Consider the following 125,255-nt stretch of genomic DNA (forward strand, 5'->3'; position numbering starts at 1 on the left):
AAGTTAGCATTAGAACTTGATATGTTTTGTTAACACATACAGCAAAGTGACCATTCCATGATTCACCCACCACCTGGCCTCCCTCACCTGAATCTTTTGGCCATAAATCAGAGAGGAAACCTTTGGCCGGCTGTATCTCAGCTTTTTGATTTCCTGCATCGCGACTTAAGGGGTTATCAGTTTGCCTTTTTGATCGTTTACGAGCATTTTATTGGCTTGTCATTAAACGGTCCCTGTTTTACTATACGGCCACTGCTGGAACAAGGCTCAAGGTTCGACACATTTATTATACATACTACAATGACGTTCTTGCATGTATCCTGGTGTGGATCTCGGTGCCAGGTATATGCAAGACAAATACAAAGCACAAGACATAAGAAAAACAGCCAACGATTAACGCATAACAGAAAATAACATTACCATAGACAAACATATAATTAAGGTATAAACAGACATAACTGGAAGCATGGATGCCAGGTCTGTTTGGCTACTGCTCTTTATGTAATAAAATGAATTATGGATGCACTGTTGTTAAGTGATCATGCGTTTTCACTCAGAGCATTGCAAACCGCTGTTGCTTTAGTTCCATTCAGACTTTATAGCCATTCTAACATCTTCACGTGGAGCATATGTCATTTTAACGCGTTTGATTCCCACCAAGGGAACATGACCTATAAAAGGGACTTTGGTTCTATTTAATCTACGTCAGTCATCTCCCCATTAAACCCATAATTAGTTCCATACGCTAAGCCCACCAGTCGTGCAGTCAGATGTACTGTATGTGTGTGTATGTATATATTACATGTGTGTTTATATAAAGGACATGCATTACACACACACTTTTTTTTTCTTTCCCAACCCATGAGCAGAGGACTGTCGTTCTTGCCGTTACTTTTTGCTCTGACCCTGTCTTCGGAAGACAAGATCAATTATGGGGCAGCTTCAGTTACGCCCATGACCGCTTGTGTGGTTTCTGTAGCGGCGTGGAAAGCTGTGGGTTTCAGCTTGGCACAGAGAGTTCTGGGTAGGAAATAGATATTGCAGCGTGTGTCTGCAACCTGTAGGGATAGCTAATACGATTGTTCAAACGACATTACCTTTAAAGACGAGTTTGCACGAGTTTTCACCTTCCCGTTTGACTTATCTGACACCGAACCAGACGAAAACCAACCCCCCCGACCTACATTTCCATCATAAAAAAATAAACTGTAAAGAATATGCCAAAAGCTGGGAAACATGGATTGTTCTGCTGTACTTGTACGAAGGTTAACAATATGACAATAATGGCAAGTAAATATGACCCAGTTTGCACAGTAATGTTACTGCGTTCTGAGCAGCTTAAGACGCCCGCGTGCCGGCCGCCCCGCTTATATAGGCGTCTTGAGATGCTGGCTGAGCAGAAGCGGAGCTGCATCCCCGCAGCCGGACGCCTCCTTCAGCGACCGGCCCGCCGTTGGCTCTGCCCACTCAGGCTGCTCCCTTTTGCACTTTTCGCAGACTGCACTGCGTTCACAGAGCTCTGCACGGCCCTCCGACACATCAGCGGCATCGGGCGCCAGAACGACGAAGGGAAACGCGACTAGGGAGCGATATTCACCGGCGCTGCCGCCACCTCCACGTTTGTATGAGCGAGTCCCGGGTAAACACAATAACGAATGGAAATAAGTCCCGTGGGCGACTCTGCGTTTAAGAAGTGCTCCAGAATAGTATCTACGTTATTTTTAATTATAGTTTGTATATTTCGCGAGCCCTGGTTAATCTAATGACGGGTGTTGACACCAAGCTCAATATCTTGCATCAGACAGCCGGAGAAAAAGCAGAACAGAACGGTGGGTAGCTGGACGTGTTTGTTCGTTATCTTTAACAGCATTAATAGATCACCTTAATATATCAGTTTCTATATACCTTATTCCTGTGTATTGTGTAATCACTGTACCCTCATGTTCTGTCTTCACAGCACGGTCCTCTTGATGTATGGTTGTTTTGTATGGGATGGGAGACGTCGGCATGCTATAATCTCATGACCGGGTTCCTTTGTGTCTCGATAAGAAATAACGTTTGAGCGTTATATGAACATAAGAACAATCGGTGAGATGTTAGTTCTGCAAGGGCTGGTCGTGTGCATTGGGCGAAGCTCTGCTCCCGTGGTAGTTATTTAAAATGCAAGTCGGTCCCTTCGCGAAGACAATGCCCAGACTGAGACTGGCGAGGCAGACAGACGGTCCACGGGGTGCGCCGTGCCTCTCGCGGTCTATGTCTCTTATACCCCCTCCGACAGGGAGCTGGAAACTTCTCAACCTGTTCTTTGGGCGGACTCCGATTTCAACGCACTTAGCTGGACACTGCTTTCCATTTCTTTCCCCCTCTGCTAATGTAGCTGTCACAGCGGTTTCAGTTATACTGGTGTGTATTGGTGTACGTTTGAACCATTAAGCGAAGGTCATGAAATACGGTTTATGGTCCATTGTTTGGTGTTTTTGTTTTCCTGAGATTTACAAAGCAAGAAAGGGATTAGTGCAGTATGGTTAATGAACGCATTAATGCGTTTGTGCAATTTGCGGTCATCATTGATCATTTGTGTGCATCCATTAATAGGCATTCATAATGCAAAATTTCAGTTAGACATCATGCTTCAGTATTTGAAGATGTTTTCATCATTACGTATTAACGCGCAGTTATATACTGACTGTACAATACGTCCGCGGTAGATTGACATCGATTACAGGCGTTATAATACCGTATATGCGTCGGGCACAGTTCGCGATAATCCTCTTATTTTATTACGAGGAAGTGCCCTACGGTGGACCTAGTAATACGGGATTTTATGACGTTCAGGACCGCCGTCTCTTCGGGGACCATTGAGAGTCACCGCTCCCTGGCACTGTCATTGTGCTCGTCTGTGATAATGTAGCTTGCCCTGGAATGTTAGGATGGTACTCAGACGTGACGGCAGATGGCGCCATTTATTACAGTGCGCGAATGTGTCATCCATCTATCCATCCATGTAAATTATTTTTAATAACAGCTAAGCCATGTGTGGGGTATGGCATTCTCAACACTTCCGTTAAAAGCTAGAAAACCCACAAATTTGTTGCCCCCCCCCCCCCTTTACCGCACCCCTGGACGCTATAAATTCATATTTATAGACAGTTTTAGAGATGTTAGACTGATACAATGTTTAATACATACTGTCAGTATTGACATACTGGACCATGCTTGCCATATTGTCACTAGTCAATTTTAAATCGTTTAAACCATTTAATTTTACAAAAAATTTACATGTATCAAGCTACATAAAATAATTGCTTTTCAAAGCACATGTAATATAATGTATGTCTGGAATTTAATGTTCTGTGTATCATATCTTGCTATTTATATGTGTAATTTCTGCTTCTGGGTGCCACTGAGCTGCACTATCAATTTAATCACCACAGAATTCACTTGATATTATTTAAGACTTTTCTGTTGTTACATAATAGATAACTAGTCCGAGTAAGAGCAAACTGAACTGCTGAAAGGTATTGCAGTAGAGCAGATTACAAAGGCACAGGCTTCATGTGTTGCATGACGGTTTTTCCCCAGCGTCCTGTCATAACATCTCTTACTGTGCTGTGATTAATGGTGGGAGCGTTGCTGGAGGGTCACTGGCCCAGATCTGAAGTACAGCGTGTCTGCCCCCTCATAAGAGGTGCATCAATACAGGGGAGAAGGGATTCCCTCGCGCTTAACAGCCTGCTGCACAAGGACACACGCGCACACAGACGCGTGCGCAGTGCCACGTGCATTGTGGGGTGGGATGAAACGTCTCGCTGTGCTTGAGTAATTTAATTAGTGCTTTATTGGCAGATGCACTGAATCGACAGGCGTTCAGGCTTTTTTTTTTTTTTCTTCCAGAAATATCCGACCGAGGAGCCTGATTGGGTGTCTCCCGACAGGCTGAAAGCAGCAATTTTAGAATCGTGCTTTTCATTTTTTTAAAGCAGGCGAGAGAATGGCTTTTTTCCACTATGTTCTTGTATGAATGAATTCGACAGCCCAGACCCAATAGCCGACCATGCAGTAGACACTTGGGACACAGGTAGTAGCTGTTGTATAACAGATTTGGAGATTAACCAGTTATATACATCTGATCAGCTATTTTCATGCGAAAGTAGCGTTGGCGCGTCCTGAACATACTTGGGTGTCACAAAGAAAAATCAGGAGCTACACCAGGGGTGGGGGGACCTGATCCACGGAGAGCCATTGTGGGTGTGGGTTTTTGGGATGACCTCCCAATCAGCCAATAACAGTGGGTCCCCAGGACTGGAGTTGAGAACCACTGTTTTATTATTGGCTGATTGTGAGGTCATCCCAAAATCCCGCACCGGCTCTCCATGGATCAGGTTCCCCACCCCTGAGCAAGACTAATACACTGACCTTCCAGGTCAGGAATTGGAGAGCCCTGCTTTACACAATGGGTTTATTAATGTACCGTAAACTAATATTTTCACTAAAGGATGGTGTAAATGCATGACACCAGTTTGCTCCTTCATTGAAAGTGACTCCTATATCAAATCGGTAGCTAATAATACTAATAATCTTGTGACATCCGATTTAATTTAATGAAACAATTAACAGCTGAGTTACATTTACATCATGGTTTAAAAGACAGGTGCGCTCCTCAAGAAAACAACCCTGATTAGATATTACCATGGAAAGTGTTGCATGGCCAGAAATACAAACCCACATGGCTGCAGAGAGTCTCTTTCTTGGGGTAAACCAGAAGGGGATTTTAAGCAGGTTGCATGCAGATTGTCCGCGAGACACAGCTGTGAAACAGGAAACCCGAACAGGTCACAGGAAGTAGTGTGTAAAATGAGCAATGGCAACGTTTAAGAGGACAGCGTTTAGCATAGTGGTTGTGAAACCAGATGAGGCACACAGTTGCTTATTGGTACATTTTCCAGGGACGAGGGCTTTGAACAGGGTATGTAGTCCGACACATTTCAGAAAGAAATGTGCTGATGTATACATGGTGAACACGGTATACTCATTACCCTTTGGGTGCAGGTGTCTGGTAAGCACCTGAAGGACATGCACGAGTCTGCATAACAGTTTTTTCCAAGGCGTTCGACACAGAAGATTGAAATCCTGCCTCATCTTCCAGCCTCTTGCTTTGCTCTGTTGACTTAATGCACATGATGGACCCAGAAATGTTCTGAAATCTGCCTGGTGTTTTCTTGTTGTTTGTAAAAGATGCTGGATGGATTTCTTTGGACAAAAAAAGCCCCTATCCGTCCCTAGATCAATTACAGTCAGCTTTGCCACCCCCTCAGCGCAGGCGCCAGTCCCTGACATGGAGGGGAATGACCATCTGCTTAGGAGGTGAGAGATCTACTTAGTTTTGTTCATCTTCCACGCCTCATCTTCATCCACATCTCCAGCAGCCGTCTCACTTAGTGATTTATGCCGTGTTGAAATTAACGAAGATCGCCGTCAGAATTGACTGTAGTCGTGATGATATTTTGCCATTGCGTGCATTCTGTGATGTCATTTCGATACTCTGTCTGGTCATTCCTGCCCACAATGCTTTTCTGCTTTTGTACGCAGTCACATGTGCTTGACGCGTCGTCATCTTTATTTTTTAATAAATTCGAAATTTTAATTATTGGCTGCTTTAGAACCATGGATGTTGCTGTTACAGTGGGGCTACCCAGAGTCTTGGCTGGGTCCCTGAAAATAGGGCCCCCCACCTTCTCCAAACCAAAACTGCTATTATCCATGCTTGTACACTCATGCCCCCCCCACCACAGGTTCTGGGCCTTTTCCTTCCCCAGCCCTGATTGCAAATACCAGCTATATCACAAGCTGCATTATGCGAGATTCACTATGTGGGAATTGCAGTTAATTTTCTAACCTGTCCTGCATCTCCGTTCTGTAATGCAGGCCTGTGAATGCGTGGTCTGTAACCTTAGCACTGAACTTGATAGAAGATGTTGATCTCTAGTGGTGACAGAGGGAGGGGCTTTTTATTTTCCCATAACTCTTCTAATGATAAATGCTTGAATCTTCCAGGAAGCGTAGCAGCGAGTCTAACATCCAAACTGCAGTCAGTTTGGCTCTGGGCTTAATAATGGAGAGAAGCATTCTTTTGAGTCATTTCCTGTTTTCAAACTTTTTTGGATCCGTCATTCACCACCACTTTTAGGGGTTGGTCCTTCACTGGGCCAGAGAAGATAGGAGGGGTCATCCTGCAGTGTTTTTTTTTTTTTTTTAAATGAATAAACAAGTACATTGCAGTGCTTTGCTTCACCAAGCACAATTTGCTCTCTATAGCTTGGGGGTCACAGCAATGGGTCAGCTAACACGTAGCACCCCTGGAGCTGGGGAGGGGGCCTTGCATAGGGGCCCATGAACATGTGATTGTTCTGTCAAGGCTGGGGCTCGAACCCACAATCCTCTGATTACAGGTATAGAGACTTAGCCTGCTGTGCCACTCGATCCTCATGGGGACATGTTTGAGGATGCCAGGAGTCGAACCTAGATTCTTCTGATCTGCAGTTAGGTGCGTTATGCATACCCGTGTGACTTCCCCCGCTGCCGCTGTAGTGGCTTGGCCTGTCTCATTTTTCCGGAGAATCCATGGAAGAGTAGATGCATCCCTGGTGCCGGGTCGTGTGGAAGCAGCTCTGTCATAAAGGCACCTTGTGTGGACGTCAGCGGTGAAGGTTTCCCTTATAAGAAAAGGAAATATTGCCTCACATGTTCAATAAGGAAAAAAAGGAGCCAGCCTCTTTATCATTGAGGACCAGGGAATTCCTCAGAATTACCCTTTGAATTTGATACTGTTTGCTGTGGTGGGGACATTTGGCCAGAAACTTCTGTTAATTTCTGACCAGCTGAAGGTTTTTATTCCTTGGATTTGGTCACAGCCCACAGTTGGCAAGGATGCCTGAATCATGTGCTTGGTGCTGAGGAGCGTGATGGCATTGTTTCTGAGCATCTGCCACGGCCCCGTCCCACCACCGAACAATGGTCTGTCTAATCGGACGCTTTTGTTGTGGGACTGGCATGTGGAAAAGTAAAAGGCACCATCACTGGATGATTTTTATTTTTGTTCTGCCCTTGCCATCCTACACACTGACCTTTGTTTTATTTTTGAGTGAGATGCTTTAAGGTGGTAATACAAAGGCAGTGGGGAGAGCATAGTGCCCCTGCTGGACATTATGTGCAAATCCTCCCCTGCGGCAGCTCTCCTAATGCGGCCCCCTTCTGCTGGTAAACAGGTAAAGAGAGCAGCGGTGGGTGGAATTATGGGATTGTCCAGGAGAGAAACAGCCTCCTCCGCAGTGACTCCCACTCGCGCACAGCAGGCCTGTCAGCAGAAGGTCTGTGGTACCGATGCCCGCTCGTCAGAGCCGTGCCCCGCTGTGCCAACCCTTAAAGATGCCACAGATATATGGCACTGGAGCCTTTAGAGACAGCAGGGCGCACAGCTGAGGTATCTCACTGTACAGGTGGGAGAGAAACCCTTTGAGGAGGCAGGGGGTGTTTTGGTGCACTGGCTCTTACTTGTGCACCTGCGTTTTCTGCTTCTACATTTTATGGACTGATGGTGATGGTGAGGAAGATGGACAGGGAAAGGCAGAGGTCCTCACTGGGTTCCTTGTCCTGGGACTGTGTGTACTTTTTATTTGGAGGTATTTCTGCCATACAGGAGCGTGATGCTGTCTGTCTGAGGAAATCCCTGCTGGTCTTAAAGGCTAAATGCTTATTCTTCCACGCTATGCTGTACTGTACCTGGACGGGAGACCAAATGAAGTGCTGACCTACATATCTGTCCTAGACCACGTCTGCTTATGGGCTCCCTCTGCTGGGGAGGCAAGGTCATTGTTCTAGGCCAGGGGGAACCGTCAGTTCCAGCATTGCCACGATGCACCTGCTGACGGTCTTGTGCCCCCAGGACAGGAAGGGTCAACCCCAGTTCTCTGGTTCAGTACTGGTACCAGACACCTTAGTCATGTATTTTGTACAGGTTCTGGACACATTCTGGTTCTCTTTGCTCTCTGGCTGAAACGTTCTTCAGTTGGTGTTGAAGAATCTAGCCCTTGCATCACCCTGCTTGCAACGCATCACCCCAGTGCTGGTGTGGCATGGTCGAGCTCGCAGAATATGAACGGCGACTCATGAGGAGCGAGGCTTGTGAAATGGTGAGAACTAGTGCTGAGTCAGACGTGCCCCCGGCTCGGCCTTTCGGGCGATGGCCAGACCGCCAGAGCTTTTCCCTCGTGGGACATTCCCGGTGTTTCGTGCTGAGATTAGCATCTGCTTTTCGCCGTTAAGATGCAGGCTCCTGTTGAAGCCCTCCTTTGTTCTGCTGCTGGGCAGAGAGGCATGACACGGGGGGGGGGGGAGGAGGACATTGCCAGGAATGTCTCTGTCTACCCAGCCAATCAGAATAAGGCTTGCCAGGGGCGAAGCAGCCCTTTGTAGCTCCGCCACGCTACGCCTCGTGTAAGCGCTGACTTTGTCTCCTATGGGGTTTTTAAGCGTTGCTTGCGTGTTGATGGGTGGAGAGGGTGTTTTCTGGTGGGGGTGTGAGGAGACCTACGTTCAGCTCCTTGCTCAAGATGGTCCTGCCCCCTTGTACCACATGCCCCCCCCCCATTCCTGGTGACAGCCTCCCCCTTTTTCCCTTTTTTGTGGCCCACTGGTGGAAGCTCCTCACTGAACATTGTAGGTGCCGTGGTAACTGGCGAGAAGCAGGAAGCATCATCCCCGTAGCCTTGCCCCTCCCTCGCTGTTTTTAAAGAGCAGCTCTGACAAGCTGCCCCCCCCACCCCCCCCCCCCGCCCGCCCTCGCCAAGTAAATGTCAAGGACTAACCCCTTCTAGCGGCGCCCCCTCTGAGGAATTTGAGTGGCCAGGTTCCTGGGGGGCTGTTATTGCCTTTTGGTGACGTGGAAATAGCAGTGTGCGTGTGTGTGTGTGTGTGTGTGTGTGTGTGTGTGTGTGTGTGTGTGTGTGTGTGTGTGTGTGTGTGTGTGTTCTCAGGCGTGAGCAGGTTGCTGCACTTTGCTTCTGGAGAAGGAAGGAATGTAGCAAGAATAGGAAATGAGTTGGTTTCTCAAGAACAATCCCTCACTGGGTCACACGGTCCCATGGCTGCCAATCAGAGCGCAGCACTCAACAGCAGCGTGAGAAGGCGACTGCGTCTTCAGGGGTGGGGGCGGACTGTGTGGGTGGGTGGGGGGTTTCTCTCTCTCGCGCTTCTGGTTCCTCTCTTAGCGCCCTGGCGGCGCCAGCCCACCTCAAGGCTCGCCAGTGAGAACAGTGTCCCTCTCTTCCTCCCTCCTTCTCCGTCCTCTTCTTGTCACCATGAGGACTCTCCATAGGTTGAAATTGATGAGTTCCCCCAGCCTCAGTGAGCTGGGCAAGAGCGAGAAGGCTGCGTTGGAGGAGCGGGGAGCCCAGCAGAGGAGGGCGGGGGCCAACGCCACCTGGAACAGGTGAGTACATCACTGTCACGTGTCTGTGTGTCTCTCAATGAGTCAGGGGGCTGGAGTGAGTGTGTGTGTCAGACAGACTGTGTCAGTGAGCTGGTAAGGGTGTTTGCCGGTGAGGGACCATCCTCCAGGCCTCAGCTCAGTTTATAAAATCTGTGAGTGCAATCCAATAAGTAAAAATGCCAAAAGTCTTTTATTTAGTCTGGTTACTTATGGTTAAGGTTAGGGCTGGGTAGGTGTTAAGGTGTCATTGTTGGGATTGGGGTTTTTCCCATAGAAATGAATGAAGAGTCGCATAAATACGTGAATGAATGAATACCTGGAGTGTGCGTGCACGTGTGTGTGTGTGTGTGTTTGTCTTTAAGGCGGACTGCCTGTAAGCCTGTCTGGGTGCTCGTCAGTGAGGAAGAAGGCTTGTGCGCGTCTGTGTCTGTCTGTGTGTGTCTGTGCGTGTCTGTCTGTGCGTGTCTGTCTGTGCGTGTCTGTCTGTGCGTGTCTGTCTGTGCGTGTCTGTCTGTGCACTCAGCTGCACTTTCACATAGCGGGTGACATTTCAGCAAACAGGCCGCCCCGTGGTACATTCCGCTTTGAAGAAGTACCCGCCACAATCGCGGGAAGGTAAATAACAAGCCTGGCATTTCAGGTAGAAGGGAAATAATAGGTCCTGTTTGTTATCATGACAGTTCACAGTCCGGCACAGGCAGTGTCAAGCTCAACAGAAGGGGCTTGCTTTCACCTCTGAGGATGGTAGGGCATCCGGGTGCCTATTAAGCTGCCTGCCTCTATGTTTCCCTGCCTTTTACTCAGAAGGCTCAGGTTCCCTTTTCTTGCTCCTATAGCTGCCTCAGGCTTGCCATGGAGACCCACCGCCTGCATCTGGGGGTGGAAGTGGAGTACTGTGATTAGCAGAGATGCTGGGAGCTGTGTAGGCTTCTGCATGTGGAGGGAGAACAGAGCATCTGTGGAGCAGCTAAACAAACAAACAGGCAAATAGGAAAGGCTTCCTGTGGAAGCAGTGGGCTTGAGCTTTGGCACCAGTACGCCGCACTTCCTGGTTATAAATAGTAAGCGCAGTTAGCCTCAGTGGCGGCCCCGTGCCTGCACCATGTGTGTCTGAGCTTGCCTTCCGCGGCTCCTGGGGGGCCCAAAGGTGCAGAGCAGCTCCCCCAGGGATGTGCTAACGAAAGAAACATGTTAGCATCACGTTATAGCCGGCGGTGTGATTGCATTGTGGGCTGCAAACTAATCGAGTTCTGGCATTGATAGTGAGGGTTAGCAGCGGCAACGGCTGGTTTTGGAGTTATTTTGTACACTGTGGCATGCAAAAGGCTCACAGCTCTACAGCGTCCCAAGGAGGCATCTGTGCAGCCCTGTAACATGGGACAAACCCGTGCGAATAAAAATGAGAGGATGGCAATGCTGAGCGTTTCCCAGTTGATTTTTTGTGGTACGTTAAATGAATTCATTGGCTGTCTGCTGGTACTTTCTTTACTGGGTAGTATTGATGCTTTGAACGTGTCTACCTGCTTAATTATTTATTGCATATTTGCTGTTATTAAAAGAAGTATCACTTTTCCTCCCGTAGAGAAGTAATTAGCTTGATGTTTAATGTAGGTCAGGGTTTCCCAACCCGGTCCTCAGGGACCCACAGACAGTCCACATTTTTGCTCCCTCCCAGCTCTCTACTGCAAAAATGTGGTCTGTGGGTGGCTCCCCGAGGACCGGGTTGGGAAAAGCTGATGTAGATGATCTTTTTATGATGTTCATGCAACAGCTGAATGTTTGCTGATGTAATTAAGCACCTCACTGCATCTCAGCTCGAGGCTTGAATCCAAGACCCTAGAAAGACCCACTTGTGGAAGTTTCACTTACACAGAAATGTTCTGAGGGCAGAAGAAAAAATGATTGGCTCAGAGAGATAACCAATCAGATTGTAGATGAGGTGGGACCAACCAATCAGATCTTGGTGCTATGAGCGAAAGGTTCACCGCCTGTGTTATTGAGGCTCTAGGCCTGACAGTTGTGTGTTGGGTCTCCCTGCAGCATCCACAACGCCGTGATTGCCGTCTTCCAGAGGAAGGGTCTGGCAGACAACGAGCTCTACCTCCTCAACGAAGGGGTCCGGTGAGTCTTGCTGTGCCGACATCTGTCCAGAGATAAGCCCTCATGGTCTCTGACAGTCTGATTGTTTGCGGAAAAAAAGGTCGGCGAATCAGATCGCCGAAGGTGTCGTGTGGCAGGAAAACTACATCTGTCCTCCTGCTTCGCTTTAGGTTTTATGAGCCACATTTCCATTGACTGGTGAAAAGAGATCGTTTGCCTTGGTAGGCCTAATCTTTAATGTGAAGTCAAAAACCACAAAGCCCCCTGGCCCCAGGCAGAGATGCTTGTGGTAGATGTCCATGCATATTCCGTGTGCCTGTGTTCGTGCACACATCTTTTGTTTATTTTTTTTGGTTTCTAGCCTCAATGTTTTTCTTTCACCTTCAGCCCCACCCCCCCCCAGCCCCCACACATTACTGTCTGTGAGGTTCCATCAAAGCAGCTCTGGCTTCTGTGGCCTATTGTGTCTGACAGCCCCAATTACTGCTGCCAGTCGCTGGCAGACAGGGATGTGTGAAACAGGTGAAGACCAGAGGACAGTGTGTGTACCCCAGCCGTCACAGCCCACAAACCAACCCCCCCCCCCCCCCCGATAAGACTACCCATGAGACTCCACAATGAATATCAGAGGAAGATAGCAACAGTCTGCTTGCTGACTGCAGTGTAACTGAAGCTGCCTGTGTCATTAAGCGTGGGCGATTCAATCTCCCAAGCTTTCTGCCGTTTAGGGGTGTCTGTGATGTGGCCTGTCTTGGTTGCTCTGCCATATTATCATCGTTTCTCAGTTGGCCGGCTTTACACCGACATTGTGCATGGAGGTCCGTGGGCCATTGTGTTCTGGAGGTTAATCATTTTCCTCGAAGACTGTGTACGATCGAATTCGCAAGTAGGTGTGCTAGCTTAATGAACTGTGTCAATAATGAAGGCGTAGACTACCCTAGACAGGGATGATAAGACAATACCAAGAAGCAAAATCCACAACGTTCTGTAGTGAGAGTCTTTGTGCACATAGTTTTTAATTTCCTCAGGAATAACCTTTTGGAACGAAGCGCACGGGTGTCTGTGTTTTGCCACAGGGTCTGGGTCAACACGCCGCTTCAGGGAGGACAAAGAGGGAGCTGATTAGCTTTATGTCACAGCTTCTGCCAGATGGTTCTGGGACCGTACCCTAGCCAGAACGTTGCCACCTTTCCCATAAGCTTACCATTAATTGCCTCAGAATCCAAATTGCTTTGAGAACCAACTAATCTAATTTGCCATTTGTGGTGTGAGGCAGATATCCACAGAAGTTCATGTGTGTGAGAATAAAATTCCAGTGCTTTCCCCAGTTAGTTTTGTTGAACATTAACTAACTGGAACTTAAATTGAACCAGTTTGATTGCACACAAATGGAAATATTTCCATCTAATGAGCTACCATACCGTGTACAGAAGACATTACTGCAGTTTTTCCATTACTAGTTTCTATTAGGGAAAAAAACAGCATGTGATTTTTTTCACTGTTTAAACTTGTGAACAGTAACTAGTTTAACTATCTAACTGGCCCTCTTCACACTTTGCGTTAGTCTTACTTTTAAACCTTTATGGCTATTGAAAATTGCATGGCAGGCAAAACCAGTTTAAGAAACTTTGTTCTTCGGCCTTATCTATTGGTTAATCTATATTGACTTTGGTTTCCTGCCCACTGTGCAGATCTGTAGACGTGACCCAATCAGGGGTGCATTTGAAAACGGGCAGCACCTGTGCCCCCAGCCCATGCTCTCAGCCGCCCATGCCCTGCCGTCTCTGTTTCTGTGGGCGTCTGGGTCCTTCTTACTCTTTCGAAAGAGACAGGGGGTGGGGGGTACATGGGAATTATGGCCCGACCCTGGTTTGGGTGAAGCAGGTGGCCATAGGGCTGCTTGACAGGCGACGGTGATACTTGCATAAGATACTTGCCTCGTGTCCTTCCTATTACACATCCGCTGATGCTGTTTGCTCAATGTCTTTTTCAGACAGCTGTTGAAAACTGAGCTGGGATCGTTTTTCACAGAGTACCTCCAGGTAAGAGGCGTGATCACACGACGTAGATAATTGGGTATGGATTTTACATTCTGCTGAGGGTAAATACTACACGTCCTTGTTGTTGTTGTTCGTGTTTCAGAATCAGCTGCTAACAAAGGGCATGGTCATACTAAGAGACAAGATACGATTCTATGAAGGTAAGTATACTACAGCATGATTAATATCGGATTATTAATATATTATTAATATATACACCCTTAAGCAAGGCTTGTAACTCCAAGTGTTCTGGTGGCCCTGGATGCCGGATGATCCTGTGCTCTGACCCCAAACTTCGTTTTTCACAGAGAGAATGATGGTTTATGTAAAAACCGAGGAATTTCTATGTGATCGATACCTGGCAAATAAATTAAGTATGCGCTAGATGAAAAATTATTTTTTAAAACCGCCCTTGGCCAGCAAGATGTTAAACCCCAACGTTGTCAATTCTTGATCCCACAACAGAGTAGGAGACCAAAGAGTAGCCTGAGTTCACACACTGCAGTATTAGCTGCCTAGTTACTTGCAGCTGCCTAGTATGCACACTGTGCAGTGTAGCATGTTGCCGTTGGTAACGCATGGCTTCACAAAGCCTGGGAAATGACTTATCAGAAGAACAGCCACAGCACATTGTGATCTATAGGTCATGCCCCCCCCCACCCCCACCACTTCCTTTTATAAGGTATGAAGAGGTAGTTTTCATGCAAAAACTTTTGGTAATTTGCATTTAAGCTGAAATGAAGTTTTTTTCGCTGTTTGTACAAGTACAGGTAAAAATACATTGAATACATTTAGATTCTGGAAATCTGGCCCCATCTGACAGTTAACTGAACGCACCACCAAGAAAATTTTCTAAACAGTCTGCAGTAACAGAGATACTTTATTAACGTGCCTCGGGACTGAAGTCTTCGAGCGTTTCAGCCTTTTACAGCAGCAGCCTGGACTGAAAATGAGAGAGTCACATTTATCGATCAGAGTTTCTCCAGCTCCTTGCTCAGTTGTTTGATCGCTTTGTTTTGCTGATTCCTCCCTGCTAACTATCAACAGGTCAGAAGTTGCTGGACTCTTTGGCTGAGACTTGGGACTTCTTCTTCTGCGATGTTCTCTCCATGCTTCAGGCTATATTTTATCCTGTCCAGGTACACGTCTTGTTTCTGTTTAATCCTGTATTGAAACCAGTGCTGTGTCATGCATAGTATCATCATAAATAATAAAGAGCATAATTTCATATACTTCATACATCCATCCATCCATCCATCCATTGCCCAACTGCTTATGCTGGACAAGTTCAGCATCTTAGAACATCTTAATAGAGAACATTCTCACTGCATGATGTTCCCCCATTTCAGAGCTCTGACTGGAGAGCACTGCATTGTGGGATATCCCGAAATGCCCGCTGCATAGACGATGCTGTTACAGGCTCCCTGATCTCCCACAGGGAAAGGAGCCTTCGGTGCGGCAGCTGGCTCTGCTCCACTTCCGCAACATCATCACCCTCAACATCAAGCTAGAAGATGCCCTCTCCCGGCCCCGGGCGCGAGTGCCACCCTCCATCATCCAGATGCTGCTCATCCTGCAGGTATGGCCTGGTTTCCCGAAGAGAGGCTTGCAAGACAAGAAGGGCCAGGAAGGGAGCTGAGCTCTCAGTCTTCACAACGTTATGCTGCCAGTAGCTTCCTGATTCTCCCAAATGAGCCGCCAACGCCTGCAACCCTTGGTAGCAATTTTTTTGCCAGTTCGGACCAAGTTTGATACTTTGACTCTCTTTTAATACCTGCAGGTACCGGAGGGTCATCTGTAGATATAGAATGCAGACAAACGGGCATCACCCCTAATCGTATTACACTTTTCAGAATGCTGGATTGCAGAAAAGAATAGATCAAGTAACAAAAGAACAGGTTAATCTTTGCATATGCAATAGAGTTTATTAACCAACGTCTCTGCATATTAGGGTTTAATAACCAACATCTTTCATGCAAAGTGTGACCTCCTCTTGTTACTTCCTCTGTAGATATGACATGGGTGGATATTTGTGACTTTTTTGAGCAAGCAGGCTCCAATTTTATCTCTCTAGCTCTTGCTGTGTTTGCTTAATCATAGAGCGTTGCGGGATGATGATGTCATCTATATGTGCCGGCCAATTGTTTGGGAATGAGTGGTGAGCTGCACCTGGAGCAGCCCTTGCATCTGAGTGCTGTAGAGGATCTACACTGGAGCTGGTACCTGAGAACACATGTCTGTGTAAGAACGATGTTAGCCAGCCCTTTATACAATGGTGTGCGCAACTGAGGGTTATCTGTTGGGGTCGAGATTGTCCCTGCAGTGTGTCTGAGACTCGCATGATGTGTACATGCTCCAATTAAGTGACCGTTCCTGTAGCCCTGAGGCGGATGTGCGAAGGGGAAGCGATGTCATACAGGGAACCACTTCCTGCACTTTGATCAGTCACTGGTGCATTGCCAGGGCTGCATAGTGGCCCATCCGTGTGACTGTGGTCTGATTGAAGGCAGCTGTTTGTCGGGGATGGGGGTGAGGATCGTCTGCTGTCATGCTCTGCTCTTAACAGCTGAGATGTGCGAATGTCTGATACTGATAGTAAGGGTTACTAGTGTGAACCTGTCGGAGGTGGAAAGGTCTGATTTAGAAAATACAAATCCAGACCAAGACTTTGTTTCAACCAACCAGTAGAGCGGTCTTTCACTTTCACTCTTTATGCGCAACTGGTCGGTTGAAACAAAACCTTGGTCTGGATTTGTACTTTCTGATCCTGAACTTTCCACCTGTGGAAATGAGTGCTTTTATGAACATAAGATTATGAATAACTTACAGGTTGATGCTCTCATCCCAATGTCCTCTGCACGCAAATTCTCAGACAGAATTTGGAGCGGATAACAGAGTTTGCATGAAAACACGAGTCAGACCTTCAGAGAAATGAATTTCACTTGGCCGCCTGTTTATAAGTGCCGTCAGGAGAATGAATCACTGAGTGGAGATGAAACGTATTTCCAGAAGCCTTCGTCCTCTAAGTTTGAGAGAACAGCTTGGCTTCCTTGGTCTCTGAAAGAAAACACAGGCTCTCGATTTACTAAAAAAATATGCTGGATTTGGTTGCTTATCAGGCAGTAAAATGCAGGTGTGTGCAGCAGTGTGAGGCTCTGAGGGGGCAGAGGCTGTGCCTTTATGCTGAAGGTGATCCTTCTGCTCATGGCAGAGTATTCATATCACCATTAACCCCTAACATTGCTCCAAGTGCACCAGGAAAATGGTTAACCATGCTCTCTGACCCCTAGCTTGACTTTTATAGGAGAAGACCAAGGTAATCTTATGTATGTGTTTGTACAAATGACAAAGAATCATCTTCATTAAAAGTATAGCTTTTAATATAGAGGTTTGTGTTACATTTGGCTTGCACTTATGGGCGTAGCATGAGTTCCCTTCTTTAACAACAGTACTTGTTGGAATTTTCTCTACCTCTTGATTTAAGGAAGTGGAAACGGTCCCTGAGATGGAACTCTTGTTTTTTGCAGAACCTTTAACACTTACGTTGGCTCACTGGTTTATAGCAATAGCATTAAAGGTGGCTAATTTGTGTAGACTTGCAAAAAGGCTGTTTCTGTACATATCTTTTAGACTATCTCATGGCTCTGTTTTGGAAGTGTTAGTTATTTTCTATGGAGCTTTTTTGTTGTTGTTGTTGAATGCATCTCCTGGAAGCATCTGTGATTGTGTAAACATGAGGCTCTCATGAGTGTGTGAATGTCTTCCAAGACGACATGAAAGAACATTGCGTCGGATTGCTAAATTGTTTGCTTCAGATAAATGTTTGTATTTGTGAGGATACCCTTGGGAAGTATTCTGCTTGTCAGTGGGGAAAGAAAAATAGGTTTTCTGACCCCAAATAAGCCAAATAAGCCTCAAGAGACAGGAAGTACAAAGGGTTTCTCTTGGGAGACGTCTGCTCACCATCGTTTCATTCATTATATTCTTTGCGTAATACACCCAGGCATTACTGCGGTTTCAGGGCTGCATTCTTCCAGGACATCAGAAGCGTCTTCCCGGCGGGATACAGATGATGTTGGGTCACAGGACAGACAAGGCTGGGGCGAAGAGCACTTACTCTCCAAAGAGGGCTGAGCCCCTGGCTGAGGAAACTTCATGAGATAACTGGCCTCCTACAGACAGTTTGCAGTTTCGCTCCATGTTAAACACTGGCAGCACAAAAGTCATATCCCTGTCCGTTCGCCTGTGATACTTTCCTGTTCGAGTGGAGCAAGGATGTCATGTTTTGCTCAGCAGGGTGTCGATCGCAGTCCTATTTTAGGCGTGGGGGGGGAGGGGAATACGGAGCAACACAGTTTGTACAAAAGTTGTGATAAAAATGACTCTTGGTTCATTAATAGTTACATTTGGATTTTTACTTTATTTTATGAAATGAATGGTACGGATCGTCTTGACTTGTTCCTGGTGTTAAAACTCCGATTTAAATTCTGACAAAAAAAAAAGTTTTCCTGATGGGAAAAATGCAAAAATACCCAATTTATAATTGCAATAAATTTCCAAATATTGGCAACGGTTCGCATAGCTGTAAATGTGCTTGTAGGGTCCTGTTGGAAGGAACTGGAGGAGCCACATAAAAGGTAATTATATTTCGGTGATATAATCAGCAGTGTTTTTTTTTATGTGGTATTCTGTCTGCTAGTGGTGGTGGTTGGGGTCAGATTCCTTGTGAGTGTGGGATGGGGATGAGGGGACTCTTCTTACAAAGGCGCTGTGGATTCGAGAAAGAGGCATCTGGCTTGTTGTCTCTTGCTTCTGGAAGTGGGCGAGCAGTTCCAGGACGAAAATAGTGAAATCCACCCACCATCTCAGGCACTGATATGATATGAGTGCACTCTGTGAAAGGCCTAACATAATCTCTCACTGTACACGTTTGGCTTTTAGTAGCCAGTGCAGACAGATCCGAAAGGGTGTCTGAGACAGGGGGGGTTTGGGAGGAAAATCACTCCACCTTTTTTTGTATTCCATACTCAACTTTGCGGTACCTGAAGCACCTTCCTCTGGCTGAGGCTGGTTGTGTGGAAACACAGAGACAGGGAACGGATTGTTTTGAGACATGTAACTTGGCACCATACATTCTTTTTTTCCCAATTTAATCTCCAGGGCTTTCTGTTGTATACAGTCCGGCAGGATGTGGGATCACGTCCCCGTTCGACTTCGGGTTTGCTCTGGGCCGGAGTGTGGTCTATCAGCCACAGAAATGTCATGGTCAAAGCGTTTTGTTGGGAGGAAGGGAAGTGAGACCTTGAATGGCTGGTATGTGATTTTCCATGACTGACTTAGTTTAGATTTTCATTTTTTTTTGTGGTTTCACTGTCTAAGGGCACTGTTCGAGGCTTCATGCATCATCTGCCATTTCATGAATGACAGAGGAAGCCACTTTGCTTTGTTGGGGCTTTTCTATGTACGGAACGTGATCGAGAGAGATGGAGCAGGCCATCGGGGTACGACCCCCTATCTCGGTCCGCCTGCTCTGACCTTACTGCCACCGCTTTACCACACTTCTGTTGTGACAGCCGTGGTTTCCCCCTCTAAATTCGATCTAGTTGTCAGGTGTCAAATTGGCTCTGAGAATCCAGCGTTGGCCTAACTCTGATTATAGGGTGGAGGCAAAAGAGGAAGCGATGGCATTGTGACTGTCTGGACTTTTGAAGCTGAGAGGAATGTCCGGGGTTCCGAGAGTGCTGGACTGGGAAACACTGTGTGAATCTGAGCGATGGAAGTCATCTTGAGGTGAGGGATGAACATCGATAAGAGGCCAACATTGCACTTGTGTTCATGGGCATCGAAGCCAAGCCCCAGACTGGTCCTGTGGGTCTTGTGCATTTCATCTCGAAACTGCTAAAGGTTGCACAGCAGGGTGGTGCTTAGCAGGCACTTTCAGCCTTTAACTTCCCACCTTCATACTGGTTCAGGAGCCTCGCCCGTGAACATCTGACCTCAGTCTACTGGAGTGGTCAGTAGGTGACCAGCCAGCATGTGATTCTACATTATAAAATGTAAGGAGTAATTAATGAGACCAAAACCGACTGGCTGCATGGCTGGGTTTGTGATTTTTTTGTATCGATTCTGTCAGTCATTTTGAACTTTAGCCCCCGAGTGAAATATCCATCCATCCATCTTCCAAACCGCTTATCCTACTGGGTCGCGGGGGGTCCGGAGCCTATTCCGGAAGCAATGGGCACGAGGCAGGGAACAACCCAGGGTGGGGGGCCAGCCCATCGCAGTTACGTGCAATAAGGCCAAGGAAAATAAACCTTATAGACCAGTGCTTAACGCCTTTGACTCTTGTGGATTTTATAAGAATGACTAAATGATCTGCGTTTATCAGCCTCTTAGTCTGATTGGCTTTCAGTTATGGATAAGCAGTGTTCAATATCTGACAGGAACTGCAACTGAAAATAGGCCAGGAGTGTTAGTGTAAAGTGCCACGTACAGCATTGCTGAGAAGTCATTTGCTTGGATGAGCTTTGATTAAAGACTTAGTGATTAGGGAAGTGATACCAGCATGAAATCAGTGCTTGTTTCAGTTGGAAGCCATGCAGTTGAGGCCATTGCTGAATGCATCCCTCAGTTTTCCAGTCTAATCCCTGTCACTCCATAAGAGCAGCATTTTTCAAACATTCGGGTGGGGTAAAAAAATCATGTGAATCGATAGTTTTATGTCCTTAATTTTGGGGTCTTGTTCGACTTTTGGGATATATGGGGAAAAAACTTTGCAGTTTTGCACTTTCAAACAAGCAATGTGTTTTTGTAAATGATTATAGGTGTCGAGGTTCACAGAAGGCTCAACAAACATCAATCCCGTGAAAACAGGTGGTTAAACCGCTTGGTCCCCTCGCCCTCCCCCTCCCCCTCGCCCGTCGGTCTCCTTCTAAAGGTCCCTGTGGTCTTTCACAGGGGGTCCATGAGTCTAAAGGTGTCAGTGATGACTACTTGAAGCTGGAGTCTCTGATCCAGAAGGTGGTGTCTCCATACCTGGGAACTCACGGCCTGCTCTCCAACGATGGCTCCATCATACAGTCGTCCTGTGTTCTGGGTGAGGGTGTTTGTCTTTTTGTGGGGGGTAATTTTGGCATCACCCTTTGCTCACCCTCTGCGCTCCACCTTTTTCAGAGAAGCGGTTGCTCCGCCTGTGGCCCAGACCCGGCGAGCCAGCCAAGAACCCAGTGGTGCGCTCCAAGAGTTACAACATCCCCATGCTTACCCCGGTGGTGGAGTACGACACCGAGGCCGGCTCAGTGGGCAGCGTGGGCGTCCGCCGTCACTCCGTCTGCGAGATGACCTCTTGCCTGGAGGAGGTGGGCTATGCTGACCTGGCTGCCGTCCTGGACGCCGGTACCAAGCTGTGCCCAACCGAACCCGATGAACCATCACCAGTGCAAGACCTGGAGCTGGGGGCCGTCGCCAGCGAGTCCCCATTTCCCTCCCCCTCTGAACTGGGCAAGGACCATGATTCCCTCAACAGTGGGCCCTCCAGCCCAGAGACCATCGTAGATCAAATCCTGGACTCCATGGACTCAGACGCTGAAGGCATCTTCATCGATTTCAGTCACTGCTGCTCAGACTCCTCAGGGTACGACAGGGACAATGGCAGGCAGAGTGTCGTCTAGCGGGACCTGGCTTTCCGACCTCCCTTTCTATTTCTATAGCTCTTTTTAAAGCTTTTTAACGCTGCATCTTTCTTAGCATTTGGTTTGTCCTATTAATATTTTTAAGCTGGTCGTTCATATTTAAGTATTTCCCACCTGCGTTTTGACTGTTGTAAAGGAACTGGGTCCAGTTATTGGGGCCAAAGGCTTTGATCTATAGTAGGAGCAGCACGCTCTTGAGTTTATTCTTGCATGGCATGGATCATCCACTGCAGATAGCAGTTGATTGTTATTTCACACTTGGTAGCATCTTATTGGAAGCGTCCTGCCTCATAGGATAATTCCGGTGCGTCTTGCAAGTAATGTTTTTGGGTTCGATTTTTCTCCCCTTAAAAATGTGCCCTTGGGCCCCCACCAGTTGGCGTTCTGGTAAGAGCGAGGTGTGTCCTGCAAGGGCAGATCCAGGGTTTGATCGCTGTTGTGCACCATTGCACATCTTTGGAGAGGACCATGGTTTGCCTGGCTCTCCATTGGCTGGTCAGGACAGCTGTGCTCTCCGTCTTTGTTACTGTAAAGCAATACCTGCGATAAGCTTGACGCGGACAAAGGTACAGCCCTCTCGTCCAGACAGCTATTGGCATCATGGATAGAGCAGAGAAGCTGTGCTGATGTAAACCAAGGGAGGGAAAAACATGAGCATCGATGCCTTGCTGTTATGGGAAAACAAGACACTGATCTGATTGGACTCTTAGGTTTAGACCTACTATCTCAATGGGCAAATCAGCATCTTCAAGAATATACTGCAGCACCAGGGCCATTGTGAAAACCAAATTTGTAGGTAGGCACCGTTTTAAACCCACATACTGACAGAGAAAGCTCGCTCATTGGCCAGACTATCTTGACTGCAAGTTTACTGCAAGTTTAACGATGTATTTATACATTACATTTTTACAAAACATCGAGCAGGCACATGCTTACCTAAATTGACTGTGCAGCATGTCCGGATAATTTAACGCCGGTGAGCTCTGCACTGGTCACAGATTCTGTCTGCGAAACGAAACCTGGAGGAAACATCCTTAATAATTAGCATGCCCCCCCCCCCCCCCCTAAAATCTTAACATTTCAGGTTTTGCCACCCAGCCAAAAAGATATCATCACCAATAGTGAGATCCATGTGGTGGTTAGCGGCTGCTTTTACCAACCCAAAGGTAAGACTTTCTTTGGACCCTGCTTCTGAGGCACATAATTCATGCAGAATTTAATATATTTACGAAATTAACTCATTAATTGTTAAAAGAAGCAGGGAAACTTGCAGCTTACTACTTAAGTATAGAGGTGGTGAGCGCTTACATCTAACCACGGAAGGCTGCTTTGAGTCTTTTTGAACCAAATGTTATTAAAATACGTTTTGACAGAATTTTAAATGTAAAGGTCGCCGTACCGTTTTGCTACGTGCATTTGTTGCTCTTTGTGCTTGAGACACTTGTTGGTAATTTGGCTCGTCGGAAAGACTCCCAGCGTGAGCTGTAGCTTTTAGCTGATGGTGGGTCGAGCTGGTTTCCAGCGCGTTTCCCGCCTTCCTGCCCGTTTCCTCTCGTAAACTGGGATTCCAGCAGGACTGGAGGTGCCAACTGAAAACGGCGATGGCAGATCTTGTAGTTTTTCCTTGCATCTCCACAGTACAGCACAGTACAAATTAGCAACAGCTTTTCAAATTGGCAAGCTTTGTTCGCATCTTAGTCATGATGTTCGCTTGGCTTATGCACCGTTTAAAGGGAAAAAAATTTAATTGAATTATTTCATAATTCATTTTATGAACATATTACAGCCGTGTGGATAATGTCTGATAATATTACTGATGCCCACAGGACTTGCCCACAAAAACAGAATATTTGTTTCTGGGGAAAACATTTCAATGGTAATAAGTAAGCAACAATTTTCCCGATATTTCAGAACCTTCTGCAATAATTATGTATATACAAAATATCAGACGTGTTATAAGTAGGGTAATAACAATAAAATAAAATAATGAAATTGATTAAACTAGGCACTTGAGGATGTTTAAATGGTTCTTCTGTACGGAAAGATAGTGGTGTGTTCTCAAGATGTAATTTTTATACAAACCCGTTTTATAAAAGCGAGCAAAAATGCATGAATTTTACACGAAATGCTAACAATTTCTAAAGAGGTGCAGAAATTTGTAACCGATTTCATTGAATATGGCTTATTTTGTTTTCATTTCAGATTGGCCGTGATGTGTTAACCGATGTATATCCGGAAGTTATTATTTATATGTAATTTTATATTTAAATTATGAGTGAACATTCTAATTGACAAATAGAAACATTTGATTTCAGCTGAGCCTCTTTGTATTTATTTTCTTTGTCTTCGTCCTCATTTCTGGACTCGTTATTAAATTTCGGGTCTGTGTGAGTAGGAAGGATAGTGCCTGTGTCCGTTTGCAGCGTGGCTGAGTCTCACATACGTAACGCGAGATTTTTGTCAGCGCCAGCTGTAACCCCTTCAATTTAAAGTTTTTATTTAACAGACGCCATATGCTCAGTTATCTAAAATGTGTTCATTTGTACACTGTGTCAGTTTGACTTTGTATACATGAATATGCAAACGTGTATTAATGCCAAATGTATGTCTAGTTGCATAACACATGACTTCAGCACCATCTTCTGGCCAGAGAGTGACAAAGCAATTTTAAATATTCTGTGCAGGCGTGCATTAGTATGTAGGTGGCGATGGTTCGCCTGTTCGTTATTTACATTACCTTAAGGCCAGTAAAATGCTGCGTGGATTCGCATGGTTTTCATGCCCTTTGAAGCATTAATGGAAACATTAGCGCCAAATAAATGTCTCTTTTTTTTACGGTTAGGATGTGCAGTTTTACCAAAAACTGGCGCACAGATTTAACATTATTGCTTGTTAATGACTGTTACCAAAAACTCAGCAGCATCAAGCAAAGATCTTACGACTCACAGAGGCCAAATATGGAAATAGGTTCGGAAAACGGGAGAAGAGAAGGCGACAGCGCCTACAACAGACATGACAAACGTATGAGCCACAGTGAGATTTTAATGAAGGCTGTGGTCAATTACAGTGTCATATGATACACGAAGTCATGGGAACTAAAGCAGTTCAGATTCACATAGTAGAGCCTGCATCACAGTCACGGTACATTAGCTGGGCCGACTGACATGTGTCCATATTTCATATAAAAATCTGCAACTGATATAAATACACCTGCTCACAAAACATCATAACTTAAATATGCAACTCTCTTTTAAAAATGTACTATGCATAGCATAATAATCTAAATCACCATCTCAAACACCGTTATTTAGTGCTGCGAAACGTCGCTTGCATCTACAAAGAAAGAGAATCCATACAAATGAAAAGTACCGGGCAACATCCTCTCCGAGTCTCCAAGACAAACCAGGCCATGTGAAAGCGGTAAACTTCCACCACGTTACAGCACTTTGGTCTCTCTGAACGAAAGCTGTTGCACGCAGATATACAAAATGGCTTTTATTTGAGAGTAACATTACGATTCTGACACTGGAATAATGTTGAAGTAACATTTATGTCTTAAAGTGCACATTATCAGGCATCTGGACCGGCCAACCACGTGTTCTTAATAAATACACGCAAATTCATAAGGTCCAGCCAGCTACCGTCAGTCTTGGTGGAACTAATAGTTATTGCTTGAAGTACAAGGTTATCCATCCGAATTACTTTTCCTCAGAGTCACCATCAGGGCTTGAAAGACCTTTAGTGCATGTAACAGATGTTATGGTGACAGGATGGGTCACTCTGTGTGCGTGTCCATGCCACGGTGGCAGTGGATGATTGGAATCGAGGGGAAGAGCGCCCCCATGTGGTCTGGGGACAGGGCAGCACCAGCCTCTTGGGCTTCAGGCCTATGTGACCACATCGTGCACCCGTCTGCCCTCTCGGCAAAATAGCTGCTGAAATCCGTGTTTATAAAGCCACCCCTCTCTGCTGAAATCTTCCGCTAAGATGTGTCATTACGACAGATGCCAATAACACTGAAAAGGTAGAATAGATATTAGAATTGCACGATTCATGTATGAGTAAAATAAAACCATGATGTCTTCGATATGTCGGAGTCGTAGTATGTCGGGGTTCCATTCCCCATAGTTGGTCTCAAAAGCGCCTTTTAGTCACAGCAAGTCGAATCCCATTTCGGACATCTGTGCCGTGTTCGCTTGTCTCCTCATGATTTGATCTTCCAAAGCTGTGGAGCGAAAAGCACAGTTTGTGACTTGGATGTGTGCATGAGCTCTTTTACTAGGGGCAAAAAAAAAATCAATTGTGAATGGTAAAATTTCTTTATAAAGTACATTTAAGTGTCATTAGCAGGGAAACCATGCTTTTTGTAGTTTCATAAGTACAGGTGCTTTCAGCCCCGGGAGTCTGTTGAAGCAGCTTTCGGGTACAGAGCGAACAGACCAACCTTGAGATTGAAGCCGAGCAGGTCGCTGATGACCCCAGAGACAGCAGACAGGATGACCACCTGAGTGATGTTGTAGAGGAGGGGGTTCATGGTTAGGCCGTACAGCCTGAAGGGGGTGTCCAGTTCCTGATGGGAACACGAGAAGAAGCCACAGACACACAGGAGTCAGGGACAAATGGGTAAGTAGCAGTGGGCGACAGCCATGACCTCACACAACAAGAGGTCATCGCCACAGGCTCTGACTGCTTATGAACTGTTACAAACTGTCCTGAATTACTTTCCAGCAGAACTACTGGTACGACGTAGCTACTACAAGTCTTCTATTTTATCTGTAGAAGTATCCATCTGAAATCGGATGAAAATATAAAGTTCAACAAGGGTGCCCTTGCAAGCACATGGAAAGGAAACGTCAAAAAATGCTTCCGCAACTTGGCAGTCAGGTGGCAGAGAAACACGCAGACTCAGAGTCCGACCTTCAGTAGCTTAGTGGCCAGCTTCAGCACATTGTTCACCAGGGTCAGCTCCTCCTTCTTATTTGGTTTCTTCTCCATTTTCAGGTACAGGTTAATCTGAAGCAGATAAATAGCGACAACTCGCATCAGACCAGCCCGTCGCCGTGAGCACGGGACCAGTGGTCAGGGTACTGCAGTGACTTTCTCAGTGACAGTGATCCGGGATGTTATGAAATGTACATTTCAGTTACAGCTAGCACTACCTGTCAGACACAAGTGTTTTCCTCAACCAGTACTGTGTGAAAGTCTCACGCAGTCAAAAAAAAGACTTTTGCACAGTGCTGTATATTTCTGTGCTTATGGACAAATGCAAAAGTTAAAAGATCAGTTTTAATGGTCAGGTTATGGGCCTTGTCTCACAGGTGCAACAGGAATTTGACCCGACACCCATTTGGTCACATTATGTCGATGACCATAAACGCCCCTGGGGAGATGTTACTGCCCTGCGTTACTAGAAGGCGTGACGGCACCTGCTCGGTCAGCAGAATGGCAGTGTTGCTGTACTTCTTGCTGGTCTCAGACCCCAGCGTGACGAAGCGCAGCAGGAAGAGGGACAGAGAGGTGCACCAGATGACCAGCTCCCAGTTGTAATGACAGTCTAGGAAGGTCTCGTGAACGTGGAGTAGCTGGGGGGGGGAGGAGGAATCAATGAGTGAGCGGGCCGCCATCGGTAAAGCAGGAGCTTCTGCTGGAAGGTCAGCAGATTGTAGAATGTACAGGCGTTATGACAACACAAAGTGGGAAGGTTGCATGTAACTATGGCAACCGTCAAGGTCAACTGGCTAAAGTGGAAAGAGTGGAAAGAAGCTACAGAGGCTGCACAACTGCACAATGTGGCAGTGAGATGACAAATGACTGTTAATGAACCCTTACAGTACCTATTTGCTTAGTTATTCACAGAGGGATGTACTATACATATTACCTATTTCTACAGTTAGATATTTAGTAAAGCTATGTAGGTTAATGTATTCCTTAAGGGTGCTACAGGAGAGCCTCTTATGAGTGAAACGTTGCAGGTCTTTCAAGTCGGGGTGGGGACAGTTGGGTCTTTCCCAGAATGCTCCTCACCTGTGCACAGCAGATGAAGACCACGGATAGGGTGAGGAGGAAGGCAGAGGAGACAATGACATCAACTGAACGCTGGGGACCTCTTCTCTGTGGAGAGGGATCACACATCACTGTGTAACACGTGCAGTTCCCACCACCCTGTAAACTTGCTGTCATGGATAGCGGACGGACTGCTCGAGGGGGGGGCGTCCGCAGGCCTTACCTTCAGGTAGGAGCGCAGCGAGAGCCACATCTTGATGTTCTGCACTTTCTTCAGTCGGAAGTGAGGGACCTCCGACTTCCTGGCCCTCCTAGCGGACGTCAGGTGTCCGAAGAGCTTTGCGAAGAGCAGCCTCTGACAGATCCATAAGTAAGCAAATTCATCCCATGTAGAATGGGATGGCCGAGAGCAGACAGGAAAACATACTTCAGCTTAACAGGTTACATTTTCCCCCCTTTTCAAAACACCAATTTACTCGACTGAATGTTTTTGGATTATGGAAAGGGAAGCATATAGTAGCTGACCGAACCCCGAACATCTCGCCCCAAAATCCTTTATTTACCTGCTTGTAGGTCCTCTCTGCTACGCTCAGTAGAAAGAAGAAGAGCCATGTGAGGCAGGCCCGCACCATCAAGCTCACGGTCACCATGGCGATCACCATGACATCAGAGCCCATTGTGATACAAAGGAGCTGAGTGGCAGAGAGTGTGGTCAGGTGCTCCAGTTCCTTGTGCTGGGACAGTCTGTAAACCAAGGGTGTCAGCGCCAACACTGCTGACACAAGGTTCCCAAAAACCTGGTATCCAATTCCAGGTGTGTACAGGTTTACCTGTAGAAGGGAGACAGGAGTAAGGACGGGTTTTTCATTGTAGACCTAGTTGTGTGTGTATATCAGCAACACTGCTGGAAACACTGCTCACATCACCATGAGTGATGATGGCACTCACCCGGTTCATGATAATGCCGCTTATCTCCAGCACGGACATGTCAGCCTTCTTGCATTCATTGCCCTCCCACACGATGGCGCTCACGCGCTCCAGGCCTGGGTTGGAGCTGTGTAGCCATGGAGCGTGGCCCTGCCCGCACAAACAAAATAGCAGGGGTGTGTCATGAAACAGGATTTTGTAAATGAAATACGATCTGGTGACAATATTTGCCAAGCAGGGGAGGAATGTATGCAATGCATGTGGAAATAGGGGACAAATCATATATTTTTGTGGATAATAGGTGACACTGCATTTCATTCTTCAATTAAGGGCAATCTTGTAATACACGGAATAGAAGCTACCCCCACCCCCAGCGTTCTGCGGCCCGGAGGTTGGAAACCCCCACCGCAAGAGAACGTACCAACTCCACGAACACATTACGGAAATGAGATTCAAACCCCCCAACCCCAGAGGTGTGAGGCAACAGTGCTACAACTGAGTTGAAGTGACCAGCAAATATTATAAGAAGCAAGCTGACTGGCTGCTTAAGCAACAGGAATGGTTAGACAGGAACAAATCATGAGAAATTGGTGCCCTGGGCAATTATCCATCTGGCGTTTGCCAGGATCAGGCACTGATGGGATGGATTAAATAACCATGTCATACGACATCCACCCAGGCAGGCGGGGCTGGGGTCCCACCTGCAGGAAGGGGTCGTCCCTGTACTCCTTCTTGGGGCAAGTGGGCGTGCCCTCGGCCTCCGTCTCGCTGCTGTAGGAGGAGTGGCACTCGGCACAGTGCAGGAAGTCCTCCCAGAGCACGTCCTCCGTCTCCGACTCGGGACGCACATTCTCGCAGTCGCGGCGCAGGCTGGAGCGCAGGCTGCCACCTGAGGCAGAGCGGCACGGCTCCTGGAGGGAGTGGCAGCGTTACACCACACACCAGGAATGTTATGGAAGCCCATAACACCTTATATAACATCAGGCCACTCTGAGAGACAATGGAGCCATACATCTGTTAACACTGTGAGAGACAATGGAGCCATACATCTGTTAACATTGTGAAAGACCATGGAGCCATACATCTTAACACTGTGAGAGACCATGGAGCCATACATCTGTTAACACTGTGAAAGACCATGGAGCCATACATCTTAACACTGTGAGAGACCATGGAGCCACACATCTGTTAACACTGTGAAAGACCATGGAACCGTACATCTTAACACTGTGAGAGACCATGGAGCCATACATCTGTTAACACTGTGAAAGACCATGGAGCCATACATTTATTAACATTGTGAAAGACCATGGAGCCATACATCGCTGAAGATCATGAGAGCTGTACCTCTGCACTGTAGCTTTTCTTGTAGTGATGAGACTTCCTGTTGCGCAGGCCGCAGTCACTCTGTGTGCGCTCTCCACCCCTCCTGATGGTGCTGTAGGGGGCTTCGGGGTCCTCTTCTGTGGACGCCTCGTCAGTTAAATTTTCCACTCGGCGGGGGCTTGGAGCTTCCTGCATGTACATGCAATAAAAAAGTCACTAAAAAACCTGCTTCAGTTCAGTTTCTGATAGTCTACCCAGCATGAATTCCAAATAATGCTTAAGTAAATAGTAACAAAACCAACCCATATGAAAGCAGTAAATATATTATGTACATTATGGTAGGAAGTTGACAGTGTAAAATGCAAAAAGAGAGGTGACTGACTTTAGACTCGGTATTAGGGGGCCCACCTTGGGCATGCTTGGGGGCAGCAGGCCGCTGCAGGGCAGGGAGGCAGTCCAGTGAGGCTCGCTGGGGGGCAGAAGGTCAGCGGGTCCTTCACGGAGCTGCAGGCCCTCCTCACTGCTCTTGCTGGTCACGCGGCCATCCAGAGACACATAGCCGTTGTCCGTCTCTGTTGACTTGTTGATGGATGTCTTGGATTTCTTTAATCTGGGTGGGAGTGGAGTGAGGTGGATTGGCAGAGAGAGAGAGAGAGAGAGAGCGAAATATTCTAAGCAGGGAGGAATTGTGGACAGTAGCCAGACATCCAACTGACACGGAAAACAGGAAGTGAGTTCTCCTTTTTATATTAAACATCTTGATGACATGGAGGCACTTCTGAAGAAGCATCAGTAACTCAGGATGACTGGCAGGCTTGCAGGCACTTTGATTCCACCCAAAGATGATTGGGGGTCCTACTGGGCATGAAGATGACTTGGGGGCCTTACTGAGTATGACTGGCACATGAATCTTTGTGAAGTTGTGTGGGGTAGAATGTTAACAATGGTATGGGGAGCCATAGCATGCAGAGCTGATGGGCGAGAAGCCAAGCAGTCAGCCCGGCGGCGGCAGCCTGCTTGGGGCTGCCGCGGTGCTGCACGTCGAAGATGGAGGATGACGACGCTGCTGCTATGGTGAGACAAACCCACACTGCCCTAGCCACGCCCTTTGACCCCTGCTCGGTTTCAGAATAAAACTCTACCAGTAATGGAGGAATAAAGAACCACATGAATGTGGTCTCGGGGCTGAAATTACATTGATGGCAACCTGAAGTCAACCTGCCACTGAGCCCATATATTCTAGCTCCTTGGACAGCACTATGGAAGTATCCCCTTGCCTTCCTGGCCCTCAGCGGAGGAGGTATGGCATTACAGCACAGTCAGGGTCCACGTCTCTGACCTGGCCAGAGAACAAGCACTGTCTACAGGAGGGAAGTCTGATACTGTGCTGTGCTAAGATCTCGTATCATATAGAGGGAAAGAAAGCAAAAGTGAATGGATATGAAAGGCGTGAGTGGCTGTGTTTCCTCTCAGGTAGAAAGTCAGATCTACAAGCGCTACAGACCATCTCGCTGTGGTTATGAACACGAGGACCACATGAGAGTCCTCATCCTTCTTTTCTACTGCCACCCAAAATGAACAGTTTCGAGGGATCTTACACTAAAACGTGAAGTTGGGGGTGAGACTGGGTTTGAGTGTGACCTCTTCACTATACAAACGAATAGCAGTTAGCCAGAAGACTGGAGTTCCAGCCAAGCAGGGAGTACTACAAGGCAAAGATAAGGCTCAACATCAGATTATCCAGCAATTCGAATCCTTGAGCCCAGGCTGATGAGCAGCATGAATACTCGGAATAGTTCCAGTGAAATAGTTTGCTGATTATGCAGTGAATATTTAACATTACTACAGATAAAAATATCTAACTGCTATTTCTTAAACACAATGTCTGTGTACACAATTATCTACCTAGCTGACATTGCATAGGTAGGAAGAAATGAAGAAGAGTCATTCATTCCTCAGTGTGGCTCCAACCCTGTGAACTTGGTGTGTGAAATAAAATAAAGCTGCAATATCCCATTCCTTTATCCCAGAAGGTATACCATTAGCATACAATGGCTAGGTCTCAATAGTAATCAAATGCTGTAAGTCAAATCAAAATACAATTTCATTGACATAGTATCACTGCTGCTGAACTGCTAATAATGTTATTAGTTATTGAAATTTCAGGGATATTCCAGCTTGAGCAGAAAGTTGGACCTTCAAGGAAACATACACACCCTGTTTTAAAGATATCATGCCAGAACTCTCTGAAGAATGTGCCGATGTATTGAGTGGACTCGGGCTCAGTGCAGTGTGGCGCCCCCTCCTGACTGTTATCGGTAGTGCTAGAGCCGTCTCCTTCCCTATTCACCTCCAACTGCATGGCTTTCCTTAACTTCCTTTATCGAGAGAAATTGAAAGAAAGGCAGGTGGCTTAGAGGGATTGAGAAAGAGAGGGAGGGCGAGAGAGAGAGAAAGAGAGACGGTCTACGACCAGTGCCTTGTTGCATTATTTTGATTGGAAAAGTAAAAGACCCCAGGGGGGTGTTCCACAAAGCAGGATTTCTTCCTTAGCCAGATAACTTGTTGGATTTAAGGTAGTCTGGGCTAACTGAACTTCATGCTCATTCACATACGTTTAACCCAGTCTTCCTAAAAACCAAAAAGCTATCTGGCTAAGCAATAAATCTTCGTGTAACACCCCCCAGGAAAAAAAAGGCTGGTTTGACAGCAAATGACCAGAAATTAGCACAACAATAACAATATAAATAAATAGTACGATTGGGGCTCTACTGAACACGAGGACCACTTTGGGGCTCTACTGAGCATGAAGATGACTTGAGGGCCCTACTGGGCATGAGGACGATGATTGGGGGTCCTACTGGGCATGAGGACGATGACTGGGGGTCCTACTGGGCATGAAGATGACTTGGGGGCCTTACTGAGCATGAGGACGATGATTGGGGGTCCTACTGGGCATGAAGATGACTTGGGGGCCTTACTGAGCATGAGGACGGTGATTGGGGGTCCTACTGGGCATGAAGATGACTTGGAGACCCTGCTGAGCATGAGGATGACTCCGGGGCCCTACTAAGCATGCAGATGACTCAGGGGCCTTACTGAGCATGAGGATGACTCCGGGGCCCTACTAAGCATGCAGATGACTCAGGGGCCTTACTGAGCATGAGGATGACTCCTGGGTCCGACTGAGCATAAAAATTACTTGGGGGGGCCCTACGGGGCGTGATGACAACATGGGGGGGGGGGGGGGGTCTACTGAGCAAGTGGATGAATATGGGACTGTACTGAACTTGAGGATGACTCGGGGGGCCTATCATTCTATGCAAACACATCTACCCCTCACAGAGCTGAACTTGTGCTCCCATTACAAAAAATGGCACTGGTGACGTACTGATTAAAATCCTGATTAAAGCTATATTTGGCTGATCTGAGGAAACAAAAATGGTTTGCTGATGAGATCTGAGACTGATATTCTGCAGCTTCAAGTGTTGCAAGTGGGTAACGTGCCTCCAAAGCCTGACCACGCAAGACAACAGCAGCTCAGTGATCGGCAGTTTTGCTGAAGCAATTAAAAAGACATTCAACACGGAAGCAAATTTAAACAGAGTGACGAGGCGGACCGGGCCTCCCCCACCTTCTCCTTTTGCCCCCCGCGCTGGGTGGGGACTTGTGGGTACGGGTAGAAACGATCTGGCAGTGAACTGTCCCCAGAAGCAGCATGAGCCAGACGGCACCAAAGACCTCGGTGGCGGGAACACCGTGTGTCGGGGGGAGGTTGAGGAAGAGCGCTGCCGCTGCCACTAAAACACAGGAGGGAGGAGGACAGACAAAAGGCCGTGAGACACAGGAAGGAGGAGGACAGACAGGAAGCCATGAGACACAGGAGGGAGGAGGACAGACAAAAGGCCGTGAGACACAGGAAGGAGGAGGACAGACAGGAAGCCATGAGACACAGGAGGGAGGAGGACGCAGACAAGGGGCCATGAGACACAGGAGGGAGGAGGACGCCTACAGGAGGCCATGAGACACAGGAGGGAGGAGGACAGACAAGGGGCCATGAGACACAGGAGGGAGGAGGACAGACAAAAGGCCGTGAGACACAGGAAGGAGGAGGACAGACAGGAAGCCATGAGACACAGGAGGGAGGAGGACAGACAAAAGGCCGTGAGACACAGGAAGGAGGAGGACAGACAGGAAGCCATGAGACACAGGAGGGAGGAGGACGCAGACAAGGGGCCATGAGACACAGGAGGGAGGAGGACGCCTACAGGAGGCCATGAGACACAGGAGGGAGGAGGACAGACAAGGGGCCATGAGACACAGGAGGGAGGAGGACGCAGACAAGGGGCCATGAGACACAGGAGGGAGGAGGACGCTTACAGGAGGCCGTGAGACACAGGACAAGGTTCCCACTTGTCCTGGAAAACCTGGAGAACAGCCAAATAATTTTCCAGTCATGGAAAACACATGGAAATCTTTACATATTCAAAACTTCGTCTGGCATTATTATTCTTTTGTTGAAATATTTGTTCCAGGACAGTACAAGATTTTCCAAGAGATTTTTGCTTTTTCTCTTAGTTTCCATGTGTTTTCTATTACTAGAAAATTGGTTGACCATTTCCAGGTTTCCCAGGATGAGTGAGAACCTTGACAGGAGGGCAGTGAGATATAGGAGCTCTCAGTCGTCACTCGACACAGGAAACACACGATGCATCTTTAGAGAGCCCTCACCCTGGCTCTGACCCTCACCCCACCCTCAAATTATCTCCTACACGATGAAGAACAAAACATCCATATGTAAAAGAGTATGGACTATTTTACATCACTGTCAAACTCTGACTTCATCATAACAACATGCTGGAGGACACGTTTCTATTAAAAGTGTCAGGTCGGTCACACAGTCCTTGGGCGTTTGAGACCATAACACTTTTTCGTGCGTCTGACGGACTTCCTCACCATCAGCTAAAGAGGACCTGAAAATGACCCTGCGGCTAAGGGGGACTGGCGTCAGTAGGCACGGTCATCCAGGCTAATGTGTGCTGCTGGATATTTTAAGTGTGTAGTCACACACACCCATGAATGCAGAAAACAAAATGCATTTGGTTACCGTGTGAGATGTACGAATGCACGCTGACTTTTGCATGTCCTGCAGGACTGCAGCGCAACACTCACCTTGGAGGAGGTATAGCAGCAGCAACAGCAAAAAGATGGCCCTGGAGGTGACCTGGATCCACCACCTGAAGAAGAAGGGAAAGAACACCACCCTGACGATGCCCTTCCGGGTCAACGAGGTCCATGGGCTCTCAGGTTTGGCCTTGGCAAAAGCAGAACCTGCAGGGAACCAGGGAAACATCTGACTGCCGTTCGACATCTTCTAGGTTGTGTGTTCCTTCGTCTGCATGCTCCTACCCCATAAAAGTATTGCAGCATCCTCAGACTGCCGTGGAACGAATGCAGATATGAATACAGCACAGAATAGCATAATAACATGGTGATCAAAGTGGCTCAATCTCAACCCAAAGCTATGAGAAGAGCAGCGGAGCATAAAACCTCCAGAAATTAGAAATGATGAACTAGACATATGAACAAAACATTATGACCACCCCCAAGTGATGGGAATAATACTGAATATCTATTTTAAAACGGTGCACGTGAGGGTCTGGGATATATTGGAAGGTAAGCTAACATTTGGTAGCCCCATGCACAGCAGGGCTCAGTGCACTGTGTTGTGACACATAACTCCTGTGATCATCATCAAAATTATCAGCCATTTCTGCTACAGCAGCCCTTCTGTTGGTTTGTACCACACGGGACACCCATCGTGCACATCTTGCACCAGTGAATCTCAGCTGCCCAACACCCTGTCAGCAGCCTGTGGTTTTTCCCTCCGCGGACCCACACTCATTAGGTCCTCACCACAGCTGACTGTGAGCATCCCACAAGCCTTGTCCTCTGACCGTAGCGGTTTTGTCAAAGTCACTCAGATCCTTATCCCCGTCCATCTCTTCTGCACTGACCATGTTGACTATGAGTTCCAAATGTTAGTTTACTGTGTTGTATATCCCAGACCATGAAAGGCACCATTTTTACTAGAGAGTCGACATAATTCACTTCACGTGGGGGTGGTCCTAATGTTTTGGGTCACTGGTGTGTGGCCAAAGCCCCTAATTTCCCACTGCTTGAAGAGAGTACATGCGAATCCTGCAGATCAATGACCACCCAGAGCACCTTCTGGCACACGCTCTCCTTACCCCTAACCAGGTCCACGTCAATGAGGTCCGGCTTCACGTGACCAGTCTTCTTCGGTTTGTTCCTCAGCCCCTAGGAGGTAAGAGTGAAGTGTCAGACAGCTGAGGGTCTACGGGAGACGGCCTGGCTGATGTGGCAGGGCCATGCTGGTTAGTCACCACATACTCAGATCGGCCCCGACGGTATGGGGTTCCACTGATTAAAGCGTAAACTGCTCACTTTCTGTCACAAACAACCTCAGGATATGGCTGGCGTTGGCACCAGGATCCCCGGCTGAGGTCGGCCACTGCATCTCGGCTAGACTCCCCGTTAGCCGCCCACACAAGCCGAACAAAAACAAGCTAAATAAAAGCATTTAAGTAATCCTGTTAACAAACTGCCATGCACTTTAGTACAAAACTGGTAGTTTAAAAATGCTTTACAATGCATTCTATTGCAAATGCTAAAAATTCAACGCCAACAAATATCATCTAAAACATCTATATTTATCTACTGCAAATTATATTCAGGCTCACAAAAAGTCAGGAATTTTCCATACATTGCAGGCTTATTTAGGGTGAATCATTCTACAGATTGTCATTCTAAAAAGTAGTGATGTCTACTCAAAGTGGACCACCAATTAGTATTAACAGTACTGGTCCACGATTCAGGATATTTTAATTTTGTCTTTGGGGGCCACTAGGTCTCCTACTTATACTTCATATAGTAACCAGTTTACTCCTGAAATGTCAGACGAAGGAATCCTTTACCGATGTAGCAGCTTAATAGACAAGGCAATGAGGAGAAATGAAATCCAGAAAGCAAACAGAGTGACAGCACCCATGTGTGACTTCATCACCTCATTAAAACCAGGACACTTTGCCCAATAAACCACACTACTTCTCTACCAGCATAAGAAGAGCTTGACTACCTAATTAAACCAGCAGACCTCACAACATCTGAGTAGTTATCCTGTGTGGAGTGATATATTCCAGTTAATGGAAACGGCTAGTGAGCGTGTATAGTTCTGTGTCTAACATTTCACTCCTGCACATCCTGCCCAGTATCTGCCTTGAAAGACACTTGGTGAACCAGTGATGAAGCTGATCAGAAGCCACTGGCCACAGTTTGGTCCCGCGGTGCCTTGACCACAGAGCCTTTCTAACCGAACACACAGCCCGTCGTAATACAGAAAATGAAACGTCAGCGTAGCTGGAGAGCAAGTTAGACAGATGTCAGACGAAGCCAATCTGTGTAAACCTTATGGGCGTGTTCTGGAAATGCATGGCTAAGTTGCTTGTTTCCTTATTGTTTACAGTACAAAACCTGTTACGCATGACTGAAAAATGTCTGTCGGTCTCACGCAGGCAAATTCGCTGTCTACAGTAAGTCTGCTGGATGCGTAGAACGTCCTCCAGACGCCTCCAGCGAGACACATCACATACTTATACAACGCCTTTGTTTAGATCACAGTACAATTTAAATGGATGCTGCCACGGCTATTCGCTTCTCTGCCTTCAGGAGGCAGCTGTTCCTACGGAACGCACGGTAACGTCTTCTTGGATGGACGTTTAGGGTTAGGATTTTTCTCGTTTTTTTAACGAGTGGAAACAACATTTACCGCATAATACATAAAAGTAAACAGCTGAGGTCGTATGCGCCATAACAATATTAATTATAATATTGTGCAATACACATAATTTTTTCATATGGTCTGAAACCTGAATTACAGGTTGATAAAAAGTGCTCTAAGCAAGACAGAACATCAACACCAGAGGATTTGCTGACTGTATGAGGTAATACAGCAGTTCATAATGGTATCAATCATACTGCCCCTATCTGAGAACAGGCTAAATATGCACAGACATATAGACAAACAACCAGACAAAAGGGGTACAGAGGGCAGATTCGGAAATGCTGTCAGGGCACGCTGTTTGACGAGATGAGATCTGAGCCCTGTATCCTGCACTTCTGAGGCTCAGGGGAACTTATCCCAGCACACATTGGCTCAAGCCAAAAATAGACGAAATTTTGAGTTCCAACGCATCGGAACAGGAACGGCGGCATGACGTGATGCAGAGGAACGCCATGACCTTGAAGGAACGAAGGGGGGTGATGATCACAGTGTTCCTGTCAATAAGGTTGCAGATGAGAGGAGGACAAGCCACCCAGAAGGTTCCTTCACCACATTGCTGTTTATGCAAAGACGAAGGACTATGGCTGTGTGTAAGAAGCCGCTGCACTCAGCTTTGCGTGGCTGTCTGGGAGGTTACCGTGAAACGTGTGTGGTTGGAATTCTCCGTTCAAGGAAAACATTTGCTACCCTGCAACTTTATGAGGATGATTCCTAGTAAGTACACAGGCGGTCTGGCGTGAACCATAAACCATGTTCGGCAACCCATTCGATGGGCAATGAGAAGTGCACGCATTGTGAATGGAAAATAAAAACAGCTAGACATGTTCCGTTTAAAATGAAGTCTCAAAACCGATGCTTATTTACTCAGCAGCCTTGAAATTGTCAACACTGCGGGCTACTTTAAATCCTCTGAAATCTGCCTTTCAATGTAGGCCCTTGTATATGTGCAGCGCCATTAGTGAGCTTGTGTACAATGCACCTCTGTCATACCTGTTGACTGCCACTGGGCACCATAATAAGCTTATGGTTTATACTAGGGAAGAGTGTAGAAAGGACACAGTGGAAGACAATTATTAAACAATTTTCCTCATGTCATAAATTATAAGTGCTTTGTTCACTGTCTAAGGCAGGTGCGCCTGACCTCCCAGTGTTCCACCATTCTATGGAGTTGCCACCCATGCCTTATATTACAGGATATTCTCGCACTGAAAAACAATGCTGTGATGATTAGTTTTGTCCCGTAGTTTCTGGGATAGACTCTGGACCCTCCGAGACCCTGAACGGTACCAGTGGTTTCAGAAAATGGATGGATGGATGGATGGGTGGATGGATTAGTTTCGTGCACATTTTTTTTGCATTTTATCGTGAGGAACCTTCCCACAAGTCTGTGCAATCTTAGTACAATGTAAACAAAAAGTTGGGAATCCCTAGTCTAAGGATCGGTGTCATTGTGTGGATTTTTCCCAGCATGCTCTTAGATCTTCTAGGCCAAGACCAGCATGCCTCAGAACCTTTGGGGTTCGTATGAGGTTTTTATATGTCTGGTAAATATGTAGAAAATGTAAAAAAAAATTACATAATGTATATGAGATGATGGCCATGAGTCACAAACGAGACACCCCTCGAGTAATGCTCCCTGTGCTGGAGATCACCGTGAGCTTGACTCAAAAACCTGACACAGAATCAAAGCAAGTAGCTGGAGCCTCCTCTGATCTTCCAGAAAAAAAAAGAAAAAATCTAATGCTGCCAGTGCACTAGTTATATCTTGTGACAAGTCTGGTCTTTGTGCTATTTAAACCCTCCTGCCAACACATCTATGCAAAACTGTGATTGGCATTCACCCAACAGCTGCAAGTTTCTACAGTTAGGAGTGCATCGGATATGTACTAGGAAACTTCAGTCATCAAGCTCAGGAACCCTTTACGTGACAGGTAAGAAATCAAGGTCCGTCCATCTGCATTCAGCAAAATCATCCCCAGATTGTGGTGTGGCCATCGTCCTACAGCAATCACACTTGCCCCCTCATTACTTGCGGCATTAGAGGCAATGAACTTTGACAATACCTAGGGGGAAAAGGGTCCAAGGGGTCATAGAAAGGTCATGGAAGATACAAGAGGAGAAAATGACTCTTTCAGGGGATGAGACATCAAGGCTGCCATCAATCAAGCTCCATCAAAGTGGGGATGAAGTATGTACAAAATCAACTTTTATAGGAAAATAAGTAATGAAACAGCAATGGTAACTATTACCCGACTGACTCCAGTCATCACATTAAATGCAGACCTGTTGATTTCCAGCCAGTGTCATGTAAACGGCTCGACCACAACCATGTGCAAAGTGGTATTAAAGCAAACCAGTAAACCAGGACCCACAAGCTGAAAACAGTGAGAGCTCAGGAGGGATACATCGAGCTTCCCCCAGTACTCACCAGTCTAATAAACTGCGAAAATAAAAGCATCAGAAAGGGGAAATGTTAACGGAAAGCATGAATGAAATCAACAATCATTCATCGACAGAGGATACACAGAGTGGCTGTCATCCCATGAAGAGATGACTCAGGGTCCTCAGCCCCAGAAATGGTCATTTACACAGAGCAGAGATGTGTGAGAACAGAAGGCGGATACCAGAGAAACAGCAGGCCTACCTTGATCTCTCTTTGCTCCACTGACTTCTCCCATATCTGTTGATCATAGGCTCCGATCTGTAAAAAAAAATATTTAAATGAAACTGACCTTATCCGCAGTCTTTCCATGCCATGTGAGACGAAAAAAGACGCATTACATGGTTTAGTTCCTGTATTCCTCAAACACCCCAGACACAAAGGAAACAAAAACAGAAGTGAGAACAGGTCTGAGAGACAGTCTCAATTCTGCGTTATTTAAAAAGCCTTTACCATTACAGCTTTGGCTCATAGGAGAAGGGGAACAAAGATGCGACTAAAAATAAATTATTCAATGTCGTTTACTTAGATGTTTCCTTCCCTTCTGAGCCCTCCAGATCAGTCTGACCCCAACGGCGATCTGAGATACCCGTGTCTTGTGTCATTGACATGAGGCGATAGCAGTAACCCCCTTCAGAACACTGTGACTGTACCATGGCTGGACACTCTGTGGCCATTTATCCTTTTATAAACCTCTAAATCGCTGGCATGTTTAGGCCGCGAAGCTCGACGCAGACCACACACCCAATGGAAGCAACAAGAAAAATACGGCCGATTTCTCACCCAGATAATGAAGAAGAGGAGCTTTCCATTAGCCTCCTTAAAGATTAGTAGGCACTTTATTACACCTGATTGAAACCCGCATCCTTTTACTTCGGTGCTTTTAGCACTGGCTGCCTGACTGCTGTAGAATTCACGGGGTGAACTGTTACAGTGTTATTTTTACCATATAGAAAACAGAATAAAAGAATCCTTTAAGACCCGGCATAGACAGAGATCAATGACGGGAGGCTGGAGATCATAACCAGCTCGCGCCTCCAAGTCGGAAAATAGCTGCCACCAGGGATTCGACATCGCACTTGACGACACGCACCGCTGCACTTGCAGGAAAACCCATCCTGGTATGAGAATGCTCTGTCATCCTTCAGGGTTTTCCAAGGGAAAAGGCAAAAGCAAGCATAGGCAAGAACGGGCAAGCGGGGCAGGAGAGGGTGTACAGTCCTGTAGTATCGCTTTTTTTACAGGCGAGTTTTGAATCTTTGGTGAACAGCAGTAATGGGATGTTGATGACAGTTTGTCAGCTAAAGTGTGCAAGGATATAGTGCCCGTGATGATGCTTGAAAAGTGGGTCCTATCATGACCAAAGCTTGGAAAATCAATACAAAACTCTCTGACTGTTGGGAAGGGGGGGGGCTAATTAGCCAGGCTCCTGGGGCATTTCCTAGCGAGACAAGGGAGGTCGGCCCAGCTGGGTCTTGATTGAACGCACTGCATATTTCATGAATCCACCGCGAGAGACACCAGTACATTTAAAGAGGAGACTGCTGAGTAGGGCAGCATGTGGCCAGAACAACAGGAACCTTCTTGCATTTAGGGAGCAACATCCACCACGAACTTCCCCCCATGGCCAACCCCCCACACCAGATTCCACAGCCAAATAGGTTAGTAAGCCTGCTGTCTAGCTCCCAGCCAAGCCCGAGACCAGCTGACACAAACAGAGAGAGTGCAGCCATCCCACAGCACCATGCCCTGAAATACTACCGTAATATCACTTACATAAGCGCATGGCCAATGAACACGATGAAGGCTACGAAGAGCAAATCTGTGTCTGACTGCGGAAATGAAATCTCATGTGCAGCACAGCTATGAGGGAGGAAGACTTCAATGTGAAATGATCTAAGGGTACTTTAGAAAGACTCTTTATTGATTAAAAAACCCATATATTAACTGCCCAGATTTTAACCTTGTGAATCCTTCCCTGGCTTGCTGTACAGTGAAACTGCCAGGGAGAATAGATTCTCAGAGTGCAGTTCAACATCGATAAAGCCGATTGGCTCATTCACTGGGCATGAGCAGATAGGTGCCAGGATTAAGTAATGGCTCTCAAGTGACTGCACAGAGCAGCCAATGCGCATAGAGCATGCTGTCGCTGCTGGCAACCTTCAGCTAATGTAGCCTTTCCATTTCTAATGTACCCAGATCACTGCTGAAGTGTCTGCTGAGTACACGCTGAAATTGTCACACTGAGCCGACAGGGACCTTCTGTATCTGTCAAAATAAGACACAAATATTTGCAATTCTGTAATTAGATAAGACGCTCGGTGACGCTTCCAGATTTTCGGAGCATTGTGAACTGTCGTCGTTCATAAAGAATTTGAGGAAGAAGCTACCCAACCCAATCAGTCTGCAGCGGACACATCACCAGAAGGTTAAGATCTCTCTTAACCACCAAGAAATGTCTTAAGACCCATTACTTCCAGAAGCAGCTCAACTAAACTCACCCAAGCATTGATTCTCCCCACCTCTCTGTCCATGCTGACAGTTTACTGAAATGGCTTCATTTGGAACCACTGGATGTTCTGTTGTATTTTCTGCTTAGACTTGGTTCCTCCTACGTTCTCTTGGAGTGATTTATTTGAATGGCTTTTCTCATGTCAGGTTCTATAGTATATTGCGTAGCTCTCTTCCCCGTGACTATCTTGCACTTGTTACAGGTCGCTGATTGGAAGCACAGCCTAGCAACACTGGTACCTGAGTTGGCTCCTTGACAGCTGTACGCCTGTGATGCACCATCTGCTTTGCTTATACGTCACTTTGGACAAAAGCATCTGCTAAATAATTTAATGTAAATTCCTTCACTGCTTGTTCCAGGTGCTCTGTACCGGATTTGTCCTTTGAGGGGGAAACGGGATGATGGTTTAGATGAAAAACCTGCATTTTCACCTGGAAGGTGATTGAAACTAACTGGTTTGTTAGAAAGTTAAGCTCACACTTCCGCTTTCTCTTGTACCTCACTCGTCTCTGGGTTTCCCACAATGCAAGCTTTGTATCTGTGTTCTTCACTTCAACAAAGGGAAATTGGTGAACTTTATTTATAAATTCATAAATTTGGAATCTCTGGTGGAGAAGCGCACCTGTCACCTGCCACCTGTCCCCTCGGCCATTACCGGAATAATGTGCCTTTGGCTGTGGCCTGTGCCCATTCTGTGCCCATCTGTGTCAATGGGTACGCACACCACTGCCAGGCCTATAATCTAAATTGCAAAATGAAAAACAAATCCTGTACTTCAGCGAGCACCTCCTGAAAAGCTGTTTCCTGTTCACGCAAATTCTACACTCGCCATCAGCTGACTGTAGGCACGGACGGTATGCCGCTCCTAAACCTAATGCATACCAGGTGACACCGGCTCTGGGAACTCCCTGAAGGACAGGCAAAGCCCAGACCAGGTATAAACAAACACACACACACACACACACACAAACACACATTTGTATTCATCTTTGTGGGGACCGTCCATTCATTCTCATGGGCAAAACCCTAATCCCAACAATGACGACCTTAACACCTACCCAGCCCTAACCTTAACCGTATGTAGCCAAACAAAATAAAAGACTTTTGGCATTTTTCGTTTATTTGATTGCATTCAGATTTATAAAACTGAGTTTCTCTTTGTAGGGACCGAAAAACCTTTCCCCACCATGTCACACGTAACAGCTTTTTATCGCATTGTGGAGACATTTTGTCCCCATAGTATAATACACACATGCCCATACGCACTCACACATCAGCAGCCCGTGCAGGGAACACCATCGAGTGGGGGAAACTTCTCTCTCCCCCGTGTGGCATGTGTCGCGGCCCTGGGCACGGCTGGTCTGTCCGCTCGCCCGGCACGGCAGCGCAGACCGGTGCTGCTGACGGTGACTTCATCGTGATCCATGCACAGGGCGCCTGATGTGGCCGGGCCCGCCGAATGAACGGCGTCACCCAAAAGGCTCACGGCGCGGGGCCTTTTCTGTCTGGCAGCAATTCCTTGCGGTAAAACAGGAGCCACTCCCATCTTTGTTAAAAAATCGCCTGGGGGGGTTTTATTTTGTCACGGTTACCATGGCTACAACATCAAGACACGCATCTCAAGACAAACGTGGCAGCAGAAGAGCCATTTGTGACAGGAAGTGCAACACCGCAGAGGGGTTACTTAAATAAAAAAGACAACTGCTTCTTGAAAACTCAAATTTTACAATAGGCACCATTTTCATTTTCATTCCACCCCCCCCCCCCACCCCCCCCGTAAAGAAATGAAATCCCCTTAGAAGTATTTGCTTCAACACAAAGCTTGTATCAGATTTCTCCCTCAGCCTTGAAATGCATCCTCCGACAAAAGTAACCATTTTCTTTATCATCCGGGAAGCTCCGCGGATCACAAGACGGCTGGAGCCGGGAGCAACCCTGTGCTGTTCCTGCTGGACATCGCGGTCAGGAGTTTAAAGTGAAAATAAATAAAAACAGCCTTTGCTTTACTCTGTTTCCTGGCAACGTGGAAAATCATGCATGGAGTCTGCTAATGTTAAATCGATGTCGAAGCCTCCCTCCGCCCCGGAGGGAGCGGGACTCGGACGTTCAGAGTAGGTGGGGGCGTGTTCATTGCCCTAGTGCACTGACATCACCAATGGATTCTGTATCCACTAATTCACCTCTACATTCTATAGAGGACACAGGTATTTATACCCCACCACAAACAGAATACAAAAAAATTCTCCCCGAAACATACATGCAAGGAATCAGCTTCTGTGAAGCTGTAAGAATCCACCTAGACGAGCCAATAGGTGTGACTGCTGCCACTGTCCCCATGGTGATGTACTTTCTGGGACACGTTACACACCAAACAGGTTTACTGCACAACCTGCCCGACTGCAGCTGAAGGATTCAATACGCGGCCGACTTCCATTCTGATCCGGCTGTCTACCCTGAACGACTGGGGTTGCGCGCAGAATCTCTGCTGCTTATATTACTTCGTGCTGAAGCTGGGTTTTCGGAGCGACCCGGGTGAGCGTGGGAGAGGCTAAGTGACCTGCACATCGCAGATGGGACCCCGTCTGTTGTACCCATCTCCAAAGATCAAGAATTGGATCGAATCAGACACCGGCTTTGAGAGAAGTCACAAGATGAATGTTAGAGGAAGAGGTGTAATGAGCCTGCAAGTTCTTTCAGGCTGACGAGCTGGCAGACACACAAACGGAATAGTTCAGTCACAGGAAGTCATGTCACTGGCAGCTGCCAGGCAAAAGTCAAATAACAACGCAGAGAATGTTAATGTCAGGATTTTCGTAGACTAGAAAAATAAAACAGCTTAGGATGCTTTTTAATCAGCCATTATTTCTTTAATTTTCTACAGATCTTGTAAAATATAAAGTTGTGAAATTGCTACTGTGTGGCTCAGTGTGTTAGGATGCTGTGCCTGCGATTGGATGGTTGTCGGTTCAAATCCCAGAACAGCCAACTGCTTTCATTGTCGGGCCCTTAATTCGAAACAGCTTTATGAACCGTCTGACCCTGCTTTTTCAATTGTGTGTTACTTTGGATAAAATTGTCTGTTAAATAAATAAAATGAAATAGCAGACAAGTTTTTGCTTTAATCTAATGCGATTTATTTGTGTTTTAGCCACACTGATAGATTCAGCAAAAAAACTGTGGAAATTCTACATTTTGTTATCTTTATCCTCATTTAGATTCAATTTTAAAATCAGAACATGCACAGGAGCAGGGCTGCCGGCAACGTACAGACGGGTATGCAATATTTATCAAGCTGACAAGATGTAGGTCAGCAGAACTGCACTGTTCCAAGCAGGAGGCCTGCGGTCCATTAGTGCATTAAACAGGCAATATCACCCCATTATATAATGGGGAAAAAAACTGCAGCCTGTTGCATGTTATGCAAGGTATGCACATCCATGCGCAGCAATGCAGCCGATTGTGTCCATTGTTGAATGATGACTGCGGTGTAATCTGTACAGAAAAGGCTGCATCTCCTGAGAAAGGTCGTCTTTGAGGGCTTAAATAACGTAATTAATACATTGTAATACCTTTAAGCTTGAGCTGAGGACTCGGAAAGATGGAAAGGCTGGGTAACATTTATAGCACCCGTGTCCCTGTCCAAGTGGTGTCCGTTACAGGCTGTCCGCCACAGTGCCTTATAAATTCAGTGCAATTTAATGAGCTGCTCTCGCCGTTATCGCCATTAAAATAAGGACAAAAACAAAGAGCATGTTTCCTTTAAAGAGGCTTTAAGGCTTCCAGCTTTCTAGCCGCGGGCCCCACAAACGCAGGAGAATATCCGAGGGGGGCGGGTTAGCCCACATGCAGCTGGGGCGCTAAAGGGCTGCTATCGCAACTTGCTGAGCTTTAAAGAAGCCTGGCTCCGGGGAATGAAGGAGAGAACTATGGGGGGAATACAGCTGCCAGAGGCGATTGCTGCTGTCGTGACCTTTAACCTCAATCCCTCACATGACAGCCATGTATGTGTCTCGGGGGCAGACAAAAATATCAGCTGAACAGCAGACGGCATGAACCATCTCCCTGAGAGCGACAGCTACAAGTCACGGCACGGCGAATGGAAGACGTTCAAAAAGCGGGTGGAAAAGCATGCAAGCGGCACTCACCTTCTTCTGGTACCAGACGACTGCATCTCTCACGGCGGACGCCATTTACGCGGCAGGTCTCGGCCCGCGGGTCATTTTAGGCTGGGAAGGAAGCGGGCAGAGGAGGAGAAAGGACAGAGCATAAGTGACGGAGCTCTTTCGGCTTTTAAACTCTGGCCTCACCTCCTCCGGGTGGGTGTGGCCCCCTTCGGAACAGACACGCCCTCATGAATAGTGAATCGGGCACTGCCAGCCAGACCAGAGTGGGGGGTGGAGGAGAGAGGGCTGCTCGTTTACTCAGTCTCCACAGCTTGAGGCAGAACGGATTCATTTTAATATGAGACTCTAGGGCATAAGGCTCTCACAGAGAAACATGGGAGAGGCCTTAAATCACCTCATCTAGGAGCAACACGCTATAATTACGCTGCGCTGTTTACTTGTGCCACGCTGTCAGGAGATATTAACAAACCAGGAATACTTGTAATGCCTATTTTATGCTATAAATACCCTCGGCACAGGCACGCGTGCACGTCAGAGTGCAGAAAACAGCTCGGCCCAGCTTAACGGCTTCCGGTTTAACCGCGGGTGGCGAGTCGACGGGCACATGCTCATGCCACACTGCAAAAACACGCCAATTTAAACGGGTATATTTCTGTCAGCTGGACGGGTCGTCTTCCCTGCACTGCTCTGGATCGATGGTGGGGGGAGGACGTTGTGGGCTTGTATGGCAGCAAGCTGCTCCAGAAGGGGCCTGCTGGCATTATGCAAGCCCCCCCACCACCACCACCACCACCCCCCAGACACCACAGCAGAGTGGAGATGGGGCGGGAAGACTGTCTGGCAAGGGAGCCTGCAGCCTCGGACTGGACAAGGAGAGAAGCGACCATTGCTCGTCCATTTTGTGGTCATGAGGCAGACACGCGCAGAGATATATATATATACACACCTTCACATGTACAGTGACAGAATGGATATGCAAAACACACACACACACACACACACACACCAACCACCAAACTGCTGGTAAACACACACCTCAAGCCTAGGGACATTATGGCCTCTGTAGACACAGGCTCTTCTGTGAATGTCAGACAGCCCATGTGATTGTCAAAAAGGGACCGGGCTTCCTCACCTCTGGACAATATGGACAGCCATGAGTCAGGCTGCATCGGGCCGTTCTCCATGTGTGTGGTGGGGGTGTGGGGGTATGTGCCCCCGACACAAACACCTGGTTCTCTTCATTCGGCCTAAAAAAGCGACACTGCCACTTTTCACAGAACAGGGGTCTTGGAAGGGACTTTTGGAAGCCTGAAGGTTCCTGGCTGGTCAGACCCAAACTGCAGGCTTGCACAATCCCATAATTTAACACGACACTGCAGAGGACTGTTATACTCTGTATGGGGGGGGGGGGGGGGGGGGGGCTCCTGATGTCACAAATTTCCGGGAACAGTCAATATTACTGCAATCAAATTCACAGAAATGTGCCCCTGTAACTTAAGGGCGTTTTAATAACGTTGTGTTAAAAATTTCATCTTGTTCTTTGGGGCAGAGGAGTCCACTGCACTCGAAATGCATAAGGAAGATGAACTCGTTGCGACAACCATAAAACGCAGACACACGCTGACACACACACACGCAAAAAAAACGCTGAGTATCCAGAAGCTGCGGTTTTCTCCTTGCCATCACAGGATCACATCTCCCCGTTAATTCGCAGTTAAACTAAAGCCTTTGTTTATGTGTGTTTACCAAGTGTGGGGAGAGGGAATGAAGCGATACAAACAGAATTACCAAGCAAGGGGATTCTGGGCTCCCGAAAAGATCAGCTTGGCCTTGATCTGGCCCAGCATGCTAGTGGAAAAACTGTTCTGATTAAGTATCATGTGTAACGCTCGCCCCCCCAGGGCGGGCAAGCAGAAACCGGCCCACCTGATCCCCCGGTGACCCTAAACACCCTCCTCGCATTTTCAGCACCGCACAATCAACACCGAGGCATAAGGTTACCATGACAACTCGTACCATTTCACTTCGATTAAAATGTACCATCGCTAAGCTGACAGTCACACCCATAATGACGGAGCGCTTCTTCCTTACAGCCTACTTAACGACCATTTGGATATCGGATCTCGATCCATCCACTCGAATCCATCCAGCGGTATTTACAGCTGCCCAGGGAGTTGCTCTCTTATAAAAGGAACATAATATGTGACAGTGGAAGGCAGTGAGCTGCACAGCCAACATGCTGAGCTAATGAGACTCATTCAGCTCCCTGCCCTGATATATGATACCTGAAATGCAGCTATAGGTTGGAAACAGAGCAGAGAGGGAGATACGTGATTGTATGCCTTTTAGGCTGTGCTTCATGCATGCTTATTGGCTTTCTTTGGGATTGTGATTGATGTAGCGAAGGAGCGGTTGGACAAAAGAACGTTAAACTGCACAGGCTCCAGGTCTTCGTGAATATGGTACATGTAGAACAGCGAGTGGTGCTATGATGGGCAATTAAACTAACAGAGTCTTTTTTTAATCCGAAGTAAGTTCAAATGCCTCCTGATGTACACTGAATTCTTTCGCAATATTGTAGGTGTCTAGTTATTACTCTGTGTTAAAGGTCCTTTCACAACAAAGAGTGAGGTTCACAAATGCTGGTCCTTGCAACATCAGAACCTTAAATGGCTACCAAAGCACACTGAGACAAACAGCAGCCCCACACTGATCCAGCAGCCGACGGCTCACCAAACCCATAACAACACCTTGGCGGATACCTGCTCATTCCCCAGTCACCCCATCATGTTGAGGCGCGTCCCAGTTCTCCCCCCCCCCCCCGGGAATTTGAAAATCCCTGCAGAAGCAGAGTGACTCAGTGTGGGGAGCGGCGTCTGACAGCGGACATGTTGTCGTCACGTCGAAAGTGACAACAGAGGCTCCCGGATCAAAGCCACCAGCAGCAATAACACGAACTCCAGTAACGTGGACTGAATAACTGTTGGGTCGTCGCTGTGAAACTGAAGTGCATCTACTGCATTTCTATTCCGTCAAAAAGAATACAGGAGGGCGGCTCAGCGGGTTAGGTCTCTGGGCCTGTCATCAGAATTTTGCTGGTTTGAGACCCATGAACGCCTCAAAGAACAGTAAGATGGGATATGTGACGAGAAGCATTCCAATGTACTTGCACTTTGGAAACAAAGTGTCATTTCAAAAGTGTCCGACCGTTTCAGGCTACTGTGACTCTCACCACCAAGTCAGCTCCAACTAGCCATGACCAGAGACTGTAAGCTCTGGCATGACCCAGCATCACCCTTTGACATTAAGGTTTTGTCGCCATGCAGAGATTAAAGGACAGCATGTTTGTAGATACATGACCTCACTGATGTAGACGGTGTGATGCTTCTGTCCCCTGTAATACAAACACACCTACAAAGAAAACTGCAGATTATTTCACCCAAGCCAATGTAAATTTGTTGAAGCCATTCGAAAGATCGACAACTGTTGAACAACAATTCTTCAGACATAAGGACCTTGAAAACGAAAAGCCTGGTTCCCCAGCCACTGGGAAGCTCTGACCTTGAGAGAAGGTGTACAGGGGCCTTGCATTACATCCAGAGGGGGACATTAATGTGACGACGGACATAAAAGCAGCGATTACCCTGCTTTCACGGACAAAGATCATTTCAAATCCCGTGGGCCAAAAATACCTCGCGCTTTAACGCAAAAGTGCATTTTAAAATGGTTTTTCTTACAAGATCCGCTTCCATCCTTTCAAATGTTCGCATGTTCACAATACGAGTCCACTGGGTTATTTAATTTCACAGCATGCCTAGTCTAATTGAAAGTGCAAGCAGGGTAAACACTGGCATCCCGGATTTTTTTGCATAATTTGGTTGATAGTTAATGGTGCCAAGGCTCATGTGGGCCCGGGACTCAGGAGAGATTTTCTTCTGCTAGTTCGTGAACATGAGTGTGTGGGTGGGGTGGTGCAATAGCATGGAAATCGGCTGCAGGTCCACATCCCAAAATAAACGCAAGAAGTTTGACAGGGGCGGGGCTTCGGTCATGAGGGAGCCCACCCTGGCTGGGTGTCTATAAATATGGAAGTCATCAAGATCAGAGATGGTTGCCATAGGCTGTAAGCCATGGGGGCAGACTGTGTCAAGCCCTGGGTGTCACATGGGCACTGTCACACAGACGCTGACATTCGATGGGGGTTTACTTCTGCGTGACATTCATTCCAGTGTAAGATCTACTGGAACGCTGTGATGGCACGTGCAGATCCTGGGCGACGAGGACGTTGACCTCAAAGACCAAGAAATAACAATGATAATAGTAATAATAATAAATCACAAATGAAATCACATGCAAGACTCATCATACATATTAAAAGGCTGTACTAATCACCTGGGAACCCGACCACAGCACCCGAAACAGGAATTAGCAGCTCAGTGGTGAGTTATACAAAGAAAACCATTCTTTCACCAGGGGCAGACAGACGAGAAGTTGCTTTCCAGACATTGCCGTCACCTTTCCCAGACAAATTCAATAACATGAGCTAAGCTTTTTCAGACTTTTTTTTGTACACACCCGAGTATGACAGACGGGGATGAGGTGAAAACTCGTGGAAAAATCATGTGGTTACTTGACCAATGTAAAGTAATGATTTTGTAGATGATTCAAATGATGGGTTATTTGACACAAAAACGGTCTTTGGGAGAATGTTTAGGGCGCACTGCGAAGGTCCACACAGAAAGAAAAAGACCATCATGCCAGATGACTCAAAACGTTGGGGAACGACACTGCTGAAAGGGGCGGAGCTTCCATTCTGCCCTTCACACCGCAGCTATAAATAGAGACGGCTCACAGCGAGGTACGGTGAGCCGGCACAGAGGATGGTCCGACACGCAATCGAGCTGACCTGTTTGCAGAGCAGCTCCTCCAGGAGAGCGGAAACCATAACTTTGCCAGTCTGCCACCTCCCCATTAATCCCCCCTGACTCATAACACACAAACGGGGCCAGAGAAAAACACACTGAGCACAGCCAGTGCATACTGTGGACTAACCAGCCTATACCACCAAAACATTACTCACCATTACTCAGCCTTCTGAGTTTATCATGCATTTGTAGCATTATTACACTTACCTGATTACTCGGCTAGAACATTTTCCGAAGCAACTTTCAATCATTTCTGTTTATATGTGGAGGTATATTAACGTAACATTTGGGACCTAAGTTTCAGGTCCTGCTCATTCACTGGTCTTATTCAATGCTGCAGATATCCGACTCCTTTAAAGACAAACTACTGTAGTCTAATCTATTAAGTAATCTATTGCCTTTATATAGGTAATTGCATCTTGTAAACAACATCATGCAAAGAAGTGCAGCATATCACATGACCTGGTCACATGATGCCCATGCAAAGCACTGATGTAAACGAGACAAGCAGTGCCATCTTTGACATCAGGGAAGTTCTTCTCGACAGGTTCGATGGGTCCTAATGGGATGGTAAGATAAATTATTTTACTGCCTATTAGGCAGAGAAAGAACAAATAATTAAGGTTGAACATGACATGGATCTAGCGGAGCAAGTTATGCAAACATCTGTTGCAGAGAACAGAAAGGATGCAGGAGGATGAACAGTAGCTTAAACATTAAAGTGGATGTTTTTCCCGGTGAAAACTGCAGCTTTCAGTCTGGTCCTGCAAATTCTTTTTTTTTTTTGTTTTAATCCATGCAACCCGTGATGCGTAACCCAACTCAGTGTGTATTTTTAATGAGAGGGATTACTTACGTGGACGTACCTCTCCTGCTCAGCAAGGAGCACAAGTTGAGCTCTGATACCCAACACGACCCAATCCGGTACCACAGACGAGCGACGGAGAACTGGGGAAGTGTCGAAATGCTGAAAGCCGCCACCCGGGTCACGCATCCCTGTCGTCACCAAATCAGAACTTAGGGATGCCGTCATCTGCCCAGCTACGAGTTCGACAGAGCTGGTGGGGGTGAGCGTCCTGATTCACGCCATCCTGGGAACACGTTCAAGCGCGACGACCGGCCCACCTTGCCACCAAAAACGGGATGTGGCAGGCTGTCCGCGGGGTTAACACCCACCACGATGCCAATGGTCGGCATAATGTTCCAGGAAAAGAACTGATCACCATAAGGGTGCCGGATTAAAGGAGCTGAACACGTACTTAAAGTTAACGTGGCCGTATAAATAGCTATGGTGGCTAGCATTGAGCTAGGTAAGCAGGGCTGGACAGAGCACCAGCTAAGCTAATGACCCAACCTGCTGCCTGTATCACAGATGATCTGTAGACTGAGGCCCCACAGAGCTCAGCGTGTGGAACCAGAAGGTAGTGATAGGAAGCAGCCTAGGAGCGCTCTCTCTCTCTCTCTCGTCCTGGGGCTGAAGCCAGGGTTCTCCAAGGAGTCTTTTAGCTCAGTATCTGTTTACCAACATGGCTAAGGAAACCGTGGCTATTTCATTTTTAGTACCTCATAAGCACTAGTAAAATTTAACAGCATACACAGCTCTGTATACATTCAAGCAGGTGCCTGACATGTCCAAGAAGTCCCTGATAGCCATCGTTCGATCCCCTTTTTAACCACTGGTTCATCTGATCCCAGGAGTAACCGATGGTGGGCATGTGCAGCAAACTAGTGAGCAATAAGAGGCAAGTCCCCGGAAGTCCAAATGATGAATCAGACCATCTCAAAGTCGTTGATGAGCCTGGTGAAGCTGACAGTGTCCTCTGAGTCCTTTCTTCTGCTTTTTATATCAGAACCACCAAAGTGCCTGAAGACGAAATGGTCCCAAACTGAAGGATGCAGCTGCCTCGCAAATCACTTGGTGTCCGGGTTCATTAATAATTTTTTAACTAATGTGACGTATGTGGAATGTAACCAATTAAAAGCCCATTTTTGTGGGCAGTGGTGGCCTAATGGGTAGGGAAGTGCACTTGTAATTGAAAGATTGCTGGTTTGAATCCCTGACCGGCAAGGCACTGCTCCCCGGGCGCTGAATTAGCTGCCCCCTGCTATGTCACATGTGGGTTAAATGCAGAGGACACATTTTATTGTTGCGCTGTGGTGTGTCAGCAATGACAATCAGCCATTTTCACCTGACTTAAGAACAGCCGAAGGTACAACTGCTGAAACTTTGACTGGTTCACAAAAAAAAGGGTGATGAAGTAATTATGTCCTGAGCAATAATATGTGATCTGCTGACCAATCAGTTGAAAGGGTTCCGACAGTGAGGGTATAGTACATGGTGGAGACAGACCTTGTGATACAGTAAGTGGGACACTGGAAAATGTCACATGTATCGCCGATGGAAGCAAAACATACACCAATCAATCTTAACTGATTATAGCAATGGGGCCTGGAGCTTCATGCTGAGCTTTGGACCACCTGGGAAGCTGTCTAGATAAACATATGGAGCATACACAACACAGAAACAGAGCTTAGGACAGTCTACTGCTGCTTCCAGTGTGCCTTTTTAAACACCTTCATCCATGACTCTGATCCTGAACTAGATAATTAGATGGATGGATGAATGGATGGATGGAGAGATTTTCATCTACTTTTATAGCTGGAAGACTGATTAAAAATGCAATGAGTAAAGTACTCAAAAACAACAGGCGAAACCAACATGACGGTTAACAAAAGGAGTGGACAACTGTGAACAGCCACCGCTGAATGGGAACAGCTCCCATCTGGATTTGGGATGGACGGCTGAACTGTGTCAGAGAAATAAGCCATGCTTCTGGACTCGGAAAGGGGATTTTTTTTTTTATCCTAATCGTTACAGCGCAATGCCAACCATCCATCTTCCCTCCCATCTCAGATGAACTTCATTTATTGTAGGATATAAGTAGAGAACATAATCACACCTTTGCTGCACATGCCATTCCCACCAGAATGACTTCACGCATTTAAAAATTAAAACCAAAGGCCAGCTGGGAGTCGTAAGACTTCCTGTCTGCGGCTGCCATCTGCTTATATTCCAGCCAGCCTCTACACAGATAACACAATTCTTCCACTGCCACCCTTATCATTTGTAGGCCAGGTCTCCTGTTTCTCCTTCACAGGGATGCGGACGTTGGGCACATGGAAATGACTGGATCTAGATGCAAATTGATCGCCGCCAGATTTTATTTTCAGCTCCACGGGTCCTGGAGGGCAGATCAAACACAACCTCTGAGCACACACGGCCTACACTACATGAGCCCGTTGCGTCTGGGGTCAGCAACCGCGATACAGAAGGGCCGAGCAGAATGCACTGTTTTTTTTTGCTCTAGCAAAGGAATTATTTAGATACTAGGTTACTGCATCTAGGATTTCAGCTGTAAATCAGGCACCAGCTGCTGCATGATGTCACACTTCACGGAACTGCATCAACGATAAAAAAATTTTTACATGCACTTGACACACTGGGAACATGATGATGATGCCAACTGTCCTCCATGATGAGTGTCTTGTTTTGCTAAAATAAATGTTGATTTTGTATTACAGGAAATGTTCCAATCAAAACGAACGTGTGGCCATCCAAAACGAACATGCGGCCATCTAAACGAACATGAAAAGCATCATGGAAAAAGGCATTTTTTAATGCTGTATAAATACAGCGTTTGCGATGGGCTGGTCCCTTATCTGGTGTCATTCCCCACCTTGTGCCAACTGCTTGCAGGATGGGCTCCCAAAGTGCATAGAACAAATAGGTGTAGAAAATGGATGGATGGAGGGATGAATGGATGGATGGATGGATGGATGCACATCCCTGAACTACCACTACAGAAAAGAAAACACAGGAAATAACCTGACATTTATGACACAGTGTAAGGGGGCGTGATGTAAAGCAGCCAGCTAATTAGCTCCATAATACAAGGCATTATGGGTAGTGATGGGGACCTAGGGAGAACCATGAAGAGCAGCGGTGTGGCCTCAATCCGGAGAGCCGTGAGCTTAGCGTCCAGCTCGAGAAGGCACCGGCCCTCCTGCCACGCCACCTCCTGCTGCCTCCTGCCCACGCGAGCCTCCCCTCCAGTGGCTCCATCTCCCATATGGCGGACATGTTGTGCATTTGCACAAAGTTGTTTAACAAATGAATCCTTAATCTCTGTCGTCCAGATTTGCAGACTCGTGTCCAAAGTTGTGCAGCAATGAAGCGTGCCGCTTGTCACCACAGATGGAGGACACGGAAACAGCACCACAGCACGCATACAGTGCAATGCAGCAGTCAGACTGCAGCAAGGACGTAAAAGCTATTCGCAACTGCAACTCACTCTTGAACAAGGTTCTCCCCTCATGTGAAGTTTGTCACATTGGCTGCTCTCTTGAGCAACAGCTATTGCTAAGTGGGAGACAGTCACCTTCCAGCCTGTGGGAGGCTGCAGATTGGGGATGCAAAATAGGGAATGAATTTGTGGAAGATAGAGAGAAGAGTGTTGCGGCTGACAAGCTGGAGCGCGGCCAGACAGTACTGTGGAACAGGGGAGGTCTCCAGCCAGAAGCTGACGCAGCAATTTTAGCGGATGGGCTAAAAAGTGCATCGATCACAGACTCCCACACAAATCCCAAACTGGGACTCGGAACACGGCAGAAACACCTCTAAGCCCTTCTAATCATGACAGAGACCTTCATGTCCTGTAAAAACTCCTTTCTTACCACTGGTTCAGCTGGGCAATTTAACAGCTAAGTGGCATCCTATTAAAATATAAGAAAACATTTCCCCGGCCTAGACCAAAATCAAAATCGCCCTTTTTCCCAGGATTATGCGATTTTCTTGTGGCACAAAGAAGGTCTTGGCATCCGGCAACAATGGAGGAACAAAAGTTTATAGTGGTGTTAGGAATCAGAACAAATGTCCGTAAGGTGAGAAGATCCAACAGTTGACTGACAGGAGAACGGGCTAAGCTGCAGCTCTCAGAGAAAACGAACACAAGAGCTTGGTACGTTATGCAGAAGATCACTGATCGGGGTGAGAAAAGCACCATGGCCAGCAGAGTCAAATACTATTCCGCCCTTAACTCCAGGGGCGCTGGAAATTGCCTGACTCTACAGACAGAACCTAAGCCCTAAGCCTTCCTCATGTGCATATCAATTTGGACAAAAGTGTCTATTAAATAAACAAATAAATGTGAATGGATTAGACTGGCAACGCTCATACATACACAGAACCTGCCTTAACTGGACCAATCCGCACATTACATAACCACATATACACTGCAGACAACAATATACACCATTAAATTCAGAATCAGGGTAAGAGAAGCTGTACTGTCAGAAGAGGTGTGATGCAATTCCCACACCATTAAAAACTGCATGCGGTTTACAATCAGACAAAGCAGATGCATGTCCTGCCCCTGCAGCGGCAATCGCTCGCGCATTTACACCGATGGAGTGATGCAGAAAAACAATGAACTACTGGCCACCACATGCAGGTAATGAATCGTTAACACTCTAGCATCCATTGCTGCAGAGCAACAGAGAAGGTCTTGTGGCCCAGACAGTCAGGGTATTGTATCCCTTGGCTTCATTAGAGGAGAGTCTTCCTCTACACACACAAAGACCGAACTTACGGCTAGCTGTCAACTAAGTAAACTGGTCCGGTTTGACTCCAGAGTACATGCCAATAAAAAGTCCAGATCTGCTTCTCCCTCAGTTCTGGCAACAGGCAGAAACACCACTTTGGGAAGCACCAATATTAGTGACATGACTGAGATTTAAAGGCTGCTGGTGTGGCATCCCCCTCCCCTGTTTTACCCAAAGAAGGAGATGTTTGCCAAGACAAGTACAAAGACCATGTTAGTCTGGGGAAGAGACAGCTGATAGGGGTGAGGGGTGATGGAGAAGCCTCTGCTCACATCTCAGCAAGGCAGAGATTAAGGTGACAACAACTCACAAACGTCCTGGACCGAAAGGCATTCAGATTTTAGCTTCCGAGGCAACAAATTATCTTCATTAGGTTAAATGCCTGTTATCAGGATAGATAAAAGAAAGCACTTTTATAACCATCTACTTTGGAGAGTGACATCGCTAAGGAATGTGTACACAATGTGCTAAAATCGCTATTAAGTTTACAAATATATGCGTCCAAGTGGATCGGTGATAATTGATCCAGGTTATTGTTATCGGTGTATGACTGAAATATAAGCACGCTCCGGAGATACACAAATATAAGATACCTTAATGAATAAACACTTAACACTAGATTTACCGAGTTTTTATTCTCTGCTGAGAGTCCCAAGGTGTTTGTCACCCCTGCTGTGATTTTCGCAGGTCTTCAGCCCCATCCTCCTCCTGCTTTTGTTGTGCAAACACACCCATTACCTGTGAGGCCTGGCGCATTTGCATTTTTTACTCAGAGTAGCTCAAATCCAAGGCAGGCTAAACCTCTGTGTGTGACATGGAAACCTTCACAAAAGTCTGCCATATCTATACCAAATATCCCACACGCTGACTGACCTGCAAATATGAAAGACGCACATTCACAAAATATATGGAAACACAAGTCTGTGTTATTTATAAAACAAATTGAGTGAAAATAGAATGAAAAGTTGCTAATAGAATGAAATGAATAAAATGAAAACATGCTAACACTTCAGTCTCCAATGCATGTTTGTATATAAATGTCATAAGCTGAGTGAAGTCATGGTCCATGGTTTTTGACATGCTCATACACATGCAGAATAAAATGTCATTTCATTTTCATTGGCCATCACTGAATTATAACACCAAAAGTGAATTTTGTTTTGGTGTGATCTCTCCAGCTTTGCATGTTTGGCTGTTCATGTAAAAATTGATGTATCCGTGCCTCAGTTCCAGGTTCATCTCTTCGTCATCTTTCTGCCTTTTGTCTCAGTGGTTACTGTCCCACACAGTCTGTCTATCTTTCAAAGTCTGTGTTTGCAGCGTTTGAAAACCCAGTGACCATCATCCCTGTATTTGGCAATGGAGTTCCTTGGCTAGAAGAATCGGAAACAATCTTCTTTTTCCTTTCCACCCTGTAGATGCTTTGTACAGAACGTAGGCATTCACCGCCACCAAGTCCAGCATGTTGTAAAACACAGCTACTGGCCACTTGCTTGTTGCTGCTCGTACTGAATACATGCGCGCCATTCTAAACACTGACGTGGAGAATTCCTCTCCCTGTGCAGTGTCCTTTGCCAATGGAGGAAGTTCACGGCAAACGTTATTCACCATGCCCAGTAAAGTGAAGCAGTCTGTGTGACAGTGACAGTGAGGTGAAGAAATTGTCCATTGTGACATTTCTCCCGTCATCCAGAAATGACTCCATCAGACTCATGACCACGTTCTCTGCCAGCCTTCACCAAGAACTGTGCTGAAAGTTTCACTCCAGGAGAACACATGAACATAGATGTACAGCTGTTCTCGACCAAGGTTCATTGTCCATGCAGTATATTTACATTTACATTTACAGGATTTGGCAGACGCCCTTAGCCAGAGCGACTTACATAAGTGCTTTGAGACTCTGCAATGAATTTCCGATGCTAGCTCAATAAGGACCCCAGCTACGAATACTATCTCTGAGAACGCCATTGAGTAGTGCAGAATTTTTATTTTATTTTATTTTTTTAAAACACACACCAGAAAAAGAGTCGAGTAAGAATATAGAAGTTCTACGTCAGGTATTTCTGAAAAAGAAAAGTTTTGAGTCGTCGCTTGAAGACATTCAAGGATTCAGCTGTTCGGACATCTAGGGGGAGTTCATTCCATCAATTACGTGCCAGGACAGAGAAGAGCCGAGATGCGTGTCTTCCTTGTGCCTTGAGGGGAGGTGGGACCAGTCGAGCAGTGCTGGAGGATCGGAGAGATCGTGGTGCAGAGCGGGGTGTGATGAGGTCCTTTAGGTAGGATGGTGCCAGAGAATTTTTGGCTTTGTATGCGAGCATCAGTGTTTTGAATCTGATGCGTGCAGCTACAGGAAGCCAGTGGAGGGAGCGCAGCAAAGGAGTGGTGTGGGAGAACTTGGGAAGGATGAAAACAAGACGAGCAGCTGCATTCTGAATCAGTTGGAGGGGACGGATGGCGCTCAGTGGTAAACCCGCTAGAAGCGAGTTGCAGTAGTCAAGGCGTGAGATGACGAGGGACTGGACGAGTATCTGGGTAGCCTGGGTGGAAAGAAATGGACGTATCCTCCTGATGTTAAAGAGGTGAAACCGACAAGAGCGAGAAAGACTGGCGATATGTGAGGAAAATGACAACCGATCATCTATGGTAACTCCAAGGTTTCTAGCAGAAACCGAAGGACGGATCAGGGAGTTGTCAAAGGAGATCGCAAGGTCCTGGAGGGGGGATGAGTCAGCCGGGATGTAAAGCAACTCAGTTTTACTAGTTTTGAGTTTTAGCTGGTGAGTGGTCATCCAAGATGAGATGTCTGCCAAGCATGTAGAGATCTTAGTGGAGACATGAGTGTCTGAGGGAGGGAAGGAGAGGATGAGTTGAGTGTCATCGGCATAGCAGTGGTAGGAGAAGCCATGTGAGGATATAACTTCGCCAAGAGATTTAGTGTAGAGGGAGAATAGGAGAGGGCCAAGAACCGAGCCCTGAGGGACACCGGTGGAAAGACAACGTGGAGTAGATGTGGATCCATTCCATGTCACTTGGTATATCGCATCCAAGCCGGACAAATTTGGGATCAAGTTCTGGATGGCCACGGATTTGGAGACCAAATACGTCTGCAACGTGTCCCCTAACTTGGGAAAGGACCCCAGTCACCAGAAAAGGGAGAGGCTGGCAGAGAACATGGTCATGAGTCTGATGGAGCCATTTCTGGATGACGGGAGAAATGTCACAACGGACAATTTCTTCACCTCACTGGCACTGTCACACAGACTGCTTCAGCGCAAAACAACACTACTGAGCACAGGGAATAAAGTTTGGTATGAACTTCCTCCAATTTCAAAGGACACTGCACAGCAAGAGGAATTCTCCGCGTCAGTGCTTAGAAGTGGCAGTGTCTCCTTGACAATTTATGCACCTAAAAAAACAAGATTGTGTGTGTTCTGAGTTCCTTGGACCAAGATGTGGCGATCTGTGAAGGCAGAAAGAGGAAACCCAACACGATAACAGACTATAACCACATGAAGGTATGTGAATGTGTGTATAATTTTACATCAGTGCTACAATGTTTTCTGATATGTACTATACAGGCCTATATAGAAAGAAGGTAGAAAAAAAGCAAATACACTCATGACTCTCTCTCTCTCTGCTGTTATAGTGTGGTGTAAATGTGTTGGACCAAATGGCGCGCATGTATTCCGTAAGAGCAGCAACATGCAGGTGGCCAGTAGCTGTATTTTACAACATGCTGGACCTGGTGGTGGCAAATTCCTACGTTCTGTACAAGGCATGTACAGGGTGGGAAGGCAAAAGAAGATTATTTTTGAGTCATCTAGCCAAGGAACTCCATTGCCAATTTATGCCACAAAAGGCTATGGGGACAGAGGAAGGCTGCTGCTGTGCCAGGACTTGTATGGACAACTCAGTGTCAGGTACAGGAGAACTGCAACAGAAACCGCAGCAGGTTTACCAGTGCAAAGTGTTACAAATTCACTTGCGCCAAATGCAGGGATGATGGTCACTGGGTCTGCAAACACTGCAAAGTTTGAAACACTCAATTTTTTTTATAAATAAAACAGACTTGTGCTTCCATATATTTTGTGAATGTGTGTCTTTCATATTTGCAGGTCAGTCAGCGTGTGGGATATTTGGTATAGATATGGCAGACTTTTGTGAAGGTTTCCATGTCACACACAGAGGTTTAGCCTGCCTTGGATTTTAGCTGCTCTGAGTAAAAAAATGCAAATGTGCCAGGCCTCACAGGTAATGGGTGTGTTTGCACAACAAAAGCAGGAGGACAATGGCCCAAGAAACTCTCAGCAGGGATGCTAGTAGGTGTTAGGCCCAGGGAATTTACGCAAATTTGCGTAGATTTGGCAGTTCTAGTGTTAAAGCAACATTTGCATTTTTAAACCTAAGTGAAGGAAGGTTTTCCGTTAAAATCCAATGTGTTGAACAATAAATAAGGATTTAGTACAGTGAAACTCCACATTCATAACACAAATATATATCAATTAATTCGCTTTTCAAAATAGTTCGTCTATAGTGCTGTATAGGCATTAAAGAAGATGAAGTGGCATCATGAAACGGAATATATAATATACATGTAATGATGCTTTCATGAATAAAGTATATTTAGCTAAGAAGCTAAGCTAATAGTGACGATCGATACTTGCCTCCTCCTGCAACCCTATTGCCCTTACAGCCTGTTATGCGGTTTTACTTGGTAATTTACCTCGTCTAAAATCTGTGCTCTTCTCTGACTTACACTTTATGGAGAAACAATTTGGGATGAAAAAGTATAAATATTACTAATGAAAAAGACAGCGGGTAGCAATTTTATAGGTGGCTATACCGGCAGAAAAAAATGCATGCTTTCACATGGTACAGTGGCCAAAAACACGAAAGCCGCTTTAATTACCTAACTAACAATAGCCAAATATTAACCAGTACCATACATTGCTGGTAAATACACGGCATTCGGTGATTTTTTTACCTCTGCTGAGTTCGGTCTGCATGGTCGTCACGCCGACATTCACAGACGATAATATCTTGATGCCGTTCATCGACATTCATGTGAAATGTTACAGTAGCGCGTCAGCCGGCTCGGCTCGGCTCCGCTTTCCAGTCTCGCACTGACCTCCAATCCGCTCACCGCTCGTGCTTCTTGCCGACGTGCTTTGAATAAAGGCGCACGCCCATTCACCTAATCGCATATTTTTAAAACGAATGTTTTCTCATTGAGTATCTGGAAGATATTCTTGCTATATAGGTTACATTATTCGAAATAGTTGGCTCCTTCCCTGAGTTGTCGGTAACTCTCGATTATTGCTAATTCGGATTTCACTAACGGAACAATAAATTTTAAGCATATATGACCGTTGCCAGGTTTATTTATACCTTAACAGTTCGTTTTATTATAATTAGAGGGCAGCCTTCATGATTTTCACAAAGAAAATCAGAAGAAAAATGTTTAGGTCTTCCCATATGCATGCTATTTCACATATTAAATCGACGCGATTATTGTTATTTATAAATGTTTTCATGAGAGGATGTCTGTGTCACGTTACTGGGTAATTGATCAACTGTGACAGTACTTCTACCTACATTAGGCATTTTCAAACTTAACTTTCCCATTTGCATTAACTTACATTTATATTTACTTAAGCTCTCTGTAAGCCTTCAGTAGTAGGCAAGTGTATACACACCGCAAACTATTTTTATCTCAATGCATAAATCTTCAAATATTCAATCACGAAGACATGAATTTCAAAATAATATAACAAAATTACAGGCGTCGGAAAAATAAATATCAATATTATCTCATAATGAAGCACTGAAACAAGGTGCCGTAACATGCTTATAAGAGACCATATTGAAACGGCAATACTACGCTATTCCGCAGTAAAAAATCTTTGTCCTCGGTGTTTCTGCGGTTCTATGAACGGCGGAGTACAGTAATATGTTACTCTGCTGACCTCTGTCGGGAGCGCCCTGGAATTACATGTACCGCAAATACCGTCTTGATCCTTCAGCTGGAGCTTCATTCTTGGTTTTTAAGTAATCTGTCATTTCTATCTGTTTGTTTGTATGTCTATAACGTAACTCTGCACGACTTTTGGAGTTTTCCTTGGACTTACCAATTGAAAGAAGGATATAGTTCACTGGGAAAATGTCTGAAGGATTCCTATAAATGGGGTTGTCGTAGTAGCATAACTGATCTTAGCCTGCGTTCACCCACTTCCAATTTGTGTAGCTAAAGCGTAGTATTTCTTTCTGAATCAGCAGAAATGTGCAAAGGTCCCGATAGGTCCTCTGCATTTCAGGTCCATAAAGCGGTCTACAAATTTGAATATATTGAATAAACATATTTATGTTGGGATTTCTTTCGTCCCTACAGACTCCAGAACTGCAATGCAGTCGTGAAAGCGAGAGGAAGGTGGTGCCGATTTTAATGTTAGAGGGAAGGGTTAATTTTGGAATAAGACTATAAAATGTAGTCCATTCTTAACATATAATTACACCCATGTCAGCTTGTGTGTGCGGCTCAGCGAGTTGAAAACCATGCCAATGAAATGATTTCATTTTTGGACCAATGAGCAAGACCCTTAATCCCTGATTGCTCCAGGGACTGACCCTACTTAATAAATACATGTAGGCTTTTTTGTAAGATAAATGCATTATGTAAGAGTATGTCCATTCATCCAGATTTCAAACCACTATCCAAGATATTCTACTCCAGACAATACAGGGCACAAGGCAAGAAATAACACAATAGCTAATAAATGCGGACTGCCGGAGGAATCTCATACTGCTCTAATACGGGATTCGAACCTCTAATCTTGAAGGTGCGATGCAACAATACTACCAATCGGGGATCCATGGCGCAGATTCATAACACATAAGAGGTGTATAATATTCTGTCAGATATTTCTGTGGATGTTCTGAAAAAAAATCGTAAAAATGTAGCCTATAAGAGTTGCTCTCTTTTTACGATTACATATTTTACGCTGTTTACGGTAAAGACCTTTGCCCCGAGAAATGACAGAAAAATTCCATTTTCAAATCACAACGATGGCGTATGTGATTGACAGGTATTTCACCCAACCATGACGTCCCAGCAACCAGTTACCCAATGGGATTAGAGAATGAATATCAATGGCTAGTGGGCGTGAGAATAACAGGAAATGAAACATGCCAAAGACACTCCGGTAACGTTAGCCTTAATATTTTTTATTTTTTAAAAAAGGATTGGATTGAAAATGTGGTAATCTGAATATGTACGCCTTTTACAGACTAACTCATAACTAGATGGGCTGTTTTGCTAAATCGACGACTCATCCAAGTGAGGCAAGTAAATACGTATGATTAGTAATCTATGCATTGTTAGACCTCAACATTGCATTGATTCGCTAAACATAAATTTGAATTAGCTCATTTTAAATAGCATCTAGTGTAAATCCTTTCGATTTTCTATAGCTGACTAGTAAGATTTGGTTAGCAAATGATTTACGTTTCTACCGATATAATGCTGTTAGTAGTAGCAAGCTAGTTATAAAATCAACTTTAACTGTATGGTTATATCTACTTGTGCGTGTATCGAAAGCGTTAACTGTGCATGTCTACATAAATCGAGTAATTCGCCGCCTGCTTTGTCTGTGTCTGAACAGGTATCCGCGTAGTCAGTCAATATATTGAAAATCTTTGCCATTTCCATTACAGACGATGGTGCCGCTATTTAAAGCAAATAATTGTGATTTTAAAGATTCATTGACCAAAAGGGAGTGAATATATACCGATTTTTGCCAGATTAAAAATCGGTGTGTTAACTGTTGTTTTCATGGTTGTTCCCTCCAGCCCAGCATTGAGTGACAATGTCTCTAGCGCAGAGAGTTCTTCTCACGTGGATCTTCACCCTGGTCTTTCTCATCATGCTTGTTCTCAAGCTGGACGACAAGATCCGATGGAACTGGTTCCTGGTCTTCCTCCCCGTGTGGGTCTTTGACGTGATCCTCATCATCATGCTGGTCGTCAAAATGGCTGGTCGCTGTAAATCGGGTCACGAACCCCGTGACGGTCCCCAAGACCTTCGGAAGAAATCCTGGTACCTGGTGGCGGTGTTGCTGAAGCTGGCTTTCTGCCTGGCTCTCTGTGCTCGACTGGAGCGGCTGGCGGACATCAAGGTCAGCTTCGTCTGCATCCCGCTCTGGGTCCTACTCTTGGGGGCTATGGCGGAGTTGGGTTACAACATCTTCCCCAACCGAAGGGACTAAGTCTTTAATTTATACCAGTAGCGGATGTGATTCTGTTTGGCTTGCAACCCTCAGTGGGCGTCTTTACTTCGGACACTGCGAGCGGTCACCTTTTCAGACTCATTGGGTCTGTATGCAACCTGCAAGAGTAATTTTAAGTGCACTGACTCGACAGTTTAGACAGCAAGGTTGCTCTGATGGACTCCCATACTTAATCGGTCGTGTTCATTTACTTGAGGAATCCTTTAAGTAAAACAATGTCATGTATTGTGAGTATGTAAGAGTTTCCGGACCAGGTTTACACAATCCTCCTACCTGCAGCCATTCTTAACTTCCCATCCAGACTGAATGCATCTGTTGGTAATGAATCCTCTTTAAACTTTTTACTTTAAACGTTTTACTTTAAAGGATTTCTCCTTCAGTATCGAGCAATTTTATACTGGTTGTGGTGTACATATTTTTGTTTTACTTTAAAGACAACCGATTTCTCATCATTTGGTCTGTGTTCAGTGTGTAGTTTGGTATTGATTGTGAATAAAACATAATTTTTCATACTTGAAGAATTTAGATTTGCTTTGTGGTTTGTACTGTTTGAATAAAATTGAAAGTTCTACAAATACTGTGATCCATCCATTTTCCGACATTTCCCCCGCCTGTTTCAGTAGATGGCAGTATAGAGCGGACTTAATGTAATTCCTGTTGTGTTGCTGTACCAAATTACCTTTCTGAAAGAAATATGGGAAAACATGCATTTTAATTGTCAAACTGGGCTGTTGTGTAGGTGCCCTTAATTTCCTTGTAAGGGTGCTGAACATACGCTCACAATATCACTATAACTCTAAATTTCACTGCTTGTCTAATTTTGACGTTTATGTTCCAAACTAGCACGCTTCGTGAGTGAAATGCTTTCCCTTACACAAGGAAAGTGTTTTTTTCTCTGCCGTATCAAATGAGAAGAATCTGGGGGGTCTCGATAACGAACAACTACCAGTTGGCAGCTGTCCTGAACAGGCAGGGTCCTGTGGTTTAGTGTTCCGCCCCCGGCCGACATTCCAAGACAAACATGCTGGGCTCCTGCTCGCGTCCTACGGGGGGCTTTGCCGACTCTACGTTTTGTACCAGGTCTCAGCCGTCTGCAGCTGGGTCTGAAAAGGCACATCAGATGCCACAGTGCTGGGAGAGGTTACGTCTTGAGGACATTTGTAGATAAATGTCTTCGTTGTTGACCTGGTAAATCATTTTTGTTCAGTGATGCTCTCAGGCAAAACAGGACTGTGGCAAAGACCGACTGCCTAGGACAGGGTGAGCTTGTCCATACATGCAACCATGTGGATATAACTGATAATCCTCACTGGTATTTCAGAATATCAACTTAGCAGCAACCTGTGTGTGTGTGAGAGAGAGAGACTATAGATGTTACTGATGGCTTTATAGTCAAGGAGTGAACTTTCTAATGGTCAGCATCAACCACAATGTGAAGAACACAGCTTTTAGAAGCAGAGAAGAGAGAACTAAAATGTGTTTTTTTTTTTTAAATAAAATGAAAAGGCCTCTTCAACTCTCACTTTTATAAAACAAAAGGAGAAAAATTTGATGGTTGACATTTGATCAGTAAAAAAAAAAAGTTATGGGTGGAGTGGTAAGGGGGCGCACAGATGGAAGCGGGCTAGATTTTACACAGATTTTCAACAGCACAGTCTTTGGAACATGAGCACTAGCTTCCCCACTCCCTCACTCATCCGGGGAACTGCCTGCAGACAGTACGGGGGTCACAGACTTGCTTTCAACACCAGGAGGCACTAGTGAGCCAAGTGTATACCACAGCAGATGGTCTGCGTGAAGACACTGCATGCTGTCATGCCACCTATGAGTCCACCAGGTAACGTTGGACATCTTACATAAGCTAAGCACCAGTTAGGCCTCCTCTTCACAAAACACACCATTAAAACCAGTGTCAGCTTCACTATATAAAGCTGAATAATACAAGGACTTAAAACAAACTCCTGTCAGTTTGCTCTGTGTACTGTGCTAAATGCAGAAAGACCTCATATCCAATCAAAGTTAACCACAAGCTTCCCCTACCCATCAAAGTGCTATGGATCTACATTTCATGTAAATTATACATATATAAATACATATATGCAAACAAAATATTATGGTATAAATGCCCATCTTTCAATTATTTACATACATTACATACATTATTCACTGTTTGCTGCATTCAGGACAAGTTCTTCGGTCATGTGACCTACCTCTCTGTCCAATCAAATCCTGCGTAGAGGGGCTCCATGTCACCTGTTTAAATGGAAAAACGCCCCGATGTTTCGAACCTTTATTAGGAGGTTCAAATTTAAGTATAAATCACACTACAAGTTCAAAAAAATATTTACACTACAGTGCTGACATTTAAAATTGAACAAAAAATTAATATAAATAAACTCTATGGAGGGTGATGGGGTCATTAAAAGAATTGTCATAAAAAAACAGAACTGGTACTTATGGCAACTATAGGAACCTACAACTTAAAAAATAGATTATGTGAGGAGCTGTTTGCTTGCTGAGGCAGTCAGCTCGAAGTGCTTGGACAGAGGCCCCGAGGAATGTGTCTAGCTACCTGTGCTCCACATCTCCACATGGCAACAGACTGGCGTTTGCCCCACCAGCCTCACAAACCCATATAACATACCACTGGTCCATTTTGTTTGTGTGTGTGTGGGGGGGGGGGGGAGGGTTAATCTCTGGTACAAAAATCAGTATAAAAACTCTTTATGCTGCTCATGCAGGGTATGTTTTAAAGAGGTGGGGGGCCGTGTGTCCTGGGGGATGACTGGGGGCTTTGGGTACGCCATGTCCCTCTGCTTCTCGCTCCACCTCTGGGGAATGCTGGCGTGGGGCTTGTTTAAAGCGGTCCCACACTTTGGGGGATCGGGAGGTTTGGGTTCATTTTCTGGTGGCGTGGCCAGAGGGGAGTCCACAGGTTCTGATTTGACGTGGGGGAACGAGGCGTGTCCATGGCTGGTGATGTCAGCAGGGGAGTGAGCGGGGTCAGACGACTGTGGGCAGTCCTGGGGTCCATCCTCAGCCTTGCAGTGGTACTGTTTCAAGCGGATGTGCCAGGCCAGGCTGCAGACAGACGACACCGTCTTGAACTGATGCACCACGCCGCGGGGGATGTAGTAGATGTCGTTGTCATACAGCTGGATGCGGGCGTAGCGGATACCTTCCCGTCGGAGCTGGTTCAGCTTGGCATCATCCACCCACTGGATGCACTGGGGGGTGGGGATGAGGGTGGGGGGTAGGAGAAATCGTCACGCCGCAGGGCCGCATCTCCCACGCAAACACAAAGCTGTGACTAAGAGCCGCTCACGCAGCGGACAGGAGCGGGACAGCCACCAGGGGCACCGGGAAACTGATCCTCTTCAGTCAGCCACTGCTCACTCCATCCATCCATCCACCCACCACTGGCTCCATCCATCCATCCATCCACCACTGGCTCATCCATCCATCCATCCATCACTGGCTCCATCCATCCACCCACCCACTACTTGCTCCATCCATCCATCCATCCATCCATCCACTGCTCGCTTGTTCCATCGTTCCATCCATCCATCCATCCATCCACTGCTCGCTTGTTCCATTCATCCACTGCTTGCTTGTTCCATCCATCCATCCACTACTCACTTGTTCCATCCATCCATCCACCCATCCATCTACTTGCAATGGTGATGTTGGAGCATATCTAAGATGGGATGCCAGTCCATCGCAGGTGACTTACACATATACCATGTATACAGGGTAGACTCCAACACCATGCTACCTCCTCAATGAGCCAAGTAGCTCAGCCAGACCCACCTGAGAGAGGGGAGGCTCATGCAGGTCTAGCTGCAGTCTCTGTACCACATCCTGAAAGTCTCCAGCGTGGAAGCAGATCACGTCTTTGGTTATCCGCGGGGGATCCGCACTGCGGAGACAAGGCCAGACCGTCAACCACGCGCCCATCCCATTCCTGAGCTTTATGCCCTCGCTGAGACCTCGACGGAACGCTGCAGCTTCCCGCACTGTAGAGACTGCCAATAATTTGGGCCGCATGGAAAAGCTGCCGTCCTCACGCCAGGTAAACAAGGCACCCTGCAGACGCGATCAGCCAGAGCAGCATCTGGCAGAAGCGATCAGCCAGAGCAGCATCCGGCATGCAACGAGAGGAGCACCTTCACCAAGCGACGCAGCGAGACGACGCAGCACCGCACCTCCTCCCAGCCTGACCAAAGAGGCCATCGTTGGAGGGAGCATCACAACGTGCAGGAAAAGTTGGTGAATCGAAAAGTCTGCGTTTGATCCCCTTGATGCTTCAGGATATTACCATGTAAGACAGATGCGCTTCATTAGTGGTGATTAACCTGGAAACTGTGGGTGTCTTTGTATGCTGTATATTTACGTGTACTGAACTTTCGGGAGAATTTTTAAATTAGCGTGCATATTGTCAGCACTGGTCAGTTAGGAATCAGGTACAACATAAGAATGGAAATCCACTGCGTGCGTGCGTTTATTTATTATTATTATTTTCGTTCGTATTATTATTATTATTAATTAACGTACATTCGTTCATTATTATTATTAATTAATAATTATCATTATAATATTCATTCGTTCTATCATTTTTATTATGTTCGCTCTATCATTATTTTCGCTCGTTCATTATTCTCATTTTCGTTCATTCATTTTCGGTCATTCATTTTCGTTCGTTTGTTCGATCTTTATCGTTTGTTCATTTTCGTTCGTTCATCTTCGTTCGTCCGTTCATTATCATTTTCGTTCGTTCATTATACTGACGGACGGACGGTGACTGACTGACGGACGTGATGAGGGACGGGACGGGACGTTCGCTCGTTCATTTTCGTTCGTTCGTTCGTTCATTTTCGTTCATCCATTTTCGTTCGTCCATTTTCGTTCGTCCATTTTCGTTCGTCCGTTCATTTTCGTTCGTCCGTTCATTTTCGTTCGTCCGTTCATTTTCGTTCGTCCGTTCATTTTCGTTCGTCCGTTCATTTTCGTTCGTCCGTTCATTTTCGTTCGTTCGTTCATTTTCGTTCGTTCGTTCATTTTCGTTCGTTCGTTCATTTTCGTTCGTTCATTTTCAAAAATGAACGAACGAAAACGATAATGAACGAACGAAAACGAATGAACGTTCATTCAAACGAACGAAAATGAACGAACGATAATGAACGAACGAACGATAATGAACGAACGAGCGAAAATGAACGAACGAACGTCCCGTCCCTCATCACGTCCGTCAGTCAGTCACCGTCCGTCCGTCAGTCCGTCCGTCCGTCACTCCCTCCGTCACCACCATCACGTCCGTCACTCCGTCCGTCACCACCATCACGTCCGTCACTCCGTCCGTCACCACCATCACGTCCGTCACTCCGTCCGTCATCATCACGTTCGTTCGTATTATTATTATTATTATTATTATTATTAATTATGATCATATTTCCCCACAATATGCTTAAAAACCTCTATCATTTTTAAGTCCCCCGACGAATAACCCATTCTTTAAAAAAAATAAAAATCTGTGAATGCAATTGTTATTTTTCTAATGGCAAAAGTCTTTTTGATTACTTATGGTTAGGTTAGGGCTGGGTAGGGGATAAGGTCATCATACTTGGGATTACAGTTATATCCTAAATGAATACAAAGACCCCAAAAGTGCGAGGGGGGGGGGCTATACCACCTAAAATTATCATCACGGAATTTTTCACTTGCAGTATTATATTACGGTCTATTTTTTTTGGGAGGTGTAGTATGTCCTGTCCCTTTATATAAATTAAAAGTAATATTAATATATTAAGTACACTTTAATTGCTATTACAGCTGGGTATGGGCGGTTTTATTTCAAAAAGATACAAAAAGTGACATAGGTGACGTTTTCTCATATTTGCTGAGTAACAACACAAAGGGAAATGACAAGCCATTTCAGAATTTTACTTCTCATTTGAAATAAAACGCAGGGTTGCCAACTTTGGTCAGCAGGCTGGAGTGAGATTTTCAATTCCAGACAAGTCTGCACAGGCATTTACATGGGTGTTAGAGTTTTATTACCCTGTAAATAGTCTGTAGGGTTTGCAAACTACTCCGCTTTTGATGTAGCAAATTTTAGGTTTATAATGGAATAATATAGATTTGCTGTAAGATTTATTGCGTGAGCGTCTGAGCGTCACGCCAGATGCACAAGAGTTGGCAACCTTGAAGACGTACATTTGTTTCACCTGAATTGATTTGTATAAAAAAATTACTTTATACAGTTGCTAAATAACATAAACTTTGACGAACATGAAGTCACCAATAAGCTACATCTATTTACCCAACATTTTATAAAATACATACTGCGTTTGAAAAAAACTTTTCAGCTTCACGATTTCGTTACAGAGCAGCTGCTCTATTAGGAACATTACGGCTTTTTGGTTGGGGGTGTTCAATTCGCTGCCGTTAACAGTAATGGCACATTAGTGCAAACAAAAGGGCTGCATACGCCGAAGTACAGTACGTCTAGCTTGGAGGTTAAAGGAGTCTGATGCTCACTGGTATGGGAAAGCGGTGGTTCTAGTGTTAACTGGGTAGTTGTGCCTTTTATTATGCACCTTGCATGAAGACTGCAGCGCATATATATGCTGATTTAGTGAATATGTTTTACTTTAATTTGCTACTATTTATATGCAACTAGGTTATTTTGTTTAATGTGTATAATTACACAAGATCTGTTCATTTTGAATTTCTGATCTGCTAATCGCTACACCCCCTCAAAGTGTGTAACAGAAAAATCACACAGTGCAGATAAACCAGTTACATATACTACATGAAGATAAGTATTCAGATTACAACTGAAGCTTTGAAGAAAATAAAATGCTTTATTTTTTATAAAAAGGCGGCTGTGAAATAGGGGTGGGCTGTAGACTTCTCGCGGTGTTATGGGTATAGTGCACAGGTGTACCGCCCACCCCTAGTGTGTGGGCAAGCGCAGAGGCACACCCACCTCTGCCCGCAGTGCACGGCCTTCAGCACGCCCACCGCTGCCGTGGTCTGCCGCTCAAAACCCTGCCCAACGTGGTCGGCGTGGGCGCGGGTCCGGTCCTCAAAGAGCATTTCGCGTGGCTCGCTGGTCCGAGGTAGGTACTGCAGATTCTTGATTTCATTGGTTGACCTTTGCGGGGGGGGGGGGGGGGTGAGGGGGGAGGAGCTCAATGACAAGGGTCGGGACTGCTCAGACATGCCGCTCGACAGCTTGTGAGAAACACCAAACTGGCACCTGGAGGACAAGGCACACACCTGCCATGACCGCAATGTCATGGCTAGCGCCACCCCCTGGGCACTCTGGACATGGGGGCAGTAATACAGGGGCCGATCCTGCTCCACCCAACCTCCTGTGGGGGCAGTTGAGAGACACACTCGCACAGGCGGCCATCTTGGCTCAGAGGGGGGCAGTTGTTGTGTGCAGCCCCTCCGTAAACTCTGAATATTTACAATTTTATTCTACAAGCCATCTTTTGCCCATTTATGAATATTATACAGCAAAATCAGCTGAAGTACCGTATGTAAGACCAACACTCCAGAGTCATTGACGGGTCTTGAACTGACAACCTTCAGGCTTGTATTCTTAACCACTAGGAGATCCTCTTGCCCCAAAGTCGGGCTTTGAACATTACTAAGATAAATGATGCGTCCGATCATCCGGCTATGGTGCAGATTCATCGAGGAGTTTGGAGCCTATCCCAGCTATATAACTGAGCATGAGGCAGGAGAACAGCCCGGAAGGAATTCCAGTGCAGGGTGTGCACACACATAAGCACAAACTCGCACACTGGAAATTCAGAGCTGCCAGTTCACCTGTCTTTGAACTGCAGGGAGAAACCAGAGCAGAGACAGGGCATGCAAACAACATGCACACAGAGTGAGACTCAAACCACCAACCCTGAGAAAGTCGGGATGAATCCTTCTTAAAATAAACCACTACGGTAGACAGATTTGGTTTCACACCATTTTAACCTATAATAAAACAAATATTCCACAAAATTAATTCTATAAGTGCATTAATTTAATAATTGCTTGGACCAATTAGTGAGTAATTTCCATTCAGTTTTGTTTATCATTTCAATTACTTTCCAAGAAACAGAGGGAAACCCCCGCCCCCCCCCCCCCCGAAACAGAACACGCCAAGAGCGATAGTCATCGCAGAACCAGTCAGGTTTCACCTACGCACGCCGTCCACAAACGCTACAGAACATCCCAGAAGCCCCCATGCTGTGCAGAGAGATGGTCACAGGTTGCCTCGGTGCTGCCTTTCGGCCCAAAGTCAGCGCCGTCTCCGGTATCTTATCTGCACACTCCCACGTTATCGAATTCTGGATACTAATCCCCAGTGAAAGCCTAAGGAGTACAAGCGGTTGGAACCTCAATAGATACACCAGATACACCTTAAGGCGGCCAGGAGTAAAATTGGACTCCGTCCGCAAACGTACACCGGGCAACGGCATAATGGAAAAAGTAACCGTGATCTATGAATTAATATTAAATACAGAACCCAGACCCAGCAGCTGAAATGGGGACAGGGGGTCACAGCATGACATTTGCTTACCGATACAGAGGAAAGGAAACACCCCGCCCCCCATATGTAGGACAAACCAAGTCAAATCTAACGAGGGACCAAGAACCAGATTCCACCCGGTATCAGAGGCCTTTCAAATAGGCTGGAGCTCTTCCCAGCACACTGCGATATTAAAAAAAAAATAAAAAAACTGCCTGAAATTAAAAATAATAGGAATTAAAAAGTTCCAAACAGCCACATCGCTGTGTATATATAGTTTTCCCCCACTGGACTGTATTTTGCGCGGTTTTCAGGTGTCATTTGTCTTTTTAATGAGAGGAGGCTAACATTCTAAATATTGCCGCTATACTCTTGTCACAGGTGTGCGTTTATAAAAATAACTCTTCGCACCTCTCAGATTCACCCACCGCCGGCAAGCGGAAAGGTTTCTTCATGAGAGGCGTGATGTCACCTCCCTGTTCCTTTGGGCCGAGCGGGAGTATGCAAATCTTTGTTCCAATTACGCATTTTATTAAAACACATTCCGTTTTTGACCCAAATTATCATTCTCTCCTGCCGCATTTTGCCTCTACAGGGCAAGAAATGGACGTCTCTGGGAGAGCCCCCTCCCTGACTGACAGAGCCCCTCGCAGACATGCCCACTGGCACCTCCTACCTTTTCCTCTTGAAGGGAGACTTTGGCATGTCGGCCACGGGGATCATTTGCTCCCCTGGCCGCACCCACATGATGGGGCCGTCGTCGCTCTCTGTGGGGCTGCGTAGCCTCAGGCTGGAAAAAGTCCCCCAGGGCAGTGTGCGCTGGACAGGGAAAGAGGCGGAGCATAATTAAGGGGGACGGACAGGCAGCCAGACAGCCAATTAGGTACCGGGGCTGCTTCATATGTTGCCCCAACCACAGATCACATAACTAGCATAATTTCACTCTTCCATGTGATCCTGAAGGATTTAACAACAGCGCAAATTGCAGAAAGCACAGACACCGACACTGGCAGTGATCTACAACCACAGCCGAGTGGCCACCGGAGCTGTCAATCACTGTATGTGTCATGGAAACGGAACACAGAAGCGCTGAACAGCGAAATACAGAGTGAACAAAGTTGCACTTAAATCGTTTCAAGAGTTTCATTCCAAAACTCAAACTAACCTATTCCTGGGGGAAGTCATCTCACAAACCCACGATAACTAATAAACTAACCAAAAACACATTTTGAAAAATCTGGTCCATTTTGTGCTGAAAACAGACAGAACCGCTTGGACTGCAGGGATGCTGGCCCAATCCTGCTGTCCACCAGGCCCGTTTCGAGTCGCTTTAATCGTTCCCTGTGCCTGTCCCCCCACTGAACGGCACGCAGCGCAGTCCCAGAAGACCTGCCAACCTACTTTAAATAGCGCCCCCTGGGCACATGACGCTGCCACAGACAGTTTCCGGGAAGGTGGTTGTGGTGAGGGGCACCTGATTAACAGGATGCTCAACATGCATAAATGAAACATTCTGGTGGTAATATTTGCAGTTCCCAGTAAATAAGGCTTACCATAGACTACAATAATTGTTTTTTTATATACATGCATTGAACACAAACACTTACTTGGAGAAAGGGCGACTCTTCCAGCAGGCTGAGGAATTCTGGGAAATAGTCTCCCACCTCCTCATCCACGGCACCCACCAGGCTGATCTGTCGCATGGCCCCAGCGCGGTACGTCCCATGGGAGTAGGTCCTCTTTACCTGGAAGCGGACAGACAGACAGGAACGCAGGTCAGCCTCACCCTGCTGTCACATTCAGTCACGCAGAGAGCGACCTGCAGGGATCATGCTTCTGACAGAAGGTTCCCACTCCGGTAATGGAGAGCCGAAGCGGGTTTGGAGCCTTCGTCAAAGATTGCAGCACTAGTGCACTTACTACGCTGACTCGGCTGTCGTCAAGTCCGGTCGTGGAGAGCTGTGTCCAATTACATTCTAATTACTAAACCTAATTCAATAGAGGAAGCGACTCACTGCCCAAATGATTACTTTCCTGAAACAATCCAGAGCGGACACCCTGCTCGCCGGCTAATCCATCCCTGAGACACTTCATCTACACAGCAGCATGGAGGTAACAGACCAGACCCCAGATGATCTCAACAAACCTGCCCCAATTTAACAACACGCAGACTTGCACAGTGACCGAATGCAACAATAACGGACCACATACAATGCCCACAGAGCTGGGAGACTTGCTTAGTTCAGAAAGAAATATTGCAAATTTATTGGTTTCATAACAAAAATCATTACTCTAATCAATTGTTTACAAATATATATCTATCACATTAGAAACAACCAGTATTGTTAAGTAATACTGCTAATTAATGTTTTAAAGTAAAACTCAGATTATATTCAAACGGAGCTGTTCAAAGTTAAAATGTTCATTGACAAGCAAGCAGTCTTATTGGGGGCTTTTTAATTAGTAACACCTCTGCAAATCAAATCACCAAACATTTGTGTCTAGTATCCCTTTGGGAGCCAATGACTACAACTGCAATTAATAGCAAAATGGCTAGAACAGAATGAGTCAGTAATAAAGATTATCCATCCATCCATTTTCCAAACCGCTTATCCTACTGGGTCGGGGGGGGGGGGTGTGGAGCCTATCCTGGAAGCAATGGGCACGAGGCGGGGAACAACCCAGGATGGGGGGCCAGCCCATAATAAAGATTATGACACTTGATAAAAAGAAAATGTCTGTGTGGAAGATATGTGCAGATATGTTAAATATTGCTTGTCAATGGACGTTTGTAATGACATTTTAACAGAATTAAGCAAACGTCAGAAGATGTCGTGAGCACTGTATATTGGTATTGTGTGTCCCGTATGTTACACATGTTGATATGTGGAAGCAGTTTCTACTGTGGTACGACCACACAACATGATTTAAGAGAATCACTACATCGACCCAAGCAGTACCCAGGAAGACGGAACAGGCCTCAGAGACGACCCTTCCCGAGTACCAGTAGCTTCAGATTCCTTCCTTCAGATTCAGTTGCTCAGCCAGCTAAACTCTGCTACAAAGTCAGTGCCATTCAGAATCCAGGTGCCCCAAACTGAAAGCTGACTCACAACCATAATGCTTCGTCACCCCATACTTCCTCAACATGACTGCTCTTAAAATGTTAGCAGCAAGACTTCCGCTTATGCCAACATCCCATCATGCACTGGGGCCGCCCGCCTAAGACCAGCGACAGCCCTTTGTCATGTCGGAAAAAAGCACCATCTCCTCAGATCAGCTGACCAAACACGCAGCCTTAAAACAATAAAGCTCTCGCAGACCTATATAACTGACTGCCGGTAAAGGTTAACACCTCAACAAATGGAAACGCCCCTGCCTAATCCATGCTCGTTTCTAGAACTGGGCCTTTGAATATTAATTTACAGGTCATATGACATGACACTACATGCCAGTGATATGTGTATACAGAAAGTCATTTTTTTCCCCGATTGGTTTTACTAAAACTCACAGCGCTTCTGGCATCGGGGCCTCAGCACATTCCTGTCAGCAAGTCAGCCTTTGAGGTTTTACTAAAGCATGTAAACACAAGCCCACACGGTACAGTGTCTGATATGCATTTGCATGAGGGCTTGGGATCCGAAGTGTAATCTACTGCTGACAGCTACAGAGAGAGTGAGTGCGGGCGAGCGAGACACCCTGCAGCAAAGCCAGTCAACGTACAGTAACCGTGCAGAACCAGAAGGACAAGTTTGGCACTTTTTACACACTCAAGGTCAGAGACTCTGCCTCGCCGCCATGGGGCCGCCGGCGCTCTCGCCTCTTTTTGAGTTTCTCTCCCTCCAGCCCGGCACAGACTCCAAAAATAATAATACGCTTTAAAAATAAAAACAGGAGAAAGAATCTACTCAAAGGGGGCCACTAAAAACAGCGTCGGGCCGGTGCTTACAAACGGGGCCAGACAGGAATCCCACAATCCCCTAGAAAGGCAAGTGGGCAGAAAGTCATGTGAGGCGGGGCTACACACACACATGGGACAACACTAAACTGCTGTGTGGTCATCACACACACACACACACACACACACACACACACACACACACACACACACTTTTATGGGGACTGTCCATTCATTTCTATGGGCAAACCCTTAATCCCACCAATAACAACCTTAACCTCCACCCAGCCCTAACCTTAACCATATTTTTTCGTTTTCGATTGTAGTCACACATTTTTATCAAATTAAATTTCCCCTTGTGGGGACCAAAAAAAAATGGTCCCCACAATGTTAAAATCACAGATTTTTATCACATTGTGGGGACCAAATGTTGCCACAATGTAATGTATACCTGGACCACACACACACAGACACTGAACAGAACAACCGGTCAATGACACCTGAAAGGAAGAATACAATACAAAAAAAAAGTACAGCCTGGCATTCCAGGGTTACTCAGGGCACACACACACACACGCACGCACGCACACACACACACACACACACACACACACACACACACACACACACACACACACACACTGTGCAGTGCCGCAGAGGACAGAGGGAATGTTTCAGGGGTGTTGTCAGAGCCTAAAAGAATCGTGAACTCCAGAATAATGCCTGCAGGCCCAGAGCAGCACAGCCCCACAGGAAATCAAGACACAGGGGTTTGGGAAGTGAAAATGTGCTTCCTGTCAGCCGTGGACACGGCCTCCAGCACCTGATTGAACGGCGGGCGGAGGCCTGTCGCACTGCAGGAAAAAAAGCCCCGCCATCAGTCACCCTGTTTCCAGTCTCATCAACCAAAAAGTACTAGAATTCAAACCCTCGGGATGGAGCAACAGGCTCAAAGGGAACCCCCACAAAAAATCTGCAAAATACTCAGAGGTGTGTGGGGCGGGGGGGTGTTTGGAGATGAGGATAATCTTGCATGGTGACACTGCACCCGGTGTTAAAATGGGGGTCACATTACCACAGGGATCCTGCAACCCTCCGGCTGGGGCGTGAAACCACAAAGCGTCGGGTCAGTATAGGTCACAAACTGGCTCGGTACATTTAAAAAAAAAAAAAAAAAAACCCTGTGTGAAACTCTTGGTAGCACAGGAGAGGGGAGGCCAGCAGCACTCCTCCTGGGCAGTGGGAGGAGCCTGGGCACAGGAGGCGGAGCCACAACTCACCCCACAAATGACGTGATGGCAAAGAGGGAATTTCCAGGTCCTTCCCTGCTTGTAGCACATTTTTCACAAGGTCTGAGCAGCTACAGCAGAAACAATGGCTGCTTTTTCAAATTTATTAAACAAGAATCCGCCCTCCACACACACACACACACACACACACACACCCACACACACACACACACACACACACACACACACACACACACACTATTAGGCCACAGTCACACTGTAAAAATACACACACTAAATGATGCGGCATGACTTCTAGTACTCCTGAAACCATCCTGTTAAATAGGGACGTACAGTACAGGCCAAAAGTTTGGACACACCTTCTCATTCAATGTGTTGTCTTCATTTTCATGACCATCTTTCTTCAAAATAGCCACCCTTTGCTCTGATTACTGCTTTGCACACTCTTGGCATTCTCCCGATGAGCTTCAAGAGGTAGGCACCTCTTGAAAACCACCTGAAATGGTTTTCCAACAGTCTTGAAGGAGTTCCCAGAGATGTTTAGCAAGTGTGCAAAGCAGTAATCAGAGCAAAGGGTGGCTATTTTGAAGAAACTAGAATATAAAACATGTTTTCAGTTGTGTCACCTTTTTTGTTAAGTACATAATTCCACATGTGTTCATTCATAGTTTTGACGCCTTCAGTGACAATCTACCAATATAAATGATCATGAAAATAAAGACAACACATTAAATGAGAAGGTGTTTCCAAACTTTTGGCCTGTACTGTATGATATATCAGTTACCATATCAGTACTGGTCGATATTCGTTAATCAAGATATCAGTACTGGACCAATGTGTCAATCTTGGCGAAAATTAACAGCTGATATTTAAACTTTATCAATTAGCTGTACCAAAAGGTAAAAACATCACTACTAAAACAATGTCAAAGACCACATTGTCCAAACAGCCATTTTCCGCAGTGAAGGACAAGGGATCTCATCGGCTCACTCACATCTGAAAGACCAGCCAGCGACATGTTTTCAATATATTATTCAATCTGGCACGCAAATCGATCATTTGTTTTCCACAGAATAAAAATTTCACTCATTGGCGCAGCCAAGTTTCACCCCCCCCCCCCCCCCCCCCCCCCCCCCCCCCCCCCGCGATTAGCCCTTTACACTATCAGCGATATTAAACAAAAATATCAGTTATCTGTACCGGTCAAAACTTCAATATCAGTGCACCACTACTGTCATAACAAAAAAAAAAAAAAAAAACTAAAACTGCCTCAGTAAAATATAGAGGTATGTCATAAAGTGGATATGAATAAAAGGCACCATTATAAGCATAAACTATATAAAAAGTATTTAATCACAAACAATTACAGTGACTGTAATTGTGATGTTTGTATAACCAGGGTGAGGGCATCTCAGAAGTCAGGTTCTTATACGGGTCTGGATAAACGGAAACGTGTAAGACACAATAAGAAATAAACAACATCAAAAATATTTTTGTGACAGGGCAGGTCTATGAGCCATGCAGGGGCCAGGCGATGACAGGGGGCTGAGCGGACGGGTCACATCTGCGGGAAGCAGAGGTCCAGCGTCATCACCACTGGAGTTCATGGCTTGTTCTTAAAGGAACAGCGTGCTCGTAAAGTGGGAAATAAAGGCCACCGGACAATAATGAAAAGGTCGGGAAGGGGGGGCAGGGGTAGCTTTATGGGAGTGACGGTGGAGAGTTGAGGGGCCAGAACACCCCCGACAACAAAAACATTCGCTGGCCATCTGCCACCCCCCTCGCATAGTCACCGTCCTCGCCCCCACCGAGCAAACGGCCAGAGCTCTGCTACCTCCCAGCTGCCAGTGTGCTGTTTACCAGAGAGCTGAATATGCTGCAGCCTCGCCAGCCCTCAGTGGGGGCCTTTCAGCACCGAGCCAACGTGCTCCCCCCCACCCCCATCAACGTCCCAGGCACCCGACCCTATGCCAAGCTGGCCCAGGATGATAGTGTGTCCATCCCACACTGCCAGGACAGGAAACCAGGTTTTACACTTGATCAGGACAGCTGGAAATTCTCTACGGAGCAGTTTTATTTTCCGAGACATAAACCTGCAGCCTTCTGTTCAGAAACTTCTGCAGGGAATACCCCACAAAGACAAATGCATGCATTATGAAGTGTTGTGTAGCTAAGTGGGCAGGGGATCTGCATATGTATGTAAAAGGTTGTGGGTTTGAATCCAGTGGTCGGCAGAGTAATATCATTGTTAGGTCACTGAGCAAGGCTTTATAACCCCTCACTGCTCCGGGGCTCTGGATACAGGCTGACCCCGTTCTCTGACCCCAAACTTTCTTACCTGCCCGTTGTTTTGGACAAACCTGCCGAGTAAATAAACATATTATAAAAGCAAGACTGCATTTTATCCCAGGATCAAGTAATTATAAATCACTGCAGAACTGCCAACCAACGAAGCACACTGCATCAACGCCAGGTATCCCCGTGCTGCAGTATACACACCATTTAATATGCAGGGAATCAGTTCCCAAATAAAAGCATCCCCTAGAACGCGATCCACAGCTGTGGTGGCGTTCCAGAGAGACCAGCCTCCCACGCTAGTCCCACCATGATTCCACAAACGCTTCAGAAATGCAGCCAGCGGAGGACATGCCATGTTAACCCCTCAGGCTCTTCCCACCTTCCCCACCCAGCCTGAAACTATGATCCTAGGTGGAAAAAAAAGAAATCACATAATCGGGGGAGTGGGATCCAGTCTAAAAGCAATTGTTTAATGTGTAATGGAGACAAAATAATTTTCACCCAGTGGGACAGTCAAGTGTGTAGGTCTGGTTTCAACTAAATGAGCCCCAAACCCCCATGCCCCACAAAACATACATGGTACTCTTACATTACTGGTAGGGACACATCCCTTACCGTTCAGAATGAAATCTACAGCTTAGGATGGCACTCACATGGCCTGCGAAGACCCAACAAGGGGAGAGGAGAAAGGCTGTTCGATCTCTGCGGTCTAAAGGTGACGCCTTTAAAGCACCACTGGAGCTGTCAGGGGAACTGCATTCAGCATTAAGCAGAAGCGTAACTGCAAAGCCACACTGCACCTGCCTGACTCAGACTGCACTCGCATGCTGATCTTCCCTAACCAGCCGAGGTGGCAAGAAGCATACAGCTACTTTTTTTTTTTTTTTTTTTTTAATTGCGATTTCACTTGTGTTGAACCCGGTCGCAAAGTGCTCGATGCTTCATATGAGGATCGACAAGGGATCATGTGGCTGTTCCATATAACAATACCCTGCATTTTATGATCATTGAACAAGAGCAGCTAAATTATAGGCTTTTACTCGCCTTAGTGAGCACTGGCAGGCAAGCAAACAAAAACTGGCCCGAAACACTTTAGATTTATCTTATAATTTCTCTGTGCAGAAATATCACATTTAAATCATTTTTGTTCATGAAAATAAAGGATATATTTTTGCCAACATATGCCTTGTTGTTAGAAGCCTACAAAAAAATTTATAACCCTAACCCTAAACAATGCTAAATAAAGCATGACAAAAAAAAAAAAACAAACCTTTTTCTGAATGATCATTTTTCAGTAGATTTGTAGCAAAATCTCACAATCAACAATGGAAACCGGTGTGGAAAAGATAGTGAGGTCCTCACTCTTCTTGGCAGAGGGTACCCCCAATAGCTATAGCTCAAAATATTGTGTCTATTTGGTATAAAAATAAAAGACACTTATTACATTTACCAAATCTTACTTCCAGACGAAGTCTCTCTCTGAGAATTTCGGTAGAGAGTATTTCAGCATCTTTGAGAGTAATAAAAATGAAAATGAAAGTTTCTCTTCAAAGGACAGAACAGTGCTTAGCCAGCAATCTGCCGAGGTCACCTCACTATCGAAGCAGCCCCGACACAGACTATATGAACCAGCTAGCATCTCTGACGCCGATTCAGTGCGGCTCACGGTCCACTTATTCGTACATTCTGCATTTTTGACTCTGCTCATCAGAAGCTCCAAATAGTTACAACTGGCTGAGCTGAACTCGTGCAACCCCATTACCTAACCATTACGAAGCCGTTACCAAAGCAATACATCATCAGTCCTCATTATGATGCAGCTTATCGTGACAGAACTCTGCTCAGAAACCAGAAGCAGCTGGGAAATACTTAAGCCCACATAATTTAGTCAAACAACTGCAACCAAATAGAAAAAGAAAAAAAAAATCACTTGACAAATCTCAGAATTGTCCCAAAAATAACCATGAAACAAAACATTTTCACTCCAAATAACCAATTTCATTAGAGCAAGAAAAAATATCAACTTAGGCCACTGGAGTATGTTCATTTTGGTTTGAGAAATAACTTGGAAAAATTAATCTCCTCAACTGATTAACAGTGATATCTGAAAACAGACAGACAGACAGACAAACAGACACACCCCCGTGCCCCCTACCTGAGTATGGAAGTTTGACATCGTGGTCGTCTCGATATCCTTCTTCCCCAGGATCTCCATCTTGACGGGCGAGTTGGGGAACTTGAGGGAGAAGTACTCTAGGAAGTCGGGAAGGTAGGAGGCCGCCCCATGCACGATGCTCATGACGTAGTGTGCGGCGCCTGCCTCGCTCTCGCTGAAGGCCAGCGTGACAAACTCCTGGGCGAAGCGTTGTGCCTCCGCAGGGGATAAGAGGGCCAGCTCCTCGCTGTAGGCATGGGCCACCAAAGCTCCTCCGTTGGGCTGCCGCTCCACGTGTACCAGCCGGGCGAACTCCAGGCCCTCGGTGCCTGGTGCACCCGGATGCCCACGACAGTCCTTCTCCTCCTTGACAACGGCGCCGCCCTGGTGGAGCATCAGGGGAGGTGTCACCACTGGGCTAGACACCAGCCCCGAGCAAGTGGTCTGACACGACCTGCTGTGCATCCTGGGCCTCCTGCGTTTCTCCCCTTCTTTGTGTTTCTTTTTCTTTTTCTTCTTCATCTTCTTCATCAGGAGCTCTTCGGAGTTTATCTTTGGTCTCATCTTCTCCACTAAAAGCAATAAAAACAACATTTTAAAAAGACCCTACACATTTCTCACACTGAACTTACAACCGACAACGGAGTTTAGCGGAGTCCTTTCATAGAGAAGCTCGGTTTGTGTTAAATACACTAAAACTGAAATACTGAAACTACACTCAGTACTGAAATAAATACTGATTTACTAAAAACTGCACAATACTGTATAAAAATGTTACTCTGACATGTTAGTCTAAGACAATTTTTGTCTTGAGAATATGCATGTAACTCACAGTGCTGAGAGAGTTTTTAATACTGTGAGGAAATTCTGACCAGGAAAGATGCTTTTAAACCAGGTTTAACACGCCCTGAAATTCACCTCGAATTAAACCAGAAGATCATCTGATTTTTTTTCTCCCAGAACTTGGCAGCGGATGCAAAGCAATATCATTTGGGGAACTGATTCAGATTCAGCTTTCACACTGTGCAGGAATGCAGCACCGAGACGGAGCGTAATGACAGTTTTATGGTTTTACAAGGAGGGAGAATGGGCAGCTGTAAGCGGTTTTGTTTACGCGGCCCGGCTCGCCAATCTGACATGGAGGGCCTCCGCTAATTTGCCGGAGAAACACGAACACGAGAAGAGATGAATATCACCCCGTCCCCCGTCCCTCCCACCATGCAATGGGTTCACCTTACACTACTCTTCAAACCGCCCTAAGGGGTTTGAATGGGTGGGGGACAGGTGGAACTGAAAAATAATGCTCCAACGAATCAGTATTTAAGGAGAAGAAATATTCTAAACATACAAAAACTACCACCAGGTAGAGGTAACAAAAGGTAGAATGTCAAATAAGGAGCATGTCTAAGTATGTGTGTGTTCTCAGATTCTGACGAGACAAAACCCTCTGTCATTAGCAAAGAAAAGTAAAAAAAATCCCACAATATGCAATAAGTGTCAGATTTTTTAAAAAGTGATTCATTCTGAGGGAAAAAAAAACTGGCAGTTATTAAATTATTATTTACGAGTCCAAAAGACGCTGAGGTGTCACAGTGCAGAACGACATTCACCAGCCGGAATTATAACCCTCAGCTACATCAGAAGGCCGACAGGAAAACCACGAACGACGGAGAAGCGTAATCAGAGTCGCTGCAGGCGAAAAAACAAACTGGGGCAGGGCGGGTGCCGGGGGCGACGTGAGAGCGAGCCGATTTTTGATGGAGCGGAGGCAACACGGGCTGCGAGACCGCCTGACAGCTGGGGAGGAGAAAATGAATATTCATAACGTTTAACAGTAACCTTGCCTGATCACAGCAAACAGGGGCGTTTCTGATACCTATGAAATAACAGAGCAAGGCCCCACAGCTAGAGGAAGCAGGGTTCCTAGAAACATCACAAACCAAAGGGTGGGGGGAAGGGTTACACTTAAACCAGCGGTGGGGGGACGGTGCCCTGAGGTCATTTCTGCAGACCAGCGACACCGAGTCACGATCCAACACAGAGACTCAGTGTGAGGTCACGAACATATATATCGCGTGACGCATTAGCAGTCGCATCCCCTTTTTTATTTTTAAATCCTCTCCACTTCCTGTCAGGTTTCATCATTCTCACGTAATGTTAACCCTCAGCAAATGCTTTAGCCCACAGCAGCCTTCCCCCCCCCAAGGTTCATCCTGAGCTGGGTTCCAGGGAGACTCACGCAGGTAAAAGTACCAAGATCAAGGTGCACAGTGACGACGATGCTAACCCCCACCCCAACCTCTCCCACTACCACCGCTGTTGTTGCAGCACACGGAGGATGCACGCACGTCCCCTGATCCTCCATCTGAACTGGATTCTCTACACCCCCAGCGGAGGCACCCTGCCGTTTCACTACAACCCACCTCCGGAAAGGTACAATTCAAAACATAGCTGCCACGTTACTCTCTGCAAGCTGTAACGTTAACATATTTTCAGGGCCGGATCCAGGCATGGGCTAATTAGGCAGCTGATTGACACAAGTGGGCACAGACAAGGTCAGGATAAAAGTATATACACATCACATACCGATACACATCACATACCGATACACACCACATACCGAATCTAGATATAGGGAAAACAGACTGCAGTTGCCTATAGGCTCCCAAACTACTAGCGTTACAGAAGAAGAAAAACAATCGTCAATTTCCTTGGTAAGGGGGCCTTCCATGCAAAGCTTTGCCTACGGCCCCTGAAAAGGTGGAACCAGCCCTGCATAGTCCATAGCCACGTAAGTTTTCCCACAAACCACAGCTGGTGGGGGCTCCCCGCAGCCGTCGCTAGGACAGTCTAAAAATAAGTCCGCCCCACTTGTTCTGCTGACCCAAGCGGCTCAGAAGTGGCATTTTACACAATGCTGATGGGACAATCGCGGGGAGCCCTTCCGGCGGCTTGGGTGCTCACGAGGGCCGCGAGCAATAAGCCAGAGCTGCCACGCTCCAAAGCACCACCAGGAGGCAGAGGTAGCTGGTGGGCAACATTCCCTTCGGAAGATTCTTGGTCTGATGCACACTGAAGACTAACATATTCGTCACCTGAAAACACAAAACTTCATAGCAGAGGCTATAACAAACAAGACGCTAAGGGGCGTTCTAGCTAAGGAATATGCGTACAGCTTTGAATGCTTCGGGAAACAATATCAGCTATATTAGCCTTAGCGGCTCACCAGCCCATACGTACTGGTGTATACTAGAGCACCAAGATATTTTCAGGCTATGTTGGTCTAACAGAGCCTTCGAGCGCCAGGTTTGGAAGGGCGGCTCCCCCACAGCGCAGGAAGCTGTGACGTGAGTGCGTCTCATTTCGGGGTCTTAAAAAAAAGCATCCAAAGAGTGCATTCCCTCTGCTAAGTCTGGTTCCAGCAGCACGGGGGTGAAACGTGCCGAGAGGCACACTCACGTTTCACTGCACCTTGGCTTGCCCCCCAGTGGCTGGGGGTGGAACCTACGGATGCACGGACGGACGCACCGGACCGACAGACGCACGGATGCACACATAAACACGCGCACAAAGACGCCAAGTTGTCTCTCACACACTGAGGAACATGCACACGAATTAAGGAACCAATGTTAGAGCCACATGTCAGTGACCGAATCCTGCTGGTTGGGTGGTGGGCCGCATAACGCTGTTCAGCGCCAGGTCCACAGGGAGGCGCTGTCAGAGGTCAACCGCAAGCCATAGAAAACACGCAAAAAAAAAACCCCCAACAAAAACAAACAAACAGCGGGGCTCAAAAACTTCACAAGCGGCATATGTTCAGCACGGAGTCAACACTTTCCATTTGCCATTAATTAGCATCTAATTATTCTAATTAGAGAGAGCACTGAAAGCCGGCAGGAGCACTAACTGTATACCCAATACGAGCGATACCATGCGCTCACAGTGCCGCCCCAACCATCTCCATCCCACTGCCAAACTGCGGCCCCTAGCAAACCAGCCCCGGGGGGTTCCCAGAAGCGGAATTCCTTCTCTAGAAGACACAAACCACTGTGTCACACTGGGAAAACCTTTACACACTGTTAAAAGGTTCACTCATCATTGGGTAGCTGGCCGGCGAGCTCAAACCTAAGCTAATGGCACACGTGAGACGCGTCACGAGGAAAGCAGGGTCCTGGGCCGACACCGCGTCATCGAAAGCCAAATGATGCTTCAGCATAGCTATGCAGCACTATAATTGCCTCCTCTACAAGCCCTCCCAAAAGCACTTCACTTTGAATCACTACACCAGGGAAAGGCAAAGCCTCCTAGGTGACTTCACATCCTCTCATATAAGCTCGCCGTCAACTCCACAAGTCCCATTTTTGCCATTTAATCAGGAGCGGGAGTTCACCTGAGTAGCAGAGCACGCCAACGCCATGTGGGTGCCCATGACCACAGTACTAACCTAATGGAAGCGTTATTACCACATGCTGACAACGCCGAGTGGCAATGACTGCAGTGTGATGAGAAAATGAGCTGCAGCCTTGGGGGGGGGGGGGGTGGCGGAGTGGGGTTGTCTTCCTCAGGGCAGAAAACAGAAGCTTACAAGCTGTAAACTTCAAGCCCGTTTGGGGGAAACGTTAAATGAGGCTTCATATCCTCCCGCCAAACAGTCAAGGAATGAATCAAAGCCCCACGGGTAGAATATTTAGCTCAAAAGATTCCCCTCAAATTTCTTCCATTTTGGCATAATGATACACTTAAAGCACCGATTTGTAGGGGTTTCAAATCCATTAAAATGTAAATATAGAACATCTCCCGCATATTAAAGGAAAAGTACTGACACTGATTCTTTAACATAATTATCTTTATCAGCAAATTTCAGAGCCCAAGCCAAGCTAAGTATGCGAGGCGACTACATCAGCTATCCGCAAAAACTGTGGACGAGACATTTTCCAAGAGGAACATTTCATCAGCGATGCCTACCTATGATGTCTATTATTTGGGCTGGATTTCTTAGAGTCACCGGGCCTGTCTATATTTAGGTTGCTCTTTTATAGGTAATCACATGAGGTTAAATTATTTCTGCTTATTTGGCAAGTTTGCAGATTACTTCAGGTGACTGTGAAGATATTTTGTGTTGCCTTTGTACTGTGAGGATACTACTGTGAGGTTTTATAGACTGTTTTCCAGCAGCACATTAATTAAAAATAATTTTAAAAAAACTGCTATTGTTCCTACAAGTCTGCACACCAAGGCTAATTTTTTAAAAAGATGAATGATGTCAAAATTCAGTTTATATATATATATTTTTTTCTTTAACCCTAACAGCACTGTTAACTTGAATTTAATTCTTTTAATTTGCAGGTACATTGATTCACTTTTCACTGGTTCAACACAAATCATAGCATCTTAAAAATCTGAGGTGGATTTTTGTGTTGCATGACGGAGGGAGACGGATTTGGACGGCAACGTGAATAACCACAAAAGGTCATCAGCAGCTATGACCGAACAGACAACATCGAGAAATGCTCGCGTCCGTGACAGGCGAGCTTAATGATTATAGGTTCAAACGTGACATGTCTATTTAGACATACATCTTCCTAAAAAATAAAATGAATTCACATTCAAACAAATGACTGAGTCGGATGTCCCCAACTTGTAAATCTGATGAACGGTCTAACAAAGGTCAACATCGGAAGCGGGAAGAGAGAGGAAATGGATATTACCTCAGTCTCTTTAATGACACATGGTTTGTAATATTCCCCGGGGGAGGGGGGGTCTCACCATTGTCAGATAGTCATTCCAAAACGATGAGAAAAAAAATTGATCTTAAAAATGAAATAATAGATGAGCCACTTTAAATATTGTTTAGCAGCAATATAATTAGTAGAAATTCATCCATTTTCTAATTTACTTGTGCATTATATGTGTATATATAGTTTACCTGCTCTGTCTCTGCGTGAGCTCTACATGTGCTCTCAGAGCCAGTCAATCTTAAACTCTTTCAGCAACGAGTTACATCTCATTTTGTATTAAAACAAATAAATATTCATCCACGTATATGTGTGTGGTAGGGGCGGAGTTCTTCGAATACTTTTTGAATAACGACTAGCGAAATTCAACTACTAATTTTGCCTGAAATGCCCATCCTTATTCGGACCCAATTTATCAAAGAATAAACTGTACGAAGAATCAAATGCAAAAACTAATAAGAGAATAAAGCAAGGCTTTGATGTTCAGCTAGCTGAATGCTGTGAAAAGGCAATTGAGAAATGAAAACTAACCAGTCAGCTTACACTGATTAACACCAAAAGCTGGGTGGCTGAAGGAATTCATCCCAGAACTTTAATTGCATCAGGCAGAATTCTAATTTCATGTCATTTCATAAAACATCTCCAAAAACAAGATAAATAATAGTGCTGATAAAATTAAAACTGTTTAAATAGAACTACACAGAACAGATTTACTTCACAACAGATTACTGTGCCTTTAGAATATATGGATACAGTGACGTATTGCAACACACCCACATGGAGTGCCTTGGTGTGACACTATAGAAAAATAAATTGAATATAGTATAGATTTTTAGCCATTTTAGAAAAAACAGTCTGATAGCATAGCCAATACAGATTGGTTTGAAGAATAATATTTTCCATTGTAATAGTGGAAAAAATTGAACTAGGCGTGTCTTCTGTGATTTAGGTCTACAACTTTGTCCCAGCCAATGAAATCAATGAAAAAGCTGAACAGACACTTATAATGACGTCAGAGGATCAGTCTCCATGACAACTACATTTCTTAGAATACCTACGGAATATTTTGGTCCAGGCCATGTTCAGAAAAAGAAGACTGGGATATGAAAAGACGTACCTTTCTGGAACAACTTGATCTCTCCATTTTCCCTCTTAATTTCATTCATTACTTTGTGTTTTTTCTTTTCCTCTCGGTCTTTTTCCTTCTCCTTCTTCTTCTCTTTTTCCTTGTCCCTGCCATTGTGGTCTGAAACAGAAAAAGAATAAGATCACGTACATCGCCATTAAAATCAATAACATCTGATTACCTTAAGTGCCCAAGTACGCAAAAATTCATATTGTAAAAATTCACAAGTACTGCAAATTCCATCCATCCATCTAGCTTGCTATCCTGGTCTGGGTTACAGAATACTGCAAATTTTATTTGGAAAAAAATAAAACTATAAAATAATATTCTCATAAAGCAGGATAAGACTAAATGAATTTCAATGCTGTTACTGCACAACTCGATAGCCAAGTTCTACATCTTTACAATATAATGAAAATAATCCTTAAGTAATGCAAATTTTAAATCACAATTTGTTTTTGAACGCTTCAGACTGATACTTTGAATACTTGCCTTGAGATCACATTCTGCAACTTTTGACAAATATCAGCACTGAAATGCTTTTCTTCATAAGACAAGAAATGCACTTAAAGCATCTGTGGTTGGATTTAAATCAGGAGGGCCCGTCTTTTCACGTGGCTGACTGTAGTTGCAATTTACTCCTGCAGCTGGTGTTATTTAGGGGGCGTGGTGTACAGGAAATAAATAAATAAATGGAAATGACATTGCGATTGAGCATTGCTCAGTTGTCGCTACAACTTAACAAGCCCCTATAAGGAACTGCATTTAAAGGCGTGGATAAACAAATCCTAGACAGCATATACGCCCACACAACACAGAAACGTTTCCACGAATATTTGCTGCAATCTGAGGTCCAGTGGGCTATCGGTAATTGCATAAAAACGGCCACAGAATAATAAAAACCGCATCGATTAAACTTGCAGCGAATGATAAACGAGTCAATCAGCACAGACATTTAAGTCATCGCGTCGCGACGGTTCCGGCGAAGGTCATGAACTTCATGTTAAATATGCGATCATATATGTCACCGCCACTGCCAGGAAATAATGCTAAATAAATATATACGTTGACGCTCTCAAATAATACCCTGGTGCTGGGTGCACGCCACACAAACCACATCTATCTGCCCGCTACTGCATGGCCCACATGTTCAGTATTCCGCAACGGAAAGAGTGTGACAAGTATATTCACGAGTATCGCCTCGATCGCGCAACATACCTCGAGTTCACAAATAACTAAATGCTTGTTTTCTATTTACAATTTGCAGACCGTTTTTTTATTGTGAATCATTGCCGTTACCTTTCTGCACCAACTTCACCTCTCCATTTTCCTTCTTTACACCAGAGCTGGAAAGACTGTTTATTTCCAACACAGGTTTGTGTTTCTTCTTCAGTTTTTCCTTTTCTCGTTTCTCCTTGGGCTTCTTGAGCTTAGGGTAGGGGGCGAGGAAATCGCTCTGCTTAAAAATCTTGTGCCGGGGCGCCTGGACAGGCACCGTGGAGTGGCTTGCCTTGATGGGACCGATGCTCCATGTTGTCGGGCTGCCATAACTCTGCTTCTGGTGTTGCTTATCCGCCGTGCCGCCTCCTCCAGCTCCTCCGCCTTCCCCGTTTAGTTTCTTGGGTTTAAGACTCTTCTCCTCGTTTCTAACTTTCTTGGGGGGTGGAGGGTGATGGTCGCGGGACGACTGCGGACGACCCTCTACCGCTTCTTTATGTTCCTTGGGCTTTGGGAGTGGGTTTTTATTCGCCGCTGCGAAGTGAATGAAGCTCACTGACTCCGCCATCTTGGGGCTTTCTCTATTTACTCTCCCCGTCCTCTAGTGCTGTTTGTGTAAGAGGCAGAGGGAAAGGGCGGGGCCTCGCCGTTATTGACAGGCAGAGCAGCGTTGGGGCGGCGCCTCAGGATGATTGACAAGCGAAACCACGTCATAAGGCGAAGCGCGAGGGCCGTTCACGTGTCACGGAACGCGGGAAAGACGAGGCTATGTCCTCGTGTAAATACGAACGGAACAAGTCATGTAACATTATATGCAGATATGCAGTAAAACAGGAAATTTTGGCCTTGGGCAAAAATTATTTAACTAGTTATGACTGCTATAACGATATACAGTTACATAAAAATAATATTAAGAATATATTATGTATGTCATCCGTTGTTTTTCAGATACTTCATATGCTGGAAGTACATTGTATACGTTTTCAGTATTAAATAATTACACAAGATACTTAGCAGAAGATCCATTTTTATAACTATAGTCATTTTATTTATTGTTTCAGAAGTGCAGGTTATTTTGTGTAACATTTGTGTCCACTTCATAATATGAATGATTTATATATAAAGGTTTTATAGAAAAAAATGTGTTTTCGTGGTTCTCTGTGTTTGTTGTACTTTCCCAATTTATGTAAGTTGATGTCTCGAATGTTTATAGCAGATATCAAGTTCCACAGTGTAACACAGCTAAACAGCCACAGATGCATCATTAAGTGTCCAGTGTGTGATTTGCAATTGTTAGTTCAGTACAGTGTCTACTTTCCACAAGTTGATGACAAATCACCTGCTGGAATGGTCCAGCCAAGGCCTTTGTGTGGGTAGGGAGGAATAGAGATTATAAAACAGATGATCCGCCGCGGTGGCATTTCATTGGCAAGTGTGTTGGTTTAGTGTCAAACCCTGTAGTCACAGCGATGAATTCTTGTGTAGGATTTCAAGAAGTTTCAAACGACGTTCAAAAAATGTTAATGACAAACATCTTAGTTTCTGCAGTTGTGTCACCAATATGATTCATAGATCCATTCAAATAATGTTTGACTCAGTATGGCACATACAAACCAGACCAGGTAATTAACTCCACCTTCAGATGGTGTTTTAATATCTTAATCACCCATGTTTTCCTATTTACATTCCCTTACGGATAACAGTAACTCTGCAGAATGCCTGTTTTACAGTTTCACTCAATGATTAATTTGTCAGGTGCAGGGCTGATGTGTTTATATAGACCTCTCCAAATCAGTTTATTCAATGCACTGTCTGTGTTTATTGAATAGAAGCATAAAAATGGATTCAATGGCAGGTCGAGGCTGCTGGAGCTATGGAGAAGTAGTGGATTTTCCCCCAGTGGCAAAATAAGACTATGAATGGGATTGTCTAATTGTTACAAAAAATATAAAACGTTTCAACTTTCCTCATTTGATATATCCACTGCTTTTCTCTAATGTGGAATTTAAGTAGTAAAGAGAAAAATACTACATACTGATCACGGAAATATTTCGCTAATATCTACTGCAGTCCCAGTAGATAATCACTTCACCTCTACACTCACTAGACTAAGAGCTATTCTAATGGCCCCAGAGTCGAGGCATAACAGCGACCGAGAAGGGAGACCACCATCTAAGCCCAAGTATGCATAAAATGGCTCTTCTGTTGATTATGAAATGGATGGAGCTTCCAAAACATCCAGCTAAGTGTGCACATTTTAATGGGGCGCCCTTTGGAGGTACACACCATGTCTAGTGTGTTATACAGTATAATAAACTGACGCAGAATTTCTAGGCAAAGTAAATTAGTAGCTGTTGATGAGTATGGAGTTGGGATTATATAAGGCTAGGCAATGGCAAACATCAAAGACAAATCTGAGCTATTACTATCCCCCCCCCCCAAAGAAATAGAATACCCAAAGGAAGCCAATGCAACATGGGGGGGGTGTGCAGAAACAATACACACTGGGGGGGGGTGCTAGATTGGAACATCCAACCCTTGAAATATGGCGAGCCAATGCGACCCCATTGAGCCACTACACTGAATACACCCCCCACCCCCCTGAGGAGTCAGCATAGGTCACCTGTGTGAAACTGAAACACATCCGCCACACACTGTCAGTTTCTGCGGCACTTGCGAGTGCAACTGGTGAACAGTGACAGAACAAAGCACACAGGAGTCCAGTTCCACTGCCAACATTGTTTTACTGGAGGAGTCGACTGGTTCCCATTTCATGACGGGCAAGTCTTTGTGTTGGGGGGGGGGGGGGGGGGGGAGGTGGGGTTTCGTCAGAGCTGGAAGCGGGAATCCCAGGATTCTCCGAAGGCACCGGTGGGCTCCAAGGCTAGCAGTACAGCAGAGTGTGGGGGGCAAGGGGGCATGGAATGAAGGGGTGAAACCAGCACATTATACAAAAATAACCTTTAAGAGACGATTTACAAAAAGAAAAGATTTGTTACAATCTTGATCCCATACTGTCTCAGCACATCCAGCAGTTTATAAAAAAAAACACACGCACTAGACCGGAAGGGTGAATAATTTACAGTAAAAGATACAGAGGGTTCCTGATCATGCAAGGAATTTTTACATCTTCTGTTAATGAGACTATTTAGCAACAGCAGAATGTCAAATTATATACCTACTTGCTCTGTACACTTATAAAACACATACAGAGCTATCAAGAAGTCAGAAATAAACAGTAGTCCGCTGTCCCAATGAATACATCTTACTGTACCAGATTAACACAAGCCTAAGAGTGATGTAATGGGGGGGGGGGGGGGATTCTCGATTATTGTCCACATGTAGTTCTTTAAGTAAAAATAGAATAAGGCAGGTTAGTGGTCTCAGTGATGTCTGGACTTAGCACCGGAGTAGGACACCCCTGACAAGCAGCACAAGTACAGCAGGATATGGACTGTGGCACTGTGGGATAGATCGACACGCGGCTCGAGACGGCGTCAGTTAGTAGGAAAGGGGACGCGATTGCAGAATGGAATCTATGAGACCGCATTCCTCCTAATACAGTGGCACTTGAAAATGTGGAGGCTTGGGCATCCAGTCATCATGTCCATTCTGCGGGGGGGTTCTGGGGGCCTTTGGGTTTCGGGCAGCGGTTGCCAATGTCTGCAAAAAAAAAAGATCTGAGGGTGAAGGTGGGGTCTGGTTGTGCACCGGGGCACCGACCAAACTGCTACAGGAGATTTACTGCTGCCTGAAGCATCTGTATCAGTTCAGCTTATGCACCCTGAGGACAGAACTCAGCTTCTAATAGACTCAGAGGCAGTGCACTTGTTATTAGTCATCAGAACCTGCAACTCGAACTATCCACATCTCAGCGCTCAATGACCAGTGACAGTAGGCAGAATGTTCCTAAGAGATCTTCAGTGGCATGCCACAAAAAACACGAAGCAAGCCTGCCCTGACAAGCGGAATGACAGTGAGGGACAGCAGTCCGTCACGTGCAAGACGTTTGAGCCTTGTTATGGTCAGAGGGATAGCACACGGAATAGGGAGATCACCTACCTCTTTCTGTTACTGGGGAAATCGCTGCACCCACGGTTCTCCCTGTATTGGCAAGGTGTACATCTCCATCCACACCAGTCTTCCTCCCATCTTGTTCCCCTGTCAAATTGTCTAAGCCAAGAAGTAAGAAGTGATTGGTCAGCAGCAACCCAGCCATATGCAGTATATCGGATTATGTCATATAACCGCAGTGAGCGAATGACATGCAGTGATTCGAGTGGAGGTTCATCAAGATTCCAAGCTGGTGCCACATACCATTTCTCACTTTCTGTGGCGCCCGTAAGCCCTGTGAAGAGAGGGGGAGATGGTTAGGATATTTTCTCTTCACATGTGACTGTACGATATCATTCATATTTCCCAACAGGCTTATATCACGTGACCTCACCTCGGAGGACCTGGTTTCTGGGCCAGGCAGGGTCAGGGAACCATCCCATTCCACTGAGGTTCTACACCTGGAGGCCTTCGGACCTGGGTCATCTGAGGACATGGTACAGGTTGGTGGGTGTCCTTTTACAGAAAGCTGGGTACTCTCCCACCTACCACCCTCACAAAAATGTTCATTTCCAGGGACCCTATTGTCATGCATGTAAATGTTGATCATTCCATAGACACAGCCAAAAAGACTCCCAGATTCCTACACAGGCGCAGTGTCCTGCCCAGAAACGTCCAAAACTTTAATCGGAGCCATGACATTTCACCACGAGTTGGGCAGGGCAGGACAGAAATTGGACACTGTTCAACTATGGGAGGCATGGAGGAATCCAGTAGGCCAAGCATTCCAGGCTGGTTTGAAAAAATAAATTAGGATGAAAAAAAACACACCTTTCATTGCCTGTTGACCAACAGCAAGAGTCATTTCTCAGACAGCTGTCATATACCCTTCGACATTAAACAGTATCTGTCCATACTCTGCACTCTCCCTGATAGAGGCAGGAATGCAAAGACCCATCTTTCACTTAAATAGAGCATGCAGCAGTGCTCTAGGCGACAAGCCCTCAAGAGCAATAATGCATCCATTCACAGAGCTATTCTTTCAATTACGCCAGACTAAACACACCTCAGGTTTCATGCATTCGTATGGCATATACAGGATGCTATGATTTATAAAGATTACAATATGGCATACCTAGTGTATTTACACAAGTTTACAATTGAACTGCAAACTGTAGAATTTTTAAACATAAATATAACTGTCTTTAATGTGTTGGAGTCTTATTAGGGAAATTAGGGAAAAAGTATGTGAAGCACATGCTTATTTGGCTTATTTGCTATCAGATATTAAGTCATTTGAGCTTAATGGTTTGCTGCCACCGCTTTTAAGCGTCAATAAATTTAAACAATTTTTAAGAAGAGAATAATGTGAGAAGGAGGGGAATTAAAAAAATAATAAAAATCTAAGTTCACCAGCACACACCCGGACATTTAAAACTGGACAGCTTGGAATGTGTAAGAGGAAATTGCAGATATAACGTCAAATAATAAATACAGGTCTCGGTATCTACTTTTTATTAGCTTTCAGTCAGACTGGAAAAAACAACAGTATTTTATCGTCTTTTTTTATAACGCGGTAAACTGAAACGCTGGCTTTGGCGCCCTCTTTTGGAAGCGGAGCGAACATCACATAAAGAGTCCATGCAGAACGCACCTGATGCCAAAATGAACGACTCGGGGGTTCTCAGAGGCAGCGGGGGAGGAGAGTCCTCACTCAAGTCCCAGTCTGGACGAGGCAAAAATCAGCTGTTACTCAGCACACTGTTTTGTCTGCAGGCAGGGGCTGCCCTTCTACACACCCGTGTGATGCACGTGCGCACCAGCATGCACAAGCTGCACTCTGCCCAAGCTGGAGGGAGAACATTTCCCCCTACGGGGAGTCCATCTCAGCTCTAAAGTGGGGACGAGTTCATTTTCGATCGAAAAACAGAAGAACGTTTCACACACGAAAACATTCAGAAAGACGGCTCTTATTTACGCAGCGCAAGCCACTGGGTGTGATGCTGAAAAGCCACCCTCCGCGTTCCAGCACAAACCGGTCCACAGAACCACACAGAGGAAGTGCGGATTAAACACAGCCATGTCCATGCTGCCCCCCCCCCCCCGCCCTCCTCCAGTGAGACACCACCACACTGTGTTTAGCCATGATGTACAAGCAGCCAATCAAACCAAACAACCATCCCCAACAGCTAATAAACACAAATACATACATAATCAAGAGACCAAACAGGATGCAGGCATGCAAACATGCACACGAACAAAAATCTTTCCCAGGGAAATATGTAAATAAATCATGTACTTGGTACTCGGTCATCGTGTTTCAATCGCATGTAAAACGATCCTCATTTAATGACTGAGTCACTCTTAGCAACGCCAGATTGCCTCTGGGACGATGCCCTACTCCAGCTTCTCAGAAGACACTCGTCACAGCCCAGGTCACATGACTTCAGCTCTTACGATGCAAATCAGCTCATATAACATCTCGAAGCTGACATCATATGCATATAAATATTATTTAATTTCTCAGGTCGGTACAGTGCAAACACGTTAAACGCAATATTAATCGGCTCCAAACAGTGAGTGATTAGACTTTAAAAATCAGTGGAGCACAGTGCCCACACACAGCCCCACGGGTTCAATTACAGCAGAAAAGCCATTGCCTATTCACTGACCCCAGATCAGTCAGCACGAGACAGGAGCAGCATGCAAGCCAGCCCCATTCACTGAGCCCAGACCTGACCGCACTTCCCAGCATGCACAGGCATGACCATTCACTGACCCAAAACTGGGCCGCAGATGAAAGGAACAGCATGCATGGTTGGGGTCTTACTGCACACCCCCGTGGTCAGTAGTAAAGGTGCTACGTACTTGATTCCACCTCCACAGGCAGTTTCTGTCCAGCGATGGACATGGGGGTGACCTTCCGCTGAGGCACTGGGTCGCCCGGGCTTGTGACAGTGACGGTAGCACTGGCGGTGGAGATGGCCGTAGGCTTCCCATGGGGCGCCGCCCTGGTGCTGGTCGAGGAGGAGATGGGGGATGGGGTGGATGATGATGAGGATGATGACGACGAGCAGGAGGAAGTCACCCTCACACCTTCGCCCTCAGAGTCTGAGTTATTCACATGTAATGGGTTGGTGAAGCACAGTGCAGTCCTGTGGGGGCTACTGTGGACCTGCCGGGCTGGGGAAGGCGCCTTCTCTACGGAGGGCTTGCCCCCCCAGGCCGCCTGCCCCTTCTCGCGGAGCGGGAGATGATTGGGTCGGGCCGGGATGCCAGGCTCGCCCTCGGGCCGGGAATCCTGGCTTGGGGAGAGGGCGGGCATGGATGCGACTGGGATCAACGGCGTGGTGCTGAGACCCTGCGATTTGCCGTTCCCTTCAAACACCCCCGGGCCCCCCGACCCACGCTCCGGTTGCTCCTCAAGGCCAGAGACCCTCTCCTCGCGGCAGCCGGCCACACCTCCGGGACCCTTGCTGTAGTTCTCGTTCAGATCAGGACTCTGGCCCGACGATGACGACATGACATGTAGCAAAGGCTTGGGATGGTAGCGGTCGTTGTCCTGCCGCACGTCCATGACGGTGGGGAAGGCAGAGGGGGGAGACGGGGTGAGGATGGGTGGGACCGGCCGAGGCTCTGGGGCCTGCAGGATTTCCTCCATCACGTCTCCCTCCGTTTGGCAGCTACTGCGGGACAGATGGACGGAAAGTGTTACTGACCTCCGAGTCAATATGCACAACTTTTTAATGCACAAAAATACAGTCATTTACGAAGCATCCCAGCCTACTACTTGCTACTACTGGGCAAAATATTTCTTTCTGTCAGTGCAAACAACTAAGCTTCTGTAGTAACACATATTGCCACAAGGTGGCAGTTATCAGTGCCTAGAAAAGGCTATTAAGGAATTAATGTACAAAATGTCCTCGCCTTAGGGGAAAGGCACTACAGGTGGCAGCTCAAATGAGGCACAGAAACACAAGAGTGACAAGAGTAAAGTCCAACCCCAGACATAAGGGGCCCTGCATTATGAATATTGTGCCTTTGGGATGCAATGCCACCCTCGGACAGAGAGGGAGCTTTCAGCAGCGTGACCCAGTTGGCAGCCAGTCCATGCTGGGCACTGATGCGCGTGACCCCGGGTTATGTAAAACGATTGAAGGCAGCTTGGCCCCGTTCCGCTTCCTGTGGGGCAGAGCCAGGAGCGCCTGCTATGCCATGCGGGACACGGCCGGGGCTGTACCTGCGGATACGGGGTGGCTTAGGCGGGGGAGAGTCCCAGCTCTCCTCGTCAGAGTTCTGACCCGTTTTCTCCGGGCTGCCTTCATCCTGAGGGAAGGAGAGGAGTGGGGGGCATTTAAGTAAAATAAATAAATAACTAAATAAAGCCTCCATTCATATTCATTAATGGTTACAGGTTATGACGTAATGCTTGTAATCAGAAGGTTGCTGGTTCAAATCCCAGAGCCAGAGTATGTGCGTAGTTGCACCCTTAATCAACGCCTCTAACCACCCCCCCACACACACACTTCCTGTATTTTTCAGCAATTCTGGGTCTCGCAACTGTGTTGCTTTCCTTTTTAAATTGTAATAGACAAATATACACACTCATCTTGTGTAACTGCCTTTAAAGACACTTCCCCTTTCCCAATCCCCACGTCCAATACCCCTGCAGAAAAAGACATCAACAGACCTTGGCTTGGCTATGACTCAGCGACTGAGGAAGCCAGCAGCACCGGCGATACCATGGGCCCGGCTAACGCATAGCAGCCGCTAACCCCTCCGAGGCAGCCAGGGCCGTGTGACGCAAAACCCACCCCCCCCCATGGCATCCCAGGGAAGAGCTCCCAGGGCAAAATCCTAAATTTAGTTTCCTTCATGTCGGCTTCAATCGAATTCTCCCTTTCGGCCAACATACTAAAAAAAGGCAGAATCACAAAGGAAGGACATTTGCGCACCGTGGGGGTGCAGGGACTGAAAAACCTATCCGCAACATTTCCGGAACCAACTTGCAGTTGTCTGACCTCTAAAGTTTACCCTAAATACTAAAAATAGGACCCAATAATAATACCAATAATAATAATCCAGCGCAAAGCCGGCAACGCTAGTGCAGGGGGGGGCACACAAACGTCACTCTGAGATTAGCCTCTCCCCACCAGCTGCCTGACCATTTCAGGGGAACAGCCACAATTCTCTTCCTCAGCCGTGAAGCACGACGTAGTCTGGCAGCATCTATGTTTCTGTCATCCTGCTTCTCCGAAACATCACGCCGCCCCATCGCACAAGGACAGTGCAGGCTGCCCCTCAGGTTAAAAACCAGAGGTCACTCCTGCGTTTCAAATTAAATCTCCCACAAACGCTGAAACGCTCTACTAAATCTCGTAACAGCTGCGGCACTTCCCCTTTTATCCTCTACAGGAACTTTTTTCTTGTTTTTTTTTTTTTTTAGTAGATGGACTCGGTCGTTTGATCTTGATTTTCTTTCCTTACATTATGAGGATAACAAACATCCTCTCTTCCGGAAAGGTTGGCACCCGCATGGATCGCCAGGTATGTTTGGAAATGCAAGAGACACAGAAGCCTGTTCCTGTGCGTGTGTGTGTGTGTGTCACGCCTCGGCAGAGCAGATGTACAGGAGAGGAAGCTTGTGGCCTGGGTTTCCCTGTCCCAGAGTGCGGATTCTCAGACACAGGCTGAGTGATGTCACGAGCCCCTAAACTCCCAAACAGGACGTGAGCCTCGGCTTCTGGCCTGATGCCAGTCCCAGAGGGTTTTTTTGTTTTTTAAACGACCTGCAAAGTAATAGAGCTCCTCCCAGCAGAGCACATCCCGCTTTTCTTCTACAGGGCCGTGTGTCGCGCTTGCAGAGCCGAGTGGGGAGGGGTTGACCCCCCCCCCCCCTCCCCCAAAACAGGAAGTCCTTTTTTGGTCCAGATAGGGAGCCAGATGGGGAATGGTGGCTCTCTACACCTCCGCAGCAAACCCGCGGGCCACATGTTCGGCTTTGATGTCAGCCGCAATAAGAAACGGCCCCCTGGCCCCCATCCTCGGGACAGAAACCCGTGGGATCGCCCTGTCCTCTACCAAACGACTCGTTTGTAATCCGGAAAGTTCTGCAAAAAAAAAAACATGGAAGAAAAAAAAAAACCTTTGTGGGGGGACGAGGTCTCCAGCTCTCAGGCTGTACTGTAGCTGTACTCCGGACTTACCTACATGTCAAAAGCTGAAAAACATTCAGTGAAAAGGGGAAGCATGCAGGCAGATTATAATTATTATTTTTTTAAATCGACACTGAAGTTCACTCTTATGTTTGCCCCCGACTGAGCACCCACCATGCCGTCTGGGACGTCTGCATCGATGGGGGTCTTGAGAAAATGCAACCGCTGCTCAAAGAGCTGAGCGATGGCCCTGTGGACGAGTTCATACTGCTCCTGAGGATGAGGACGGAGACGTTAGCAGCCGAAGATCAAAGTGATCGATGAGTACAGGTCAGCCTTACAGGTGACTGATTAGGGTACGGGTGCCAGACTGTGTGTTTGACACTTATTTTCTTTGTATTTTTTTACAATATCCCTGTCGATATGCTGAATCCTGGCAACACTAGACCTTTGCTGTTAGCGCCATGAAAGCTGATCCTGGATTTCAGAGAAGAATGATATCAAACGAAGACCTGACCCAGCGTCCAAACTGACCTTGGTCTGCACAGCCGAATGTCTCTGTGTCCTCATCTCCTGGATTACCTGGAATACACGGAACTCTTCTGGAATTTTCTAGAAGTTGTAAGTGATGGGAGATAAAAATAAAGCGTTTGGTGTTTTGGGCCCCAGGTGAGCATGGCATGTGAGCTGCAGCGTGACAGAGAGCGAGAGAGAGAGAGGGGGGGGGGGGGGGGGGGGACAGACTTACTCCGGCCTTCAGCAGGTTCCACGTATAGTCTATGGCACAGATGGCTCCAGTCCGACCGCAGCCCGCGCTGGAACACACGAGAGACACAGTTATCCTTCAGTGGGCAGGCACACACGCAAGCAGGAAGCAAGCCTCAACCGTCACACCCCCTGCTGGCCACACACACACCTGCAGTGAATGCAAATTGGCACATCCTCATGTTCCTGATACTCCCTCATCAGCCCGATCATGTCCAGGATGGAGTCGAATGACGACGGCACGTCGTGGTCGGGCCAGTTGATGTAGTGAAACTGTGTGACCCTGCGCATCTCCTTAAAGAGCGAGAGAACCCGATTGGCCAATGAAGCCCCCCAGCAAGCACAGGAACATGCCTTGAATGCGAGACGCTTGAGGGTCGAGGACCCAGCTTACGTTCTGATGCTCCACCGCCAGAGTCCTGATGATGTAGTCAGTTTTGGCCTCTTCTGATTCCTGCAAACAAACATTGCATGAAGCTCTTTTGAGGTCAACTCGAACAAACAGGAACATAACGCCAGATCAGCACAGTCACCGCAGCGCACATCCGTGGCTTGGAACCAGGCCAAGTCACTCATTTTAGAAACACGAAAACCACTAAATGGGTTTTGGTTTATAGCGAATAAAATCGCAGTCCAGACATCCGGACCCAGCATCTACTTCCTTAATGACAGACGGGGAAGCGGTGCTGCGTTTGACGGCCATTAAAATAAAGCCCAGGGTCCAGGATGGTACGCAGGTGACAGACTGCACATGAGCTGCTCACTTAGTGCGGGGAGGAGAAATCAACGAGCGCCTATCGCAGGCAATCTTTCTGCAATCGGCTGATATGACTTAAGCCTGTAAAACAGAGAGTGAAAGAAGGCCAGATCCCATCGGGCAGGCGGAAAAAAAAGCATAATTAAAAAAAAAAAAACTTACACAGGAGATCTTGAATGGTCCAAAGGTTAAAGGGTCATCGCCGAACAGGGGGAAATACCGCTCACATTTTTTCTGTGCATCACAAACAAAAGGATACTGAGCGTCAGAATAAGCTTCCGAATAAATAATGCAAATGCTGGGTCCATTCGGTGGAATAAAGCTTCTTTGATCACCAGTTTGCTCTAAGCTACAAGGCCTGCAGGTGAAAACAGCAGCTTTCATTTGCAATAAGAAGGTTTTATCCTTAATATACAGGATGTAAAGTAAGAGGATCTCACCCTTCCCATCTCAAACTCTCGGCACGCCATAACTATAATCTGCAAGACACAGAGAATAAAACATCAGACAAGTACTAAACCTTAAAGGTGAAAAGCTTCGTTACAAGGCGTGGGAGGAGAGCGAGGAGGCTTCACAGGTTTGAATGTGCTTGCCTCTCCCACAGACACTCACTGCCACTTTGTATTCCCAGTTCATCCTCCAGAAGTCCAGGATGGTGTTGGGCAGGGGTCCCTGAGTTGCAATATAGGCCCGGGAGCCCCCTGTGCCCTGCCAACGACACCGTGAACAGGAGAGAGACAGGGTTAGTCCAAAGGCGGGAATAATTAGTGCAATACCCTCCCACCAATATGCCGGCTCCGCCCCCAGCATCAGCTCTATAACACAGGCCAGAGAACCCAGGGAACCTGGATCCCTGTTTTTATTGGCTAATCTCACTTCTACGGCACAGAAGGAGAATCAACATCCACTGAAGAGGCAGCGAGGCAGAAGGCCCACAGCAGAGCTCAAAGCTGGTGTTCCTCAGGAAGCCAAAATGAAGGTACAGGATCTGCTGCCTGCACCTGACAGTAAGTCTGATCACCCCAGGGCCTGTATTTAGATCCCGAAAGCATCTCTGCTGCGGTAGCTCACACCTCCAGAGCTTCATGTTCAAACCCTGCCGCTACTATCCGTGTGTGGGATTCGCATGCCCTCCACGCCTCATGTGGTTTTCCTCCTACAGTCCAATGATGTGCAGTTAGGCATCTCTAATTTGCTGGAGTGTCTGCATCCTGCAGTGGACTGGCATCCCATCCAGGGTGTACCCCTACCTTCTGCACTGTCCTGCCTGGGAGAGGCTCCAGGAAAACCTGCTAAATAAGCACTTGGACGATGGATGGATGGAAGTATCCATGCTGCCAGGGCTTAGACACTGGCCAAGCTGCCTTTCGATTCCAATGTGCAGAAAGCACTGCAACTGAATGCGGACGTAGGGCAGCTCAGAGAACCATAGCTGCCTCACAATTGGGTCTTGGCGGCTTGAGGTAGCGCTCGCCTCTACAAGCCAGGGCCCCAGTGTCAGAGGGAGTTTTACAAAAAAATGTTCTGATGACAGAAGGAAAATGATTGGTTATCTAAATGAACCAATCAGATTGTAGAGGAGGTGGATCCAAACAACTAGGAGGCGGGACAAAGACATCTGATTGGTTAGTCCCACCTCCTCTACAATCTGATTGGTTAAACCAATCATTTTTCCTTCTGCCATCAGAACATTTTTGTGTAAGTAAAATCCCCAAAAGAATGTCAGAGAGACTCTCCCATACCTTTATGAAGTTGGCATTGACGTAATCCATATCTTGATTGGAGGTTTTTAATGATACCTTAACCCTGCTGTGGTCAACTGTGAGAGATAAGAACAAGGTATAAAGTGGTTAATCAGCTGAGAAACGATGACTTCAAACGTATTCAGTGCATTCATACAGCACGCAGGGGGAGCAGCCCCCTGTGTCGGCGCTTACATGGCAGAATGTCCTTGTATCTGTTCTTTTTCACATTCTCTTCTTTCTCTCCAGCGTTGGTGGAAAAAATCTTTTCCGTCCTGTATTTGGTGGATAATCTTCGCAGTTTCTGTGCAGAAGGGAGGGAGCAAAGCGGACAGTGAGTGGAGGTTTTCCAGAACGGCAATCAATATCACTGCTAATAGCTTGTTAGTGACCTGTTCCACCGCCCCACATGTCGGGGGGGGGGGTATCTCTGGAAGGTCGGCCTTGTCACTGCAGCAGCAGTGCCACCCCCCCTGTTGGCTTTGTGTGTGGAGGAGGGGGGATGGATTAAAGCTCTCCCCTTCAGCCCCACAGGGCCCCCGCCCATCCTCTTAATTACCGCATCACTTCTTGAGGGGTAGACATTTGTATGGGACATGATCCTGTAATGAGATCCTACTCCCCAGCTCTGGCAGGGAGTAAAATAATTATTAATTATTATTATTATTCTAATGAATAATTAAGACCTTGATTCATTCAGTACCCAAATTCTGGAGCCCATGGTATGGAAACAGCAGTTAGGACATTTAGCCCGAACCCCCCCCCCCCCCAGTCACCCCCTCTCCCTAGAATCAACTCAGATCAGCCTATATGGCACCAAGCACAGGTTCTGAATGTTCTCAACAACATCCCATGCGGCTCGCAGCTGGATTCTCACATCTGGATGTCTGACAGGAGCATTTCAGGCCCCTGTCCTAAAACCCACACTGCCCCCCCCTCCCCGTCAGAGAAGTCGAAAGATCCAACCCCCCCATCCCCCATGTTCGCATGCTAGCGACCCCGTGGGACCCGACCGTGACAAGCCTGTCGGCTTTTACAAACCTCCGCAGTGACACTGACCCCCCCAGTCCCCCCGCGCAGACCTCCGTGCTCTTGACCAAGACAACAGACACATAAAACATCTGTAAGGCCAACTCCAGCTGGGAAAGAGCGCAGCCCTCCAAGAGAAATATCGCAATTCAGCACCACTGTTCCAATTCACACACCGGCCCCGATGTTGCTAAAAATGCAGTAATGAAAGTCTGAGTTGCTGTACAGACCGTCATACTCAATTCATGTCATCCCACAACATGGTTCAAAAAAGACTATGAGGCAAAACACCACCAACCACCACCAGACGAACTTCCATAAGGGGCCCTCATTCATAAGGAAGGTATAGATATCTTTTTATAAACATCATTACCCATAATCCCCGTTTTGCTGTCATTCAACTACACGATGGAGCCGAATGATGTATCGATTCCGAATCGTAATCGCGATTCGAAAACGACGCGATTAGCAAATCACAAAGGCCGAGATTTATGATATGACCCAGGGTGTAAAACTGCTGCGAGACTAGTTTTACAAACTCGTGCCATCGTCCTTGTGTGACAGTCCCTCACCGAACAGGAGTGCCGTGCTCCTCGCGTGACACTCATGCTCACCATGAGCCCAAGACGATTGCGGATATGCCCATAAACGGCAAACACGTGAAACGTAAAACAAAAAAAACCGTTATATTTGCGCTGCGAAAAAATATTGCTGCTGAGCTCTTAATGAATGACCTACATCAGGGTTAGCCAATCTTACCCGCAAAGGGCCGGTGCATGTGTGGCTTCTTGGGGCAACCTTTAGGTTAGCTGTTCAAACCCAGGTGTGAGGAATCTTCAGCCAATCAGTCCTCTAATTAGTAATCTACTCAGGGAATTGAGGCGAAAACCCACATACACTTTCTGACATATTTGGTCAGTTGTTGTTTACAGAAAGGTTCTATTTATTACAGGTTCAAGCAGCAAGGATCCCTATTGTATTTTACTTTCTGGAGTTGTTTTAGTTTCATTATTACTTTGTTTAACGTAACACAGTCACAGTTTCTGTGATAAGCGTTTCATGTTTGATTGTTCTGTGTTAATTTCAGCCTTGCGTTTATGGGACTATCAGGAAACTATTACTTTACTAAATGCAAAAATAAAAAACAGGGCAGAGTGCTGATTGCAAAACACAGCACTTTAAAGTTCCATGTAAATATACACTTTACCATATTCCGATGACTAGCAACCTGTTACCTGACTAGCAACCTGGCAAATAAATGACCATAAAACAATAATATTATGCTATTAAATTGTTCAGCCAGAGCTCACAGAGTATCCCTCACTGTCCCATTCAGAAAAGGGGCACTACCCCCTCCACCCACCCCACTGGATGGAGATCAGCATTATAAAATGTGGATGCAACAGACCTGAAGGGGTGGGGTTACTCAAATCTACCCAGAATCCACTGAGATTCAAGGGAGTGGACCCTGAAGGCTCCGTCACAGAACGGTATACTGGAAGAAGCCCAGCGGACTAACTGGTTATTCAGACTGTCCCTCCCCTGATGCAGCCCATTTCCTGCAACCAAAAGTAGACTGGATGGTGGGAGAAGGAGAAGAATCCCCTGTAGACTGGCCTCGATCAGAGCGTGGAGACCCTCAGCCCGTAGAACTAGCAGTCTGAGCGCAATCCCCACAAGAAACACCCTTAGAGGAAGTGCCTTGAATGCTTGGGGTCAGAATTCTGAGAAGTACTGTGTTTTTAGTACTGAGAAACAGAGCATTCTTAAGGGAACAAACAAGCACACCCTGCCCACCCCCCACCCCCCGATAGTGTCAGCCAATGCACAGAGGGCTACTGTGGTTCTGTAGTCATGGTTCAGTAGGTGGGAGGGAAAGATGTAGCTCCATAAAAAGAAAATGCGCACATGGGCAGCGTACTAATCACAGGGTGCGGAGAGGCCGCATTTAGGAAGCAGGACTGCGCACACACACACACACACCTTCAGACAAATACACACACTCCCTTTGCCATCACTGGGGGTAAGCTGTGAAGAGAGCCCAGGTGCTTCCATCACACATCCCACATGACCTTCAGCAGGCAGGTTTGAGGGGGGCGGAGCTTCCGGCCCATCTAAGAACCACTACAGAACCAGGAAGTTCCAGCCAGCAGGTGGGTGAGAAGTTAAGGAGGTGACCAGGAAGTCACCAGGACGTGACCAGGAGGCTATAACTTCAAGTCGTGCAGGATACCGTAAGGCAGTGTTTCCCAATCCAGTCCTCAGGGACCCACAGTCGGTCCAAGTTTTTGCTCCCTACCTGACAGTCCACATTTTTGCTCCCTCTCAGCTCCGGAATAAGGACAGAGAGGAGAATCGAGAGACCCTGGATATGTGACTCTTCACATGCTGCAGCCGGTAGCCCGTCATACAGCATCAGCACTGGACCAACTAGGTCAGCGCGCTCCTATTTCAGTATCGTCCCGTATCATCAAAAATAATCACCTGAACACAGGCACAGAAAGAGGCGGCGCAGCAGCGAGGCAGTGGGTAAAGGCGCAGGATGGGGGTAGGGGCCAGTCTCTGCTCCTCTCACTCCCAGGGCCAAGGGATGATTCATCATCGACAGTCCTCTGCTCCCAGAGCTCAGCTCCATTTCCTGCACAAAGGCAGGACGAGTGGAACCCAAAAGCCATCTTATATCCCCTCTCCTCTCCATATTGACAGAGAGACCCTAAGCCTCGACTGTACATCCATAGGATTTAAGAACAAGCCCGTTATCACACAGACACTTGTAATTTGGAACTTCTGTCACTCTGACAGAGAGGCAAGAACAGCAATGTTCAAACTAACAGAAGCCAAGTTCCCAAACACGGGAACTACTCACCCTACGCAAAAAATACGCAACAAAAGAGATTTCAAACAGGCACGCACTCCCCAGCACACAGAGCTGAGCTCTGTTCCTGCGCAATGACCTCATTCTTACATCATTTCCTGTGCATTATGATCTGCTGTGGCCAGACTGACTCGGGAAATGTTCTATGTCAGCTTTGAACCCAAGAAAAAACCTGCCACAAACAAAAAAGAAAGAAAAAAAAAAAAGGTAAACATCTGATTAGTCACCGAGCAGGAATTCCTGTGAGCGAATCCCACTCGGAAAAATGCCGATGTATACAAGCTTCCTGGAAAGAATACATTGTTCAACAAGGCTGTCAGAAAGGCAGCCATCCTGAAGCAGAGAGACAAGGAAGCTCAGGAATCTGTTAGAAGCAAGTGATAAACGGCTACTAAACTGCAACAGTGTGCAACAGAGTGACACAAGTCAGCTGAAGACTGAAGGCCACATATAAACACACATTACAGGGGTTTAGCTCCCTGCACCATAATGTCCCAGGTCTGAAATGTAGCTGTTAGGGATGAGTCAGCACCGTCGAATACTCACGTTCGTGAATAAAAGAAAAAGGGAAAATAAAAAATCAAATAATAAATTAGCTATTTTAAATATTACCTGTATGCAATATATTTATCTGTTCTCTAATAAGTTTGCTTTTGAAGTTTACTTCTGTGGTTCTTGCACTCAGCAAGCGCTCGCCCCGCCAATAATCATTTTCATCCCTGCTCACTCACAGCGCGGCACATTTGTGAAAAACATTTAATGAAAACGAGTGAGGCAAACAAGAGAACAAGATGTGATCACCAGAGAAGATTTCTCTTTTGTTGTACAGAAATATTTTGGATTCCACAGAGATGATACTGAGCGAAGGCAAGTGAATCGTCAGCATCTCCTGGCAGTTTGTGAGTGTAAGAGAATCTAATTATGAAGCTGCTGTTAATTTTAAGTAGTTCTGGATGTTTGGTAGAAATTCATGTTCTGTGAAATTTCTTCTTAATATCATTTTAAATGAGTGAACCAGCAGAGACGTTTTGGCAAGTTAACCGGGATGTTGACTACTGGTTTGCCTTTCCCAGTAAATACATACTACCGGTAGGTAATGAGTTCTATTCAGCTACATTTTGCTTAAGTAGGCATGTAAAACAGTGTAAACAGCATTAGATAAACACTGAGATTTGATCCACGGCTGAAATTTAATGGTAAAAACTGGGTAATTTCACACTACAGAGATGTGAACAGGTCAAAAACAACGTGAGAACAAATTAAGCAAATGAGGCATGGCAGCTGAAACTGAAACCGAGTTTGCGAGATACTCGATGCTGAAAATCCACATCAAAGGAAAACAGAAGCTTTCGAATTTGTCTTTTATGTTCATACACAGTAGTTCATATCTAAAGGCACACTGGGAAACTGCCAGGCAGACTAATTAGCTGCTGTTTAAGGCTGGTGTTGTACAGATCCAATGCTGGGATATACTGACCCAAGGCTACCATCCATCCATCCATTTTCCAAACCGCTTATCCTATCGGGTCGCGGGGGGTCCAGAGCCTATCCCGGAAGCAATGGGCACGAGGCAGACCCAAGGCTACCAAAAGGTTTAACTTTGTATGGACATATCCTGCACAAACATCCTCAGATTCACTAAAACCCAAACGCAGCCTCACGCCTCATTACCGAAACACACAGGTAAACAGGAATCCGGCTGAGGTTTCAGGGGCCGGCAGTGCCGAGGCAACCTGAACGACTGCACTGCCAAAAAAACTTGTCTGAGCTGAGCGAAAACAGCAGCGTAACTGGTGAGACTCAGAGGGGTACAGCCCTCTGACACGGTCCGGAGAACAATTGTGTCATGATAATATTATGATGAATCTTCCCCCATTATAGGGAGAGTTGGCTATGAATGTGTTGAGGGGCCTCCTGAACACCCTGAACCAGGTTGGGGGTTTCATTTGTTGACAGTGTGGAGGAGCTCTCAAGGGGGTGGGGAGTGCTTTATGCTCCATATCAATTCACCTTGTGAATCCTGAATGCATACCCAGACAGACTCAATGTGCGGTCCCAAAGCAGAACTTTTTTCAGGAACCAGAATCCTTTTCAGGAACCAGGACCTTCTGCCGCATTCACACTGCAGGAACTGTAGTTCTTAGGAGGTAGTTCCTGAAAATGTTTTAGTCCATACTTCAGAGTAGGTACTTTTTGCTCAACCAAGAACTACCGGGTGAGGCAAACAGTGATAAGCTTGATTGGTTAATCACAAGCACCAGCACAAACTTGGAAGTTATGCAAAAGGGTAAGAAAAAGAGAAGTAGTGGAGCAAAAATTGAGCATATGGAAGTATCTCAATTATATTAAAAGCATTAATGAATACTTTTTTTTGCTTGTGCCAATCGATAACCGACATATTTCTGTCTAATATCACCAGTGCCAGAAGTGAAACTGACAGCATTTATTAGTGGAATAACATTACATCTTTTTTTATTCTGTGGAAAACATAAGATTGATCTGCTGGCCAGATATAATAATGAATTATAAACATGTTGTGGGCTGTATGAATATAATGCAATTTGTCCCCTATTTTCAGACCGCAGGATAGCTCCCCCAAATAACTAACAACATTTTTTTCTCATCATCCATTGTTTTGGTATGGCAGCATAGTTTGCATGAAAGTACTTGTGAAGTTTAACCTACGAGCTTTTGTGTTTCCCAGGCTTATTTAGCATAAAGGTCACAGTTCCTGTTGTGTGGTGGGAAAGTGGCCAGGAGCTACAGAAGTCCCCGGTCGAGATAGCCCAGGAACTAGGTTCCTGAACTTTGGTGACAAAGCACCTGAGGAATGCTGCGAGCTGCACCTTTATGTCATACAAACCAGATGCAGCAGGCAGAGGCTGCAGAGCAGGTTTCCCCATACCGATCGACACATAACTGAACTTTTACATGCTTAACAATGCCCCAAGGCCAAAGCCTCCTTAACTAGGAATTCACCTGGGAGGTAAAGCCCCAGGTGACCTGAGCAGACCCCCCTACAGCACACATCAAAAACTCTACCCAAAAAAAAATGGAAAGAAGAAATACGAAAGTATGTCTTTATGGGCAGATGGCTGTTTTGTTCATTTCCTCCCTTGTGACTAGGGTTCAGGGGAAGTGTGGCGTCACAGGCAGGATATCTGCGATATTTGCGTCCTTCCCCCTCCCCTTCCTCCCCCTGCTTCAGACTCTGATCCAACTGAACATCCAGCGCTTAACTGGAGATAAGTTCAACACATATAAGAAGCAGAGCAAAGGAGTCAGACGACTCTGTTCCCTCACTGATTACACCATGCTGAGGCAAACAGCCATGCAAGCATGCCCCAGCAGACAAAATTTTAAATTCCTCCCACACTTTCGCTCAAATGTAACCTAGGGTTATGCCAAGCATTTTAATAACACATTAGTGAACCCGGAGTACCAATCATGTTGGGAAATTCTCAAATCCATTTTGAAAACTTGCGACCCTAAGCTTAAAACATGAATTGTGTTACTAAAGTGAAATGCTTTTGAGTAATGCGAAGTTTGACAAAAATAAAACTCAAAACTAAAAAAAAAAAAAAACTAGAACAGAATTTCACCAAGTCATTAAGCAATAATTGTGGTCACAGGGGTAAGGAGTTCATGCCGAGGGGAAGAGGGGGTGCAAAACATTAATGATCGGCTTTAAGAAGCCTTCCTTCCATATCATCGGGACGAATCGTCGGCTCTCGGATTCCGTTTCACTTTTGCGGGCCCGAGAGGTGTCAACATGAAGGCGGCGCGGCACAGCGGGGCTTCACGCCGAGATCACATTAAGCATGCAGACACTGAGACAGAAAAAGCCTGGCGTCTGTCGCGTCTCCCTCCAGCAGATACTGCTTAGGATTTTAATAGGGAAATAAAGTGAAATAGTTAGCCGCAGCTCGGGGACATGTTTCTGTATGCCTGTGTAAGGAGATCATCAGTAAATCGACAGGGGAAGATGGAATGGGTTGAAGGAGCACGATCACAGAGCTGGCGCACGGTAATGAGACAGAATAAGGGAGCGCACGCATGCGCAGCGGCGTTTGGCTTAGGAATGGCGAAGCCGAATTCACGCCACACGCGTGCGTTTCAAAGTCCGACGGCGACGGAGGGGGAAAGAGCACAGCGCACTTCCCAGATCCCGAAGGCACTTCCTCTACCACATCCCAGTTCGCTGAGACTCCAACGCCCCGGAATGTTGCGCAACGTCCGCAAACACCCCACCTTTCATTAAAGCCTCCCCCCTCCTGACAGCCAACTATAACTCAATCACTCCGCCTCACCTAAACAGAGCGCCGGCGACATCATCCACGCCGAAGTTTATTCACGACGGCTGCACGGATAACCTAAAACTGAAAACGCGGCGCTGATAAACTGCACCCCCAGGATCGAGGAGGGGGGCTGTCAGAACATTTTGCAATGCTGAGTAGATAGATGAGTTTAGCAAGAAAAAACGAGACATGCCATATTACAATTAGCAGCCTGCAATGCATGTGTCCAAAGTGTCATTTAAACCACCACCATTAAGATTCTAGCACGCAAACATGAGTAATTGTTGAAATAAAGTTTATTAGTACCCTAGCAAAACCCACAGGACAACCCCCCAAACACAAGTCTACCGGGACAGCTGGTAAGGGGCGACAGCTCCCGTATCTCTCAGTACATTGTCTGGCTATGATCAGTAACTTGCATCTATCGATTATAGAAAGAGATAGACAACTGGGTGGTAAAAACGCATCTGCAAGGAGTCGGGTGTAGTCCCACGCCAATACCCCAGCTTCGGGGGTTAGCAACCCTCCAGCACCATGCAAAAGAAGTGGAGGCTATTCAGCTACACAACAAATATCTATTTAAAATTCCAGACTGATTTCGAGCCACGTGAGTCCTACTTGAAAATCTCGATCCACCGACCAAAATACGCTGCGGGACAAGGTGATCGCCGGGACCCGACTGCAAGGAATGTGGAGCTACCCAGCCCACCGGCGGCGGGGCTTTTCTCCGCAGCATCGTCAGCGTCTGTCCCGGATGGTCACAAAGTGCAGAAACGAAGATTTCTTGGTCCCGTACAACTTAGTACTGGGAGAATGGGGACGGAGGGAGTATCCCACGGATTTTTTTAGGAATCAGTATTAGGCCGCGTCCCAGCCTGAAGGCAAAAATGTGTAAGAAAGGCAAGATCGGGCATCTGTACAGCAGCTTCCCAGGGCAAGGCGATTTCTCTAGGAAAGGAAGCATCAGTACAATCCGAGCAGGAGCTGTCAGCTTAGCTACGCCGAAATCGCTGGCAGACAGCGGTAATGCCAGGATTAAGCCGGCGACACAGCTCCAGCTACCACGAATTACATATCGGCTGTTATCTGAGTGCCGAGCTACAGCTGCCTGCCTAAGTCCGGGCGTCCGCTCTCACCATGAAGTCGCCGCCGAAGTTATCCTCTCCTCTTTGGTCCCCGGCTAGCATGGCTCCAACCTCCTCAATGAACTTCCTCAGGATACGTGCCTGATCCATCCTTTCAAGCCGCGACAACTCGTCTCCCACGGCAATAGAAAATCCTCAGAATATAATAGCCAGTAATAAAAGAATGGATACTTAAGTAAACATTGTTAATTCACCAAGGATCGATTCCACATGTTCGCCGCCCCATTTTTATTTGCCCTCATATAAAGGCAATAATCCAAAATACGAGCCTTCTTCTTTCTTCTTTTTAGCTCGTTAGCAATGCAATTATTGGTGGAAAATATCAAAAATCACACAAGAACACCAATCCAATCCGCGCTCTCGTCTCACTTCCACACACAACTGGTTACCCACAGACACAAAACTAGCCGCATCGTCCAAATGCCGCTAAGAAACATCTCCGCCCCTAAATCCCAATCGCGATTACTATTGGACTCCGGCTTCGATATCGTGCTATATGATTGGACTTCTTGTTACGTCAATCAGGAATATGACAAGCTTTTTTTATTTTTATTTTTTGCACGAACATAAATGGATGTCAAAGACGTCAATCATACAGTCTGCGATGGTTAAGCCCCATTGACTTAAAGCCATATCAGCGTGTATGACCTAAAGACCATTGCTAAGAGATTTACAGGTTTTACATTTAATATCCCATAACCTGGGAGGAGCTAGAACCACACCTATGAATTTTTGGAATGTGGTTATTAGTACGTCAGCTTAGCATTTAAATGCTTTCAGTTATAGTTCGCCTAAGCAGATCACACCTTTCGAAATGAATTCAGCTACATTCCTTATTCTTTTTAGGAACCCTCAATCGAATACCTTTTTACTTCGACTCGAAGAAACCGGTTGAAACGGAGACACAAGTTGTATTTCTATATTTAGATAATTACACATAACAGATCACACACCTACAAGTCAGAAGCTCTGCTTTCCGTAAACACTGAATAAAACCAACATAGCTGACTAGGCCACGTGGATCATATTTCTGACTAGTGACGCCTCAGCCACGCCCAATCCAAAGCAAATTTCTAAAACACTTAGAAGGTGTTTTAATTTAACTCAGTACATAGTTGAGGAATCCAGTGATCACACAAAAGATTCTTTGCAAATTTATAATTTAGGCAGTACTTGTTATTCAGCAATATTCTACACAGCAGGAAAAACGAATGTAAAATTCTATTTATAACAATTATAAGTGTATTTTAAACATTTTTACATTTTGCCCCTCGATCTCAGAAAACGCGATATGTAAACTGAATAAAATAGCCATGTAAATCAGTATCTTCTCTGGACACTTCATTCGTCAGCATTCATGGAAACTAAATCACACTTTATGGCAATGAAACAGCAACAAGCCAAGGACCGGAGGAGCTGAAAATGCATCCAGTTGGCCTTTACTGACCGTGGTAATAATGAGACCGTTACTGTCCCCTTACCCTCAACAACACTCTACAGCTCCGTCTTTCATAATAAGATACAGTAGGTCACATCATAACATACAAAAGACAGAATCATCTTTATTTTGTGTTCAGCAGATACTTACATTGAGATCTACAGTTTTTATATGTCCACACATTTGATATCTCTTGGAAATATTTAGGTTACTGTTTATATGCTACAACAGTGACCTGTATCACAAAGCAGGATAACTTGTTAGATTTAAAATACTCCAGTCTAAATGAACTTTATTCTTTCACTTACATCTAGCCCAGACTTACTTAAAATCCAACAAGTTCTCCGGCTAAGGAAGAAAGCTTGTTTTGTGATGCAGGCCCCTGCTGTGTGTAGTATGGGATTTTTAGTTAGCCATGTCTGCCTTTGACCATTCTGCCTCCTGCAGCCTCTGACTGCCTGTGTAAAATATACCCAGGAAGTGGACTGAATTTGGAATCACAGATGCTGCCCATGACCAGATTGCCACTTGCTTTGCTTCATTTCAAACACATTTCATTACAAACAAACACGATGTTATGGAGGAACAGATAATACAATGTGGTTATGGTTGCCAGTTGCTTCTGAGGGTCTTGGATTCCTATTCCTAAGGTGCTGTCCAACCCCTGGAAAGCAGAGGAACAAATATATTTTCTAATCCTAATATCTCTGTCTGCCACAAGGGCAGTGTTTATTGTTTTCTGGGGAAGGTGACATAAAAGTCTGTACATGTTCAAGTGTGCCCTATAGCACAAAAGAGTCAATTATGAGGAAAGGTGTGAGAAGTATTACAATCCTCAAGTGTACAAGCTGAATGGAAAATGAGCCAATGTAAGCAATATGTCTGTTTAATTGTTCCCCAGTTTGTCTAGCGTTTTACTGAATAGAAAAATCACAGACATATATTACCTTACAGCAGTGCAGCATCAGTACAGATTTATTTTCTACAGTCTGTTTTTTTACATTTTAAGAAATATGAATTAATGTTGTCTAGGATCCCCACAACCCTGAGAAGGACAAGGCTGGGGGATAGACTGATTTATCTTGGATGCATCAGAGACAGGTGATCTTGTACGTTCTGCTTACAGACTGTGTATAATTATACAGTCTCCATCCAAAATCTTCTCTAAAAAAGAAGAATTGCCGTTTCCCAGTTCTCTTGAAAGAAACTCCAATAAAGGCATTCATATGATGCTTTAAATTTAATTTTAACAATCTGTGAAATTGTTCAGATGGATGAGTGCATAAAAGAAGCCTTTTCACATTCTCACATGATCCTTCACAGATGAGAGGAAAACATTAACGTAGAACAACATGCAATCTGTTCCAGTAATAGCATTCTGGCTAGGCCTTTGCTCCATGACCAATTCTGATCATTCTCATAATAGCTCTTGATTCAGTTAAACTCAGCATAATACGTAGATTTTGCTATTCATCTGTATGTTAACTTATCCACGAGCAGATGTATCTTACACACACCATGTCGCTCCAATTATTTGCAGAAAAAAAAATGTTTTTCAGTAGCTTAGTGACAGGAAATACACGGGTAGATTAAGATTCTAAATTAAATCATCAATAGAACTGAACAAAACAGAGCCTCATTCAAGACAAATTCTTCTCAGTTGCTCTAAGGTTCCATAAAGGCTCAAGTAGGGCCCTGAATTACCAGGCCGAAAAAGGGGCTAGGCTTCCTATTCTCCCTAGGTCCTATTTTAATGATAACAAAACCCTCTTTGAGAGAAGGGCTGATGGCTGGGGAGACGTATTATACCGCCAAGCCGCTGAGAAGGCAGCTAGCTTAAAAAGGCGAAGCAAGGCACTGTGGTCCTCCACGAATGAAAGGGCTGGCATTAAAATTCAGAAGAAAAACCTTAGAGACATCTTAAGCAAGAGAAATCCCTTGCTCTGCCATCTTTAACACAGATAATGGCCATTTCAGGCCAATTAGGAATCAATTCTTTCCAGTTATTAGCCAGAGATTCTGATTATATAAACACTTTGTTCACACCTTGTTGCGGTTTTTATTCTTAATTCTTTTTGTTTCTCCTGGGCATTTCCAGCTATAATGAATTTACCACCTTGTGGTATGACATTATATTGAAGTTAAGTGTAATGTGACGGTTAACTGGCAAAGAATGAGGTGACCATCTAGTCACAAAGTAAAACACATCTAATCACAGTAAGACACAAGAATCCCAGCCTTGCATGGCTCTTGCTGTTGTGGGTGTAATATATCTTATTCCAGGTCATTTGGGGAATCCCACCAATTGCATTGAACATGTGATAAATTAAACATGAGATGTTTTATGAATGGCCACTATTTAAGCATTCGTGGTGCTCATTTCACTCCTGTTGCCAATGTAGATAAGTGGGCTGTCCGTGGTTGCCACTTGTGAGGCGGGCCTTAGTGATCTGGCATCCTTGTTTGGTTTGAGACCGAAGTTCTCAACTGCTGGTCGTGAGCAGTCTCTAGTTGGGCTGAGGATTTGTAGCAAGGAAACACGGGCCGGTTCATAATGGCCCACTGCGTAAACACATAACCAATCATGACCTGGGAGAATTCACAACGGGTCTGCAAAATTTATGGAGGGATTCAGGAACCGTGGTTTATGGGATGACTTTGAATACAGTATGAAGAGGCTACTCTGGAGTGCAACAGAATCAGCAGGGGAAGGGGACACATGGAAACAGGCCTGTAATATGTTATGCCGTGGGCAAGCCAGAGGCAGATGTGGGCTTACATTCTTTGGGATACAGATGGTTCCATATTAACCCCCAGCTACAGGGCGCTGCATGCTGGCTGACCCTGTGCATTGACCCCAGAACTTGCTCTCACCTGTACAGAATATATATGTGTGTCTCTGTCTCTTACTATCATTCAAAAGCTAAAGAATTCCTTTGTACCAGAACTTGTATCAATGACAATAAAGTATGTCTTCTTGTACGGTGGACATTGTTTGTACTATTGTTTTGTAGTCTTGATGTCTTCCTAGGATAGTCCTTGATTGGCAAATTACGTACAGGGATGCGCGAAAAGACATCAGACCTGGATGCTTGCTTGCATCCCCGATGTCCACCTTGACTACGATGCTCCTCAGCAGCTGTGCTGGCTTCTCCGTTGTGCTGGCCGTCGGTTATTCATAACAGGGACTCAAGAGAGGGTTTCATCACTGTGTGGCAATGCGATGGAAAAGCCACTCAGGGGTGCCATAAAAATAGAGTTCAACCAGATGTCTATCCGAAATTAAAGAACATTAGTTTTCACTATGTGTTTATGCACCATGCCTGCGTGCTTCCTAAATTGTGCCCTTGTCACATGACGATGAAAGAACCAGAGGTGGACAGTCCAGGACCAGAAAATAAAAATCCATCCATCCATTTTCCAAACTGCTTATCCTACTGGGTCGCGGGGGGTCCGGAGCCTATCCCGGAAGCAATGGGCACAAAGCAGGGAACAACCTAGGATGGGGGGCCAGCCCATCGCAGAAAATAAAAATCCAGACCAAGATTTTGTTTAAACCATCCAGTTGAGTATAAATAGTCACAGTCACAGAGTACTCAGCTGGTTGGTTGAAACAAAATCTTGTTCTGGATTTTTACTTTCTGGACCTGAACTTTCCACCAATGCTCAAAACCCAGTGAGGACAACAGAAAGCCTACCAAAGGAAAACACACTTTCTCAGACATTCCTAAGACAGGCTTGGGGCACAATGGTGACCTGTAAATCTGTAAATAAAAAACCGTCTTTTATTTTCTCAGGCATATGTCTGAACTGTTCCCCAGCCATTGTAAGAATATCCATCCTTACCCAAAAAGCTACCGTAAATTTTCCTAGCCACATTAAAACTGGACCTATACGATACTTCCTATGATACGTGCATTTATTTTATAGCCCAGTACATTTACAGTATAATTCTTGTGTTTCTGATACTCGTTTCACTTCCCTGAAACTCCAGGCTTCGATATCCTCCCAATGCTGTATATATAGGTATTTTGCTAATTCTATAAAAAAAAAAAAAAAAATTAAGTGGCTTTTCTTGGGCAAACTAAGCTCTACGTACCAACACGCTGCTTTGATCTGAAAAAGGTTCAGAACAGTTCGTTGTCGGTTTCAGCACCAGAACAGAAAGAGACGTTTCGTTGGGTTGCATCAAGCTAACGACGGCGATCCAACGAAACGTGTCCAAAATTTCTGAAGCGCTTCTTGAGAAACAAATAGAAGCTCAGGGCCTGGAGCTGAACATTTGTTGCGGGTCTGGTGAGGGATTCACGTCACGCAACGAGAAAAGGGGAGAAGCTTGGGATGCCTGGCTGCATCTTCTCCTTTCACAGATGACTGGAAACAGGTCAAGCAGGCAAGGGAGCCAAGGAAATCTACTCATGTTCTTTATGCAGACACAATGGCGTAGTCACGCGGAGGCCGCTACCTCAGGTCTGAGCCGAGGGCAGGGAGATGTTTTGCATTGCAGATTGGGTAAGGTTTATATTTACCGATACAGCAACTGCAACAAAAATAATCCCTTCCAAGCTTGGGCCATGCAGAAAGAATCAGTTGCTTGTTATTACATCATGCTAACGCAGCCTTTCCATCAAGCGTTAAACGTTACTATTATGGTGTATGCTAACAGCAGACTGTGAATTATCCCTTCATTTCTGAGATGCACACAGCCTGTGGGTTGTACCAGCAGCAGGATTCAGGTAAACACACACAAGATGCACCATCAAATATGTGATAATTGTTTTAGTACAGGACTATTCAAATCACAGTCCTCAAGGTCTGGGCACCACTGATTTCGCAGGCTTTCTTTAATCGTGAGCCGGGTGTGATAACTCTGTGGCTAATCAGTAATTATTAAACTAACTACCTGGGAGAACGGGAAATAAGGCCTGGATTTGCAATTGATTGCCAGATTTGAAGAGCCGTGTTTTCATGTGTGTATATATATATATATATATATATATATCTCCATCCATGCGTCCATCCATCAATCAATCCATTTTTTAACTGTCTATCTTGGTCAGAGTGAAAAGGCCACTGAAATGATGGACGGCAGCCTAGGGTAGGGATTCCCAAGGCCTGGTCTGTGTGGCATTACCTGTCTGAGGACAGTAATCCACTGGGTCTTGGAGTGCTGGGTGTTCAGTTTCTCGGACTCTTTTGCGTGATCTATTCACATCTGAAAAAATGGAAATGATCTGCAAACAACCCCGCCACAGTTGTTGTACCGGCCCATGAAACTTCTGTATGATGTACAGTAAACCGGTCTGCAAACATCAAAAGGTTGGGGACCCCTAGACTAGAGCCCCAGGGCAGAGTACAACCTGGAACAGATTGTTTCAATATATATATATTTTTAAACTTAAAAGTAACACAGAGAGTACGAATGATGCATGATGATGTATACTGTCTTTGCACTGTATCTGGTATGTATCTATGCACTTGCTGCTGTTTCCAAGAGTATTTCTCTCTGTTATCAATAAATTATATCTCATCTTATACTCTGTGTTGCTCTTTATTAAGCCGGGCATCTAGCAAAACTTGTTGAGTCCCTCCATGTTCTTTTCCCTGAATCTCCATTTACTTCCCATTATACTTGGAGCGTCATCTGACGTTTCCATCGTAAACTCCCATCTCAGAGACACCTGAAGGAAAAAAAATACAAGAGGAAGCGGAGGCTGACAGGATTTCAATAACAAGGATTTGGATCCATATATCAATATGTCAGCTTCCTTATTTTGTTTTTTAACCTTCCTGATTCTCTCCCAAAGATCATGTCTGGCATTCCGCTGACTACACGGACTCCCAGGAAGCCGATGACAGTTAGCATGTGTTCCTGCGATTCAAAATCCTGTCGCTCTGTGACTTCAGCTCTGTTGTTTCACGCTGCGAGTCAAACCGAGCGCTAAGTGGCACAACTCCCACAGCTGACAACAAATGACGGGCTCACAGGCACCTAACAGGTCATCAAATCTGCAGTATATGACTAGCAGTAAGGATACACCCTGAACATTGTTAAAATCTACCTCCACCTGCGGGCTAGTTGCCAGAACAGCTCTAGAGCGCCCTGATCAGGATGAGTAAATACAAACGTCTAACCTCTAGCTTTAGAAGTTTTCAATTTAAAGCAGAAGAACAACTATTTATTTCAATTTCGCCTGATTTTCATTATACGGTTCTTGAATAGAGTCTTTGGGTTTTTTTGGGAAGGCTGATATAATCGTAAAACTTAAATGCAGACCCCATTCTGTCCCATCTTAGATACTACCACAAAATGTAAGAAGTATGTTGTACAAAAAAATGTCAAGCATTAAATTTTAAGGTTTGCAAGTGCACTGCCACTGTAAGTGTATTTGAGTGTGTACGCGCATACGTCTATACGCGCCATAGGTGTGAACTTCTCTGTCTGTCTTGTGTGTCTGCAAATCACTAAATCGCACGGGGATTCCAGTCCCGGCACGTGTCAGGCCCTGTAGGCCCTGCGGCAGGACCAGAGCACGCTGAGCAGCTGAGCTCCGGAATGTTCTCAGACAAGTCTCAACAGCTCTGCTGGGGAGGTGAGGCACGCTCTGAGAAAAAAAACAGCACTGCCCTGTCCTGCCGACTACATCGTCATACCAACCAGCACTCTTGGAAAAACATATTATGCAACCATAGGTCCGGACCACATTCCACCACAGGGTAGACGTATCTAAACCAATTTTCTGCTTTATGTTTTCTTCATTTACATTCGCCAGCCACTCTTTTGAATTCTGGGCTACTGCATGAGGTACTTAGAAGGTCATTGTATTTTTTTAAACCCTTATTATAACCTACATTATTCCTAGGAAAAGCCTTCGACTGGAGTAGCGTGTAATCACCTATTTTGGATTCTTCAAATATCTTCTCTGGGGTCACAAGAAAAGACACAGACACTCAGTGTTTCATAATTCCAAGCCTGCTTCAGGGTAACCCTTCTGCCTATTTTGTTAATACTCTTTTAATGTTTTACCATTTTCTTCTTCCGGCTCTAATTATGTTTTTACAATTTGAGAACGCCACACAAAGAAATAAATCCAGAATTTCCAGCTGGCAGAGATGCAAAATAGTTCAATAGCACCAATGCCGCAAACTGGGAAATAAATATCTGCTCTTCCCCAAGTACCTGTGCAGTATTGTAATCTTGCCGAATAACGGAAAGAGCCGACCATCAGGGTTGCCTGATTAATTCTCTTGCCTCCGTGCATCACTTTCTCTCGGGCTGTGCGTGTGTCTGTAGCCTCTGACCAAGCCGGACGCCGTGCACAGTGGGATAACATGCAAACTGGGGCTCCTGGGTGTCTTGGCAGAAGCGGTGGCCATAAAGTTCGTCTGCTGGGACACGTCTTCATAAATAAAGAGCCGTCTCGACGTTTCTGCCGGAGCTCAGGCGAGGTTGAACACGTGCTATTTTTTTTGAGACGGGATGAATGGCAAAGAGACACAGGAAGGAGAGCATCAAACCGGTCACCGCTACGACTGTCAGCTCTGGATGCCCTGGACCTAACAAGTTCCTTCTGTCCCTATCCTATTATGCAGCCATTTTGTAATCTGTTTAATAGATCATATTTTTTCCCTAAAGTGATGTACAATCCTAGTTTTTCTATGTTTTCCCCAAACATTTCAATAAAATATTAAAGCAACTTGTTCAAACAGCACGGCCGTTCATCAGCTTACAAGGGATAGAATTAGGAAGAAAGGATCCACAGAGGCATCTCTAAGCACCACAAACAGAGCACAAAGGGTATAAGATGCAGGCAGCCAAGGACCTGCAACACTATATTTTAATATGGCAAATTAGCAATTAAGCACACAATGTCACATCTGAATATAGTGAGATGAGGTGTAATTCTGGTGCTAGGTCTGGGATTATATACACACATAGGGAGGTGGAGTTCCCAAATTTAGGGAGACTCCGGGTGGGGCCAACTCTCAGCTGCGGGGGGTTTATAAAATGACATGTGTTGCTTTCTTAAGCCTGAGAATTACTACAGAGGAACATATTCAAAACAGTTATCCCCGCGAAAGGCAGGCCCACCTTGCAATTTTGTCAGATATAGACGCATAAATTACATTAGGGCAGGACTCAATCTGTTTTTTTCTTTTTATTATTTGTGCATAATCTTAACCTGGTCCTCCACGGTTAAGATGACAGGAATAACAAACCGCAAACGGCGGTACATGTCCATCAAAGGTGATGGGAAAACCGGATGCAACAGACACAATGAACAAATAGATCAAAGGAGACCAAAATTAAAGAAAATCGTTTACAACATACAGGGGGAGTCGGGCACATTTGCATAAGCACATCAGCACTGCCAGAAAAGAAGATTAAGGATCTGGAGCCTCGTATCTTTTTCATTGGACTCAGAGTTAAGGCAAAATAAAGGCATCTGTTCCCTTTGGACAACAGAACTAAATGCTGACTGTGAAGAGGCCTGCCTTTGTTCAGAGTAAATATCTGACAGTCAGTAATCCAGTAGTCTGCTGGCCTGAGTTTGTGTACTAAAGCCTCAATGGTACTTACACTGACATATGTGAAGAGAACAAAGGAGTTCTCTGGGAAAGGCATCACCTCTAGCATATAAATGTATTAATGGTAATTTTACAGTAAGACTGACAGAAATTATATTATCGGGATGACAGCAGTACTAACGTCGCAGTTTAATGGTGTGATTGATATTCTTAAATGTAAAGTAATTAAAAAACTTTACTACAATATTAAACATGCCAATAAGCAAATTAATGACAGCATCATCAAACCGTACTGATACACACTGCTTGTCGGCCGTCATTAAGTAGGTTTAGAAATGCAGATATTCTGTATAAATACAACGTAATTTAAATTATTTGTTAAATTTACTATTATATCACTACTAAATTTCAGAGAGTGACGATTGCTGTTCAGTTCTTTCCGGCGATGAAGACCAGTAATATTTATAAATGGAAAGGTAGCAAATAACAGCCTCACGCAATGGTTAATGAGCTGTAATATCTTTTTTAACATGACATTTATCCTGAATCTCTTCCCGTTTTAAAAATGCAGCTCACCTTCATCCCACACCCTTTCGCTGGGACCAAATTTCTCTGATATGAGGATCCAGGCTGCTTCCTGTCAGGAAAACAATGGGAACCCTGCTTACGCGTAGCAAGCAAACTAAGAAGCATAAATCATGAGCGCTACCGTGTGGAGGAAAGAAATAAACGACGTGCAAGTGAATGTTTGCAGAAGAAAGAAAGCTTGCAGTTTCTGAAGCGGCTGAAATATTTTAGGATGCTGTATATATAAAAATGTTTTATACTAGAACTATATCGTTGAACTTGGTAAGTAGCCCGAATTGTTT

The 125,255-nt window shown here is 45.9% G+C and overlaps 5 protein-coding genes across 15 annotated transcripts; 2 read left to right on the plus strand and 3 right to left on the minus strand.

Annotated features, from left to right (window-relative positions):
- The first annotated feature begins 1,413 nt into the window (after positions 1-1,413).
- LOC125738560 (proline-rich protein 5-like) lies at positions 1,414-23,631 on the plus strand. Of its 3 annotated transcripts, none has more exons than XM_049007692.1 (10): positions 1,414-1,829; positions 5,236-5,364; positions 9,362-9,487; positions 11,528-11,608; positions 13,581-13,629; positions 13,730-13,787; positions 14,674-14,765; positions 15,065-15,205; positions 20,584-20,722; positions 20,800-23,631. In XM_049007692.1, the coding sequence occupies exons 2-10, from the start codon at positions 5,243-5,245 to the stop codon at positions 21,294-21,296; spliced, it is 1,305 nt and encodes a 434-aa protein (XP_048863649.1). In that variant the 5' UTR covers positions 1,414-1,829; positions 5,236-5,242; the 3' UTR covers positions 21,297-23,631. The 3 variants fall into 3 exon arrangements, with proteins under 3 accessions (XP_048863649.1, XP_048863650.1, XP_048863651.1); XM_049007693.1 differs by having other exon boundaries at positions 5,321-5,364; XM_049007694.1 differs by lacking the exon at positions 5,236-5,364.
- Positions 23,632-24,341: 710 nt separating this feature from the next.
- Positions 24,342-62,231, minus strand: LOC125738559 (protein PHTF2-like). Of its 4 annotated transcripts, none has more exons than XM_049007687.1 (18): positions 62,087-62,231; positions 46,535-46,615; positions 40,082-40,138; positions 35,825-35,894; positions 34,746-34,904; positions 33,208-33,373; positions 31,790-31,951; positions 29,982-30,183; positions 29,595-29,762; positions 28,949-29,158; positions 28,269-28,397; positions 27,884-28,150; positions 27,544-27,675; positions 27,342-27,428; positions 26,744-26,899; positions 26,235-26,330; positions 25,762-25,887; positions 24,342-25,542 (listed from the first exon to the last, which is right to left on the minus strand). In XM_049007687.1, exons 2-18 carry the CDS (start codon positions 46,577-46,579, stop codon positions 25,522-25,524), a joined length of 2,253 nt encoding a protein of 750 aa, XP_048863644.1. In that variant the 5' UTR covers positions 46,580-46,615; positions 62,087-62,231; the 3' UTR covers positions 24,342-25,521. The 4 variants fall into 4 exon arrangements, with proteins under 4 accessions (XP_048863644.1, XP_048863645.1, XP_048863647.1 ...); XM_049007688.1 differs by lacking the exon at positions 62,087-62,231 and adding an exon at positions 52,295-53,302; XM_049007690.1 differs by lacking the exon at positions 31,790-31,951.
- A 1,973-nt stretch (positions 62,232-64,204) lies between these two features.
- On the plus strand, positions 64,205-65,905 carry tmem60 (transmembrane protein 60). Of its 3 annotated transcripts, XM_049008119.1 has the most exons (3): positions 64,205-64,301; positions 64,386-64,440; positions 64,948-65,905. In XM_049008119.1, the coding sequence occupies exon 3, from the start codon at positions 64,965-64,967 to the stop codon at positions 65,361-65,363; it is 399 nt and encodes a 132-aa protein (XP_048864076.1). In that variant the 5' UTR covers positions 64,205-64,301; positions 64,386-64,440; positions 64,948-64,964; the 3' UTR covers positions 65,364-65,905. The 3 variants fall into 3 exon arrangements, with proteins under 3 accessions (XP_048864076.1, XP_048864077.1, XP_048864075.1); XM_049008120.1 differs by lacking the exon at positions 64,386-64,440 and having other exon boundaries at positions 64,240-64,301; XM_049008118.1 differs by having other exon boundaries at positions 64,244-64,440.
- A 1,755-nt stretch (positions 65,906-67,660) lies between these two features.
- LOC125738790 (lysine-specific demethylase RSBN1L-like) lies at positions 67,661-92,214 on the minus strand. Its single transcript, XM_049008117.1, has 8 exons — positions 91,682-92,214; positions 90,374-90,502; positions 83,522-84,093; positions 75,528-75,665; positions 74,597-74,739; positions 72,373-72,540; positions 69,195-69,303; positions 67,661-68,611 (listed from the first exon to the last, which is right to left on the minus strand). Exons 1-8 carry the CDS (start codon positions 92,166-92,168, stop codon positions 68,093-68,095), a joined length of 2,265 nt encoding a protein of 754 aa, XP_048864074.1. The 5' UTR covers positions 92,169-92,214; the 3' UTR covers positions 67,661-68,092.
- Positions 92,215-94,412: 2,198 nt separating this feature from the next.
- On the minus strand, positions 94,413-114,942 carry LOC125738864 (tyrosine-protein phosphatase non-receptor type 12-like). Of its 4 annotated transcripts, none has more exons than XM_049008332.1 (18): positions 114,411-114,942; positions 105,268-105,376; positions 105,073-105,149; positions 103,943-104,038; positions 103,771-103,809; positions 103,493-103,564; positions 102,968-103,027; positions 102,725-102,867; positions 102,557-102,623; positions 102,343-102,420; positions 101,983-102,081; positions 99,894-99,979; positions 98,522-99,336; positions 97,308-97,379; positions 96,048-96,139; positions 95,918-95,948; positions 95,663-95,773; positions 94,413-95,263 (listed from the first exon to the last, which is right to left on the minus strand). In XM_049008332.1, the coding sequence occupies exons 1-18, from the start codon at positions 114,507-114,509 to the stop codon at positions 95,202-95,204; spliced, it is 2,208 nt and encodes a 735-aa protein (XP_048864289.1). In that variant the 5' UTR covers positions 114,510-114,942; the 3' UTR covers positions 94,413-95,201. The 4 variants fall into 4 exon arrangements, with proteins under 4 accessions (XP_048864289.1, XP_048864290.1, XP_048864288.1 ...); XM_049008333.1 differs by having other exon boundaries at positions 98,522-99,339; positions 102,343-102,390; positions 114,411-114,941; XM_049008331.1 differs by having other exon boundaries at positions 98,522-99,339; positions 114,411-114,845.
- Between the last annotated feature and the right edge of the window lie 10,313 nt (positions 114,943-125,255).

Source organism: Brienomyrus brachyistius, chromosome 3 (genome assembly GCF_023856365.1).
Source record: "Brienomyrus brachyistius isolate T26 chromosome 3, BBRACH_0.4, whole genome shotgun sequence".
Classification (NCBI taxonomy): Eukaryota; Metazoa; Chordata; class Actinopteri; order Osteoglossiformes; family Mormyridae; genus Brienomyrus; species Brienomyrus brachyistius.

Excerpts from the sequence above, each read along its gene's own strand:
- LOC125738560 (XM_049007692.1), top strand. The coding sequence starts at position 5,243 with ATGGATTTCTTTGGACAAAAAAAGCCCCTATCCGTCCCTAGATCAATT. Across the intron at positions 5,365-9,361 it reads AATGACCATCTGCTTAGGAG|GACTCTCCATAGGTTGAAAT; the intron begins GTGAGAGATCTA and ends TGTCACCATGAG. Across the intron at positions 13,630-13,729 it reads TTTTCACAGAGTACCTCCAG|AATCAGCTGCTAACAAAGGG; the intron begins GTAAGAGGCGTG and ends TTCGTGTTTCAG.
- LOC125738559 (XM_049007687.1), bottom strand. The coding sequence starts at position 46,579 with ATGGCGTCCGCCGTGAGAGATGCAGTCGTCTGGTACCAGAAGAAG. Across the intron at positions 29,159-29,594 it reads AGAAAAGCTACAGTGCAGAG|GAGCCGTGCCGCTCTGCCTC; the intron begins GTACAGCTCTCA and ends CACTCCCTCCAG. Across the intron at positions 27,429-27,543 it reads CGCTGCGCTCCTACCTGAAG|AGAAGAGGTCCCCAGCGTTC; the intron begins GTAAGGCCTGCG and ends CCCTCTCCACAG.
- LOC125738864 (XM_049008331.1), bottom strand. The coding sequence starts at position 114,509 with ATGGATCAGGCACGTATCCTGAGGAAGTTCATTGAGGAGGTTGGAGCC. Across the intron at positions 103,028-103,492 it reads GACCATTCAAGATCTCCTGT|GAATCAGAAGAGGCCAAAAC; the intron begins GTAAGTTTTTTT and ends GTTTGTTTGCAG. Across the intron at positions 96,140-97,307 it reads GTCGTTCATTTTGGCATCAG|ATGACCCAGGTCCGAAGGCC; the intron begins GTGCGTTCTGCA and ends CCATGTCCTCAG.
- tmem60 (XM_049008119.1), top strand. The coding sequence starts at position 64,965 with ATGTCTCTAGCGCAGAGAGTTCTTCTCACGTGGATCTTCACCCTGGTC.
- LOC125738790 (XM_049008117.1), bottom strand. The coding sequence starts at position 92,168 with ATGGCGGAGTCAGTGAGCTTCATTCACTTCGCAGCGGCGAATAAAAAC. Across the intron at positions 90,503-91,681 it reads GGTGAAGTTGGTGCAGAAAG|ACCACAATGGCAGGGACAAG; the intron begins GTAACGGCAATG and ends TTTCTGTTTCAG. Across the intron at positions 69,304-72,372 it reads GCCGTGCACTGCGGGCAGAG|TGCGGATCCCCCGCGGATAA; the intron begins GTGGGTGTGCCT and ends TTGTCTCCGCAG.